The 140476-nt window shown below is 54.2% G+C and overlaps 1 protein-coding gene and 1 long non-coding RNA gene across 5 annotated transcripts; both read left to right on the top strand.

Annotated features, from left to right (window-relative positions):
• Nucleotides 1-29546: 29546 nt before the first annotated feature.
• Nucleotides 29547-38869, top strand: LOC120619757 (uncharacterized). Its single transcript, XR_005657661.1, has 4 exons — nt 29547-29634; nt 31057-31140; nt 36714-36768; nt 37277-38869. It is a non-coding gene; the product is annotated as an uncharacterized LOC120619757 (long non-coding RNA).
• A 4241-nt stretch (nt 38870-43110) lies between these two features.
• BCL11B (BCL11 transcription factor B) lies at nt 43111-133049 on the top strand. Of its 4 annotated transcripts, none has more exons than XM_039884188.1 (4): nt 43111-43252; nt 56601-56966; nt 81941-82156; nt 130602-133049. In XM_039884188.1, the coding sequence occupies exons 1-4, from the start codon at nt 43195-43197 to the stop codon at nt 132650-132652; spliced, it is 2691 nt and encodes an 896-aa protein (XP_039740122.1). In that variant the 5' UTR covers nt 43111-43194; the 3' UTR covers nt 132653-133049. The 4 variants fall into 4 exon arrangements, with proteins under 4 accessions (XP_039740122.1, XP_039740121.1, XP_039740124.1 ...); XM_039884187.1 differs by having other exon boundaries at nt 56598-56966; XM_039884190.1 differs by lacking the exon at nt 81941-82156.
• Nucleotides 133050-140476: the final 7427 nt, after the last annotated feature.

Below are 140476 nucleotides of genomic sequence, written 5' to 3'. Positions count from 1 at the left end.
AAAACTTCAATAATTATAGAACATATTGAAAGTTTTATAAAAATGCCTTCAAAAGAATGGTGCAGATAGGTAGTTTTATATGTAAGTTATTTAGAATATTTAAGGGACAGATGTTTAACCATTCCAAAGCACAGAGAAGATCAAAAGCTACCCAAATACTCTCGCAAAGCTACAATCATTTCATCACTAAAAATCTATCGAAGCTAACCTCAAAATGAAACCATCGACCTTTCTCACTTATGGGCACAGATGAGAAAATTCTAAATAAAATACAAGTCAAATTCAATAGCATGTTAATTATTCATTAAAGTCCAGTAGACTTTGTCCCAGGAATGTAAGAATGGTTTAAAGTTAGGGAGAATCTATTAGTATAAGAAATGTCATCAACAAGTTACATAAAAAAAAGACATATGATTATCGCAGTCCATGCCCAGAAGGCAAATATTTGACTCAAATGAACATTTATTTCATTTTTAAATGGTATTTTAAACATAGAACAGTTTTTACTATGTGCTGGCCACCTCCCTAGGTACGTGACGTGGTTTCTGTTATTACACATTCATAGCAGCTTCTGAAGGTGAGTGTTGTCTCCTGCCTGTGGCCGACCCTGCACCTGTCCGTCGCGTCTCCGCCCTGTGCTCAGGGGCCGTAGACAGTTAGTTAATTACCCTCCTATACTTTTACCTTCTCTTCCTCCCCCACTCTGGCTCTTTTCCATCACTATTTAAACAAACTCAAGATTTTCATAAAAAAATCTCCCTCGACCCAATGTGACCTTTAACGCAGACTTCTGGAAGGAATTGTCTACGCTTTCTCACGCTTCACCCGGGGATCCCCGAGGATGGCTTCTGCCCCTTTCACTCCTCCCAGACAGCTTTCCCAGATGACCAGACCGCTTGTCACTTTCCGACCACATCGCATGTGAAATGATGCTCGAAGCCATCCTGTGCGGGGAATAACAAAGGAGCACGTGTGAGTTGGGGCGATGGCTGTGCTAACAAGGTGCCCCTAAAATCCAGTGGCTTCACCCTCACCAGGGTGAGCAGCCTCCTCCGCTCCTGGTAGTGACTCAGGGATTCAGGTTCTTCCTTCATCCTGTCTGGCGTTCACGAAAGCAGTCGTTCATCAGGTACAGATGGCGTGTTCCACTCTACAAAGCGAAGGACCCCTATGATTTCTTGATTTGTATCCCAGTGTTGTAGTTAATGAGACTGAGGCTCAGAAGCCCTTGCGAGCAGACGAGCATCCCACAGTGAGAAAGGGGTGGAGGCGGCACTGGAACTGAGGTCACACCGCTTCCGATGGGAGGTCACCAGAGTTGCAGCCCTGCCTGCCTCTCGCCGTGGCCAGGGGAAGCCTGCCAGTAGGTGCTTTCCTCACTTTCGAAGCTCAGAAAGTCCCCTTGTTGTCTGGAACATTCTTCCCTCCCACAGTGGAGTTTTTCCAGTGGGCCCAGCAGCTCCCTTCCATGTGCATTTGGGGTCCTGCCAAGAGTCTTTCAAATGTTCCCCAAAAGGCCAGACCTGTTCGTTGGGCTCCACGGCTGGCCAGACACCACCCTCTTATCTGCTGCTTAGAAATAAAACACGGAGGTGCCAAGCAGCTTGGAGGAGTTGAAATGTCAGCATGACACCCTGAAATCGCCACGCATGTAACGGGGAGATGGTAAAGGTTGCCCAGAATGCACACCGTTGGCCGGAAGCCGTGGGGAGTCTCCACTCTGGGCTCCTGGGCCCGCCCGCCCAGCCTCTCAGGCAAGCGGGGGGCTGCTCTGCTGCTTGGCACTCGAGCTGCACCAAGCCACTTGTGGCTCCTGGATACTTTTCCCGTCCTGTCACCTCCGGCGTCCCCTTCCCGAAAGTGTCTCCTGCCCCTGCCCTCTGCTCCGCTCTGCCGGGGCGGCCACCTGGCCACCTCGGTCCTCCCCCTCCTCCTCCCAGACCTGGCGGTCCTCAAAGGCAGAGATGGTGTCTTTCATTTCCACACCCTGGGGCCCTGCTGGGGGCCTGGCACAGAGTGGGGGTTCAGTCGATGTTTGCCCAGTGAACAAAGGACACTTCCCTGAGCTCGGCACTCGGAGCGGACGAGCAGCCAAGCCCTGAGGTCCTTCTTGTCATCTGCTGGCAGCTAGGAAGAAAGGCCACCCCCGTGGGCACCAGAGGTGAGGACATTGGATGTGGAAAGAGGGCCAGCCTGGGGGCAGGTCCCCCACTTGCTCTCATTAGTGGGCCTCGGTTTCCTCATTTGCAGAATGATGGAGGTGGGTGACCTCTGGGGTCCCCCAGGACCAGCTCTGCACCCAGATGCATGGCAGTCTGAATTCTTCTTTCTCTCGAATGTCATTGCAATACAGCTTTGTCCTGCCCTGACCCGTGGCCTGGACGCCGGCTGCTCCCCGCGCCTGCACGCCCTCCGCTCCTGCCAGGCCTACAAGCGAGGAGCCCCGAAGGCCGAGCTCCGTCCACTTCACGAGAAAACCCCCCGGAGCAGATGCTCGTGTGCGTGTCTGTGTGCCCGGACGTGCCAGCGTCACGTGCACATCTTAGGTGACAGAGGCGGTGTGAGGCGTGTGTCGGTGTGAGTCTGTGTGTCATCCCGTGGATTTGATTAGAGTCAGATCAGAATGAAGATGGGGAGCAGGGGGAATGGACGTGGGGCCAGGCATGGGTGCAGGGGCACAGGACGCCTGTCACGTGGCTGTGCCTGTGGTAGGGGACGACGCCCCGTGGGCCTGTTCAAGAGCAAGGAGAGATATCCTGGCGGGCAGGTGGAGGCCTGGGGAAGCAGACATCCTGCCGGCGCCACTGCTCACCTTTCCTTTTTGATCCATCTGTAAGTATCGTCGTCACATGTGGCAGAGCTGGCAGGGCAGCCGCGGCTCTGAGCCAAAGTGCCGTGTGAACCGTGGAAATCATCTACCCTGTGTAGGGAGGCAGAGGCGGCTTCCTGTTTTAATCCTCCCCAGGACTTTGAAGGTTAGGGTCTCTGCAGATCCAACTGCAGGGTCGCGCCCACCAGCCCCTCACAAACGGTCCTGACGGCTGCTGGACGGCTGGAGAGACGCCTTTCCCGTGTGAGGGGGGCTGGGTGCAGAGACTTCCTCCTGCAGTAGAGCCTCAGAGCTGTAGGGACCTCAGAACCCACGTAGCTGAATCTTCCCGTCTGGGGACGGGTGGTCAGTGAGAGTGACATGTCCAAGGTCACATGGAACAGAGAGTTAAATTCCATGTGTCCAGCCCCACGGGGCCGGGAGAGTAGGCACAGGACGCGCCAGGTGTGAAGGTGTGAACATACCTCTGCGGGTGTCAGATGGCCTGCATGCTGGTCTCACCTGAGAACCATCGGTGCACGTGTGCTTGTGTATCGAACCCCTGAGGAAGTCACTTTTGTAGGCTCAGTCCTGGGCACACCCCTGACCCGGCGCCCTTTCTCCCCTCCTCTCAAAGAAGGTGAGAGATCTCCATTCCGTGGACGAGGAGACAGAGCCCAGAGAGGTAAGTCACTTGCTTAAACACCACGGCTGATGGGGGCAGAGCTGGGACCAACACACAGCTGTCTGAGGACACACTGTGGGCCCTGGAGCCAGACGACCTGAGTTCGAATCCCGCCTCCCCTGCAGTGCACCACCAGCTGCCCTCTGTCCTCTCTGAGTGGAGAGCAGTTCCAGTGCCTCCCTCACGGGAGCAGGTGAGTCAGCAGGGAACGAGTGAGAGGCTGTCTGCTGCCTGCGGGTGCTCACCCTCCTTTCTCAGAGGCAAGACACCAGCGTGTGGCTCACCGCCGTACGCACGGATTCCCACCACATTCCTGCCAAAATCTGTATTCATTTGCTCAGGCTGCCGGGACAAAGAACCACACACTTAAACGACAGAAATTTATTGCCTCACGGTCCTGGAGGCCGGAAGTGTAAGGTCAAGGTGTCGGTGGATCGGTGCCTTCTGAGGGCAGAGAGGGAGAATCTGGGCCTCTCCCAGCTCCGGGCGGTTGCCGTGAGTCTTCGGCATTCCTCGACTTGTAGACGCATCACTGATTCCGCCTTCGTCTTCGCATGATGTCGGCCCTGCGTGGGTGTCTGCGTCCACACTTCCCCTTCTGTAAGAACACTGGTCATTTGGGATCAGGGTCCACCCTCGTGACCTCATCTTAACTTGACCCTCTGCTGTGCGGGTCTCTGACCATCAGCTTCATGTCTGGTGCGGGGATCAGACACATCAACAGCAGGTGCAAGATGGGGTGATGTGTGCCCTGACAGAGGGGGTGCAGAGCATGGCTGTGCCCGGTTCTGGGGCCCTAGTGGTTGGCCGCCTGGCACACAGTAGGTGCTCACTGCCTCCTTGTGGGAGGATGAGGTGAGGAGAGGACATAAGGGTGCCATGTCCCAGAGGCACCGGAGCCACCTAAAGAGGCGGGAAGGAATCTCTCCCCCCGGGCTCCGGCTCCTTGGGTGTTGAAAGATCAAATTCCTGGACTTCGTCTCCTCTGTCTATTTGGGCCGTCCCTTTATTAAGCACAGAGACCCAGAGAGAGGCTGGCGGCATGTTCGGGCTTGACGGAGGGTGTTGACTGGATTCCAGGCATTTCCACAGCCTGCTTGATGTATGGGTGGTCTCAGCATAGAGCGTTTCCATCATCCCACGGTCCCCATCTAAAAACCGGAGCAAGAATTCCTTTGAAATCAGTGCCTGGTTTTCTGGAGCCACAGAATTAATAATTTCTGGTATGGGGACTCCCAGCACCCTACAGATGTAAAAGCCTCCATGTGGCTCCCAAAGCAGGGAAGATGGACGTGATTTGCAGCCTGCAGAGATGCTGCTCCGGAGAAGCTGATGTCTTGGTTTTCTGGGGTAGGGGTCCCACGATGGGGCCACAGAGTGCTCTTAGGATCTCTTCGGTTGGTTCAGGGACTAGAGTGCGGGGTCCTCTGTCAGCTACCCCCTCCGCCTATGCAATTCGGCAAGTCATTTTCTTTCTCGGAGCCTCAGTTTTCCCATCTGTATGACATGGACTAGGATACTGGGCATGGGCGATTTATTAGAATTATCCCAGTTTGAAGTTGAATTACACTATTACTAATGCGGAGAGTCTGAAGACCTTATCAGCTGTTCTTACGGGGAACGTGGCAATAATAATCTGCCATTTGCGGGGAAACTCGGCAGCACCAAGGTGATGTTGAACTTCACAGCAGGTGGGGGACTTGATCGTTGACCCATTTGCTGCCCGCCCAGCAAGAGCTCACTTCGTGTTCCGTATGGCACAGACAGGTGACGGGGCAGGGTCAGCCGGTTCTCCGTCACCATCCCGCATTCTTCTGTCTGTTCCCTCTGAGCACACCACAGATGAAATGGCAAAATGTGGGCTCCCGCCAATGTCAAGATCAACTAGCTCCTCTTGGCGTTAGCCAGAGAGGCTTGGCCAGCGTCTCGTCTTGGAAGACCAAACCGCTCTTCCCAGTGTTTTGCCGCTAAGCTGGCATCCCTGGAAGTCAGCATTTGCGAGCATGTCAAGTGTGCGGGTGAATCGTTCCAAGCGTCATCAATGAACCCACCTTTGCTGTTTGCCGAGCAAACGGACGAGTGTTTGTTCTGGGGCGGATCGCACATCGGTTAAGCCTCTCTATCCTCCTAATCTTGACACTAGTCAGATTATCTGCTTCACCCATGAACGGAATCACAGAATTTCGGGTGGAGGAGTGAATTCATGACTGACAAGCAGGACTCTGGCGAGGAAGACACAAGCTTGTCATGTGAAGCGGATCGCTCAAGGGGGCGCGATAGCCTTCCACGGAAGTCGGGGCCCAGCCCGTGTCTCCCCGCGTGTGATCCAGAAGTCTCGCCCCTTACGGCCAGCCAGACGCAGGCCAGGCAAGCACAGCTGATGGGGTTTGAGTTTGGAGGTCTCCTAGACGAAGCAGCTCTCGCACTGGGGGACATATCTGACTGACATATCTGTCAAAGACTCTTCACGCCCTCGGCTCGAGGCCTCCGGTGTCGCACAGACACCCTGGGAGGAGTGACTGGAGCAGCTCAGGCTGCTTGTCAGGAAACCGGAGCAATGAGCCTCCAGCTGGGGACATAGACGGACAGTGCTCAGCCAACGTGGTCTGATTCGGGAGCCGAAGACCAAGGGAACAGAGCACTTCGGTCCGAGGAGAGCAGAGAGGGGGTCTTGGGGGAGGAAGGCTGGAAGCCACGCAGGGGCCCTGAACACACAGTGGGGCCGCACGGGGGGCGAGCCACGCAGTGCGCGGGGCGGGGCGGGGAGCCTGGCCCTGTTCCTCACCTCTCTGTTCGTCCCCACAACCTGAAGGAAGTGAGGGAATTGGAGTAAAGGACAAATACTCAAGACGAAGCCATGAATGAAGGACACAAAACGTATGCCAGTGCTGCCTGGGACGTACTCGTCCCAAAACAGTTACTCGTCGTTTCTCTGAAATTCGCATCGCACCGGGCACACTGTGTGCTTATTTGCTGAGCCTGGCAAGCTACGCCTGAGGAGGTGGGGGCGATGGGGCCGCCAGTGCCCTCGCCAGGAACCTTTGAGAAGCTCCTGATATTGACTTTAATATGGGCAGGCGGCGGAGGAGGGGCATGAGGTCAAAGTGCAGCTGAGCCCAGCCCCGTCTGTTGGGCCCGGTAACCAGGCGCTCTGATGCCGAGCTCCCGCGCGGGCCCTTGGCAGCTGTGGTGATTGATTTTATGCATCAACTAGACTGGGCCACGAGGTGCCCAGACATTTGGTCCAGCACGACACTCGGTGTTCCCATGAGGACGTTTTGCGGTCATAAGACCATTTAAATCTGTAGGCTCAGTAAAGCAGATTGTCTTTCCCATTGTGGGTGGGCCTTGCCCAATCAGTTGACAGCCTGAACAGAACAAAGATTGGTCCCCTCCCTCGCCCTGTAAGAGGGACTCCTTCTGCCCGACTGCCTTCAAGCTGGAACACGGGCTTGCTCTTGACTTTGAATTACCCCACCGGCTCTCCTGGTCTCTGGCTTGCCGACTGCCAGTCTGGGATGTGTCAGCCTCCGTAATCACGTGAGCCGGTTCCTTACAATGAGCACATGTGGACATCCTATTGTCCTGCCTGTCTGGGGAACCCTGACTAGTACGGCCGCTAGGATGGCAGTGAGTTCACAGCCCCTGTCCCTGTCACCCCAGAGCAGCTCCCTTGGCCTGTCCCCATGCCTCAGTGTGCCAGGGGCCTCGCTGGGCACGGGCGGCCTCGCTGCGGACAGCTGGGACACTGGGTGGACCCTGAACGAGGTGCTGTGGTGGACGTTTGTGTGATGGCTGAGGGACGCTTGGAGCTACTGCGAGGAGGAAAGAGACGGATTTTTCAAGAGGGAGATGTGCTCTCGGTTTCTTCTCAGATGCACTGGGATAGCACAAATCTGATTTTGAAAAGCAGGGGAAATGTCATATTCCGGGAAGGGAGGCGGGGGGAGACATTCATTAAGTGCCTCCGATGAGCCAGGCTCCCTACAGATGTCATCTCATTCCATTCTAATTCTCGCGAGGGCCTCAGGAGCAGAGGGCGGGATCGTCACGGTCCTCGCTTTACGCCACGTGCTCCTGACTGACCCACTTTGTTTATATTTTATGTGTGTAAATAATAAGCCCCATGGACCCGCCACCAATACTGTCGAAGACTCTCCTCTATCCAGGGTCTCTGCTCCCCCGCATCCCAGGGGACCACACTCCTAAATCTTATGTTAGAAATTGAAAGAGAGAATTATATAATTTTTCCCTCGGAAGTATTAGAAAAGGTATCTTCATAAAGAGGCATCTCTTTTCATGAACTTCCCAGGAACCACGTGGAGTCGGGCTGGCCTGCCCATCTCACGGATGGGAGCAGCCGGGCTGGGATCTGGCGACGAGCCTGGCGGTTGGCTCCCAGGCGGTGCTGCAGGTGGGGCGGGGTCTGCCTCATCCAGCACAGAATCACCGGGTCTGGCGTGGAGAGAGCACAGTAAATATTTCTTGAATAAACAAACAAGATCCTTTCCGATACATCTACCTGGAGAAAGGGCGCTGCAGTCACCATTCTTAGGGACACAGACGGGCAGGGGCGGGGGGCGGGGGGAGGAGGTTGCGTTGCCCTCACAGGAGCTCACACTGAATTTGCCAATGAACCCTGTTTTCTTCTCAATGTGAAAAACAAACATGTTTTCATTCCCTAAAGTCGGGGGCACAAATGGAGTTCGGGTTCAGGAGTCAGGAAACCTTTCCTCGGTTCTGCTCTACCTGCTGTAGTGGATAGATGTCCACGTGCACACGTGCACACGCGCGAGCCTGTGGCGTGTCCTGGAACACTCGAGTGGTTGGCCCTGCTCCTCTCTGGGCTGCAAAGCCAGGGGCCATGTGAGGCGCTGGCCACGGGCCCTGCGGGGGGTCCCCTTTTCCTTCCCACTCTTATTCCAAGGATGGGTGGACCCACATGTCTGTGTCCAGCACCGGTTTTAGGGTCACCGACTGGGGTCTGAACGCAGACTCTGCCACTGTCCCCCTGGACTGTGGTCTGAACATTTGTGTTCCCTTGTCCCCCAAATTCAAATTCACGTGTCGCAGCTCTAACCCCGAGCGCGGCTGTATTTGGAGACGGGCCCTCTGAGGAGGTGTCCATAGTTGAATCTACGAAACTGGTGTCCTCATGAGAAGAGACAGCAGAACTCTCCCCCACTCTCTCCTCCCTCCCGCCCTCCCTCTCTGTGTCTGTCTCTGTCGCTCTGTCTCTCTGTTTCTCTCTCTCTCCCCTCCTCCTCTGCCCCCGCACATCAAGGAAAGGCCGTAAGCACACGGTGAAGTGCTGGCCGCCTACAAGCCGAGAGAAGAGGCCTCGGAATGGAACCGACCCTGCCGGCACCTTTATCTCGGACTCGCAGCCTCCAAAGGCCACATGGTTCCCGCAGCCGTGAGCAGTGGGTGTCTGCTGTCTGAGCTCCCGTCTGGGGAGTCGTGCTGTGGCCAGTGGCCGAGCAGGCTGAGACACCGGGGAGGCTTCTCCCCAGGGCTAACGTGTGCATGTGTTTCCCCGCGTCTTATCCCTGGGAAACCTTCTCCCCGAGGGGTTTGCATCAACCTGGAAGCCTGAGGCCCCAGTAACTGAGGAAGAGTGGCCGGGGCTGTCCTCCGCCTCCCTGGATGCCCGCCCACCCTCTGGTTTCAGCGGCCAGGATGGCTGCGGTGAGCTCTGGGGTCCCGGTCCCCAAGCGCTGGACTGAGTCAGGGTCAGCTGAGCCTTCTCGCCACCTGGCACTGGTCGTCTGGGCTTCTGCGTGAGTGACTCTGAGCGTCTGACTCGAACTGTAGGCCCGCTGCAGCCCGTCTCGGGGTCGTGTCTGCTGGCACTGCCTGCAGGTCCCTGGAGGAACGCCCTGCTCACAGGCAGAGCTCTGGAGCCCGGACAGGACTGTGGCAGCTGGGAGCGCCTGTCACTGCAGATGGCCTCCCTCGGGCAGGGATTCGGGGGGTTACGACCAAACGGGCCTGTCTTCGCGGAAGAGGAAGAGGAGGAGCCTCGGGCTTTGGGCTTTCTTTTCTGAGTTGCCGGGTACTGAACAGTTGCCATGTGCCGGGGACCAGGCTGAGTGCTCAGGTGCGCTCCTCTCCGGCTCAGGTGCGCTCCTCTCCGGCTCAGGTGCGCTCCTCTCCGGCTCAGGTGTGCTCCTGTCCGAGTCCTCACGGCTGTTCGGTGGACGGCGCCCATTTGATCTCCATTGTGCAGAGGAGGAAAAGGAGGCCGAGAGAGGCCACGTGATTTGCAGCGAAAGGAGAGCAGTCAGGCTCTCTTGACCCTTGAGGCCGGGGTACCCCAAGCACACCCCTTAGGGGCAGCATACTTTGCTTGTCCTCAGATGAGGTGGGGAAGACAGGAAATTAACAGAGGGGAGGAGGAGCATGAGGGAGACCGGGAAGTCTGAAGATGCTCGGGCTTGATGCTAGCTCAGGAGTTCGAGGGGAGAGTGATCCCTGAGGCTGGGCGGAACTGGAAGGCTTCCTGGAGGAGGGGGCACTTGAGTGAGGAAGGAGGGGAAAGGGCAGCTAGAGTCCGGGTGCAGGGTTGGGTAGGCTGGCAAGTGTGCGCCGTAGGGGGCCAGAAGCTGCACAGGCCACGCTCAAACCTCAGTGTCCCAGCTCATGACCTGCTCCCTTCACTCCAGCAGGATGGCTGTGAGGCCAGGGCAGCCGGACAGAAGCACCGGGCGTGTCGGGGCGAGGTGGGGAGGGCTGGTTCCAGCTGAGGCAGGACTTCTAGAGGCCACAGGGAGCACTGTCCACAGGCCAGGGGCCGGGGCCCGCGCCAAAGCGGGTGGAAGATTAGAGCAGGTACAGACACGAGTGACCCTCAAGAGGAGGTCAGGAGCCACGGCTCAGGCCGAAGTCCCAGGGGGAGGAGGGCTGGGACTCCAGGGGACAAAGCCGGGCCGGCCTCCCAGGGTGGGGCCAGGTCAGGGGCTCCTGGCTCAGGCCACCGGGCCCTCCCCAGCCCTATTTCCAGTGTCTTCCTCTCCCTTGGAGAACGGAGGCCGGAAACAAGGTGCCCGGGAGGGAGAGCTGCCTCGGGAAGGGGAGCCCCCTTCACGGAGGGCCTGCAGCCGAGCTCCGCCAGGCAGGAAGGCGCCTCCTGGAGCCTTGGAAGGAACCGGGGATCACGGAGTCCTGGGGGCGATGCCAACCCGAAGGCTGCTCCCCAGGCGACGTGGTGGAGGGAGGAGAAGCAGCATATGGAGCACCAGCCTCTTCCGCACGGCTCCGCAGCCTGCCACCCCTGCTTCCTTTCTGCTCCCTGGGGTGCGCTCCGGGGACGGTGACGGGGGGCTCTGCCTGTGTGGCCTCCAGCGGTGGGCTCCAGGCTTACAGCAGCCCCTGCCCTCAGGGAGTCACAGTGGCATGTGGGCAGAGACACAGGAAGGGGAGGTGACTGGAGGATGTGGCCAGGGGGAAGGCACTGACTCCGCCTGGGGAGATCAAGGAGGGCTTCCAGGAGGAAGTGACAGCTGAAGTAAGCTGGAATTAGGCCAGAGTAGGAGGTGTTGGAGGTGAGTTTCCACAGGTGTGTGTATGTGAGATGCCAAAACCAGAGAAGTGGAGACTCAGCAGTGTTGGGTGAGATCTGCCCAAGATCACCCAGGAAGCAATAGGTGGGCGAAGCCAGGATTTGAACCAGGGAACCAGCCCCAGCCCCGGGTCTGCAAACGGGTGCACGGAGCCCCCTTGATTCCTGAGGAGGTTTATCCAGTTACCAGGCCAGGTGACAATGGAGGTGGCTGAGAAAGAAGCGTGGCTTGCTCATGCTGGGACGTGAGCTGAGTGTGGGTCTTCAGACTGAGGGAGGGAGGGGACATCGCTGTCATCAGGGCTGGGCTGGGGTGGGGAGTGGAGGGGGTGGGAGTGGGGAGAGAACCGGGGTTCCGGACACGTGATGCAGCGGGGCCTGGAGACGGTCAGACTCTCCCTCCCCCAGGCTGTCGGTGCGTCCGCAGTGTGAGTGCGTGTCCGTGGGCATGAGTGCGTGGGCGCCTGAGAACGCAGCTGTGTATCTGTGGGAATATATATGCGTGTGCACGTCTGAGTGTGTATGTGAGTGTGAAGTGTGTATGTGTGTGTGAGCATGCATGTCCTGGTCTCTAAGTGTGTGTGCATGCATGTCACAATGTCTGAGTGTGTGTCTGAGTATCTGAGTGTGTGTCACAGGTGTCTGACTGTGTGTGTGCATGTCTGGGTGTCTAGGCGTGTGTCTGTGTCTGAGTGTGTGTGTGTGCATGTCACAGGTGTGCGTCTGAGTGTCTGAGTGGCGTCTGAGTGTGTGGTGTATGGTATGTGGAAATTGCATGCCTGAGTGTGCATCTGGAGTGTATGAGTGTGTGTGCATGTCTGAGTGTGTGTCTGAGTGAGTGTGTGTGTGTGCATGTGCACATAGCATCCTTGTTAACCGTGGCAGATGAGCTGGTGCATGACAGGACCTGCCCCAGTGGTGCCCAGGAGGTGTCTGGGCACAGACTTTGAGTGTAGCTGCTCCACAGTCAGCAGTGGCCGTGTGCCCAGGTCTTGGTGGCAGCCTGTGCCCTGCTAATCATGGTGGAGTGGCTGAGGACAGCATGTGGGCCACTGGATACCTGGGGATGTGTGGGCTCCTCTGGTCTGTTCTCTGAGAGGAGGGGGCAGAGCAGGATAGGAGCACCTGATGGCGGGGGTCCTGGCATCACCCGGGCAGAGGCCAGGGGAAGCAGAGAAGGAAGCCCCCTACTCTAGGCTGGTCCCGGGGCCTGGCACCCCGTCATTGAAACGGGAGCAGGGCAGTGACCTCCTGTTGAGTCTCCGCAGGAGGAACAGGGAAGGTGTCTGGATGGGGTGCCGTCTGGCGTGTCTGGTCGGGGTAAGGTGCCCTCCGTCCTTGGTACCTTCCCAAGGGCAGCGACAAAGTGACGGTCTGGGCCAAGAGGACTGAGGACAGTCCGAGAGGAAGTGGACAGAGGGCCACACGGGTGGGCGGAGGAGGTGAGAAGCCAGCCCGAGGCTCAGCGGAGGGGCGTTTTCTCACCCTCCGCAAGGCCCTGCCCGGCCGCCCGCCTGTGTGGTCAGCCAGTGGGCCCAGGCTCTGACTCCGGAAGGTCACCTCTCTGCGGCCTCCTAGCCCACAGCACTTGGGGGTGGGGGACGGCTGTGCTCCGCAGTCGGGGGTGGGGGACAGCTCTACAGGCTGCACCCCGAAGCTTTCCTGGGCCTCCCTGGGCTGCGGAGAAGCCTCTGAGAAGCCCCTTGACCTCCCTGGGATTGACCATTTCCTGGCCATCTGCCACTCAGCCATCCAACCCAGCAGATGGGGCGAGTCCCCCCGAGACCCTCCGGGGGGCCCTTCACCCGCGGGGGCTGAAGCTCTCCGCTCCGGGCGGCAGGTCCGCGCGTCCCAGGAGCGCCAGGCTCACGCCTCCCGCCAGCGGGCAGCTTGGACCGGGCCGGGCCGGGCCGGGGCTTACGAGCTGGAGTGGCGCCCCCTTGTGGCAAGAGCCAGAACGCAGTTTCCAGCGCCCTCTGCCCCGCCCACGTGGAAATTATGTGATGAGCTTTAACATGGGTGTGCGTGGAGTTTCACCTTAATTACACGATTGTCACTCTCCGAGACTTGATCCACGTTTTCACATCGGGCTGCAAAAAATCCTTGCAATTTGGGTTTCCGTAAAATGCAACTCACCTGTATGCTATTTTGATCTTCTATTTAAAAATTGCAGTCTTCCAACATTTATTCAAAAAGAGAACAACCGTATTCACTTGCCCAGCAAACACCCAGGTTCACCCACTGAGCTGGGTCTGCGCCCTCGGGGCCCGCGGCCCACCATGGGAGACACGTTCCCAGACTCCCCAGCTCCGGAGCCATTGGGCCGCTGATCCGGTTCATCCTCCGTCTCAGACAGACCGGCAGGTATCACGGGCCCATTTTAGAGATGAGAAAACAGGCCGGAGAGGCGCATCCGCGCAGCACAGGCGGGCGGGCGTGAGACTCGGTGAGGTCGCGCGTGCACCGGGCTTGGCCGCGTCTGACGCGTGGCAGCTGCGCATCAAACGGTTAGACCCGGGGACGGGTCCAGAGCTGCTCCGCGGCCCGGTCGCCCGACGCCGAAGCTGACAGTCTTCTCTCTTCGGGGTGGTGCGCTCCCCGCTGTGGGTGGTGCGTAGCGACAAGCTGCGCTACTCTGCTGTATCCCTGCGCTGGCGACACCGCGGAGGTGGCTTCGCTTTTCTCCACTCTGGGCAATGTCCCCTCTCCCCTGCCCTGTTTTTTTTTTGTTGTTTTTTTTACCCCTGGCCCCGTGAGCAAAATCCAGTGCAGCTGAGAATTTCAGTCTCTTCCCAGTGCAAAGCTCCCCTCCCGCGTGGCGGGACACTTGAGGTCCCCTCGATGGCCCACTGGCCAGATGCTGGCTCTCATGGGGTGAGTGTGAGTGCAGGGGCCACCCCACGCGCAGTTCCCTGGCCTGCTACACCTGGCTGTCTTCAGCCTTGTCAAACCCACAGTAGGCCCCTGGCAGCAGGTTGTCCCACGGCCTCTGGCTGCCTGCCAGCGCCCCTTCTCCTCCAAGGGGGCCGTCTCCGTCTCCGTGAGGAGGCAGCCGGGGCGCAGACCCCTCACTTTGCTGTGTCTTCTTGGCCTTTGGGAGCCTCGCATGCGCCCTGTCACGCCAGACGGCGCTCTCTCTGTCCCCTCTCTGCCACTGTCTTTGTCTTGTTCTCTTTCACGTCCCCAGGGAGGCCAGCTGGGGTGGAGCAGGCCACCCGCCACCCAGAAAAGTGAAGCGCCAGGAGAGGGAGGCTCTGGCGGGTGGGGGTGGGGAGGGAGGAGGTCACTGCCTGTTGTTCCCTATGGTGACAGTCCAAGGTAGCTGTGCTGCCGCCAGTCTCCCGGCCTCCCTGAGGGTGGCCTTTAGCAGTGAGCAGAATCCCATGCAGAAAGGAAAGGTGACAGGGGTGGTTTCACAGAGGCGTGAGCTAGCAGCAGGGGAAGTTGGGAGCCCCAGCTTGTGTGCGGGGTGCACCTGAGAAACGCGGCAGTCATGTGAGGCTAAAGCTGAGAAAGCCGAGAAACACCCTGACCTCTCTCTCCGCTTGCCCACCGCCCCCAGCCGGGGCTTCCCATTGGCTGGCCTGGACAGGAAGTCTGAGGGCAAAGCTGCCTAGGAAGTGTCGGCTGTCACCCAGGGCCACAGAGCAGGACAGAGAAGGGTGGAGGGTGGATTGGGGTGGGCGGGCGGTGGCACAGGGAGCAGGGTCAGCGGAGTCAGTTCCTCAACCTCCGAGTGACCCCAGGAGCAGGACCAGGAAGAGTCCCACTCCATGTCCATGACGTTCCCCGTGTTTCAGAAGGACCCTGGGCAGTCGGCCCCGAGGCAACCATGCCCCTGGCCTTCGAGGTGCAGTCAGGACCCCATGGTCTCAGCCCTCAACCCGTGGGAAGCCAGGCCTTGGCCTTGTGGCAAATGCAGGCACGATGGGTCCAGAGAGCTGGGGGTGGGGTGGAGGTGGGGCCTAGGTCAGTAGACCACCCCGCGACCCCAGGTCGGAGGCCTGCTCGGTCAGGCCCGTCGCCAGAACCACGATAAGCGATCACAACATTCTCTGCTTATCGTGTGCCTGTAGCATTCTGCGGCTGTTCTGGACGTTGCTAAGTTATTCACAAAAATGCACAAAGCACCTGCACGCGGCAGGTGTCAGTTCCCCTTGCCAGTGTGAATCTTGAAGTGACGTTTCATGCTAAAAAGGATGACCCCCGACGGCGTACAGCGTCTGAAGGGAATGAACTCCTGCACCCGCACCTTGGCCATCACCCGTGCAGAGGCCGCTGTGGCCTAGAGGAGACCATGCGCCATGGAAACTTCCGGGGCCCTGAGGCCCTGGGAGGGGAGGCGACCAGCCCAGAGCCTTCCACTCTGTGGGCAGAGGCGTGAGGAGCCCCTCCAACCTGGGCTCCCCTTTGCCCGATGGCTTGGTTCCCACTATAGCCAGCACAGCTGTCGTCAGGGGCCAGTGGTGGACTCTGGATGATGATTTACAGACCCGGAGGGGGAGATAAGGCTGTCATTGATGCCTGTTTATGTGCCCTTTATGGGTCATAAAGAGATGGCACCCCCGGGGGCCACACTCCTGTGCCAGCCTCTCCCTCACTGTCCCTTTCTGCCTATCTTTTATTGTCCACTCTTATCTTTTTCCGCCCCACGCCCCACCCTGGGGCAGATCTCAAGACCTCAGCCTTCTCCCAACCGCTGCTGGCTTCCCCTGACCTTCTGCCCCAGCCACGGAAGGTAACGTTATTAGCTGGGCTGGTGAGGGCTTGGCTGGGGCCCCAGAGTGGCATGGCCAGAGCAGGGGGGAAATTCTGCCAGCGCAGCAGAGATGTGGAGCTGCCCAGGATTAAGGAAGCTGATCCTAATAACACCTCCTGTCCACTTCCAGCGATTTTCTCTCTGTCCACAGATGCTGCCCCTTGGGACGGGATGGGGGTTGGGATTAGGTGCGTTTTGCCTTGGCTGTCCTTCCGCTGCATACGCAATGACAACTGCTCTGATCAGACAGCGAGGCCGCTAACAGGGGCAGGCGAGGCCGCTAACAGGGGCAGGCGCCCCCGCATCACCAGGGACCGTTAGGGACTCCTGGGTCTCCGTCTTTGTCCCTTAAACAGGATTCGAGCCCTGGCTCTGTGTCTAAACCTTCTCGATGGTGACAAGAACAGGTGTCCACGTGCACTGGCAGCCATCCTCAGTTTGAGAGGAAGTAAGAGGAGGTGGAATCAAATGACTCGGGCTTCAACCTGAAACCCCCGCTCACCTGCACGAGTGCTCCGTGTCTTCATCCGCCGAATGGAGCCGCGATCCCTACCTCACAGCCACCACGAGCGGTGAGGGCTCTCCAGGTGCGGCCCAGTGCAAAGCGGGCCGCGTTGGAATCACAGGGACTTGGGTTCAGATCTCAGTGTCCCCACTGCACAAGGCCACCTCTCCGCACTCCAGCTTTCTGTTTGCAGATGGGGACAGTGAGGCCCACGTCTCAGATGTCGTGGGAAATGAAGCAAAGTGTGCCCTTGGCGGTGGTTAACGCTCAGCCAATGGCAGCAGCCGGGACCGACGCTAAGAGGCGACGTCCGTGTCCCCATGGCACAGGAGAGAAACCGAGGCTCCGGGAGGATGGTCAGAGGGATGGGTCAGCCCCAGGCTGTCTGACGCCCAGGAACCTCACTGCCCGCTCAGCCCCTTTCCCTCCCTGACTGAGCGGAAGGGTTTGCAGGCCTCTTTCCATGGGCCGGTCTCCGCCACAGGCCGGGGGTGAGCATGGCCCGTGTGGCATCTGCCTTCTTTCCCTGCAGTCACAAGCAACGGCCATGACCCAGCGGTTGGGCAGCCCACCTCCAGCGAGGGAGAGATGTCGATGGCATCCTGGTGACCGGTCTTGGGCATTTGCCCCCCCGCCGTGGAAGCAGCTCCGTGGGTTGGGGTGTGGGGAGGGCATGGCGGGGGCGCAGGGCTGAGCTGGCTCCCTTAGCCCTGGTTCACCTGACTCTCTCTACGCTAGGGCCCAACCCATGTTTGTTTTGTCTTTCTGGGTTTCAGCCCTTTGGCCAGCGAGAGGTTAAAGATTACTGAGGCGGCTGACAATAAAAGTGCCCGGTGCGCTGGCCTTTGACCGCCCATCGGGAGGCAGTGGGGTGGCATGCTACACAACCGCCACAACGGGCGAAAGTGGGGAGGGCGTGGGCGAGGGGCACACCCTCCTCGTATTAATATTAAGGGACAGTCGCTCCTGCCTGGCAATCAGGCTGAGTTTCTCTTTTATCTGAAGCCAGGGCCACAATGTAGCATTGTTCTCTGTCTCAAAGGCCACCGTGCGGCCCGAGTGGACCCAGACGGACTCCACCTGGCAGAGTAAACACCCACCCAGAGGTGGCCGGTGACAGTGGGGAGTGGAGCTTTCTTCTCCCGGAAGAGATGATTTTCCTCCAAGCGAGTGTGGGAATCACGGACCTCGAGTGTCATTAAACCCCCTTTCCGGGCCTCAGTTTCCTCATCTGGACCACGGTGGTCAGCTTACGCCCCACGCCCCAGGCGGGGCTCCGTCTGCTCTGTGCTGTGGAGCTGGGGAACAGGAAGGGTCCCCTTCTCAGAACCATATTTTCTAAATGCATAACACAAAACGAGAAAAATCACAAAGGAAACCGATTATATTGATATACAGTCGTCAAATTATTTAAGAAGAAATTCGAGACATAGAAATAATGCGCTTCTTCGCGAATGCATTGAATAACAAGATCTAGCCAACTACCAGATGTACCAACCACTGTAATTTCAAAGTAGTGATGAGAGAGAATTATATTGCGCTACCTGTACCAGTTTTTTTTTTTGCTTATATATATACTTTTAAAATTAGTATTTGGAAATAATTATTGACTCATCAGAAATTGCAGAAAGAATAGAGAGGTCCCATTTACCCATCCTCCAGCTTCCTCCGGTGTGAATCTGACATAGTTATGTCAGAAGTCATTATCGAAACCAGGAAATTGGCCAGCAAAATATGATGAACTGGACAAGAAATCTTAGCTCAGGGTTCACCAGCTTTGCATGCACTGGTCTTTGGGGCATTGTGTCTAGTCCTATGGCATTTTATCATGTGTGTAGATTCGCGTCACCACCAGCACAGTCAAGATGAAGAATTCGTCTCTTGTGACAAAGGAGCCCTCCCACGCTGCCCTTTCATAGTCCCACCCACACCCCTTCCTCCAACTCCCCTTGTTCTGCTAATCTGGTCTCCATCCTGCACAAACAGGAATAGTTGACGCACGCTAGTTATCGACCAAGCACTTTCCTGTGCTTGGACAGGTCGGGTAGTTACCTGAGGTCGCTCAGCGGTAAATGGCAGAATAAGTGCCACCTGCATCCTGGTGTTCTTCCTTTGGCCTTACCCCAAAACCTCACGGTCTCCAGAAGAAAAACCCCAGATGCGAAACCTGGGCTCAGTTTCCCATTCCACCTCCTGATAACCGTGTGACTTGGGGTATATTCTGAACCTCTCTCAGCTTGGGTGCCTGGGAAACTCAAGAGGAAGGCATGACAAGCTCATATATAAAAAATATATATGTATATAATTGGAGTTAAAAACGTCTTCTCCCGGAAGAGATGATTTTCCTCCAAGCGAGTGTGGGAATCACGGACCTCAAGTGTCATTAAACCCCCTTTCCGAGCCTCAGTTTCCTCATCTGGACCACTGTGGTCAGCTTACGCCCCACGCCCCAGGCGGGGCTCCGTCTGCTCTGTGCTGTGGAGCTGGGGAACAGGAAGGGTCCCCTTCTCAGAACCATATTTTCTAAATGCATAACACAAAACGAGAAAAATCACAAAGGAAACCGATTATATTGATATACAAGTCGTCAAATTATTTAAGGGGAAGGCATGACAAGCTCATATATAAAATATATATATGTATATAATTGGAGTTAAAAACGCAATAGCAATTTAGACAAAGCTTAAGAGAGAATGAGTGAATGGGAAGATAGAAATAAGGAAATTATTGATAATCAGCCCAAAGAGACAAAACAGTGATCCCCAACCTTTTTGGCACCAGGGACCAGTGCTCCTATGAGAATCTAATGCCTGACAATTTGAGGTGGAGCTGAGGCGGCGATGCCAGCGCGGATGTGGCCGCAAATACAGAGGAAGCTTCGCTCGCCTGCCCGCCACTCGCCTCCTGCTGTGCGGCCCGGTTCCCAACAGGTCACAGAATGGTACTAGTCCGTGGTGCAGGGGTTGGAGACCCCAGGGTTAAGAGACCTGGATAATGAAGTGAAGAGTTCAAATCTCATCTAATAGCAGCTACAAAAGGAAAGGAGAAGAGAAAAGAAGAGAGAGAGGGAGGAATGAAAGGGCAGAGGGGAGGCTGGGCATGGAGCGAAGATCAAAGCAAGAGATAGTGGCGGACAACGTTTCAGACAGGATGGGGGAAAGAGAAACCCTCGGAAGCCCAAAAATTCCAAGCAAAGCGCCCAAACACAGAAAGCATTCTATAAGCAGGAGCCAAAAGGTTGATTGTACATAAAGGAGGGACAGGCTGACAATTGACCTCTCTCTCAGTGGAAACAGTAGGATCCAGGAGACAGTAAATGGTATCTGAAGTGTGTTGATAAAAAAATAATTGTCAACCCAGACTTCTATATCCAGTGAAAATATATTTTTTTTTTTTAACAATGATGGTTAAATACATTTTTTTCTAGATAAACAAAACTGGAAAATTTGCCGCCGATAGAGTCTCACTAAAAATTCTAAAGCAAATTAAAAAAAATGTAAGCAGATGGAAAACAGTTCCTGGTAAAAGGTGTAAGAAGGAATGAAGAACGAAGAAAGTGGGAGGATGTGGACATAAATCGTTTAATGTGGAGTATATCAAAGCATGAGAGCATCTGGCATACGCACATTGAGCAGGTGCTTGTAAACAGTGCTGGCGATGGTGATGATGATGATGGTGCCAATGGTGAACACAGCTTGCGGGAGGATTAAGGACAGAAAAACTCAGGTTTGATGATAAAACTTCCATTTATTAGCTGAATGGGTTTGAGAAAATTACTGTAGTTTTTTAAACTATATCAAATAGGGATAAAAATAGTGCTCATAGAGTTTTTGTGAGAAATTAAATTGATGACGTGTATAAAACGCTGACCACAGGGCTCGGCATATTGTTGGCACTTTGATCTCGATTCGAGCCTCCGGTTTCTCAAAGTTTGGAAACAGAAGGATAAGAGGTAGAGAAAGGTGGGTAGGGGACCAATTGTTTAAGGATGTTAATAAGAAAAGCAACATGCACTGAGCATCTGCTATCTACTACGCCATAAATTTTGTATACATTTTCTTATTGATCCTTTGCAGTATTTTTGTGAAATAGTAGCATTTCTATAGTATATTAAACATCTAAAATAGATGCTTTTTAACATTTTCCCTCAATATAACAAAATTATTTTCAGTAACAATCATACAAGAATCAGTAATAATAATTATTTTCTTGGCTGTTATTTAGTTCTATAACAACAACTTAAAAAGAAATATCAATGTTAGATATGTTTAAATTCAGCAGAGTATTATATTTATGAACTAAAATGTTCACATATCAAACAAAAATACTACATTTCTCAGTTTGTAAGCTCAAACAATTCTCACCCATGATGAACTTACTTTCCAAATGAACACATGAAACTAAGTTTATGTGTATCGAGCGCAAACCATTTAACTGGAAGTTCTTTGAATTAATTTCCAGTTAATATTCAATAGAAGGAAAGTAATAAAAATGTGCTAATTTGAAACTTGCCTACATATTATTAATGCTGAAATGTAACAGCAACTATTTAGAAGTTAGACCAACAAAAGATTTTTTTCCAGGAGGCGTATTTTATTACTAGCATTATTAGAAAGGTCAATTCGTGGTATTAATAAAAAGCAGATCAACTTTTAGTTAGTTTTAGTATTGTTTTAAAATTATCGATAGACAATTGCTTTCACAAAGGGTGGACAACTCTCATGAGCCCACACTTGACATGTTGTCATCTGCCACTGACTTGGACATTTGCTTTGAAAATTTTCATTTTGGTTGGGACTCTCACTTTTGAATTTCACATTTATTCTATCTTTGTACTTCATTCAAAACTATCAATTTAATATCTATGTATCCATCCATCTAAAATGTACATGTGGGTATATACACACACACTTAAATGTATAATAAGCGTATCATTCTAAAGCTTAATATCATGATATATGATTTAAATAATTTCCTTTAGGTGTCTTGAAGAGATTTTCAAAGTAGTATGTATAGGGAAAATTATCCCATTAAAAAGTTGTCACATGGCATGTTATAGTGTAGATGCACCATAATTCGTAAAGTCATTTAAAAAAATTAAAGTGTAGCATACATAGAAAAACATACACAGGCCATAATCATATAAATTAATAAATTTCTTGAAAGCCAACCTATTTGTGTACCCACCACATATACCAAATCATAGAAAATCGTCGGCACCCCAGAAGCCCCCTCATGCTCCTACGCGGTCGTTGCTTTCCCTTGAATGTAACCTGTATTGTGACTTCTATCACCCTGGCTTATTTGACTTGTTTTTTGAGCTTTTTATAAATGGACTCATGCAGTGTGTAGTGTTTGTATCTGGCTTTGTGAGTGTGGTTCATATTTTTGCACATATTGATGATTCATTTTTTTCCCCTCATCCATCTATAGTATTCCATTTTATGTCCATACCACGATTTTTTTTTATCCATTCTACTACTGATAGATATTTGGAGTGTTTCCAGTTTGGGGCTATAATGAATAAAATGGCTATGCACAATCTTAAATCTGTATTTTGGTGCCTGTATATCCACACTTCTGCTGAGGAAGGGATGATAGAGTAGGCATACACTCTGTTTCAGTAAACATTCTTGCCATGTTTCTAACTTTGCGAGGTCAGTCTTTTACCATTCAGTATGATGTTAGCCATAATGTTTTGTAGATGCCTCTCATCAGAATGATAAAGTTTCCTTTTATTTGTAATTTGCTGAGTTTTTAGTCATGGATGAGTATTGAATTTTTTCAAATGCTTTTTCTACATTTCTCGACCATAACCATGTGGGTTTTCTGCTTTATTCTATTAATATGGTAATTAAATTGATTTTCAAATCTGAAACCCACTTTTCATTTCTGGGATAAACTCTACTTGGTTATGATGTGCTGTCATTTTTATATATAGCTAGATTTGATTTGCTAATATTTATCAAGAGTTTTGTATGTTTTTATAAAGGATTTGGTTTATAGTGTCTTTTTCTTGTAATGTCTTTTTTTTCTGATTTGGTATAAGGGCCTCAGAAAATAAATTAGGAAGTATTTCTTGCCTGTTTCTGAAAGAGTTTGTGTAGGATTGGAATTATTTATTTCTTAAATGTCTGATAGAAATCACTGGTGAAGATGTATTTGGGCATTATTTTTTTATGAAAGGATTTTTTTATTTCTAGTTTTTATTTTTTACATCTACAGCACCTGGTCTTCCTAGGTGGTCTCTTATCCAAGTACTAACCAGGCTCGACCCTGCTTAGCTTCTGAGATCGGTCGGGATCATGAGAGGATTTTTAGATTACAAATTCGAGTTCTTTAATAGTTATTGGACTACTTGTTTTATGTTTCTTTTTGAGTTAGTTTTGGTAATTTATGTCTTTCAGAAGTTGCCTATTTCACCTCAGTTGTTGAATTTACTGGCATAAAGTTATTTATAGTATTTCAGTAAGGATTTTTATGTTTATTTTTGTGAGGACTGCTGATGTATGGAGCCAGCTCTTAAAGGCTCACAGGGCCAATTGCGAACATCTCTTTCTAGCTGTCCTTTCAGTGATGTCACATGGCTGGTAGAAAGCAGCCTTGGTGGCAGTATTCACAACATGGAAACTGACAAACACTACAAATTGGACCTCTTTCCCCTGATAGAGAGGGCTGGTTTACCTGCACGACGCTGTTTGTCATCTTTTCAATGTCTGTGGGACCTGTGGTTGTGTCTCCTCTTTCATTCCTGAAACTGATAATTATTTTCTCGATTAGCTAGAGGTTTATCGATTTTATCGATCTTATCAAAGAACCAAATTTTAGTTCCACTTATTTTCTCAATTGTTTGTTTTTTATTTTGTTGATTCCTGTTCTTTATCATTTCTTTGCTTCTGCTTACTTTTATTTAGATTCTTTTTGAGCTTTTTAATATAGTAACTTACAGCACAGAGTTTAAGCCTTTCCTCTTTTTTTTACTATATGCATGTAGTAATCTAGTTAATTTCACTTATAAATTTTAATAGTTCATCTATGGATTATTTGGAATGATCGCATATGCTGCTGTGGAGAAAATGAGTTTTATTTCCTCTTTTCCAAATCTTATATCCTTTATTTGTCATTCTTTATCACATTGTCTAGGACCCTAGGAGCAACACTGAGATAAATGGCAATAGAAAGGTCCTTGTCTTTTCTATATCAAAGGGAAAGGGCAGAACAGGTAAGTTCATTTTTGTTCTGGGTTTGGTAAAAATTTTTTTTTTTTAGGAAAGGATGTTGATGAAATAAATCACCTGTGAGTATAAAATTTTATCCTTTTTATAAATCACTCGATTGATTTTTCTTACATTTTGTTTCAGATTTTAGCATCTCTCTTTATGAGAGGAATTGACCTGTAATTTTCCGTTCTTGTTAGGTCTTTAGTAAATTTTGACATCAAGATTATGTTGGTCTTACAAAATTAGTTGGGAAGATTCCTTTTTTATTCTCTGGAAAAGTTTGTGTAATACTGACATTACTTCTCACTTAAATATTGGAAGAATTTACCAGGGAAACTGTATGTGCCTGGACATTTCTTTATGGGAAGATTTTAAATTACAAAATTATTTAAAATATTTATATACTAGTCGCATTTTAAATTTCTTCTGTGTCAGTTTGAAAAGTTGCATTTTTCTAGGACTTTATACATTTTGTCTAGACGTTCAAACACTGTGTTCATAAAGAGTTCATAGGATCTGGGGTGATGTCCACTTTTCATTTCTAAATTGGTAATTCTTTCTCTTTCTCTTTGTTTCTTGATTGATTTTTCTGAATGTTTATCAATTTTAATAATCTTTTCTAAGGAATAATTTTTGTCTTAGCTATTTTTTTTTTCTATCACGTTTGTTTTCTTTCTCATTTATTTCTGCTCTCCTTTTTTTGAATTATTTCCTTTTTTGCCTTTTAGGCTTTCATCTTTTATAATATCTGCTTATAAGGCAACAAATTTCCCTCTAATCACAGCATTTTTCTACATCATATTTTTATTGCTGCATTTAATTATCATTTTATTAAAATATTTTCTAATTTCTATTTTGATTTATTTTGACCAAGTGGTCATTAGAAGTATTTTGTTTCATTTCTCAGTGTTTAGAGGTTTCTTTGGCTTTTCCTGGTTGCCATTTATTTCTGGCTTAACTTTCCCATGGTTCCAGAACAAACTTTGAAAGATTTCGATCTTTTCAAGTTTGTTGAGATTTCAAATTGCTTTTCAAATTGCTGTTGAGACCAGCCTATGGTTCTGATGTCTTAATTAAAAAACAAACAAACAAAAAAAAACAATAAACAACTTTATTTGAATTTTTTAGTTGTTCTTAACAGGTACGTCAGCCTCCTGTAAGTTATTCTGTCCTAACTTAAAGCAGAAATCCACTGTGTCATAATTTCATTAATCATTCTTTTGTTGGTAAAAATTGAGTTAATTTCTGGTGCTTTGTGATATAGAAGAATCCTGCAATAGACATTCTTGAAAGCACTTTCTGTGTACTTTTGTGACTTTATCAGAGAATCAGATGATCATAGCATAGTGGTCAAAGGCATGGGCTCTGAGCCAGATTTCTGGGTTCAAGTCTTGGCCCTTTATCTTGTTAAAAATACACATTCCTGGGCTCCACCTCAGACCTATTGAATCAGTATCCTAAGTGATTCTCACGATTCTACAAGTTTGAGAATTACTGCCCTAAAATAAATAGGAATGATGATACACTCACTAGAATTGCTAGAGTACAACAGCTGATTACAGATTTTCTGAGAAAAGGAGGGAACGAGGCAAGTGGGGAGAGAGAGAGGAAGGGACGGAGGAGGAGAGAGAGAGAAAGAGAGAGAGAGAGAGAGAGAGAGAGAGGTATTTTCTCTGCTGCCTTAACTTCCTTGTGTCCCTTTGCCTCCTCTCAAGTTGCTCCCAAACTTGCCTTATGAACTGGCCATTCTTGGATCTTCCAGTCGCGCCCATGAGGAAAAACACAGATTATACTTAGAGATAGTATCTGGGGAGATTTGACTAACGGTCCTGGGATTATGACCAGATCTTCATGGGTTCCAGTGGCTGCTGGAGAATTTATTTCCATTTCACTTTGGGGGCTGAGGAGAACCATGTTTCAGACATTTCCTCTTGGAGTCACAAACTCCTGTCGGAGGTAGGAACAGACTCATGAGAAGCAGGTCAGGCTAACAGCACAACCCAGCAAGGTCTAATGACAGGCTTTGGGGAAGATCCAGCAGGTGCGCATTCAAACATTAACGTCGAGGCTGTCAGAACTGCCTGCCCTTCCCGAGAGCATCTCGTCTCTCAGGCCCAGCTTGACGTTCATTTTTTCCCACTAATTCACTCTGTACACATCACTTATTCAACAAATATTTATTATTCTGTCACTGATCAATCACTGTTCTAGTTGGTGGGGACACAGCGGTGAACAAAATAGATGCAACTCTCTGCCCTCATGGAGCTTCTGTGCTGGAAGGCGAAGACAGACAACAAACAAAATAAGTAAAACATATTACACTGATACGCCATCAGCTGCTACGGAATAAAATAAAGCAGAGGGAGGAGACAGGAAGGGCCAGGAATGGTACTGTGATTTACGACACTGACTAATTTGACAGAATTTCAGACTTACAGAGAAGTTGCAAAAACAATACGAATACTTTTCATATACTCTTCATCTGGACTGCCCGAATGCTAATATTTTATTACTTTCTCTCTTTCCCCCATCCCTTTCCTGAACTACTTCAAAGTAATATGTAACTGTGATGCCTCTTTATATTTAAATATTTCGGGGTCCGTACTTCCTAAAATCAAGAACTTCTCTTATGTAACTGCAGGCCAGTCATCAAAACTGGGAAACTAATACTAGTGCAAAACTATTACCTAAACTGTAGTTCTCATTTAGGTTTCGCCCATTGTCCGAATAATGTCTTTATACTAGGAGAGAATCCAAGGTCATCCGTTGTACTCCTTTGCTATGCCTCTCCTGTTTCATGACAAGCACAGGCCATTTCTTTCGTAGGATGGGTTTGTTGGTGGCTCCTCACATTATGAATGGTACAGAAACGATGTGTCCTACTCGGTGCATCGTACGGGAGGCACGTGCTGTTGACTGGTCCTGTTGCCGGCGATGCTGACGTGATCAGTTGGTTAAGCTGGTACCTTCCAGGTTTCTCCAGTATAGTTACTATTTTACCTTTTGTAATTAAAAGGTATCAGGTGAGGCTATGCAAATATCCTGCTGTTCCTTAAATGTTTATCCACTGGTTTTAGCATCCATGGTCTCTTGTCTGAAATAATAATAACAATAACAACAATAATGGCCAGATGGTGATTTACTGTCGTTCCTCCTGATTTTATTAGTTGGCTCTTTACTGTAAGTCTTTCTTCTCATTTACTCATTTAGTTATGAGTCCGCATGGATTCATGGATTCTTACTTTATTCTATAGACTATAATCATTTGTCATCATCATCATCATCATTATTTTTTTTTTGATGCTCAAGTTGTCTCACCTTAGCCCAGTGGAAGACCCTCCCATCTGGCCCCTGTGCCTTTGACATGCCTGTGTCTCGCCTGGAGACGAAGCAGGCACCACCTTCCTGCCGATGGGTCTGGGGCAGGTGTGCAGCCGCTTTCCGGGTCCCCCTGACTCGTGCTCCAGGCACTGACGTGTGTGCGCCTCCGTTCGCTCCCTCACCTCCCTCCATCACTCTTCCGTTGGCTGTCCATCGACTCACTGGTCCATGCACTTATCTCAGGAGCTTCCTGTGGGTGGAGGCTGGTGACACACGAGCGAGCATCTGTGGTCTCTGCCTGCAGTTATTCGGGTGAGGGACAGAGAGAGAAACCGATGAAGCCTGGGACACTGTGGTTGCCTCTGGAGCAGGGCGGGTCTAAGTGGAGCGGGAGGACTGAGGGGCGCCTCCCGGAAGGAGGAGGTGAGGGGTAGACTTCCCAGATGAGGGCTCTGAACAGGTAGTTGCAGCTTGTCACCTGCTCCAGGAGCCAGGCCGGAGCTCCCCAACAGCCCTAGGGACACGACGTAAGGATGCAGGCCATGGCAAGTGGACAAGGTGGCCTGGCTGGGGATGAGACGGGGCTCTGAAGGCCCTTTCCGTGGGCCTCGGTTTCCCCATCTGTAACCACATGGGGCTAAACCACCGTCCCCAGAATCCCTTCAACTCGAAGTGTCCACTGTGGAAACATGTCCCTTCCGAAGTGATCGTGACAGTGCGTCCCGGGCAGTGTGGTGGATTTCAGTTTCCCATGGTTGGCAGCGTGCCGAGCCTCACCACCCCTGAGAACTCGGCTGGCAGCTCAGACGCTCCCTGGGGTGGCTGCGTGCCACAGCGAGGGGCCTCAGAGAACGGCCTCTCCTGCCGGGGGGCCTGACACACATCGGTGGGGAACTTTCCCGCCTGGATGCCCACTTCCCTCCCGAGTCAGTCCCTGGTTTCTTCAGGAGCTGGTGGCCTTTCTGCGGTGGACACCACGTCCGAGGTGAGGGCTGCCTCTCTGGCCTCACGCGGGGCACACGTGGCACACAGTGGGAACTTACATGGTAACAAGGCGAGCAGACTGGACGCGGGTGGCACAGAAGGAGGGGAGCCCCAAATTGCCCCTTCCCTTCCCTGATGACGGGACAGTCCCACCATACCTGCTGCCATTGCCCTGACATCCAGCGTCGTCTTGGGTGACGGGGCGTCATGAGCCTTTTCAAGCCTTCGCCAGGCCTAACAGAGACAAAGTCCTACGGTGTCTCCCCAGCTTGTTTCTCATTTGCTTGTGGACAGATTGCAAAGGGATTTGGGGATGTTTGGCTCAGAGCCACGGGCCTGGGAGGAGCACGAGGGTCCACCCCCAGCCCAGGCACACCCTCTGGGCAGGTGCCTCCTCCTCCCTGGCCTCAGACTGCCCCCCGAGGTAGGTGGACGGCATCACCTCTCGGTTCCTCCCAGCTAAAAAGTTCTCTGTTCCAAATCCATCCATCAAACACTATTTTGAAGGCTTCGGAGTGAAGCCTGGGTGTTTTACATTATCCCACACACCTAGCTCACACCTTCCGGAGTGAGAAAGTCTCTTGATTGGCATGTCAAATGGACACATTTCTGGATGAGAGGGGTTCTGCCTGTAAGTGGCTTTGTCCAAGGTCACCTCCAAGTCTTGCAGGTTTGTTTGCTCCTTATGACAAGATGCACAATGAGTAATAAAATCTAGACCGTGGCCTCTGTATTACCCAGAAGTCACCTCACTTCTTTGAAGTGGCGGAGGCCAGCACAGAGAGAGCAGATTCAAGGAACAGGGCCGTCAGCGAATCTCAGAGGATGGGGAAAAGCCCATGGGCTCAGAAAAAGAACCCTAAGTAAGTTATGCAACAAAGCAGGAGCGTAGTTGCTGTCACGAAGCCGTTCTCCTGCTCCCCACTTGGACCGCTGAGGAAATTTCTAGTTAAGGCTCATTTGCCCTTTTATTGAAGACACGGTATCTGAAGGACACATTGTCTTTGGACATGCTGTCCAGCAGGCACAGCCCTCCGATATTCAGGGGCTCGTCTGCATTTCCCAGCCTTCCTTGCCATTAGGTCGGGTCACATGACTAGCTCTGGCCAATAGCTTGTGAGTACAGGTGTGTCACTCATGGGCTGAGGCAGGTAAGAGCCAGGGTGACTCTTCGATGACCCTCTTTCCCTGCTGTGGCCATGAGAGGTGGTGAGAGAGCCAGGAGAGCTGCCAACAAGCAAAGCCTCAGATGGCAGGGACGCCACACTATTCCTGTGCAAAACCTTTTAGCCGCAGTACGGCCTGGCTCATGCTGGCCGGCCTGGGGATGTAGCGATGGATGGTGCCCGGGCCCCTGGGAAACCTGACTTTGGGCCCTGACTCACTCCTACTGGCCACGTACTGCTGGACAAGCGGCATGGCTCAGTTTTATGTCTAACTGAGGGGGGGCTTGATGTAAGACGTCCAGCCAGTGCTTGGCACACAGTAGGCGCACAGACTGTGTCGGTTCTCATCTGGAACCCCGACCCCACGACTCTACTCCACTGGAGGTTCACAGTCTAACAGGAAGACAGCGCACCCCGCCCCATTACCTAAATTACATCACCTCGCCATACAAGCGTGCGTTTGGTCAAAGCTGCAGAAGCCCTGTGTCTGGGTGTGAACCCAGCACTTTTCAGAAGTGTGAATTCTCTGTTCGCCCTCCCACGCTGCACACACAGGACCCAAGGCAGCAGAAGTCAGTCCTGCCCCCGCCTGAGCTTTCCGAAGAGGGCACGTGGCGAAGAAAGGTAAAGAGGCTCCTTTCTGATCTTCCACGTGCTGTCATGTGCTGGAGCAGGGCTGGCTTTATTTGCCTGAAGGATCACAGGTGTGTGTGTGTGTGTGTGTGTGTGTGTGTGTGTGTGTGTGTGTACGGGAGGGGGTGGGGAGGGCAGTGTTCTAGACTCTGTTATACCCCAAATAGTTTCAATATAAACCCAAGATGCCTGTCTTTTATTTAGTTCCATTTTCCCTAGATTCGCTACCGTTGCTACAGAGCGTTCAGTTCTTTGTTGTCTCTTGTTTTTATTCTTTGCTTATCAAACCCCAAAAGAAAATGAAACCCAACCACAAACCAAGCTAACACCTCTAGTGGCTGATTGTTTCAGAGGGGTGCAGGCTTCTTTTGGAGTCAACTTTATATAGATGCTGAGTGTGCTTACTTGACGGGGGGGGCGGGCAGATCTGAGGGCCTCTGGAAAGGCTTTTTAGTCTCCAGATGTTTCTTCCATGGGGGTCTTGCTTGTCCCCAAGTTCTGCCATTATACCTGGACCTCGAAGTGCATGCGAAGCGCAAGCTGGGATGAGAGTGTGGGTGAGCGGGCGTGCAGGATAGAGGGAGGAACCCGCCATCATCTCGGCCTCAAGGCCTCGATCGTCCTGTGTTGCTGCTCTTTTTGGGAGGGACGAGGAGGGCCAACAGTTCTTGCCAACATTCTCTTCACACATAAAGACGACATTCATGGGCTGCAGGACAGGCCCGGGGCCTCTGAGCCCGTGAGGGCAGGGTCCTCACATGTGTTGTCCAGCTCTGCTCCCCTGTCGTGCCCTCATGGCCTGGCCTAGAACAGCTGTGACAGGAGTACCACAAACTGGGGAGATTAAAACCACAGATGTTATCGTGTCAGTTCTGGAGGCCGGAAGTCTGAAATCGAGGTGTCGGCAGGGCCGGGCCCCCTCGGATCCTTCTCGTCCTCTTCCAGGTCCTGGCGGCTGCTGGGCATTCGTGCTGTTCCTCGTCTCTGGGAACACATGGCCTTTTCCCCTGTGTGTCTCCCTCTGTGTGACCTCTCCTTTTCTTATAAGGACTCGGTCATGTTGGATTATGCTCATCCAGTATAAAGTCACCTTCGTTTAACCAATCGCATCCGCAAAGACTCGATTTCTAACTGAGGTCACGGTCACAGATACGGACAGGGGTTAGGACTTCAACATATTTGGAGGAGGGACACACACACTTCAACCCAAAGAGCTCGAGCCGTATTTGCCAAGTGAACGGTCAGATGCTTGGGGAGCAGAGAGGCCACTGGAGAAGGAATGAGGGAGAACGGGCAAACACGCGTCACACAGGGATGCGTGAGCAAGGCCTGGTTCGCACCCAGGTCCCCACTCTGCCGGGGCCCAGGATCTTTCTCTTCTAAGGGCCCTTGGGTACTTCTTCCTTCAATCAGTGCCCGCACTGAGGCCGGACCTCGGGCCGAGCTCTGATGAACTTGAGAGTAGAAGACACAGTTCCCACCGCAAGGAGCACCCAGGTGAGCACGGGAAAGGCTGTGATGACGATAATTTTGATGCCACGGGCCAGTAGATGTAGATTTAGAACTTTAGGAGGAATTTAGGGAAGATAAAAACAAAAAAACAAAAAAAAAAACCCAAAACAAAAACAAGCAAAACTGCTTTATAAGAAAGATTTATTTTCTCTAAGTCAGGATTCTTGATCTAAAAAAATATTTGACCTCATTACCCTTAGGGAAAAATCTGGTGCTCTGAGTAGGGCCAGGGTTTTCTCTGCAAATATCAGGACATGGGTGCTGGTGACAAATGTGCCTCTCCAGCAAGGCTTGCTGGAGAGGTCCTCTGCAGGAAGAGGAAGAACCATCCTGTAGCCTTCCTTGTTCCAGAAGGCTCCGTGGTGAATACATAATTAGGCCTCTGTAATTACCAGTTTGAATCTGCCTAGGACACTAGGGGTCCCACCCCCTAATTTACCTTATGAATTTATTCTGCTAAAAAAGTCGAAAATGTCAGTCTTCTGTGAAAGCTGCATAAATGAATTATCTCCCCGGATGACAGAAGGTGGGAAGGAGGGGGAAGCTTCAAGAGGACATTCTTCACTGCGAGTGTCTAAAAGTGCCCACACTTGGCGTGCACCCAGCATAGAGCCCAGCAGGATGGAGAGAGCCAGGTCTGTGTCCCCAGAGGGTGGGGAGAGGTGGCATTTAAAACCGGCCCCTTTGGACGTTAGAGGGTCTGGCCTCAGTGAGCGCTTCTGAGTGATGGAGATCTCCGAACAGAATGGAATGAGGGGAAAATCAACGCAGCTTCTTAAAAGCTGGTCCTGCCACCCTCCTGCACCCGTGACGGTCCCCTGCCAGATGGGGTTTTCCCGTGCCCTCATCTCAAGGCCAGACACTCGCCACGGAGCTGTTCTTTACAGCCCAAGAATTGCTCTCTTGACTCTTTTACAAAACTTTGTAAAAACTGTATGGCAAGTCTTCATAGGAGGTTTGGGGAATCAGGTTCTTTTAAAAGACTCTCTAGTCCATAACCCTGGTACAATGGCAGCCGTCGCTGCTGCATTTCCGTCCAGTCTTCTCCCCCGCCCCCGCTGGTGGTCTATTTATCGCCCCCCGCCCCCTCCACCTCCTGCCAAAGCACAGTCGCCACAACTTTTTGTAATTTGAGGGGAGGTGATTATATTAGCCATAAATGCCGACTGTGGAGGATTTGGAGACTAAAGGAAATGCACGGTGACCCTCGGGCCCCCCTCTCTGAGACGACGGCTGCTGACATGCGGGGGCTTCTTCCCAGCCTCCGCTCCGTGAGCTTTGTCCACGTGCCAGTCTCCAGATGCGTTAGGTCTTGTATGGAGGCCTCGCTGGCTCATTCATTGATAACCTACTACGTGCCAACAGCCCGGGGAGAGGAGAGAAGGCAGACTCTGGCGTCCGTGAGGAGCTCGGAGCCCGGTGACATGCTGTGGCCTTTGATGTCTTCCTCTGGGAATACCCAGAGGTTAGCCTGGTCCCTGGCGCATAACTAGGTGCTTCATCGATATTAGCTGAATATGCGCATGAATGAAATCCGGGGAGAATTATTCTTCTCAGTTCCGAAATGGAAGTGCTGGAATGTGCGCCGCAGACCGCGTTGGGTGCGCGTCTCCTCTCGACCCCCTCATGAGGCCTACGTGATAATCGTGATAATAATAATAATAATATCTACGATTTATTAAATGCCTACTCTGTGCCGTGCCCCGTGCTGGGGCCTTTCAGGCAGACGACCTGACGTCATTCTCACAGCGTCCTGGGTATAATATAAGAGCACGCGAGGCACAGAGGAGGGTCCCCACCTCCCCGGCCGGGCATCGAGCTGTTTGTGTCCCGTCTCGCATGTTGCTCACGGCTGCCGGAAGGATGGACGTGTCAGGGAGTGAAAGGGCTGTGCACTCGGCGACGGCGTGTACTAATCGTGGCGGTTCGTCTCGGCCCAGCGGCCGCTCTGTCCGCCCCGCCGCCTCGCTCTGCACTTCAGGCCCACGGCTTCTGCTCAGCCCTCCGGACGCGCGACCTCTCCGGGTCTTCGCTGTCTCTCCTCCTTCACCCCATCTCATCCTGCCTCGACGACTTTGTTTCGAGCCGGGGTCACATTTCTCTGGATGTCGCTGTCCCAGATGAAAAAAAACAGAAAAGAACAACCGAAACCCAAACCTTTGCCGCGAGTCCCGTTTCAGACCTCGTTTCTCTTTGCGCCTCGGCGTCCGCACCCCGCATGGATTCTGCTCTGGTGGTTCTAGCTCCACGTCCAGTGGAGTCTCCAGCCGCCTGCTGTGGCCTCGTGGGGTGGCAGGCACCAGGTCTGGGAGAGACTGGGGAAGCGGTGGTCCCCAGCGACAGCCTGGGGTTGATTCTGGCCCTGCCTCTTAGCGACTGGCCGTGGGCTCCTGGGTGTGACGACCCTTCTCTTTCCAGGGTTAGACAAGATAAGCTGCCCGACCGTGTCATTAGCTCGCCTATCTTTGACTCAGCAGGACTCGAGAGCCTTGGAATGACGCTGGAGTCTGAGACCCTGCCCCTACCCGCGTGTCCCCGTGGTGCTTGGGACAGGGCCCGGAGGCCGTCGATGGGCTGCACTATAACTACTCGGGTCCTGTAAGTCTGTCACGGACTGCCGCTCTCCCCTGCCTGCATGGAGGAGGGTGGCGTGCAAATCCAGGTTTGAACCGAGGAACCTGGGTGCTCACCATCACACAGACCGCTGTCTTTTGCCCCAGCAGCCCTCATTGTGATCGGCACATAGTAGGCATCCCGTCAACGCGTGCTGTTGAAAGATAAGTCACGGCCATGATTATTATGAAGGGACTGCTGGGTGCCAAAGACTGAGCCGGGCACCAAGGCCCATGCTCCACTGCTCAGACGGTCACCCCACAGGCGATCCAACCGCTGTCTGACAAGGAAGCTCACTGAGCCTGAGGCAGGCATGCTCTCTTCTCCCGCCCCAGACCACCCAGCCATCAGGAGCCTGTGACACACTCCGAGACTCTAGGTCTGTGGCCCCGACTGCGTTCAGTGGCAGGGTTTTGCAGGGCAGGGCGAGAAAATCTAGTTCACGGCAGCAGGCAGCCTTCTTGGCTGGAGAGTAGGCGGCTGAGAGCTGCTCTGGCCATCACTCCTGGCAGGCAGGGTTTAGCGGGTGAACGCCGCATCCAGACCCAGCCTCTCGTTTTCATTTAGAGGCGACCCTCGATGGGAGCTGAGGAGGTGGGTGAGGCCAACTGCATGGCCTGGGAGCTAAAGTGGCCACTGTCCGCATCACTTCTAACAATTCAGTAGGAGCTTCCCCCGGCTTATGCCGCAGGCTTGGGGGCTGTGCCCCTCAGTGGCAGCTGTCACCGCCAGAGGTCGGGCAGGTGCAGCGAGGGAAAGTAGCGCCACCCCGCTAGGTCGTTAATTAAAGGAGGACCCACGTGACCGCTACCCAGCCTAAAAGGCCAAGTCCACTCATAGCGGAAGTCGCCCTTGAAGACCTTGGTGGGAAAAAGCAACTCGGAACGGCCCAGTTCATCGCAGGAGTAGACGGCACTGCCTTGCGGTTTCTGGGCGAGAAGTCACCACCTGGGCGGACGCTCTAGCTAGTGTCCCCGCAGTCCCCTCCTGGGAGTCTGCGGCTGGTCTGCATTTGCCCCTTACCTGGGAACTGTACCCCTTAGAGACCAGGAAGAGCATGGGAATAAGACAATTCAATAAACTCACAATAAAACATCCACAGCCTTTCCTACTTCTTCACTTTCTTTAACTCAATTTATTTTTCATTTTGCGGACAGAGATTTAGTCCTGGTATTAGTTTATGATTTTTTGCTGAAGGAATTACTCAACACACACACATATAAAAAGGAAATATTATTTTTATCATTTATTTTGTGCCATGTATACCATAGGAGGAAAAAAAAAAACGGAGTGAAATCACTTCAGTACCGCTGTGTTTTTCATTACAAAGTTATTACATATAGAAATTACTCCAAATTATCTGAAATGAATGGAAATTATGAGGTTTAAATTCCCCAGGTTACTGCAGGCACAGCTCTGGAAATTTATTTTGTCATCTTGCTGAACATAATTGCTACAACAAAATTTCTCCCATTTTGCAACTGCGGCATAACTTATTTATACCGGTGTGGCTGTAATTTTACATCAATAAGTTGCATGGGAAGGAATACACAGGTGGTAATTGAAAACAATAATTTGCACTGAGGTCCAGGTGGAACGGTTGGCTGAGGAAAAGGCTCCAGCTACTGTCGGCAACAGCTCTGTGTCGCCGTGGCCTCTTCCCATCCCGTTAGCCAACACCCCGCGAACCATCCAGATGCCCTCAGTCACGTCCCCTGTGGCGGCCAGGGCGAGAGCTAGGGCTTGTCTGACTTCCCACCGTTGCCCACGTATCCCGGTCTGGAAACCGAGGCCACAGGACCCTGGGGAACAGGGGAGGCCCATGCGCCCCTGTGAGGCCCCTGCCCTTCCCCTCACATGCCTTCTGACCTGCTTCTGGATTGGGTGCATTCAGGTACCCGGAGCTAATTAAGGTGTTTGATAGATTTCAATTGGAGTATGAGTTCTTGCCAGAAACATCGACAATTCGATTCCCCAAACACAACGCGGAGTGTTAAATTCACTAATGCTTTATATATTACTGTGTTCCTTCCAGCCGAAATGTGTGGTCTGGGTACAATACCGAAACGGTCCCCAAACAGGCGTCCTCACTCTTCAGTTCTCTAATTGTTCCTGTTAAGCAGATACGAATAATGAGGCTGCAGATGCCTGTGCTAAATCCCCATGGCCGAGGCATCCGCTGGTTTGAATCCAGAGACCCAAATTCAGATGTGAAAAAATTGACCGTAAATCTGCCCTGTTACCATTGCAGACTGTTGGAGACAGGTCAGAGCTGGGTGTCTTTGCTCCTGTCCAGAGTTCCATTTCGGGATGCATGTGGGAGACAGAGAGAATGAGAGAGAGAGAGAGAGACAGAGAGGGAGAGAGAGAGAGGGAGAGAGGAAGAGAGAGGCAGGCAGAGGGGCTTTGTCGCAAGTTCGAATGGGAAATGTTATTGCTACATCCATATTTTAGAAGCCATTGTTGTTTCAACTATCTCCAAAGCTTAAAATCACAGTAAAATCATTTTTTTTTTTCTAAAAAGGACCCAGATTAAATGAATACACTGTACCAGAATGCACAGCAATCCACCGTCTCGGTTTTCCCCGGATGGTATTAATTATCTTTTGTTGTAACAAATTGTCTGCCTTGTAAATTGAACCAAAAGTGCGTCTTCAAGCAGATGCAACGTTTTAATATGCGCATAACAGAACAACTTCTATAACTTCCGCGTACTATAGATCTATTATTCCATCTCCAATAACGCTCCTGCAGTTCAAACTTCGTGTTCTAGAGGCTCGTTTGCCATCTTGCAACCTCCGTCCCTCTCTGTCCGAGGGAACGCCGCTGAAGTGTTTCCTAGGATGCCAACTACCTTTGTTGAATTCACTCGAGAGCACACATGGCTGTTTCTAGAACTACAAGACAGCAGACAAGATCTCCCAGAACCCTTTTTTCTTTTCCAGCTCTGGAAGGCATGGCTGAAGCAAGGTGTTGGCTGGTTGTTGGTTTTATTTTTCGGTAAGCGCCCCCTTGCCGCGTTTCATTCCTAATGCCTTTCGGAGGATGCTCGCCTGACTCATCCCCCCCTCCTCTCTCTCCTTCTCTGTTCTCCCCTAAGCGAGCGCTTCTCCTTCCTTCCTCCTCTCCACCACTTTGTAGTGCATCTCAGCACAGACAGGAGTTTTCAGAGCCTGGGTTGGGGGTGGGGGGTGGGGGTGCAGAGCTTCTAACTGAGTCAGATTCATCTACGACTCTAGCTTAGCATTTACTGAAACTTCCTCTTTCTCAAACTGCTTAAGGATACAAACTAATTAATCCTCACAGCCTCATAAAACCCTTGTTAGAAGGTGATCATTACTGCCTCCACCCTCAGCCCCTCCCCACTCCCGATCACCAGACACTTCACTGTAGCAAGCAGTTGTGACAGCCAGAGTCAGGACTGAAAATTCCCTTCTGATTCCTGGTTCTTTCCCCCAAATGAACCATTTTAACTCTGTTTCTCTTTCCTTGTCTATTCTCTCCATAGGGAGATCGACAGTCCTGGACCCCTGAATTCGGACTGGGGTGTGTGTACGTGTGTGCGCGTGTGTCGCATTGTCAGCTATACGATTTGGAAACTCAGACACAAGAAGGAAAGCAGCTGAGATCCCTTCCGTCCACCACACCCCACACACCCACACACCCACCCACACACACACACACACCTTCCCCCACAGCCCGCTGTGATCTGTGTGCAAGTGAGGGGTGGTGGGGTTTAATGCGATCGGATCATCTTCGTGAACAACATTTCTTCCAAGCCGACCGACTGGGTGATGCCAGTCCCTACCAAATTTGAATTGATGACTCAACGAAAGAATTAAAATTAGCAAGGCAAGAAAATTCCAAATGAGGTGAGAAAGCTGTAGAAATAGTTCCAGATCCTCTAGTACTGAGCCATTCAATATCATTTCTGATGACAGGGACAGAGCTAGGAACATGCAATGTGGGTGTGAGTCTTTTTCATATACGGAGAGCTGGGTTAAGTATTTTTTTTTAAAGGAAAATAATACATGAATCAGGAGCAGGGATTTTCGGTTTAACCCCTTGCAGGCTGCAGCTGTAAAGGCGGCAGGCAATGGTGCCTCTTAGATTTCCTTGGACGTAACTATCCCTCACGCAGGTGAGCGACAGTTGGCAATCTACTACTGTATTAAGCCCGAGTTTTACTTGCAGAAACACATATTGGACGAATGGCGCCGTGTTTTAACAAAAGCCCTAAATTCAGTACCTGGAGGGAATCAACCAAATAATTGTTGGAAGGCAAGTGTCATGGTCCTGCCTCTGTTCCAAAGTGACTGTACAAAACCCTCCTCCAAATCCAGCAAAGCCTTAACGGAGCGCTCCTGGCACTTAGAAATTCGCTGTAATTTTCAGTAATGACATCAAAGAATTCTAGAAGACATGCCAGGAAGCACAAAAGACCTCCTTTGTCCTTTTATGCTTCTGGATTGGATAGCTCCTGGAGATTCGAGAACTGTAAGGAAGGAGACAAGGGCCATCTCGGGAGCCTTATTCATGTGTACATGAAGAGGACTTGCTTAGTACCTCCACTGCGGTTTCCTCGAAAGTTAAAACAAGTCAATCCACTGATCAGATCAATGCGTTTATCCTCATTGTCTCAGTCAATAGCGTTTATAGATCCCGAGGAATAGAAATTAGCAGACAGTTTGCTTCTGAGTGGGCCCCACACCTGGGAATACGAAAAGATCCGCCTCCTCTTCGCACAGATTTTCTGCAGAAACTCTGGGAGTTCCCATTTCTACTCATACGACTCATCTCGACTCCAAATTTTTGTAAAGACATCATATAAAATATAACAGCCCGGAAAAGGAAAGATATCATAGAATCTCATATAGAGCCCCACCTCAGCTAAGAGTTAAGTATCGATTATTAGCTCAAAGAATTTTCAACAGAAGCCTGACTGGGGGGGGGTTGGGGTAGGGAGGGCGTGGTCATGTGTCTGCTTCATCTGCCCCCACTGCATGGGTGTGTTACACGCGGCACTCACAGGGACTCAGAGCCCTTCACGAGTTAATAAAAATATACCCTGATTTGATGAAATTATTTCTGATTTCTGAACTATTCCTCTATAAAGAAATTTAAAGTGACTGAGAGTATGTCGGATTCTGTGCTGGAACGCTCTGTGAAGCTAGAAAAAAAAAAGCAGGGGAATATTTGTGAGTTAAAAAAGCTTTTAATTGCTGTTTTTTTTTTTTTTTTAAGAGGTGAGAAAATGACATTTCTCCTCGTCTAATTCCAGTCTGCACAAAGCCCCAGCTCTGGGCCTAGCGCACAGTAGGTCTGCAGCAGGTGCTGGAGAAATGAGTGTGAAGTTGTGTAATATTTAGGACCACACGTGTACCTGCACTTTTTCTTTTATATTTTCCTCTGTTAAGCACCTGCAAACCACCCCCCCCCTTTTGGAGATGGAGTGACTTTTATTCTAAACAAAGGATTGATAGATCGACGGGCGGTGTGTGTGCGTGCGCGCGCACACGCGTGTGTGCGTGTGCAGTGACCTTCTCAGAAGGCTACCGGATCCCCTGCTGCCTGGGGTCCCGAGGAGGGGGTGGGAACTGGGCTGCGGCCGGAGCTCCACCACCCTCTCCCTCCCCGCCCGCCTGTTGTCTGGGCATCAAGAGTGGAGAAACATTAGTGTGGGCCAGCTGCCGAAGCCAGGCGGGGTCGAGGGAGAGGTCAAGGTCGGCGGAGAGGCGGCTATTGATCCGGCTTGGAACGGGAGACAGAGAGCGCAGCAAGACTAAAGGGGGAGCTGTGAGACCAGACATTAACAGCTTTCAGCGCTAATGATGCCCGTGCCAGACGGGCAGAGGGAAAAAAAGGAGACTGGAACCGCAGCTGGGATCGCTCGCTGCCTGCGTCCGGCCGCCTCTCGGGAGAGGAGGAGGCGGCGGAGGGCGAAGGGGCCAGCGCCGGGCTGGGCAGGGCCCGGGCCGCCTCTCCCCAGCCGCCGCGAGGTGGAGCGCGCCGGCGGGCGGTGGCGTGTCCGGCCTTGCGCCCGCCCGCCCGCCCGCGCGTCCCTCTTCCCGCCGTCGGGGCAGCGCGGGGCCAATGAGAAAGTGCTCCGCGGTCATTCGCGGCCCGCGCCGCCCCCTGCCCGCTACTTCCTGCCAGGGGTGGGGTGGGGGCGCCCCCTCCCCGGACCTCGCCGCCAGAGCGCGCTGGAGGTGGCAGCTGCAGCCGTGCTCCCTGAGCTCCCCGCGCAGCCCGCTGAGAGTTCCCTTCCCGGAGGGGGCTGCCTCGTGCCCCCCAGCCTCAGACCGAGTCCCCCTTCATTGTAATCAAGCCCCGGAGCGCGAGGGTCGAGGGTCTGGCTTTCGCGCGCCGGGGCGCAGGCGGCGCGCGCAGCATGCGTGCGGAAGCGATTTGAGTCCGGAGCTGCCCCATGCGCTGTGTGACCTCGGGCAAACCGCTAACCCTCTCTGGACGTCACAAGGCCGATTCTCAGAAAGAGCGCGCTAACTGCTTCCCCAAATTTAAGAATCTGGGCGAGTCGGGAGGGCCGGTTTACAGTTTTCTTAGGAAGTTTATTAAAGGTGCGTGTGGGCATTTTTTCTGACTTAGGCCACTTTCCTGGAAAGATTTTCGCGGTGGGGAGGGATGGGAGGAGAGGGGGGTGCTTCTAGACTTGGGACCACGTGGAGGTGGGGTGAGGGTTGGGGGCGGTGGGCAGCTGCGTGCAGCGCCCTCGGGGGTGGGAACTGCCGACTCGCCCCCCCCTTCCATAGCCCACTCTCCACTCGCTTGGCCGCGACCCTGCTGCCCATCCGCAAAACTACATGCCAGGGCGCGTTTTATTGTTAGTTTTTGGGGGGTGGTTTGGGCAGGGAGCTCCTTCTGTCCTCCCTAATAGGCGCTGAGGTCTGTTAAGTTGTTGGTGCCGTCGCTCCACCCAAGACCTAGGGGGCGAACAAAACCCCAGTGTGCCCCCGAAGGAAAAGGCCCATAGGGAGGTGGAGCGCCCTGAGGCGTCACGGCCCAGCCCCTCGCTCCGGAGAAGCCGCCGGAGCCGGGCCTGGGGGCGGGGTGGGGTGGATGCAGCTGGGCTCGCCCGCCAAGCCCAGCCCCGAGCCAGGCCCTGACCCGCCCTGGCCGCCTCCCGGCTCATACCAGAGAAACCCAGAGAAGGGAGAGCGCCTCAGCCGCGTGGCGCGCCCAGCCGGCCCCAGAGGTCAGGTCATCAAATAGAAGAAATCGGCCGCGGCCTGGGGAGGGACCAGGCAGGGAGGGGTATGTCCGCGCGGACCGCGCCCTGGCCCTGTCCCCGGACCACCACATAGGCCTGCCCCTGCCAACTCCCACTGCCTGCAGTCTCACTCTGCTGAAGAGATTAAACGGCTTATATGGCAGCTGTGTCCCTTCCAGTCGACTCGGCGATTTCATATCCTGCCCCAAGTGGAGGAGCACGGGGCAAGGGGTGGGGATGTTCTTCCTTGCAGGTTGCAGTAATTGTCAGGGAGTAGGAGGGAACTGGGGGACCCGAGTATTTTCAGAGATCCGGCCACACCTACTTCTCGGTCAGCTTGTTCAAGTTCCTCTCCCACGTGGAGCACCCCTGCCTCGGTATCCCCAGGCTTCCCGCAGACCCCGGCCTTAGGGGGTGGGGTCCGTGTTTGACCCCTAGGAGTTAAAGGGGCGAGGTGGAGAGAGCGCACAGATTTGGGTGAACACTCCTTACGGAATGGGACTGAAACATGGTCTTGTGTCCCCCTCCCCCAAATGTGACCTCAACCCTCTCCTCTTAGTATTTTCAATGTTGTCCGCTTCTCTCCCAGAGTTTGTGATATCAGGATTTACGAGGAGGCACTTTTTAGAAGTTAAACCCGGTCCCGCAATAAAACAAAAAGTAAAAACCAAGCTACTTTTCTAGGGAATTGAAGCGTTTGACCATCTCCCCCGGTCCTTGTCCACCTCAATCCTCTTGCACATTGTTGCCCACCCCCCACCCCCCACCCCCAGTCCGAAAGAGCTTTCGGTGAGTGGGTGGAGACTGGCGTTGATTCAACTTCCACACACACCGCACTCTGTCCCCCTTCTCAGGGGGTCCTGCTCCCAGGAGGGGAGGAGGGACAAGATTTTCTTTTATTTAAAAAATCCTGCCCACCGTGTCCCCGGTCCCCCGTTTGCGGTGCCAGTGCACGAGTGGATGCGTGCACAAAAACGCCGTTTGCACGTGTGGCCGGCCTGGATTGCGGGTGTGCGCACGGGCGAGTGTGTATGTGTGCGCGCGCGTGCGCGCGCGAGTGTGTGTGTGTGTGTGTGTGCGCTTTCTTGTTCTCTTACAGGGTACAATGTTAAAAAGCCACCGCTAGTCGCCCCCAGTGCTCCGACTCTCTGGGTCTTTTTGTCTCTAGAGCAGATTAAACGTCACGTCCGCACTTGAACTTGAATTTTATCCCATTGTACAGAGGCAGCCCCAGCCATAGAGAGACCGAGAGCTCCCAGAGAACCCGGACTCCGCCATCTTCACGTTGCAATCTATAGCTCCCAGTCCGCGCCCGCACCGACCCAGGCGCACTGGGCGAGCCGCCCCTCAGCCCAGCTCCCCTCGGGCCCGCGGCGCCAGGGGAGCGCTGGGGAGCGCTCGCGGGGACCCGGCAGCTTCTCCGGCCGGCGCCAGCCTGCCAGGTGAACTGGGAAGGAGCCGCTCCTGGAGTCCCCCCAGAGCCTCGGAAGGGTCAGTCTCCGAGAAAAAAACAGGCAGCCCGCAGAAAACCCAGAAACCACCGAACCTGGGCAGTTCTACATTGCTTTAGGTTTTTTGAGGGGGCGGGGTGAGGGGGTACGAGACAAGTCCCCAAGTTTTCTTTGCGTTTTTTTCTTTTCTTTTTCTTCTTTTATTTTTTATTTGTTTGCATTTTTTTTCTCCCCCCCTTCTCCTGGTAGAAGTGCGCTTTCCACCTACCAGACCCTGAAAGTGTCAGGAGCCGGTGCAAAATCCGGTTTAAGTTCAAGAAGACGTGTGCAAGTCCAGGAGGCCGAGCAATTTGAAGAAGCGCAAAGGATTTTTTTTTTCCTCCAAAAGAATATATTTTTAAAGAAACCAGCCAGTCCGCGGCAAGCAACAGCAGATTTTTTTTTTTTTGCCTCTTTCTCCTATTTTAGATCGAGAGCTTTTTCTTTTCTTTTTCTTCTTTTTCTTTTTGCAAACAAAACAAAAAACAGCATAGAAGAAAGAGCAAAATAAAGAAGAGGAGGAAGAGAGGGCAAGAGAGGAAGGGAAAGAAAAAAAAAACACAACAAAACACCAACCCGGGCAGAGGAGGCGCGGCGGCGGCGGCGGCGGCGGCGGCAGCGGCGGCGGCGGCGGCGGCTCGGACCCCCTACCCCGGCTCCCCCCATCAGAGCGGCTCTCCGGGCGATGCCAGAATAGATGCCGGGGCAATGTCCCGCCGCAAACAGGGCAACCCGCAGCACTTGTCCCAGAGGGAGCTCATCACCCGTAAGTGTCTGCGGCGTGCGCGCGAGGGGCCGGAGGATGGGGCTCCGGGCGCCCGGGGCTGGGGACACCGAGCCGGGCCGGGCGCCGGGGCGGCCCGCCGGCTCATGAAGGCTGGCCTGCTCAAATCGTGGGGAGCCTTGGCAATGGGGGGAGGCAGGGGGGTCATAGGAAAGTTTCTTGCAGCTCGGGGAGTCAGGGGCGCCCGCCCAGCGGTCAGACGCCTCCGGCCTCAGGGCCACCTGCCAGGAGCAGGTGCCAGACCGGGGAGCAAAGGGAAAGCGCTGAGCTGGGGAGGTGTGTGTGTGCGCTTGCCTGGAGCCCAGCCTGGACAGCAGCCCTCCCGAGCCGGCGGTGTCTCAACGGCGGCGCTGGTGGCGGAGTTTGGGGAAGGAGGGAGGAGGGGGCTGCTACAGGAGGAGCGGAGGGGAGGGGGGAGCCAGGAGGTGGGGAAAAGGGTGTGGCGAGCGCGTGGGTCCGCGCTGACGGCGCGGGCGGACGAGAGCGGGGTGCGCGCCGGGCTGGGGGAGACGCGGGGCGACCGGCGGCCGCCGGCTCCGAGTCCCCCGTCGCTGCACCCGGCCTGGCGGGTCCTAGGATTCCGCGGCCGCCTTTCTCTCCCCTCCTTTCGCTATTTGCAAAAGAATCCAGCTGCGCGGCTCTTTGCCGGGCTCCTGCACGCCCCCCCACCCCCCACCATTTCCCCACCTCCGCCGTCTCCTGGGATGATCCTGTCTTCTTTCCCCCCACTCCAAAAAAAGGTGGGGGGATTGGGGGCTGGTAAAAAATCCCCGCCACGGGGGTGGGGGGGGAGGGTTGTCAGCTAGGAGTGGGAAGAGAGGGATGTGCTTGTAAAATAGTAGTTAAAAAAAAAAAAAAGAAAGAAAGAAAAAGAAAAGGAGAGAGACCTATCAATCTCGTACACATCCTTCCATCTCAGTATCTTTCCTCTTCTCGATCTAAATAAACAAGGCAGGTCGCCGCGGAAATCCACCGGCCGGAACGGTGCGGATTTCAAGCCAGCGGCGGGGCGGGCAGAGTCGGGCGGCGGGGCAGAGACGCGGCGGCTCGCAGCGCCCGCGCCGGGGTTGCTGAGCGGAGGGGGACGGCGGGCGCGAGCGGCCCAGGTGCGGGGTCCGCCGCGGAGCCCGCCCCGGGCGCCCGGACGGCCGCGTGCGGAAGGTCGGCTCGCGGCGCTGCCCGCCGGGCCGGCCGCTGCTTCGCGGCGCGCGAGCGTTTCCCCCGCGGTCCTTTCCCTCGCGGTGCCTACCGGGTTTCCGCTGCTATTTTTTTTTTTTTTAAATTTTATTGCAGTAGAAATAAAACATCCTCTGGTGCCAGCGAGACCGCGGGCAGGTCGAGTTCCTGCAGTCGTCCTGGCACCTCGTCGGGCTGGGGCCGGGCTGCCCGCGCGGGGCTGGAGAGAGCTGCGCGCCCAGCCGCCGCCAGGACTGGCTGTGCGGCGGCCGAGAGCCGAATATTTATGTTATATTTTAAAAAATTTAAATAAATAAATAAATATATAAAGGGGTTCTCCCCTCCCCTGAAAACCCAGCATAGGAGCCATCTGCTCGGAGCAGTTGCTGCTGCCATCTCTCCTTTGTTACGGCAGATACGTTAGTAAGAATTTGTGGATTTATTATTATTTTGGGGGGAGGGGGAAATCGATTTTAAACTGGGGTTCACCTTGGGAGAGGGATGCCTTTTTGGAGGAAGGGAAGAGGACTTCTCTTTTATTTTCCACCATCCTCACATGAAAGACAACTCGCTGGTTGCATTTAAAACCAAATGTTTTGCAATCAGATTTGAGCCTGGTTTGAGCAAGGTCCTATTTTTTTTTTTTTTTTTTACCTGCTGACATCTAATCTAATCACTGCTTATCCTCTTAGATAGTGAGTGGTTGTTAGTTGCAGACTTAATTTCTCCAATGGTAGGTGGCATCGGTCCCAAGACAGCCTCTGCTCCACAAGGCAAGGCGTTGTTTTTGATGAGAGGGGAAGTTGGGGGGTCAGGGGAAGGGAAGGGGAGTCAGGTGTGTGTGGGGGTGGCATTGCCAGGCTGGCAGCAAATGGAGCCAGGCGTGCGTGCAGTTGTGTGTCAGGGGGAAAGAAGCAGGTAGGTTTGCTGTGCTTTCGCTCTCCCCTCGTCTGGCATTCCTGGGACGTCAGGAGAAAGCCCTGACCTGGTGGCAGTTGGGTGTGGGGGGCCAGGGGTGCGTGGTGCGACAGCCTTCCATCCTTCATTTGTTTCCCGTCTCTCTCTGTCTCTCTCAGCCTTGCTCGGAGTGGTGCTGGGGGAAGCCGGCTGACACTGGAGCAGGGGCAGGGAGGGAAAAGAGAGGCCAAGCATGAGAAAGGTGGGGACAGGACACAAGAGGGCAAAGGGTGTCTTGCCCGCCTTTCGGGGCACATGGAGCCCGAAGCATGGGCAGGGCTTTAAGCAGGGAGAGTGGTCCTACCAGCTTCCAGACAAGGCTGTTTATGATCGAAAAGCAGCTGGCTTTTCTGTCTGTCCTGTGTCACCGGGAAGGTGTGAGCACAGGCGGGAGAAAGGCAAGACCTGGGTGCAGGTTAGGCTGCATGGCCTGCGGAAATGCCCTTCGTCGATGACACGGCGGCCGTGGGTTGAAGGTGCTCTGGAGCCCTGGCCAGCCAAATGGGTGCTGTCACAGCCCCCACTTGGGGTTCACGTTTTAGATTTTAAATGTGAAAGAAACCACCTACGACGTGGTGCATCTTCAGTTGGGTGGCAGCCCGCTGGCCTGCGGAGCAGCAGCCTCAGGTTCTTTAGGGATGATGCAACCTAGGCTAACTGATGGTCTGGGAAACACCGTGAGCACACAAATAGCCTCGATAATCTTGGGGCAGTCAGAGAAGGGATCCATAATGAGCTAGTTCAATTTACAGACAGGGCCAGTGAGGAGAGGGGGGAGGCATGAAGGAGACAGCTGGGGATGAAAACCTGAGCTTCTGGTTTGTTTCAAAATGTTTGACCCAGATGGATATGGCTTTTAAAACTGAAGGACAGACACTGCTATTAATAAAAACAAACACGAAACAACACAGTGACAATGGTGAGGACCGGAGGCAGAGGGACAGTGTCTGACCAGGCAGAGGGAAGGGCTGTGAGCGGACGTGCCAGACAGGGTGAGTGGAGTGGGGTACGAACATCAGTCCACGAGGGAGCTGAGTCTTTCGGGAGAAAATAAGATGTCTGTGGTAAATTACACCAGTCCGACGCAGGTGATGTTTCAACAACCCACCAACAGGTTTCCTTGGAAGATGAATACTTTTCCGTATGAATTCATGATTTTGCAGGACGAGACCCAGGATTTGACTCGGAAGTTAGGCTGCGTTCATGCCACAGTTGCCCTTTAAATTAGGTTTTGCTTTAGCTGTGTGTTTGGAAGGCGGCCGTGCTCACAATGATCTTAACTCCCCAGGGTATAGTAGATCTCCAGTTGTTTCCGTATCTGTCAAAATTGGGCCTCTGATAAATTTCATAAGACGTGCCCTCCCTCCCTTTTTTTGGTACTTGGTGGGGGGAGCGAAGTTTGTGTCCCTTCTGCACAGAAGGAAACCCCATATCATTAGAAGTGTGATCTAAGTCAGCTGCTCTGACTCCATGGGAGAATGAAGGTGTTCATCGAAGGTGTTATGCCAGGCTGATTTTATTCATTTGTAATTCACACCTGAGAGAAAACAGCCGGGAGCGTATTTTAACAACCCCTAATATTTTTAAAGGGTGTTCTCGCCCTCCCCGAATATGATGTACAGATGCGTGTTTCTTGTCTTTTTCCTTCCTTTCCTCTCCTTTTCTTTCTTTCTTCCGTTCCCCCCTTTTTTTTTCTTTTCTTTTCCTTTTTCTTTTGAGAAGGAGGGTCTGCCTGTGCTCTGGCCTTGGCGATTTTTTTTTTTTGGTCTGGCCTTCAGAATATTTCGTAACAGAAAACGAGTCATTTCTCAAGTGCTGGAGTGAATGTCGGTTGCTTTGGTGAAACCGGCCTTAGAACGTGGAAGGTGGCTGAGGCCAGAGGGCTGGGTGTGGCGCTTTGCTGACCGCTGTGCAGGACCACGCGGGTCCTCCTGACCCAAGCGAAGGCCGACTTTGGGTGCATTTGGCAACAATTAGCATGACGTCTCGGGGGGAATGGAAGCAGGCAGAGCAGTCAGTCCGTTTACAGATACCAGTTTCGGACTGCAGAGAGCACCGGTTTCTAGCGCCTTATCAGAATGGAGCTCTCGGCGCTGTCTTTTCGCTTAGGACACGGCTTGCACCAGGCTTCTCTTTTTTCCTTTTCATCTCCCTTCTCGGTCGCTTTGCAATCTCTGTTGCTTGTGATAAAAGACTTTCCAAAATAAACTCAGTTGCATTGGCTTCTGGTTGATGGCAAGCCTGCAGCACCGCGCCTGGCGCCACTTGGCAGCTAGGGGGCGCTCGGCGCCCGTGTCATGGCTCGGCGCCTTGGCGGAGACGGGCTAGGAATAGCCTGCCTTCCGCGGCGAGGCCCTTGACGTTGCTGCAAAATGTCTTAAGTGTGAAGTTGTAATATTGATTTTCCTGCAGAGATTCGAGCGGGACAAAATGAGAATATAAGTTTGAGAAATCTATTTTCAAGCTATCGGCATTGATTTACAAGCCCTTTACTTGGCAGATGGGGGCATTTTTCTTTTCTCTCTCTTTTTAAAACCATTAAAATGGTTAATTTTGAATGGCTGTGTTTTTCCTGATCAGGCTGTGGTCTTGACCTTCTGAAAAATTCCTTTAGGCTGCTAAGGGATTCATGATCGGGCAAGGGGGTCCGGGAAGAGAGTGCGTCATTTTGTCTGTTTCTGTGTTGCATGTCACAGACGCAGGGGACAGCAGAGAATGGCTGCTTTTGGGAGCCGTGTACCTAGAACGGCTCGATGAATGGAAGTCCTTTCCGCTCAGATTTTATAACACTTGGATTCTCAATTCCATTTATTAGATAATGTTCCCACAGTACTGAGGGAAATAGCATCCTTCCCTCAAGATATAAAATGCCAACTCAAATAATGTGCGAAACTTTGTTTGCTTGCTAGACCCAGCGTTGCTAATACCTGTCACCCCGAACAGGGCTCGTAATGGACGGCTTTTAATGACACTGTTTCTCCCCTAAACACGTAATCCAGTGCTGGGGAATATGTGTGCTTTTCGATCACGGGATTTCTGGATCTATAATGTCTTCTTCTTCAAGTTCGAGACATCTGGAGACAGCACAGTTAACCCCGAGTCCTGTGCTCGAGTTCAGTATCTGGGCAGCAGAGGTTACCCTGCGACAGTGCTTTATTCTAACCTGAAAGAGAAATAAATTAGGTCAGACAAAAGCCTACGCTGTCATCAGCTGAAGGAGCCTTCGCTCTCCAGTACCGAGGGCTAGCAATTTATCTGATGATTTCTCTACTTCATTTAATGTTTGAATTGAGCCAGTTGTAAGCATATTGCGGCAAGCTCATTCGACAACTCAGAGATGAAGTGGCACTCTCTCCTCTCTGCCTGGGGCTGGGCAGTGGCCTCTGGCCTGCAGAAAACCGTTCAAAACATCCACTTTAGAAATCCCCAATCCTGTGCCTCGGAACTTGGGGGGAGTTTCACGAGCTGTAATGAAACACAGACCAGAAATATGACAATGCTTGAAAAAAAATATATCTGGGGGAGGGTACGGATGGGGTTCCTGACCTTTGGGGACTGTGTCCTGTGCCTCCCATGGCTTAAGGAAGGACCCTCTGGCTGTCCGGTTAGGTCCTACCTTTAGCTGAAATTCTCCAAGGACTTTGGCCTCTAGGTTTAATGCTGTGTCACATCTGTGAGGACAAGGGAAAATAAATGCTATTTGGGGACTGTGCTCTGCACCGCGCGGCCAAGTTATTGATGCCGGCAGAGCGTCCTCCTCCGAAGGTGGCATTGGATGCAGGGACACTGACAGTATTTTTTAATGGGGAGCGGGCACAGAAGAATACCGGGAGTGAACGTTTGTGTCATCCAGCTGCTCCGAGTATGGCTTTTCACTTCGCAGCGTCCTTTATTTACTCGCATGGTCAGGCCTGGGGCTGCCTGTCCGTGTCCTCCCCTCCCCTCCCTCCCCTGGCCTTCCTCTCCTCCCACAAATCTTTTTTTTCCCAGGGAGCCAATGTTGTTGAGATCTCCTCCTGTTCTGTCCCCCTCCCCAAGAAAAGCGTGTGTTTACTGGCTCCCCTGAGCAGTGGCTTCCCCAAGGCATGTATAGAAAGTGCCACGACCAGGCTATTTGCAGACACATGAGAGCAGAGGGACACACTTCTTGCACGAGCCACTGAGGGGGGTGAGGGGGGAGCAGCATCGTTTTTACTGGCAAAAGTGACACCAGATCAAGGTTTGATTAATGGTGCTACATTCAGGGGGACTTTGCGTCCTGCATTTTCACATATGCAAGTCTTTTGTGTAGTTGCTGAAATTCAAGAAATTCATTCTTTTTTTTTTTCCGTATTAATCTGTTTAGTTTGAATTATTAGCCAGTTTGTTTTATTAATGAACTTGTAGACCACACAAAAAATTACCAAAGTAAAAAAAAAAAAAAAAAAAATTTGTTTTATAACTTTTTTATGACCCCCTTCCACTGAACTGCTGAAATACAAATACATTTGTTAACGTTCTAATGAGTGATCTACTAAAACAACACGCAAAAATGACTCCAGAAAGTTGAATGCAATGTTATTGTCACCCCATGCGCTTCAGAAATGGACGTGCTGCTAAGGAAAAAAACAAAACCAAAAAAAAAAACCAGAAAAAAACCCAACGGGGTCACGTTTAAATGTCTCCCTTGGAAATGAGATGTTGAAAGCCAGCTCTGCCCCTGCTATTTTGCTGTCAGCCTCGGAGAAGGTCCTACGGAGGGGCTGGCAGTGCGCTGTCCTGTGTGGAGGGAGGGTCCCTCTTCCTTTCCGTGCAGTGTAGCGTTAAATAAAACGATCCTCTGTGCTGGGCGGTGAAGGAAGCTTCCTTCCCTATCGCGTTATTCCGAGCCTCGCTGCGGCTGCGAGGACTTAGGGCATTTGCAGCTCTGTAGACTCTTCTGAATGTGTCGAGTTGTTTAGAGGGATTGCTGTATGGCGTGGTAAATCTGTATTTTTGAAAAGCGACTGTTTTATTTACCAAAACATAGGTCGCCCCGTTCTTTGGCGTCGTGGACTCGGCTTTTTTTTAAAGTTACCTTTTAGGGAGAGACGGGATCCGTGAACACAAGTGAAGGCCGTTTTGCTCCTTGGTCGGTCTTTTTTTTTTTTTTTTTGCTTCTGAATGAGTGAGACTCGGCCTTCTGAGCCCAGTGTTCGGAGTGCTGGAGAGGTGTGTGTGGTGGGGGAGGGGGAAAGCTTGTATGAAAGTCTGTGAGCAAGTTAGGGTATTTTTCAGGGAGCCGTTTTTGACGAGCCGGGGATCCCGAAGCTGGGCTGGGGTGTGGGGGACTACCTGTGTCTCTGAGGCCCCTCCTCACATCCCCAGCCCTCCACAACTGGACCTCCCCTGGCTGTGTGGCTGAGGCTCTTCCTGCACCCCAAACCTCTTCTGAGATCAGAAACCCTGACTTGCTGGAGGGCAGGCCGGGCCCCGACCTCCCCCGAGGGTCCAGCCGGCCAGACTGCTGGTCATTTTCGCGGGAAGGGAAACCCACGTGGCAGATGAGGGTGTGTACCCACCGCCCACCTCTCTGTCTCCTGCCCAGTTGTCAGAAACTTGAAAATTTTATTCTGAGATGTGTGCCGCGGTCGACGTGGAGCAGACGGGGCCTTGGGGTGATGGTCCTGGTGTCCACCGGCCCCCGCCAGATTTTGAGGGCAGTAGGGAGGTGGCCTTTAGAGGGTCTCAGGGAGGCGCCGGGCCCGGGCCAGGGCCGCCAGCTCTGCGACACCTGGAGCAGTCGGGCTTCTCAGACCTCCTTACAAGAGGCAAGTGGTTAGGGGACACAGCTCATGCTGGACCCGGCCCGGCCGTGCTCTCCCCCAGGTCCCAGCAGCAGCCCCACGCCTCGCTGGCTGTAGGCGTTTGGTGGCCAAAAGGGCTGCGACCTGGATTGTGGCCCCCACCCTCACATGGGTCCAAACCCTTCGCGGCCTTCTGAGGACAGCGCATGCCTGGCTGGGCTGCCGGTCCCCTCTCCTCTCTGTCCTCCCTGCCGGGCACTTCTTTCTTCCCTCTGCTCAGAGAACTTCATAAAGCCTCTTGTCGTGCCTTTCGGCGTCACCTAGTCACAGATTATTGTCCCCACTGAGAACTGATTCCTTCTCCCTCCCACCCACCCTTCGCCCTCGCCCCTCCCCACAGTTGTTATTTTCTCTTGGAGCCAATAAATTAAAAATTGATGGCAGCTCAGAAAGTGTGCTCTGTCGAGTGTGCACGTTGGTGGCGTTTCGGTGTCGCTGGGAGTCCCAGCCCTCGCTGAATGTCCTCGGGGAGGGGAGCGAAGAGATCGCTTCGCAGATATCGGTGAGCGTGGCAGGGGGCTCCGTCTTCGTAGGAAGCAGGTGTAAAGACTCCGGTGGGATGCAACGCTCGGGCGGATGGATGCCGAACGGTTCTCGTAAACACATGTACATATCGTGATGGCGTCTGTGACGTTGGTGGCACACGATTTTCAGAGCCTGGCATCCCTCCCCCCACATCTTTCTCCGACATCCTCACCGCCACCCCCCATCCCCAAAACAATAATTCTGCAAATATTTCTCCTGAACTGTGGCTCAGCCGGGAAAGACAGAGACTCTGGTTTGAATCAGGGAGGGCAGGTAAGGGGGACGCGGTGCTGTGCATGCGCTGCGCCCGGGGGCAGTGGGCTGCCAGCCTCTCGGCTACAGTTCCCCAGAGGGCAGGTGAAGGGACAGTTGTTAGAGATGGGCCGGGGTGGGCGGGGCCCCGGGGGCCCCGTGTGTGCAGCTATCACCGGCCAGGTAAGGCCCTGCTAAGCCGTGCAGCTGCTGGGGGCTGTGGACTTGCTCCGCTGGGCCCGTGTTAACTGCGTCTTTCCATTTCTGTCTTCTGCCCCAAATTCCTCCCGAGCCGAGAAGAGGCCTGGGAGAGTTCGTCTTAGGAGCAAGTGCTTCCCCGCGCACTTAACAACAATGTCCATTATTATTTGTGAATCCTGATTTCATTGCTCCTAAATGCATTCACCAGCTGGGAGGAGGCCCAGCCTTGCAAATAAAATGTGGTTTTGTTGTAAAAGAAAATTAACTCTGTGTGTGTGTGTGTGTGTATGTGTGTGTGTGTAAATACATATTTGTCCATGCACTTGAGGAGTGAACATTTCCTAATCCACCTCAATCTGATACCTGACTCTCGGACAAGTGGCCTGCTGCATCCGTTCCTGGTCAATTCCTCGTAATGTACCAAACATTTCAGCAACCCCTCTACTTTGTTCTGCTCACACTCATGGGAGCAGCAGTGTTTTCCAGGGCCGCCTGACATTGGGGCGCATGTCACGAAGGCACACCTCCTCTCAGAGGGGAACTCATCTTTGCCTTCCTTGGGTCAGGCCTGAGTTTGTGGACCGGGCCGCCGGAGGGGCTGGTCTGCAGGGTCTGGGAATTTGAAAGGCTGTTTTTGTTTTGCATGTATCTTTTCTGTTTTCTGGTGCTTTCTTGTCTGTGGGTGGCAGTTTGGACCACTCCGCCTGCCACAGCAGAGGCCTGCTTCTCTGAGGCCGTGTGGGGCTGTGCAGCTCCCGTTCTCAGGACAGAGAAAGGAGGGGTTCTAAGAGGGCCCGTCTCTGAGCTTGGCCAAGGGGCTCTTTCTCCGTTCATTTCATCCCTTATCGGTACGGCTCTAACACACACGCACACGCACACACACACACATGCACACACACAGATACACACACGCATGCATGCGCCCCACACGCCCAGCTTGGTATCCGCTTGCCAGCGGAAATGAAACCACAGCCTGACTTTGGAGGTGTCTCCGAAGGCCTCGAGTGTGAGATTTTAAGGCTCAGCAAGCTGTCTTGGTCCACCTGGTCTGGCCCAGAAGTTTGACAGTTGGGGGGTTTGGGGTGCCTCCTCTCTCTGAACGTTGGGGGTGACGTTGCCAGCTTCCTGGGAAGTGTCCTCTGTAGCAGGCCCCACACCCTGGGGGGTGGGGGAGAGGAAACCCCATTCTTGGAGCTGGGCGAACGTCCGCTGTCATTTTGAGTTTTACTTTCAACACTGGAAGTGGGAGGGGAGGGAGATGCTTTGGTTGGTGTTTCTTTGCCTCCTGGGCTTGCCTTGGAGGCAGGGAGCTGGATCCTGGGGTTCAGAGCTGACCGCTGGGTGCCAGCAGGGCCGGGCTGCCCAGGTTGGTTGGCTGGAGTGGCGGGGGTGGGGGACACCGGAGGCAGAAATGACCTGCAGCACAGTGGATGGCTCGAGATACTTGCAAAGTCAATTACCGGGGCTCGCAGGGCTGGCTGCACGAGGAAAGTGAACAGGCAGGGGCTGCCAAATCAAGGAAGATGATCAGCTGTTACCAAAAAAAAAAAAAAAAAAAGGGGAAGGGGTAGAGAAAGGGAGACAGAGCCGGTACAGCGTCCTTAGCAAACGATGAGGACAGCGAGGGAGGCTGGCAAACAGGCAGATGTGACCTTCGCTAATTTTTAAATTCGTCTGTGTGTTTTGTTTTTGTTTTTTTTTTGTTTTGTTTGTTTTTGTTTTTGTTTTTTTTTTGAATTAGCAAAGGAATTTGAAATTATGTAGCTTAAAACCTCCTAGCAGGGAGGAGATACCCATGCTTCCCGGGACTCCTGGCCAGGAGGGCGATGGACCAGGCTGCAAAAGTTAATGGGAGGCAAAGCAACACGAATCACAAAAAGGAGCCAGCGGAAGACACTTCCCCGACCTCCGACCCCCGACCCCCGGAGGGGCGATCCGGGTGGGGATGTGGACGGATTAGCGAATGCCATCGTTTATTTTTACCGAATGCCCTCGCTGACAGCAGTGTGCCAGGCGCCAGGGACTGTCCCCCTCCCTACCACAGAACGCGCCCCTATTGCATTTGAATTCTCAATTTCATTTTGTCCTTTTTTTTTTTTGTCTTTTTTGCTTTTCAGCTCATTTCCTTTGTGCCTCTTTCTCTCTCTCTCTCTCTCTTTTTTTTTAACAAAACAATATTTTGACATCCTCCTCCAATTTATTAGATTTCCTTCTCTAGAAATGGCGCACAATACATCCTTATATTTCTAAAGAACTGTTTTCACAGCCCTCTCCTTTGGCTCTGAAATTATGTATATGTAATTGGTAATTAAAGGTGCGAGCTTTTCAATATAAACAGTATTGCTCAATGTTAGATCTTAGATCATTAAAGGGAAAAGAGGCACCAAATAATTACCTTTTACATTGTGACAAACCGTTCACAAGAATCCAGGCCCCCCGAAACCCCTGTTCAGTGTGAGGGTAGTGATTACGTTTTACCCGTAGCAAAGCATCTTTTCATAAAATAAATTGGTAAATTAATTATGTAGCATTGTCTTCCAACTCTTTTTTTAAGTAAACTCCGATTTCTTTTTCAAGAGTAATTAATGGTTTGCGGGGCTGGCGTGGGGAATGACGGTTTCCCGTACCATATAGGTTCTTCTCGTTAGTGGGATGCACACCACAGATTTGGGATTTCTTCATCTGCGGGGCGTTTTTTTTGCACGGCCACGTTTCTCGTGCGAGTCTCCACTGAATTCACTGAGGAGGCTCCCTCTGCTTTTCTAGAACCACAGGCAGGCTCTCACATGGCGATTCCCCCTCCCGCAATACCCGTTTTGGATCTGTACCCACAGAGATCATACGTGTTACAGACGGTCGCACACTGTCTGTTCTAGATTCAGGCCCACACGTGGGCCCACACAGGCCCTGCAGAAGTCTGTGTTCCGAAAATACAGAGGGGTGATTTATGTGTAGGGTGAAAGATGCCACAGAATTTTTTCCTTAAATTATCTGTTCTTTGGCTCTGGCCCGTCAGTAACTTCACTGCCCCGGAATGTGTTTCTCTTCCATCCCGGCCCTCTGTTCTTCTGTGGTTTTCGTGATCCTTCCCTAAATATCACGCCACTTGAAATTTACCTGCCTCCTCGGGGTTCAGGCCTCTGAAGACCCTGACGCTCGAGCCCTGTATCCGGCTGTTGACATTTGCTCTCAAAAAGCTCCGACTCGACTTCGCTCTGACCCTGAGGGGAGATGCACCCTCATTGTCCACCTCCTTTATTTATGACACTTTTCTTCGGCTGGCTGCCGAGTGTTCCAGTCTTCCCCTGGGGGGGTTGCTGCTTTTTGAGGCATGTATTAGCTTCCAAGTATGTGGGTCCTAGGCGCCTCACAAAAAGGAAGTATATCGGCCGCTAGAGAAATGTGAAAATGTACAGCCCATTGAAAGTGTGGTTTGTCATCTGCCAAGAAATGCTTTCGGCATCTGAAGAATTTTTTTCCTTTTCTTTTTCTGGGAGTGAGAATCAAACCGACCAGCAAAAAAGGACAGTGGGGAGGCGATGCGTGTTGGGACAACTACGGAGCGGCGGACGTGTGACCAGGCGCTGGTCCTCGGGCAGGAGAGGCGGCTCCCCGCCCGCCTGCAGGCTCGCAGTGCCCTCCCGTGCATTGTTTCTCCTTTCCATACTTCTTCTGGAAGCGACACTCACTTGTTGCTTTCTGAGCACATGGGCGTCTTTCTCTGGGAAGGCCTGGCCCTCTCATGGCCGTCGGGGTTTCTGTTTTCTCGTCTGGTGTGCGGCCAGGTCTCAGGTAGAGGAATGCAAGCCGGGCAAGACCGAGTAGGTTGCGGCGGGGTCGGGGGGTGGCGGTGGGGGTCGCGGCAGGTGGCTCACGCTTGTCAGCCTCGCCGGCCCGTCGGGGTCACCTGGGAGGCTTGAGAAACAACAACCTGCCGTTTGCATCCCAGCGTCGCTGGTCTGGGGCGCAGCCTGGGCGTGGAAGGGTCTGTGCGTGCAGGCTCCCCAGGCGACGGTCAGATGTCGCAAAGCCTGGGAGACTCGTCTCTAGCGGATATTGCCACGTCTGGGATGGCCGTGACACCAGGACGTGCGTCCGTGCCTGTGGACGTGTGTGTGGCACTATGCCACGTCGGAGGGGGGCGTGGCAGAGAATGAACTAGAAAGTAGTGAGGTCAGCAGTCCTGAGGCCGCAGCCCCCCCGGGAGCCGCGGTGTGCCCATCTGTCACACGCGGCATGGTCACCCCCCAGCCTCCAGGAGTTGTGGGGAGGACTCGGTGATCCCCGGCGCCTCTCGGTGGGGACGGGTTGGAGCGAACGATGGGTGCTCGTGATTGCCTAAGCCCATCTCTGTCTTCTCTGCCCCTCCCCCCTCTCCCTTCTCTCTCCAGCAGAGGCTGACCATGTGGAGGCCGCCATCCTTGAAGAAGACGAGGGTCTGGAGATAGAGGAGCCCAGCGGCCTGGGGCTGTTGGTGGGTGGCCCCGACCCTGACCTGCTCACCTGTGGACAGTGTCAGATGAACTTCCCCCTGGGGGACATCCTGGTTTTCATAGAGCACAAGAAGAAGCAGTGTGGTGGCAGCCTGGGCGCCTGCTACGACAAAGGCCTGGACAAGGGCAGCCCGCCGCCCTCCTCACGCTCCGAGCTCAGGAAAGTGTCCGAGCCCGTGGAGATTGGGATCCAGGTCACCCCCGATGAAGATGACCACCTGCTCTCGCCCACGAAAGGCATTTGCCCCAAGCAAGAGAACATTGCAGGTATGGAACGTTGCACTCGCTTGGCCGCTGAGGAAGCCACCTTGTGGGTCCCATGCCCGCCTTGGCCCCTGGCTGTGTCGGGGGGCTTGCCCTCAGTCTGAGGGTGTCGGTGCTGGGGTGGCCAGGACAGCCTCTGGGCCGCCGGCTGGGCTTGTGCTTTCTGAGCTGACCCTGAAGAGGAGACAGGCCTGGGGCTCAGGGCGGCCTGACTGGCTGGTGGTTGCTTTGCCTTTGGCATTGGGACTCCGAGGGGGGCCCGGTGCACGGGCCAAGAGGACAGCTTGGGGAATTGGAAGTCTGGTCGGCCCTCGCTCTGCTGGTGTTCACGGCTTAGCTCTGGCTTCGCAGCCAGATGGTCTCGGGTTGGAATCTGTTCTTCACGACTTGGCTGAGTCAGTGTCCCACTCTGTGAAATGGAGCCCGTGAAACCTCTTTCGTTGGGGTCGTGAGCTTGTGGGACTGCGCGTGGGCCGGCCCCGGAAGGCACCGCTGAGTGGGAGTGCTCATTTTCTCTCTGCTCTCTCTGGCCTCAGTTTACCACCTGTGAAACGAGGAGTTAGGCCCCTTGATCTCAGAGGCCCCTTCTGACACCGCCTGTCCCCACGGTCTGGGGAAGGGCTCGTGAGCACTCGCTGGAGCACTGCGCCCTTGGGGGAGGTCGGATGTGCCCTTTGGCACGCCCACTTGGCCGGCCACGTGGACGGCTTGTTCCTAGTACCTGAGGAACAGGTGTGGGGCTCGTGTCCTCCAGCCAGGTGTGCTCACCACAGTGGGTCTGCATCGAGTCCCTCTCTCCAGGCCACGGTCTGCCAGCACCTCCTCCGGGGAGCCCAGGCTCTGGGCCACCCCGAGCGTTTGCTTCCAGTTAGGACTTCTGAGCTCAGGAAGCCTGGGGGGAAGGAGGGGCCTGGCTGGCCCAAGTGCCCTAGAAGCAGCAGCCTGTCCTGCGGCGAGATGGCGTCAGAGTGTGTGCAGATGAGGGTTCGAATCCTGAGAGTTGACTTTGAGCAGATGCTACGCAGGGCCCCGCCTCAGGCTCCTCATCAGCCAGCGGGCGCTGACAGCGCTGGCCGGCCTGGCGCGGCGCTGGCCTGAGCCGAGGCTCTGTAAATGCTTCTCCAGTGGGACTTTTCTCTCAGGGTGGGGGGCTGCCCCTGGCGGCTGGGGAAACGTGTGGCTCCATGTCCACTGTGTGTCGGTCATGGAGGCTCGTGGGCATGTTAGGGAAACAGCCTTTGGGTGTTCCTTGGAGGGTGAGCCTGCTGTACCCAGGGCCCCCGCCCCCACGGAGGAGGCGGAGGCAGTGGGCAGGGTAATGCAGCAAGCCTGGCTACTCTGTGACCCCAGGCCTCCCTCTGCCCATCTGTAAAATGGGGTAATGAGCGCTCTGGGCTGTGGACAGACCGGTGGTGTATGCTGTGGACGTGGGCCCGCGGGCCTTGCCTACTGCTGTGTGTCCCAGCACGAAGGCTGTCACCCTCCTCGGGGGTCAAGGGCGCTGAGACAGATGTCTGCCACGTCCACGATTACACAAACCCTGCTTTCTGACTTTCGTGCAGATCCGAGTGACACTTCCTCCAGTGACACTTCCTCCGTGAGGGCCTGAGCCCTCAGGCGAGGAAGGAGCTGAGTCCCTTTTGTCTGCGTGGCGGAGGTCCCCAGCCTGACTTCCTCCATCAGAAGCTCAGGGGTTGTTTTCAGTGGCGGTGTAAACCAGTGTACACAAGTGTACCACCTGTGAAAAGAGGGGTTAGGCCCCTTGATCTCAGAGGCCCCTTCTGACACCGCCTGTCCCCATGGTCTGGGGAAGGGCTCGGGAGCACTGGCTGGAGCACTGTGCCCTTGGGGGAGGTGTAAATGCTTACATTTCACAAGTCGCGGGCAGCTTCTGCCAGCTGAGACCTGGGCCCCTCTTTATATGCCTGCTGAAAGGCTTTCTGCTTTTGCCGAAAACCCATACGAATCTTCATTTCATGTTGAAGGTATTTTCCTCCGAGAGGCTGCAGATCATCGAGGGTGGGTTTGTTTGAGAAAGCGACTAAATGTGATTTCAGAAAAGGCGAAATTAATCTCCAAGGCGCTTTGTCTCGGCCCCGGCCCCGGCCCCCAGCCCCGTCCCCTCTTTTTGGGGTTGTAAATACCGCAGCAGCCCACAGTATTTTTATTTTATGTGCGACGAAAGATATTCTTGGCCTTTTCTGTTCGGCAACAGGACGAACGGATTTCTCCATTCTTGAGGAAATATGTAAAATAATCCCTTAGAAGTCTAGAGAGATATGTTTGTTCAAAGCGTTTAAAATGGTATTTTAAGCAGAGGCGCACGGCAGTCCCCACGCCGTGTTGGGGGGAGACCCCCGCCCCGTGTGACAGCGCGTCGTGCCCCCCCGCCCACTTTTCCCTTCCTACTTTGGCACCAACTTTTTTTTTGTTATATTTAATAAAAGGAAAGATTAAAGAATAAAACTTCAGTGGCTCAAATGTATAAAGTAATTTAATACGGTGGGAGCATTAATTATTTTAGCTTAATTGAATTCCGAGGACTGCAGTGGTTGCATTTTCCCGGACAAGCCCTGTTTATTATTTCTCTGTGTAGATGAACAGTAAAGGAAACACAGATAACTTTCAGTTATTTATTGTAAAATAAATGTGTCAATTCATGTGTAAAGCAAGCTGCTCCAAGATAATTGAGTCTTTATATTTTAAGAGGGGCACGCGGACTGGCAGGCGCCTTTCCGGTCAGGCTTCTGGGACTTTGCACAGCTGCGCCCGTGCCGCTGGCACCCCGGGGCCTCGCCCGGGCCTCCTCGCTCGCTGCTGTGGCCGGAAGGGGCAGCTGTAGCCCTTCCGTGCCCCACCGTTGTCCCCGGGGCCGGTGGCTGTTGATTCTTGGGACTTCGCCTCCGGCTCGGCTGTCCGAGGCGACGAGCCCACGGTGGCCGTGAGGGTCACACCTTTCCTGCACCCTCGCTGCCAGGTGCTCAGGAAATGGGTGGGCTGTAAATGAGCGGGGGGCCCTTCCGCCCTCAAGGGCATCCCTGGCGTGAGAACCGAGTTGGAATTCTGTCAGAAATCACACACAGCGGGGTTGGACCCCGGGTCGGCCCTTCCTTGGGGAACAGTAATTCTGGACATGGGTAAGAAAGGAGTTACTATTTCTTTTTTTTTTTTTTAATGATAAAGAAAGAAAGAAGTAGGAGAGTAAGGAGGAAATTTGCTAAGCTTTGTCTCCTGAAGGGCATCCCCTCATTCATGCGTTCATTCATTCATTCACTGAGCATCGTTCGTTCGTTCGTTCATTCATTCATTCACTGAGCATCTGCCGCCTTTTGTCTGCGCGGGCAGGCGCGTGGTGGGAGGGCGGCTGTCAGGGCTGCTGCTCTGTCCCACGTGGGGAGCTTGGCCAGACCGTGGGCAGGGAGCGTCCCTGCCCTAGACCTGTGTGGTCTCAGACCCGGGCCCTGCACCCTGAGTGTCCGCTGTGAGTGGAGGAGGTCTGGTGCTTGCGTCCCATGTGGGGACAGAGTCGGGGAGCTGGTCAGAGGTGAGGGCCTTGGCCTGGAGGTGCGGGTTGGGGGCAGGCATCTGCCTCTGACATCTGTCCGCCTCATAAGGGTTCCGTTTGTTTCTTAAGATCACCTCCTGTGGCCTCTCCCTGCGCTCTGAGGGAGCTCGGGGCCCACCCAAGGGGAGATGGGAGCGGCAGACCCTGGGAGGGGACACGAGGCAGGTTCCAGGGTTTGCAAAGAACAGGAGTCTCTGAGCTGTTATCTGGGATGGCCGTCCTGAGGAGGAGTGAGCGGAAGGGGGCTTAGGGGTGTCCGAGGTTTGTGGGCGGCATGGAGGGGGCCGCGTACCTCTGTGTGCAGGCCCAGGCCTGTGCCACCCTGCTGCCTGCCAGCCAGCCTCGGGCAGCGGGACTTGACCTTCTGAACTGCAGCTTCTTCATCTGTGAACACACCTAGCAGTAGCTGACGTGTCAGCGGTGTGTGTCCGCTGCACGTTATGCGAGCTACGAACTCGAGGGCCCTCCCCCCGCCCTCCGCCTCCTCTCACTACTGCCTCCCGGCCCATGGTTTCTGGAGCTTTGGATTGAGTCTCTGGATTGCAGGTCCTGCACTGGGCTCCGAGAATCCCGCCCTCAGAAAAGACGCCAGGATGACCCGTCGCTGTCGTGGGTGTCCCCACCCTGCCGGCCCCACCTTCGGTCACGTTGCTGTTGTATGATGAAGCTCCGATGGTGTGTCACCCTGGCTAGGGGTCTCAGGGGCGGCAGGGGTGGAATTCTAGTGGCCACCCAGGCCAATCGCGTCACCTTCCTGGGCCTCGGTTTCCACGTCTGTACCTGCTTTTTGACACTGCGTTGAGTTAAAGCACCTGCATGGCACAGGGTCCAGCTGCAGGCAGACGACGGAAAAGTGGTGGCTTCTAAAGAGCCACGCTCAGGAGCTGGAGGACCCCACTGGGCAGAGCGAGGCGCTTGCTTTTCTCGGCGAAAATCTTGAAAACTTACTTTGGATCTCTCTCTGAGCCAATTCCTCCAGATTCTTCCTTAGAATTCCCGTTTTACAGCCACTGGGGCGGGGAGGGGAGGCCTTTGATCACAGGTGATTCGTGCTTGCGTGAATCACCAAAGGAAGCTGTGACGGGAGGGATGAGCCACCAGCTGTCCGTCATAGGTTTGCCTTTTGCCTTTTCTTCCTCCTCCCTCCAAACCCCAAATGTCAGATTTCTGGAGCAATGCAGGAGACAGGCAGTGGGTGACAGGAGGTGGCAAGTCCCCCCTGGGCTGGAGGGGCAGGCAGTTCCCTGCTGCGATGGCCTTGCCTGGTCTACAAGTCTACCCCCACTGCATCCCCCCTGAACCCCGAAGGCCACGGGCGCATCCGGGGTGGGGGGCGGTTCCCGTCACAGGCAGGGCATAGATGGGGGTTTGGTTTGCGGTCCCAGTGACCCGTTGCAAGACAAAATGCATTGGAGAAAAATGGGCCTCTGATCAGCCGAAGGATTTACATGCTGCTCTGAGAATGTTCGTTTCAGACTTTAAAAAATAAATAAAATAGATGTGAAAAAAAGAATATTAGCTTTGGCAGTGGGAGAAACTAAATAACTTGCTTGTGCTGGAAACTGCAGATAAACCACTTGCAGGTTGTCTTAAAAAACTTGCATTTGATATATTTAGAGTTGTTATTTTCCCTCCAAATTAAGATTGGTTAAATCCATGTGTGTCGTGGCATGGATTATCTTTTTTTATTTTTTTTATTATTAAACCGTGACAGCTAATTATTAATTCTCTCTGCACCAAGGAGGAGTGGAGCGTTCTGTCTGAGTGACGTGGGCCTGAGCTCAGGCTGGGGTGCTGGGCACTGCGGGGCTGACCGCAGGGCTTGGGTAGGGCTGGTGGGTCATGGGGACGAGGGAGCCTACCTGGTAACCCACACTGTGCTAAGTGCTTTTCTTGGTTTATCTCATCTGGAAATAGCAACTTTGAAATAGATACCTCTAACCCCACTTTGAAACAGGTATTTCTAACCTTATTTTAAACTGGGGTTCAGAGAAGTGAAGGGACTTGCCCAAGGTCACACAGCAATAAGGAGTCGGACCTGGGTCTGCCTGGCTTCCTAGGACAACACAGGGTATGGAGGCTTTTAGGGATTGGTCAGCCAAGCCGCTGGAGGCAGGGACCACCTCTAGACCCCGTCCGAGGTGGTCCTTGAAGCCGGTCCCAGGTGTGACCCTTGCCGATACAGCCAGGAGCCCTCGGGCCCCCAGAGACCTTGCAGTCTGGTGGGTGGCAGGAAGGAGAACAAGAAATTGAGAATTCAGACGGACCTGGGCTGGAATTTCGGTTTTGCCAGTGACTCGTATGACCTTCTGCTCCCCGAGTCTTGGTTCTTGGAAATGGAGATCCTCTTCGTTATCTTTGAGGCCCGTTCCAAGGTTCGATTGAGACAATGTGTACACATACTAGTTCCCCGTGGATTGTCAGCTGTCGTTAACCACGGTCACCAGCACGATGCGAAGGGGTGTTCCGGCCTTCTGGCCCGGCCGGAAGGATGTCGTCACCAATCCTCCCATCCTTACCTATTGAAGGACTTGTCTGAGCCTGTGTCACTGGTTCCTGGCAGGGCTGAGTCCAGGCCCCAATTATCTTGAGTCAGGACAGGTGATCGTTCATCGCAGCAGGCTGCCCAGCCCTGTGGCTTCAGACAAACCATTTCCCCTTGCAGAGCCCTGGTTTCCTCCCCTGTAGATGGGGGTGAGGAATTCCTGTCCCACTGGCCTCCCTCCCGAAGGCCCTGTGTGACCAGAGAGTCGCCGCACGTGGCGGTAACACTGAGTTGTCGCCGAAAGCTTTATCGAATGAAAACGAAGACAAAAATACTGGTCAGCTGAAGGGTCATTGTTTCTTTTTCTTTTTTAGGTCTGGGGCCTCATGGTCTGTGACTTGTGTGGGTGGCTCCTTACCTCCAGGTCAGGAAAGAGGGAAGGTCATGAGGGAAGAGAGTGAGAGAGACACCTGGACCCTGCCCGGAGTCCAGCTCACTTACTATTATTCTTATTAGGGTTTTTATTTGACAGTAAATAGTTAGCAGTTGACTTAAGTTTTTTTTATTAGGCATTTGACAGCTTTTTTTTTTTTTTTTTTTGCTAATTTTCATGCCTGACTCATGCATCGCCACCAGTGGCAGAATCTGTTAGGTGTGGACTCCATGTCAGCAAGCCCTGTAGATAAGGCGGCCCGGTCGTCACCACTGTGCCCCCTGGGTCGTCTTTCCAGTGAGGAAACAGAGAGATCGAGTTTTTCGTATTTGGGTTTTTGATTTAACACATACTCATGAGAGCTTATTACGTGCCAGTCACTGTTCGAAGGACTTCACAAACCGGAACCCATGTGATCGTGCCGACACCCCCGAGGTAGGCGGTAGCATCAACCCACTTTTCAGAAGAGGGAACCGAAGCACAGAGACGTTAAGTCACTTGCCCAAGGTCACACGGCCGGCGCACAGGGGCCCAGGGTGTCGACTCCGCAGTCAGTCGCCTGGTTCTCTGCGGTGAGGCGATGCTGCCCGTGGTCATGTTACATGCTACGTTCCCAGCCTCTGTCCCCGCCCCACGAAGGCGGAAGATCACATATTACTTTCCTTTCTAGATGAGGAAACAGTCATGGGGAGGTCAAGCACCTGGCACCATCACCCTGGGAGTCAGCCGAACGGTCATTCCTAGAACTGGGCTCCCGACGCCCGGCCAGTGACGCTCACAGGTGGCACTGGTTCTTTACCGGGTCGTCTCCAGGGAACAGACCCGTGTGGGGATGGTGTGCTCCTTTAACTGTGGCTGCCACAGGCGCCTTCTGCTGCCAGCCAGGCAGAGAGTGTTTTCCAGGCTGAGGGTGAAGCATTGTGATGGGACTTGGGGACCAGGACAGGGGGCCTCCGCCGGTCCCCACGCGCCTGTGGGTTTCGTGTCGCCTGCCATCTGTGCAAAGCCCATTGGGTTAGGAGCCGACTCCCGCTCAAGTGGGCGTCGTGGGTGCCCGGTGCGGAGGGGCAGGCACGGGAGACTCTGGCCCAGGACCGGGGGTGGCTGACATGCTGTGTGACCTTGAGCAGACCTCCCCCTCTCTGGGCCTGAGCTCCCTGAGCTGAAGTGTGAGGAGGTGCTACCAGTGGTTTCCCACAGCTACGAGGGCCCGGCAGAGGGGTGGGGAGGCTCAGGTCCCAGCTTCCCGCCCAAAGCCCCTCCCTTCCCACCCAGCAGCCTCCACCAACTGCCCTTGTTTGACAGGTCGTGCTTGAGAAGTTAAGTGTTCTTGGAAGAAATGAAAACTATTAGACTAAAGGATCAACAGGGTCCCTTCCTGCTCCAGGCTGTGGAGATTCTTCTGGAAGGATTTGGTGCACTGACTGCAAAGGTGGTGGCATCTGGGGGAATGCCTCGTGTGTCCAGGCATTTTCCAGGCACCGTCCCTAATGCTGTAGATGTGGTTCGGTCTTTTACGCTCCTGTTAGGAGGACCCCTCCCCCAAATTGTATAAACTCCAGGCCCCACGAAATCTGGACCCGCCCGGGCCCAGGCACTGCTAGGTGGCGGCCCGCGACCTAACGGGGTGCAAGTATCTGCCTTCCCTGATGGAGGCCGGGGAGGAACTCCGGATGGCGGGTGTGATCAGAACCTGGAGGCCCCCCAGCTGGCCCCACGGGCTGGAGACCTCTCTGGAGAGGGCGAGGCCTCTAGGCTCCATGTTATTTTTTTAGGCCCTCCTACTGGTCTTCAGGTGTTGGTGTGGAAGGGGGCGTGGCTCAGGAAGGAGGAGTGTGTGCTGAGAAAGGGGGGGAAGCGGAGTGTGAGAGAGCCTGGGACTGGGATTGAAGCTGGGGTGGGACCCCTGATGAGAACAGGTCACAGGCTGCCTGCTGCTGCTCAGACATGGAGATTTGGGACGTGGGCTCCTCTCTGTGGAAAAAGTAGCAACAAAATAGCCTTTGGCTGGAGGTGAGAAGTCCAGAAACCCCAACCCCCCACCTCGCCCCCGACACCTGGTGTGCACAGAAGCAGCTATCGTGATGGACTGTCAGGAGCAGGGTGGGCCGCCTAGTCCACTACAGCCAGCTGGTTCTCTAAGCTCAGAAAATGTTCGATCAGGGCTGTGGACCCCCTGGGGCTGAGTCCCTGGGCAGCTGCCAGGGCCTTCAGGTTATGGGTGTGGACATAGCCTTAGAGACAGGTAGGTAAAACCAGGCTCAAAGGTACAAACAGGTGTGTGGGTCAGTGCCCACCCAGGATGAACCCACAATGCGCAGAGCACCTCGGCCCGACAGCCTTAGTGCCTGGACTGTGATGGAGCACGGGTGAGGCCAGCTGTCCAGCCCGGCGGGGTCCAGAAAACACAATGCCGCTCTCCTGACTTCAGGTAGCAAAGGGATCCCTTGAGAGCAGCGGAGAAAGCACTGGCTTTGTTCCAAAGGCGTTTTCCCGGCAGAGCCCGGCATCTGGAGAGTGTACCGCCCAAATGGGGTTCTAGAGGTCCTCCCGTGGGGCTGGGGGAGGGAGACTGCCTGTCCTGGGCTCCGTGTGATGGCTACCATCTAGGTTCTCCCTCTCCCTTAAGGAGAAACGGGGCTAACCTTTGGTGACCCCTTCCTATCCCAGCAACTGGCTGGATCAGCTGAGGTTAGCAGACCCCACAAAGCTAAGTTCTCCAAGGCAGTGGAGCGGATTCTTTCCCTCTCCCACCGAGAGTTTAAAGCCAGCCAATTAAGAAACCTAAACAGTGTGGTCTTCTTCCTGCATCGTTGACATCATGGGCTTGTAAAACTTTCCCTGCGAAGGAGGCGACTGTATTCGCTGGGAAAAAGAAGTCTGTAATTTTCCTGACCTGGTCTTTGCTTTGGAGAAAAGGGGGAAGAGAGGGGACTCATTTCCAGAAACAAATTGGCCCGACAGCAAGCAGGGCCCATCCAGTATCGGGTCCCTGCCATCTGGGAGTGGCGGTCGAGACACTGAAAACCATGTGCTGTGAGAACGCGAGACTCCGAGGCTGCCCAGCGCTTTGGTGCCGGGGTCCTTAGAGCGTTCTAAGACTTTGGGGGTGGGGAGTGGGGAGATGGACGTCGAAATCCTTCCAACGCTGAGACTGAACCTCTTCTGCTCTCACGAAACCAGGCGCCACCTGCTTCACCACAAAAGCAATTTCCCATGTGCCCCGACGGTTGCGACTTGCAAGACTCGCCTTGCCCCTTTCCGGACCTCCGGAGACCCCTCCCCCCTGCCAGGGGGCCTCTTCCCCGCCCCCCTCCCGTGCCCACCTCCTGCAAATCGTCCCCTCCCCTGCGGGATGGGACTGGGACAGTGCTCCTTCCGCTAAGCTGGCAGGGGGGTGGGGTGCCACGGGGACTTCAGACCCCGCCCCCTAAGGGGCTCCAAGGTTGGGGTCCATCAGTTGACCTTCACTGCCAAGTCCAGGCACACAATGGCTTTTTCCGAGGCGGGATGAACAGAGCTCAGGTGCGGGAGTGCGGGGGGTGGGGGCCTGCAACCTCGGGGACCTCGCACGCGAAACCGGTGGACACTGGCAACTTCGTGATCGCTCCCGGGGCCTCTCCCGCGGTCCGTGCCCCTCTCCGGCCGGCCTGGGCCCCCTGGGGGTTCCGAGCCGCCGCTCCGGGGCCTTCGCGCGCGCAGGCCTCGCTGACTCGCCGGCGGCCTGCGGCCTCTCCAGCCTGCGCCCCGGGCGCGCGGCTCTGCCACCATCAGCCACCGCCTTCTTGCTTTCCCGGCCCGGCCCGCCGCGCACATTGATTGTGTCTTCCTGGGGCGGGAGGGCCGAGGGGGCTCCAGGCCCATGCATAATTCGGGGGCTTAATGGGCCAGCTGCCCGAGCGGGGCGGCGAGGGGCGGGCGGAGGCGCAGCTGACCCTGCCCGCGTCTGGCCTCGCTGGAAGGCGCGCTTTCTTCCTCCTGTGACAGCTCCCCTCCCCCTCTCGGCCCAGGTCCGAGGAAGGGGGGGGGCGGGGTGTTGCGAGTCGTAGGGTTGGCCGAGGGGAGGGGGCTTCCTTCGTGCGTCCGTGCAACTTTTGCTTAGGGAGGCGGGAGGTGTGCAGTGAATCGGAGCTGCCCCAGGACCTGGCTCCCGAGGGAGGGTCGTGGGGGGCAGTTGGAATGCAGTTTTCCTGGGAGCACCCTGCTGCCCTGCAGTCTTCCCCACCCCCCAGCCTCCCTCCGCCCCGCCCCCGGCGGCCCCTGTTGGCCCCCCGCCTCGCTGCGGCCCGCGGAGCTCGCCCCTGGCCCGGGGCCAGCCCCCTTCCCCAGCAGCGGGCGGAGATGGATGGAGGCGGAGACCCAAGGTCAAGGGCGGGGAGCCCGCCGTCCTGGGGCCCCTTTGTGCGCGAGGGGCCGCCCCTCCTCCACTCGCTGCCCCCTCCCCGGCCCCCCGGGCGCGCGCCTGGTCTAGTGACCTTCCCAGGCTTGGAAAATTGCCTTTCAGGACCCTGGAAAATCCTGCCTGGGCCCCCCCTCCCCGAAACGGTCGCGCGGAGGGGTGGGCATCCTTGCCGGTGTGGCGGTCCTGGGTCCTGGGGGCGCCGGAGGAATCCCCTCTCAGCCCGCCGCCAGAGCACTGAAGGGTCGCGCCGCCCTCCCCAGCCCACGCCGGCCCGACAGACACCCGCAGTGCCCTGGACCCAGGTGAGGCCCGATTGGCAGGAGCCTCAGAGTTCCCTCGTGCGTTTTTTGTGTCTGTCCAGGGCAAACAGTCCTGTCCAGAATGGGTTTTCTTTGGAGTCCTCTCCCCCATTCCGACCAGCAGGAGAGGGAGCCTGCTTTTCTAGAAAGGAATTCCTGGGGCTGAGGTTTTAAAACGCTCAAGAACACAAGTGTCTTCCCAGTTGTGTGGGACTGGAACCGTGCACTCGGGCAGGACACAGAGCCTCGTGGAATTACAGGAATGATCGGCGGTCCTTCCCCCAGCCCGACTTTTACAGAACCCCCTTGCAAGAGAATTTGTATGCAAACGGTCACCTTGCTAAGAGTCTCTATTTTTGCTTCTTAAAAATTGGCCTCCAATTGTTTAAAGCACTCCAGCAGGCCCTTAAAGCCCCAGACAAGCAGTGATTGGCCGCCCGATGTATTTACCACAAAGCTCTGAAGGAAATGTTCAAACATTTCCCCAAAGCTGTTACTCCGAAAATAAAAATGTATGCTGTTTGGCTATAGAAGATTAAAAGTGTACCTTCCCTGCGACAGCTTTTCTAGTCTAGAATTAGAACTGTGTCTATTTTCCATTATTCAGAAATTTGCTATAACAAGAGTCAAGGTAATTAAAAAAATGTGTACATACATACATGCATACATACATACATACATATGATTTGGCCTGACCCAAATCATAACAGTATACTGTGTTTTCTGTGCTTTCGAAGGCTAGGCTAACTCCATGGCATTTTGAGTAAGAGCTGATCTTAAAAAAAAAAAAAAAAAAAAATCTCTGATTTTGTCAACCCGAACTATGAGCAGCTAGCTTTTGTGTTGGAGGAATCTGAACGTATTTGTCCATTTACTTTTACTTTTTGAAAGGCCTGTGGACAAGGTAACCAATTCAACACTTGGGAACTCAAAGCTGCTGGCAGCCCTGGACCGGAGGGTTTTCCTATCTGCCTGAACTTGCTGGGCGATTCCTCAGACGTCCATTTAGAATAGCTCTAACAAGATAGAATCTGCCTTTGAATATCTGTAAATATGGGGAAAGATTACAGTCCAGCACTCATAATGGACCAAGACTGAAAAAGCAGATTCCCGTGTTTGATTAATATTTATGTTACCGGATTCCTTTATAAAAAGAAAGACGAAATGCTAGTTATGTGCGTCTGTGTTCGCGGGGCCGGGCCCTAGGTCTCTGCAGTTCTTTAGAAGGATGTACATTTTAGGATTTTCGGAGACAAGGTGTGAAGGGGGTAATTATTCATGTTCTGCCTGAAAGACAGGTAACTGTGTGGTTGGCTGACTTAATGGCTATTACACGGAGGAGGAGCCAAGTTCTCTCTGTTTTCTTTATTCTGACGATTCAACGGTGATATTAATTACCTGTAGTTTTTTTCCTCTAGTTTTTAGGTTAAGACAGGGCAGAGTGGTGGAAGGTTCTCATTCAGAGTCCTCTTTAAGAGACTGCAGTCTCCCCCCACCCCAAATTATATTCCTTCGGAGACACACACCTCTGTGTCCACGTGGCAGGGTGGGCTGCCTCGCCGCGTGTTGTTCTGAGCCCTGCCGAGCCTGCAGGGCACAGGTGACTTGCCTCGCTTTGTTCAGGAGCTGTGTGTGGGAGATTTGCTTGGGATGGGGGGATTTTGTCAGCTGGATCACGTTGAAATAAGTATCAGTGGAATGGGCCGTCAGAGGGCTCCCAGGAAGTCTCCTACGGAGGTGCAGTTAAACATCCTCGATTTCATTAGATGTTCTTATAGGATTTTCTAGACGTGTGGCCTCCCAGAGCAGCACCTGAGCCCTGGTTAGACTTTCGACCCATATTTGTTGTTGCTGGAGCACGAGGGGCTGCCTCAGTGTTGAAGCACCGGACTCGAGATGTGGGTATGCACTGCGCAGCCTCAGACGTGTTTGCTCCTAACCGGCCAGGCCAAACCAGTTCATCTCTTAGTTTCTTCAGCTATCCAATGGGGATGTCCACTTGTTTACACTCCTGCTGCCTTTCCAGATAGGAAAACAAACCCTTCCCCAGGACCAAAGTGGTTGCTGATTTCAAAGATATCATAAAAGAGTAGACTGCCATTGTCAAGTCCTCGGGGGCAGGGTGACTACTTTGCCAAAGGGCAAAGCATCCCATAGCCGCTCTCGTAGTGTGTCGTGTTCCATGCAAGGGGGAAAATTAGGGGATTTAGTGGGGAGTACAAAGGGAGGAAGGACATGAATTTTCAATTTAGTAACCTAATACCAATAAGGAATGCTTCTCTCCCATTCCCATTCATTTTAGGGGACTATCCCCCCTACCGCCAGCTCCTTGTTTGGGGACTGTCATGTGATTCAGAACCCTAATACAGAGTAGGTTTGCTGTTGCCCTTGCTCTGAATACACCAGAAAAGGTATCTTTCCTGATCTTGGGTGTCTGGCTCCAGAAAGAGACCGGAGCAAGGCAGTGCAGACTCGGGCTGGGGAGGAGTGCATACAGCAGGCAGCCTTTAAGTGTGCAGTCTTGCCAGGAGCAGGTGAGGAAGGGGCTCCGTGCAGACCGGTGAGGAAATTCTCGTTTCGCTTTGGCCGCCGCCTCGCGAAGCTAACACGAAATTGGCGTTTATGCCCACAGAGCGCACAGCTGGCTGCTCTGAAATGGCACCTTCGCTGGGGGTATAGGAGGCCCCCAGCATCCCGCTGGGGCTCCATGTTACTTTTCTGTCGTTGTTTTTCTTTCGAAGAGGCTTGGGTTCTTTTTTTTCCAGCAAATGCTGAGTGACCTGAATTAGGCTTTTAATAGGCATCACCTCTGGCAGGGCCCAAAACCTGTGGTTTAGTCTTGCAGTACTTAGAAAATGCGGATGCTCGCTCTGTGTATTTTGGTTGGTTCACCCTGACAGGGCCAAGTCTTCAGGCTTGAGTTTTGGGGTAGGGGTGGGGGGTGTGTGGCACTCTAAGCCTCCTTCTCAGGGGTTGAGGGGGGGGCCCTTGTTCCCTAGCATCAGGCCTGGAGTGGGGTGGGGGGCATGGCAGATCCCCCCCAGTCGCTTGCGTCGGTGCGGGCGTGGAGCCAGAAGCTGTCTGGTGTTCCTTAATTGAATACAGATCTCAGCCCATTCCATGCGGGCATGCGAGGGTGGGCAGGGAGGGGAGAGGTAGGTAGTTCCCCCCTCTCTCCCACTCCTGGCTTTGGAAGCTCGGACCCCCCACCTGAGGGGCCTCCAGGCCTGTCCTGCACCCAGCCCACGCGGTTTGCAAAAAAGGAAGGGCAGTGGGCGACAGGATCGCGTAACGCCCATGTAAATATTGTTTGTATGAGCTGGGTCTTGTATCTTTTGTTAGTGGCAGCTCGTTAATTAACCAGCAGATTAGTGCAGCCTCCTTTTGACACATGCACGTATTTGGGGGCAGAAGATTCTCGTTCTCCTAAAACTGAACGGAGCCGTGCAGGAAGTCCTCAGAAGGAGCCGCCGCCTCTCCTCTCGGTCCCCGTGGTCCTCCCTGCTCCCTCTTTCCTGCCCCCTCCTCCCCACCTTTCCCTCTAACCCGAGTGGGCTGGTAGATGTGTGGAGGACAGACGCGTTAAACACAGCTAAATACATCGTGTTTACGCTTGGCGTTCTTGGTAGTGAAGAATCTGTTGGCTGTTTTTACTTCCTTATTTCTCAGCATTTGCTTCCTACCTGTTTTTGAGCACATGCCCAGAAATAGTAGTTTTGTCAAATGAGGGGATAATGCCAGCCAGCTTTTCTCATTGCCAAGGAAGCTGCTGGATTTTGCAAAACAGAGTGACGTTTCTTCAGTGACACTGATGTTGTTCCCCCTCTTCCCCCGCCCTCCCCCAGCCCGCCTCAAAGAAATTCGGTTGTAGAATAGGGTATGAAAATGCATTTAAGGTAGAAGAAAGAAAAAGCCCACCCAGTCACCTCCAAGGCACAGTGGCTTGCAGCGAGCAGGTTTAGAGACAGGTCTCACTTCTGTTTGTAACTTGGCAGCTCCGAGGGCAGGAGGCAGCCGGCCCGTCAGGAGAGGCTGCCTTGGGATCCAGAGCTGAGTCAGGTTCCCTTCCTTTCGGCCCCGAGACTCGGTTTTCTCTGCCACTTTGGATGATGTGGGACAATGCCACTTTGGATGATGTGGGACAATGACTTTTTTTCTTATTTCTCGTTGGTTTTGTGCCTGTTTAGTTTCTGAGCCTTCCTGAGAACTGCTTGTTGTGTTCTTCCTCCGAGCTTCCAGTTAGATTCTGGTCCCATCTGGGGTTTGGAATTTGTGGGGACCCCAATGACACTGTTATTGTTTATATGAGAAACAGCCAGGGAGGCCTCCCTTCCTCTGAGCCTTTTTTATCCACCATGTTGTTTTGGGGTGTCTGAAAGTCCTTGTCTGAAAGTCTTCATTGGTTGGGCAGAGAAGTACAGCCCAATATAGACTGCAGGTTAAAAAAAAATTAAAAAAAAAAACACAACAGTTTCAAAAACAAATAAATGGCAGATAAAGGCTGGGCGCCGCTGCCGGGAGGCGAGGCCTGACTTACCTGGGCTTCTGGAGGGGATTTGGTGAGGCCCAGCACATCAGCTCTGTTACAAAGACAGCCAAGGGAGAGAAAAAAAAAACATCACAGCAACATCGAAGTCCGCGTGCTATGATTTCCCCGTTTCTAACGGGGATACTCCGCAGCAGACATGCTAGTCTCATCGAGGATGACGCTACGGTTTCTGTAATTACATTAATAGCGGCGTGAACCTCAGCTGAACGAAACCTCTGTCTGCGACGGTGGCATCGGGCACGTGGCTGGATTGAGTCGCAAGGAGCAACGTAACCAGCGTTAATGTGCTAACGGTCTTTATTACATGAATCCCGCAAAGTGTTAATTTTTACAAATTTTGTCATGCACACACCGTACGTCACCGTCGGTGTGTGTCAGGAGATGAAAATGAGATTTCACGTCAAAAAAAAAAAGCAAGAAGGTGGCCATCAAACTGCTCCCTTAGAAGAAAATCTGTGATTTTAGTTGTCAAATGCTACCTGTGCTGAAAAGAAGTCTCACAATATGTATATTAAATGCCATCTACATACAGAAAACTCAGTCGAAGGGACTACTTTGTTGGAAGTAATTACAGGCCGTTTCAACGCTTTAGTCAGTGACATTTCAGACTTGGCTTTGAAACATAAATAGGCCACAGAAAGATTTTGTTCTTACGTGATGCAAGGCATTGAACCTCAATATTCTATATGTCCATTAGTAAAAGGTAAAAAGAAAAGGAAAAAAAAAAAGACCCAACACTAAAATCCAGGAGAGAGTTGGATTTTTTTTTATTACAGTGGTAGAGACCAATTACTTATAACTCATAAATGCAACTAAAAACAAAATCATGTGTTTAAACTATAGCAGAGTCCCCTTTTCTACAATTTGATTTTTTTTTCCTTCTTCCAACCAAGTTAAAACTGGTCCACCTAAGACAAGGAGCCCTGCTGGCCTTTGTGGCTGCATGTTCCTTTGCTGCCCAGGTACCACTCTCTGGTCTGATCGTAAATGGTGGTGACGCTGACATTTCTCAAATCCCCAGCTCCATCTGCTCCTGGAACTGTCACCCCTCTTCCTGGCTGCTCCCTGCTTGAGTCATCACAACCACCTCCTTCCTGGGCACTCCGTTTTTTTTTTTTTTTTTTTTTTTTTGGCTGGGCTGCGTTATTTTCATTCTTAATTCTCCAGGATTCTCAGAGTTCACACTTCCTCCTCCTCTGCATTCCGTCGAGCTCGCTGCGCATGGCGGCCGGGCCAAAGCGGGCTTGGCGTCTGTGGCACCTGCGAACCACGACGGCTTCCTGAACTTGCTGGTTTTTAAACATGTTCTGGAGAAACCCCTATTTTTAACAAGTGTCAGGAGTCAGCGTTTCCGGATCATTCCTCAGATGTCAGGCCCAGTGGATGCTGACGGGAGAGAAAAATGTGTCGTGAGGTGAAGAGTCATCTCCTGGTTTATTTCCCTCGTGTGACACGTGACTTCTGTCTTGGCAATGGTCCCCCACCCAAACTATGGGGAAACGGGGATGGGTCTGAGGGATGCCTGGCCAAGGGGGTGGTCTGAGTCTGGCCCCTAAGTTCCATCTGGGAAAGGGGCGCAGGGGCCTGACCCCACGTCCCAAATTCTTCACGCCTCGAACCTAAACCACGTGTCCCGCTTTTTACTTCGGTTTATAGACTAAATTTTTCGTCCGGAGGTGAGTCGTGGGGAGCATCGTGAAGATAAGTGCAGTATAAGCTTTGTGGGTCCTGATGCAACCTGAGAGAAAATTAATGGAGGATCTCGGCTAAGTTGTCTTAGCAGAAACTGCTAGAGATTGAAGCAGGTCAGAAAGCCGGAATCGGGAAAAAGAGGCCGTTTCTGGGCGAGGTGTTGGCCAGCTGTTTTTGCTGGTGTGGTTCAGAGGATCTGTTGCCTCCCGTGTGTCCTCTGCCTCTGTGAATTCTGGGGAATGCATGCAGACCTTGCGACACATCCACGTTGCTGATATATGCATGCGTGTGTGTGTTTGCATATATATACAATCTCTGTGTAATAGATGTGCACACACACATTTTTCTAGCTAGTGAACCACATGGTTTCACCTTCTGTTGTCCCCAGACCTTTGCATTCCTGGAGGGTGGGCCCCGATTTGGTGGCCCCTGCCTGCCGAGGTCACCCCAGAGGACTCATCTGTTTTTCTGTGTGTGTCCCAAAGCCAGGGCGCGTAGGCCTCAGCGTCAGGCTGGAAGACGAGTGGTTCTGTTTATTTGCATTCCAGCAGTTCAGGGACCTCCCCGAGTGGAGCACAAGACGAGGGTCTAGGCTTCATGGTTTCCCTGCAGACGCCCACTTCGGGCGGTGATGGTCAACCCCAGCACTTGGTCAGCTCCATCCGCCTCTCCCTGAACAGGTCTAGCTCGTGCTTTCCACACGCCCATCCCCCCCAACCCCCCAGCAGTGCCTGAAATGCCCTCTGCTACCTCACTGGCCTTTCCGGAGGGCCACGAAGGTCTGGGAATTTGTGATGTGACCTCAGTGGTCCTTGGCTCGGGGTGCGGAAAGGAGACCCGCTGCCCGGAGCAGCTCAGCGGCTCGCGTCTTGGGGAAGCTGGGGTTGGCAGCCACGGACATGGGTGCTTTGGGACCTGGCGCGCCTGCGCGCAGGCTTCTGATTGCAAGACGCAGCTGCTGGGGAGCCGGGTTCCTTTTCCGCCCTGGAGGAAGGAGGAAGACAGGCTTTGGGGGTATTGTTGGGGGATGTGATTGTTCCTGAGCCTCGCCTCTCCCTTTTCTGGGGTGCATTAAATGTGCAGCACGCCAGGGAAAAAATAGTTGAAGCGGTGATTCACCACTGACAGATCAGAGTCCGCGGGAGGAGGCGCCCAGAGGAAGGCGGCCTGGCCCAAGGTGCCGGGAGGGGTGTGCTTCGTGCCACCTCTCGGTGGCCAGGCCACTCTGGCCTTGGGGGCTTCTGGCAAGGCCACCTCTCCCCGGCCCCTGCCCGCTGCCCCCAGCCAGGCCCAGGCAGCGCGGGAAGCCCACCGGGGTCTTTCGCCTGCATCGGAACCCCCACCTTCCCGGCCGCCTGAAAGGGCTGCTGTTTTTAGCAGGCAGCCTCAGTGAAGGCTGAACATGGGTTTGAACTGTTTTTGTGTCTCCCATGTAATGACGCTGAGGGAAGGCGTTGTGCACTGCTGTGCAGACGCGACGAGACTCCATTTCCCCTATCGCTGCTCCTCTTTTAAAGGACACTTACATGTGCACCCCCACACGCAAACCCGTGGCAGCCAGGGATCAGGAGACCCGTGACGGGCACCCCAACTTGCCTGACTCGGAGAATTCAGAAGCGGAAATTGGGGCTTGGGGAGCCCCGGCTCTGGAGCTGAGCCATGGGGCACACCACGCACCCTCTGGGCCTGCTTGGGGACCCATCCTGGGCTTGCAGGTGACTTGCTTAAATGCTTGGACTCCCTTTCCGCTTTGTTTTACTATTATCTATATGTTTTTATAATGAAATGAAAAGTTCCAGTTTCTGCTGGTTCCCAGACCTTGGCAATGAAAAACTAAGAAAAAGACATGAAATAATACCTGTGGCGCGAAGGAATTTATTTTGCTAGTACCCACTCCAAGACCCAGTGGGTCCGAAATTGAGTAACAAAGAAAGCGCCTTAGAATCCTTCTCTGTTCCGCCGTCTCGGCCACACCCCCGCCCCTAAGCCCCTCCCCGCCAAAAGGGAGAGCAGCAAATGATGAGAGCGCTAGGTCCTGTCGGGTGAGTACCTACGCCTGTCTCATTTAAGGTGGCAGTCCGCTTCTTTCAAATAGGAAATTGCCAAAATGGATGTCATCGCTGCTAATTAGATGTGTTTTAACTGCAGGATCGTTTTACCAGCTAATACTGTTATTATGCGCTTCCATGTGAACCATGGTGGAGCTGTTAAAATATGAGCCTGCGGCCCCAGCAGATAGCTGATGGAGCCTGCGGCCGGTGGAGGCTGTTTCCCTCGGTGGCAGCTGGTCCCCTTGTGGTTGGCCCTGAGGTGGCCAGGCTAGGCCCCGTGCTGACGTCCGAGTCCTTTCAACTTCTCCACGTGCACTCTCTTTTTCCCTGTGACCACCTTCTTTATGTGTTTTGACCAGAGCCTGAGTCCAGAGGAGGCGCTGAACTCTCCAGATTGGGGACCCCCAAGAATCACACCCCCGCCCCCTCTAGTGGTCACTGTCCCCAGTCTTTGGGCTTCTGGACCCGCCCAGAAGCAACGAATGACCGCGTGCTGTGGACGTGCCGACCTCAGGCCCTTGACAGCCACGCGGGGCCCCAAACAGGCCGGCCTTGGCGTTTCAAGTCTGAGCTGGCTTCCCTCCATCTTCTCTGTCTCTCAAACCGGAAGAGTCCCGGTTTCCCGTCGGGAGTGAAGGGGTGGGGGTGGGGTGAGGTGAGTGGGCTGGAATCAGGATAATGATTCTTAAATGTGAACCTTTGACTTCATGTGATTTTTCTCTCTCCCTCCCCCACCCTCTTAATACATAGCATTTTTATCATCCTTAAGACAAAGTAGCTGGCAAAATATTTAAGCGATCCGAAAGAAATGTTTTTATTTGCCTGCGTGCGAATTGGGTTATCTGCCTATCTTGTTTATGAAATTTGGGGCTGCCTTTCCTGCAGTCTGTTCGTCTCTCAAATCTTTCCCTGCTTGCATTTCCATATTTCTGCGTGCATGTTCTTTGTTAATCACTTGGCAAGCGCTTATTTGAATATTAAAAATTTCTTTAATCATCAAAGGCAGGAGCACAGTCTCATGAATATTCATATTTTTCCCCCTCCTCATTACCCTGCAGTAAAAGCCAAAGAGCCATCAATCGCCCTCATTACAGGCTCTGGCGTTTTGATTGGCTGCCGGCTGCCCAGAGCTTTTTATTTTTTTATTTTTTCCTTCTCCTATGAGCTGTCTTGTACCTGCCAACAACCTCCCCAATATATATATATATATATATATATGTGTGTGTGTATATATATATATATATATATATATATATATAGCAACAATGCAAGAATACATTTCTCTGGTTGAAAAACAACTTTGCAAACTCGTCAAACAGTCCTTGTGGCTTATTGCTGCCAAAGCGGCCTCCAGCACTACCTGCGCCCCTAAAAAAAACAAAAACAACAACAACAAAAAACAGACCCAGAAAAAAAAGGGGAGAGCAAAAATTAAATAAATAAATAAAGAGGGAGAAACTTGAGCCTCAGCGATGAATATTTGTCAAGAGAGTTGACGTAAGTTTCATTTGCATAATGACTTTGTACTTCTGCATTAATAAAATTTGCATATGAAGCCATGTTAATTACTCCTGATCATGCTTTTTGCATTCATGCATAGTAATTTTCTCCGACTTGTGAGAATTAATGTCTTGGCATGGGGGGAGGGGGGATTGTCAGGTTTCCTTGCCAGTGGCCCTCACTCACAGGCGCTCGCTCCCTGTCTGTCTGTCGCCCTCCCGGATCTATGACTCATTTTTGCACTATCAGTAGGAGTTCTTGGCTTAAAAAATGTATCAATTGAAAGGCACCGGTAGGGAGAAAAATATACATCTGCACAGTGTATCCCAGAGCTCCTGTCGCTGGCTGGGAGTCTGTAACCCTCCCATTGTGGGAGGGGACGCCGAGGAGTCAGTGCTGGGAAAGGCTCGCATTCCCCTCAGAACCGGGCTGGGGCTTTTCCAGGCGCATTTTTTTGTGTGTCTACACGCCGCTCGGTGTGGGCGTGTTCGCTGGGAAGTGCGCATGTGTGGAGTGGAGCAGAACATCTGCGGGGCCCCTCCCGAAGGGGCACAGGTTACAGCGCCACCCCCCCTCGGGAGGCATGCGTTGAAAATTACCCTACACCCCGATTTGGAGCTTAAGAAACATTTTCGGGGTCTTATTTTTGGACATTTTTGGTACCTCTTTGTACAGGGTGCATGGAGTGAGATTCTGACCGCCGTGAGCCGCTCGCTGGTCCTGGGCACCCAGCCTCAGTTTCCTCATTTGTGAGAGCGAGGTCATATTACGGACCTCGCAGGAAAGCTGCTGGGCTTAAATGAGATGATAGATGTATTCATCGCTTATTTCCTTTTCCCTAATGAAAGTGAAATTCCACGATAAGGAATCGAGCCAGCTAGGGTTTTATTTCTAAGCCACCTGGATCCCACACAGAGCTGAGATGGCGTCTTGGCGCCCCTCAGCTCGCTGCACGTGCCTCCGTCCCAGTTCCAGGGGGAAACCCGCCCAGACCCCCAAAGAAAACGTTTTTTTTTTTTTTTTTTGTTGTTGTTGTTGTTTTTTGCAGGAGTGCCTTGCAGGGCTTTGTAGAGTGCCTTTCTGAGCTCAGAGCATCCCACAGACATTCACCATCAGGCTGTGGGGAGCACCATGGGAAACAGAAGTTCCAGAATGGAAAAAGATAAATGAATGATGGAATTACTGAATGTTTACTAGAAGCTCGGCTCTAGCCAGGCGTGTTGACCTTTCTTTAAAGGCCAGGCTCTGAGAAAGTGACAAACCCTGGGTCACACAGCCAGGAAATGGCAGAGGAGAAATTCGAACCCAGGCCTCTGGCTCCAAGGCTGCCTCCTAGCTCTGGGCTTCCTGGGTGTGTGTCGCTCTCGAGGGCTCCCTCAAGTGCGTTCTGGATTGCCTGGCGGCACTTTTGAAGGCAGACACCCCTTCCTCGAGGAGGATCAAGGTTGGGAGGTGGCCTGGGACAGACGCTGTGGCCAGAGACAGTCCTCACCCTGGGCTTAACGAAAAATCGAGATGAGATTCACAAAACATAAAATTCACCACTTTAACCATTTTAAGGTGCCCGGTCAGTGGTTTTGAGTATATCCACAATGTTGGGCAGCCATCATCACTACCTAATGCCAGAATATTTCATCACCGACCCCCCAAACAAACCCCCGACCCACTAGGCCTCACTGCCCCTCCCCGGCCCATTGACGTTTTGTCTCCAGGGACTGGTCTGTTCCGGACTCTTCCTGTATGTGGGCTCATACAGTAGGTGGCTTCTTTCAACACCTTGGGCTTTGGCACTAGCTTCAGATTCCTAGAGGTCCCTTGGGCAGAGCACTGTGGACAGCTCAGGACGGGAGGCCCCTCACCCTTGCTGGTCCCTCCCCTGCCTCCATGGAGCTGGCCTCTAGAGCAGGTGGATTTCAGCTAGGTTAGAATTCCTAATGGGGTGTGGAGTCCCCTCCAAGGGCACAGCCTGACCTCCTCCCCTCCCTGAGTTGGGGGTGACTTTGCCTTCATTGACTGACCTAAGCCTGACCTTAAAAAGAGGGGGTGTGGCTGAACCTGTCCTGGGGTCCTTTCTGCCAACCATGGAGACAGGTTTGGCACGCTTCTGGCTTGGACAGATGTCACCTGGCCTGGGTGCTCCTGTTGGTGTTCTCAGCCCTGGTAAATGCTGGCTGCTGTGTTGTGGCCCCACCCAGATTTGGGGCCCACCTGGATTTGCTCTTTTGCAACCTCTGGTGGCCTAACTGAGCTCCCAGACCCTCAGGCTCCCCCCACTGCCCTCCTGGGAGCCCTGGTCACTCCACCCCAGCTGCAGCACAGGGGGAGTAGAACAGATCCAGGCTTTGGAGACACGACTGGGTTCATGTCCCAAACCTCCCTGAGCCTTGGTTTCCCCTGTGGAATGGGGTCGCTCTTTTCTGCTGAGCGGGGTGGTCGTGACCTGGAGTCTTCTGTGGTCTGTAGGCAGGGTCTGTGTAGTAGACAGGGTCAAACATGCAGTGTTTGGTGTCCAGGGGAGCTCCAGGTAAGGACTGACCAGGGTGGGCTTTCAGGAGGAGGCAGGTGACACTGGCCTTAGGGGCCGACCTTCCTCGGGGGCCTGCAGTAAACCTGAGGCATCGCCTTCTGCTCTGCATCTGTGGCTGGAACTGCTTCCAGAGTCCTCGGCCACACCCCGCTGAGGCCTTCTGCCCAGAAATGCCCATGGCCCTGGGCCTGGCCTAGTAGGAGGTCTTCCTTGGCCCCGAGGGGCCCAAATGGTGCTGGTCATAGTTAGATTTGCTCCCTGGCAGGGCATTTGCAGGTCTTCGCAAATGACCCAAGGCCTCGGTCCTGCAGAACGCAGAGAAAAACCCTGGGTCTGGAGCCAAGCTCTCGGAGGGGCTGGCTGCCTGCGTCTGCTGTGTTCTGTGGCCATGTCATCAGCTTCCTCGTCGTGCAGTGGGTGTCCTAAGCCAAGCCCCATGGCATGCTGGGAGGCTCACTCTAGGCAAAAACTGGTGGCTTCTGGCTTGTGGTGGGTTTGCAGGGCCCTGTGGCGCGTCTGGTTGGGGGGATCCCGCATGCGGTCGGCTGGGGAATGGGCAGAGCCCCCCGCAGACCTATGTGGGGCGGTGAGCAGTGTCGGGAGGCATCCTGGCGGGGCGGCCCGGGGCCCAGCTGCCTGTCGTCTTGCCGACGTTTCCTTTCTGACTCTCTGATGCCTCCCTGCTCAGTTATTTACCCAGGGAATTTGGGCTTCTTCACTTGTGGTTTTGGCAAGGGCTTCACACAAATGTTTTGCCCTGGTGGTCTCTTAGCCATTTAAGATAAACGGCCAAATCAAACGCAGGCCATGCCGGGGAGCTGAGGCGAGGCTGGCCCCTGGCCTTGTGCTGTGACTGTCAGACTCGGGAGGCGTTAGGAGGGGTGCTGGACAGTGCCAGGGTTTTCTGGCATGGGGGGGTGGGGTGGGGGATGTTCACAGCTTTCTGAAAGGGCTTGGGGCTCGGATTGCTGAAGAGGACCGTGGGCTGGTGAGAGTCACCAGCCAGCATCCGCCAGGCCAGAGGCCCAGGCACTGGTAGCCAGACTGGAGGCGTCCCAGGCCTGTGCAAACAGTGGTGGCTGGAGGTTCCCAGAGGCGGGTGGTCCAGATTTTTGGGACTAAAACCCCAAATGGAGCTTGCCCCAGAACACTTCAGAAGTCCCTACCCGGGGGGACCCTCCTGGGAGCTGGGGCCCCCGACAGCTCCCTGCATTTGGCCCCCAGGGATGGGAGTCTGGCCCGAAGACAGCCCAACCTGGCAGCTGTGGACGTAGGACCCCTCAGGCCCCTGCCCGCTTGCCTGACCCTCCCCCTGCCTGTGCTCCGTTGTCTTCCCTGCAGGGCCCGGCACCCTGGGGCCTCTCCCCGGGGAAGGGCGGCCGCAGCCTCTGCCCCGGGCCCCTGTTCCACACCCCGAGCCCCTTGTCCCGTCCAGGGCCCGACTGACCAGTCTTTTCTATTGTTTTTTCTCCAGGGCCGTGCAGGCCTGCCCAGCTGCCAGCGATGGCCCCCATAGCTGCCTCCTCCTCCCACCCTCACACATCCGTGATCACCTCACCTCTGCGTGCCCTGGGTGCTCTGCCGCCCTGCTTCCCCCTGCCGTGCTGCAGCGCACGCCCGGTCTCGGGCGACGGGACTCGGGGTGAGGGTCACACGGAGGCTCCCTTTGGATGTCAGTGTCAGTTGTCAGGTAACAGACGGCCGCGGTGGGGGGCGGGCTCCCGGGGGTGGCGGGGTGTGCCCTGGCAGAGCTGGCAGCTGCCTCTCCCCGGTGGGCTGGGGCGAGGTGGGGGGACGTGCCACTCCCGCCCCGAAGGCATTTCTGGGGGGAGCCTGGGGAAGTGCTGAAGGATGCCAGCAGGACTGTACGCCAGCGCCCTGGTCTCATCGGTCAGCGGGCCTCCCGTGCCTCCGCCCATTCCGAGAGTCTCTCTCCCAGAATGCATTTCTCCAGCCTCCACATTTCATCTCTTTGGGCTGTTTAGCTAAAGCTTAATTGGATAACGCTTAACATCTGAGGTTTTCTTCTGCCCTTGCCACTGCCACCCCTCTCCCCGCCCCAGCCACCACCCCGTCCCCACGACACAGCTAGAAGATTCCTTGGTTGTCTGTGCATCTTTGGAGCCATCCAAATGCGGGTTTCTCTTAGAGAATGTGTTGCCCATTAACTTTGAGGAAAAAAAAAAAGTGTCACTCTAAAGGAGCCTGTCATCTGGGGCCGTGGGAGGGCATGAAGGCTTCAGGGGAATGTGGGGAGTAGGGGCGGGGCCAGGTGTTGACCCGAGAGGCTGAGCACCTACTGTGCGCCTGGCTCTGGGTTGGTGTGGCTGCCCATTTTACAGATGGGCACACATGGGCAGTGTGGTGACACAATCTGGAGACTACTACTTCCCTCCACTGCCCCCACCCCACCCCGCCAAACACCCAAACTCTTGCTTTAGCCTGAGGCCTCTGGAAGTTTTAGGCCTCTCCTGCTCAGTATGGGCAGGACCTGCCTGGTGTGAAACGCACCGAGGCCACAGGAGCCGGGATGCTGGCAGTGAGCGCCCGAGGTCTGGTTTCCGGGCAGGGGCCGGGAGAGGAGAGGGTGGGTGCAGAGCTGGGGCTCAGTGCGGGCTTCCTCTCGACTCGGGTGATAAAATGGAAATGATTTTTACTGGGCAGGGTTTGCTTTCGGTTGAAGCTATCCCAAGGGATGGTCCCTGTTACAGCCACAGCTCGGCAGAGGGTCACAGGCAGCCCCAGCTCCAGGGTCAAGAGCTCCCTGGGCCTTCCTGCGGGGTGGAGGGGGGCGGCGCCTGCAGCCTTCAGCACGGCCGACCGCTATGATGGAGCGTGATGTCATAGGTGCTGGGCTTACGCCTCAAATGCGCTAAGCAAAGACGAGGTCACCTGGGAAGGAGTCGGCACCACTTGCAGAGAGGCCGGGCGGGCCCGGTGCCCAGGGCGACTGGCGCTCCCGTCCCAGCTCCGTGGGTCTGTGCCGTGATCCCTGCTTACTGAGCCACAGGTGCCTGCTGTCTGGGCGGCCGCCTCACTCTCATGGCTTCCGGTAGTTAGTGCTGCGGCCCCTCAGGAACTGGGGGTGGGGGGCGGGGGTGGGGCGCTGTCGAAGATCAGCCTGAGTGTCTGTGACTGGACTCGGTCCAGTTCCGCGTTGCAGGAACGCAGTCTCCCTGGCAGAGGGGTGCGTGGGGCTTTGCTTAGCTCTCCCTTGGCTCCGGCTCTGCTAGAAGCCGCTGTGCTGTGTGGGAGCGTTACATTCCCATTCCGTAGATGGGGACGTCAAGGCTCGGGCAAGGCGAGTGGCTGGGCCTAGGTTGTTGTGAGGATACCTCCTGACCAGGCCACCGCTCTTCTCCCGAGCCACGTGCCTCTGCCTACGTTCGGGAGATGCTTCTCCTACACCCGCTCTCGGCCACAGAGCCACCTGCTCCCCGACAGGGACCGTGTGCCACTTTGTGCTGGGCGTTTTGTGCGTGTTCTTGAATTTAACCTTCACAGCGACCTTAGGCGGTCGGTTCCCTCTCCCCACTTACAGATGAGAGGATGCGGCTCAGCACTGTCGAGGCCTCGCAGCTCACATTCATTCGTTCACTCCTTCGTTTGTCCATTCTGTCGCTAAGAGCCATTTCTTGGGCGCCTGGTTTGGTTGACGCTGCAAATGGGGTGGAGTGAGGCTTGGAGAGTCCCGGCCTTCCCGCCGTGTGCAGTCTGGTGGGGGCGGGGTGGAGCCGGAAGGGGGCCCTGTAGACCTGTAGGAGGACACTTCCCAGGGATGGCGGTGCCCAGGTGGGGCTTGGTCCTGGGCCGCTCCTGCAGCCCTGTTTCGTCTCTGGCTCAGAGGCCTTTTCAGATTTTAGAACGCGCTGCTGTGAGGTCCCAGAGCCCGGGAGCGGCTGCCACACTTGGTGGCAGTGTGATGTCTGTGCTGGGGTCCCTGGGACCGCTCCTGCTGGCCCTCTCGGGGCCTGCCCTCATCCTCCGATGTCCCCGCCCCCATGATTCCCAGCACTGTCCCCCTTCATGGTCGGGTCCCCATTAACTAGCCCGTGCCAGGTGGTGTCGCCATATTTCCCCATCAATTTCAAGACCTGAGAATATCCTCTTCCAGTGCTTTTTGTCCCTTTGTGGCTTCTGTCCCTGGCGCTGGGCTGTTTGCTTAAGCGTTTTTAGTGCCTGTTTAATTAGTGGTTGGCACGGAGTCATTAAGTCCCCAGCAGCCCGTCAGGAGGAGGCGGCCCACCGTACAGGGCGCCGTCCTCACTTTGTGTCGTCCCATTTTGGATCAGGATGCACTGAACCCATCTCTTCAAGTTAATACAGAAACCCCCGGTGTAACCGTGTTTCACGCAGGTTAATTGCATGCCCGGGAACGCATCCGCAGCTATTTATAGAAGGATGTGATTTCGTGGGGGAGAAAACCACGCAGGTACATGTGCTGTGTGCCTCGAGGGCTGGCAGCACCCCGGCAGCTGCGCCCCCCAGGACGCCGGCCCCGGACCCCCTCCTGACGGTCACGGCGGGGAGCAGGGACTTCTCGAATGCACAATACGAAGGGATTTCTTTGACCCCCGCTCATCCATTGCTTTGTGGTTCTGCCGAAATAATGGGAAGCTTTGAATTGAGGCGTTTCTCGAAAGTGAAGTTTCCTGAGAAATTCCATGTAGGAACTTCTCCAGGGTACCTGTGGAGTCAAGAGGCTCGGGCTGTGGTCCTGGCCCTTACTCCGCCTGGCAGGTGACCTTGAATGAGTCACGCCTCCTCTCTGGGCCTCGGTCTCCTCTTCTGTAAAAAATATACATACACGTCCATACATACATCTATGATATACATATATATATGTGTGTGTGTGTGTGTGTGTGTATATATATATACACATACACGTCCATACATACATCTATGATATACATATATATATACACTACATTTAAAAATGACGTTCCTTATGTTGATCTCTGAAACAGATCTATTTTGATTTCTGAGCCGCCGAGGATGGGGCCTGGGTCTTGGCCAGGGTCCTCAGGGCAGGCCCGGCGTGCTCAGAGAGAACTTTGAAAACCACTGGTCTTTGGCCTGAACCCTCCCCCGACTCTGCGGCTTCTACAATCGAGAGGCAGACAGACGTCAGGGTGCATCAGACTGAGGGGAGTGTAGGCTGCTCTGTCCTGTCCTGTGCGGCTGTGTGACCTTGGATAAGCCACATCATCCTCTCTTCCTCAAGTTTCCCCACCTGTAACATGGGGCGGTGATAGTACATGCATCGAAGGAGTGTTTGGAGGATCGAGCGAGGTCACACATGCCAGGGGCTGAGAACGGTGCCCTGTGCTGGGCGAGCAGACAGCATCATGTGCTCGCGATGTCACACCTTTCCATGGCTGGCGCCGTGTGGAATCTCACTGCAAGCTGGATCCCTGGTTTCCTTTCGGAAAGGCATTTAGCTTCTCGGCTGGCTCAGCTCACGTACCAGCATTGGGAGGTGGAAAAGGAACTGAGAAACGTCACTGTGTATTTAAAAGTCGCAAATGGTCATCGGCCACGGCGATGAGTACATACGCTTGGTGAGGTTCAAGGTCTCAGGCAAGAACGCACGGGACCCCGGCTCGGGGAAGTGGAAGTGTCTGGGTTTAATAGGAAGAGTCAGTTGCAGTCATTAGCGTACGTCGAAATCACAGGGCAATCCTGTAAAGTTAAATTCAATTTACTTTTCTACTGAAATTGTGCTTGCTGTGTTATTTAACTTGTCTGGGGTTTCTTGGCATGGGTTAAAGGGACAATAAAGATAAAAGAATACCTGTAAGTAAATAGTTGGGTTTAACAGTAGAATCTATCGTTTTCTCCTCCTTCAATTATATCCCAGGGTTCATTTTGTGTTGGTTTTTATAACCGGAGCCATCCAATGGGATACCATGGACTGGACCACCCTAGCTGTGGAAGCTTGGTGCAATTAATATGGTCTGTCTGGAAAGTGGCCTTATTTCTGGAAGTTTTATGTTAATGATATGGTCTGTGCTTCGCACATTTCGCACCAGAACAAGAAGCAAGCCGTAGCTGCCTCCCGGGCTGGGTCTGATTAGCACTGGAAGATCAGTGGGAAGCCAAGGGGCGCTGCGGGCCGGGATGGCGGCGCCCATCGATTCTGGGGCAGGGGTGCGGAGGTGCCCCGGCGGGGTGCGGGAGCCTCCACGGAGACTGGAGGGCGGGGCGAGCATGGGGTGAAGAAGAGACGTGCGTGGACAGAAGCCCTCCGTCAGCGGCAGGTTCCCGACACGCTCTTTTCAATTCCCTTTGCAAAGTCGTGTTTGCTGTCAGGTCTTTCTGGGCCGACCAGGTCCCGGGGTCAGTGGGGGTTGGCTCACGGTAGCGAAAGGGCTCTCAGGGGAGACAGTAAACATTTAAAGAGTCATCTGTACGCCTTGCGATGTCTGTGTCACCGAAGGGGCCGGGGGTCCAGCATTCACTACCCAGTGGGGGACTCTGCTCACCAGTGCCCGGATTCTACTCCGGGGTGTGCCTGCCTCTGGGATCACACTGCCTGGACCGCCGACCTTGAGAACCCGGACGCGTCCTTCCGTCATCGGAGGACCTGCTGGGAGGATCCATGGAGAGCTGCGAGGCCCCTCAGTATGGAGGCAGCTGCCTCTGCAGGCCTGTGGGGGTGGCCGAGGATGGCAGGTCTTGGGTGGACCAGCAAAGTCCCCTGTCTCACAGAGCCCGGAAGCCACGTCTCCTCTAGCACTAGCAGGGGCCAAAGTCGCCGGGGAGAGGGGACCAGAAGGAGGAGCCAGAGCTGCCCGGGGGTGGGGGTTGGGTGCAGGGGCGCCTACCAGCGTGACCGTCCTTGGATAAAAGGGGTCCCAGCAGCGCTGGGGACGGGGACCCACAGCCGTGCCAGGTCCCTCTCCACTCTCCGAGCTGGCCCTTCCGCCGTTCCGAAGGCAAAGAGAAATCAAAGAATTCTGCTCAAATCCGTACAAGATGTTGCTGTTTTTTTCTGCTCTGACAGGAGAGGCATTTGGAAGTGCAGTTTCTTTCTTTTTTTCTTTTTTCTTTTTTTTTTTTTTATAGCTGTCTTAAAAAGGAGTTTGGCTGTTTAGCACAGCTGGTGCTCATTACATTATGCACTGGCAATAAAATAGCATGTGTAATTAATTTTTAATGCAGCCTGGATGCAGCGCTTTAAAGCAGTTAGTGGATGTGAGGAACCAGCGTTGGTCGCCGACATCAGAGATCTCAGAGCGAGGCCGCCACGTTCTGCAGCTTTGAAGGGAATCCGAGAGCGGCCGAGGCGGCTGGGCCCCCTCCACGTGGAGCCGAGTGGCCCAGGAAGCGGCCGGCCCTGGTTGGCCTCAAGCCTCGAGTCAGTCTTTAGCGATCTAAGATCGGGGGTCCCGGGAGATCATCTCACCCTCCATTATCCAGATGGGGAAACTGAGGCAGAGCGCGGGGAAGGAGGCCACAGGACGTGTTGCCAGGCTCTGCCCACTAGGCGCCCTGCCCCGCCTGAGTTCACATTGAAAACGGGAGAAGGGAATTCACCACCTGGCCGAAGCCACGTGACAGGCGCAGTTGACGCTGGCGGCCGACAGGGTGCTTGCTCTGAGGGGCCCGGCTTAGTCGCCTCTCGGACCCTCCGTTTTGCCATCTGCGGTTGGAACTCACCTCCCTGCGTCCCAAGTCACAGACGTCCTTTGGTTGTGCTTTGATTAGTGGCTGCCTCGTCTTTTCTCAGTGCTCTGTGGCACGGATCCTGTTTGACATGAAATGACACTGTGTACACGTATCAGAAGAAAAGCTGCAGGCACTGTGGTGAGCTCCAGAGATGGGACCATGCTTGGTGCTTGTCCTGAAGGCACGTGGTGTGACTCTGTGACCCAGGCTAGCCACTTCCTTTCTTCAAGCTCAGTTTCCTCGCCTGTGAAATGGGGACGCTAGAAGTCCCTGCTCATCATCCCTGCATCAGAGGGTCCACTGATTGGCTCGCTGTCTTGGGGTGGCCATGGCTGGTCACTAGCATGTGGGGCAGCAGAGGCAAAGGGTGAGGTGTCACTAGGCTGTGGGGCAGCAGAGGCAGGAAGAAGGAAGCTGGGCTGTCGAAAAGCCTTGAGTTCCTCGTGCTCTGATGACGATGTGGCTGCCATCTCTTTGAAAGTCTCCTGCCGGGGAGATTTTCTTAGTGTGAATGACGGAGGAGGAAGGCTCACCGCCATCACTGCTCCTGTGACTTGCAGCTGTATTCTAAAGGACCTACTATGTGCCGGAAGTGTCCAAGGCACTTTGCACACTTCGCTCATGAACCTCATCTTCTTAACACACCTAAGAAGAGGCAGTGCCCACCTTTTGCTCAGGAGGACTCTGGGGCTCGGAGGGGCCAACGGTGCACCAGGGGTCATGCGGGCGGCAGAGCGGACATTGGGACGTGGCCCCGGTCTCCCTCCGGCATCCTGCTGGGCTGCGCAGTGCCTCAGACTTGGGCCAGGAGGGGTCCCAGGTCTTCCTCGCTTCACCGGCCAGGCTGGCGTCGGACCCTGGGTTAGACGCGGGGGTCGGAAGTGGGCCTGGCGTGGTCCATGTCCCGGAGGAGCTCGTGGTTGCGGGGGCTGCGCCATGAACGTGAGACACACACCCCACGGAGCCGCTCTCGGCTTAAGACCAACTGGAGGACTGGGCCTGGGGCGTCTGGGGCCGGGCGAGACCGACTGAGGTTCCTGTTGGGGAAGGCGAGGCCCAGTGGGGACTTGCTTCTTCCCGTCAGTGATGGCTGTGGAGCTGGGTGTCTTCTTGGAGGGGTCTCTCTGACCCAGCCAGCCTCCAGTTTTCCCTCCTGGCTGGAGCCCCGAGGGGTCTGAGTTGTGGGCGACGTAGGGGGACACAGAATGACTGACCTTCTGGCTACCAGGGGTGGGGATTTTGGACGTGGAAGAAGAGGCCTGGGGTGTGGGGGAGAATTTTCTCATCACCTTGTCCTCAGGGGGTCTGGCCGGGAGTCAGGGGTGCAGCGGCTGGCCCCAGCCCAGCCTCCGCCAGGTCCACATGCGTCCCCGTGCCCGGGCGGGCCTGGCCCGTGGGAGCTCATGAAACGCTGGTGGACAGGGAAGATCTGGAAAAGGTCATGGTCACCCCTGTGAGAGAACGTGGAAGGGACACGCAGAATGCCCCTGGCGCCTCTTCATCTTTGTACGTGGCCCCCCAGAAGCAATTTCTCTTTGCTGGAGAGACACTGACTGTCTCCTCCTGAAGCTTGAGGTGTTCTCCGTTGTGCTTATTTTATCTATCTATCTATCTATCTATCTATCTATCTATCTATCTATCTATCTGTTTATTTATTTATTTTTTTGTGGGGGAACAAAGTGTACTTGCCTTTTTAAACCCGGGAGCTGGGCAGGGCGGGGGGACCCGACGTATTTCACAATCAAACCCAAATAGTGTAAACCATGAAATATAGTTTCTCCAAACATAATCAAGGCTGGCCAATTTAATCCGGAAAGCGGTGGGAAGAGACCCATGCTGGGCAGGGACCATGCTGCGTGGGGCTCGCGCACGGCCCACCCTGCCCGTCACTGGGGTCCCCTCCCGGAGGATTATTTCATAATTACCAAGAGCCGGGGGTGGCATGTGACCATGGTGTGTGGACAGTGGGGGTGGAAGCATCAACCGTGACTTTCTGTCCCATCAGGGTCTTCCTCACGCTCGGCAATGAAGCCACCCGGTCACCGTCAGGTCCCCATTTCTGCACCCTCACTGTGCGTTGGGGTCCTCTGCAGGAGCCCGGTCAAACGTTTAAGCTTCCCAGCTGCTTCTCTCTCAGGAGGGTCGCCTCTTCCATAGTTCACAGATGAGGAGACCGAGATCAGCGAGGTGACATGATTGCCCGAAATCGCGCAGCTTGTAGATGGCAGGGGTGATGTTAGAACTCTGGTCCCCTTGGGCCTGGAGGCCGCAGCATACTCCTCTCCTGGCTCTCAGGCCCCAGGCTGCCCGCCCGCTGGCCGTCTATCCGGCAGGTGTGAGTGGGAGCAGCCGACAGAGAGGAGAAGGCTGAGGGACCACAGAGCCGTCGCAGGGCGAGCCCGAGCCCTGGGTAGTAAGAATGCTTGGATTTTATGATTTCGGCGGAAGGGGTAAGAGGGTGTGCGACTTCCCCAAGGAGGTTAATGCAGACACGGAGCCACTGCCTGCAGAGACGCGGGCAGTTGGCGTCTTTTCATAAATCTGGACATTTTAAATTACTGCCTTTGTTAATGAGAGAGGAGCCGGCCCTCGGAGCTGTGTGTCACCAGCTCTTCCTGACGCAGCCCCTCCCGCTTTTCTCGCGTTTCCTCGTGTTTTATGAACAAGCACCTCATTTTATTCTCGATGTAGTAGCGAAGGGAGCCAGTGCTTGAGGGCCTACTGTGTGCGGTGGCCTCTCTATGCCTCACCTCCACTGACTGGTTCTCACAATGGCATGAGGATGCGTCCACTTCAAAGTTTTTTTCTTATTGTTGTAAATAAACTGTACAAAACATAAAACTTACCATTTTAACCATTTTTAGGTGTGCGGTTCATTGCCATTAACTACCTTCCCATTACTCGGCCCCTATCACCACCGTCCATCTCCAGAACGTTTGTGTCACCCCAAACTGAAACTCTGTCCCCATTAAACACCCACTCCCCATCCCCGCTCAAGCCAGCCCACACCCACTGTTCCACCTTCTGTCTTTATGAGTTCGATTCCTCTGGGGACCTCATGTCAGTGGAATCATACGGTATTTGTCCTTTTGTGTCTGGCTTATTTCACTCAGCATAACGTCCTCGAGGTCCATCCACACTGTAGCAGGTGCCAGAGGTGCCTTATTTTTCAAGGCTGCATAATATTCCGTTGTGTGGATGGACCACATCTTGTTTATCCAAGATGTGGATGCTTGGCTGTTTCCAGCTTTTGGAGGCGGTGAATACCGTTGCTATGAATGTACGGTCGTAAAGTAGTGATTCGAGGTCGTGCTTTCGGCTCTTTTGGGAGCGACCCAGACATGGACTTTCTGGGTCACGTGGCAGCTCTCCGGGTACCTGACCAAGGAACCACCCGCCTGGCTTCTGCCGAGGCCGCACCAATCCCTGTGCCGGCCGGCGGTGCACCGGGCCCTGTTTGCCCGCATCCTCGCCTGGCCGATGGAGTTTGCACTGAAGGACCCGAGTCTCGGGGACGTGAACAACTGGCCCAAGTTACATGATTACAGAAAACCTGAGGGTCTGGAACGGGGCCAGCTCCCGCTGACTTCGGGCTCGGTGCCTGTAGCCACTGTCCCAGGCCACCTCCTTCAGCACCTCTCGTATGAGGGTCTCTAACCCCGTGGTGGCCCTGTCTCCCGGGATGGCTGGTTTCCCGCAGTCGGCTAAACATTTTGCTGGCTTGAGCGTTTGGGGGAGCGAATTCTGCAAGTGGACAGTTTTTGCTTTGTTTTCTGCTGGGTCCTCAGGGCGTTGGGTTTGGTGGAGGAGAAAGAGCCTCATGTGTGGAGTGGGGACACCTGGGAACGAAGGAGAGCTGGCTGGTGTCCTGGGGCTTGTCCCGCCCCACTCAGAGCCCCTCAGGGCCTCCCCGTGTCTCCCCGTCTCCTGGGGATCACCGTGCCTGCCTTCCTTCTCCCCAGGCTGGGAGGTCTTGAGGGGGCCTCCTGAGTTGGAATACGGCGCACCTTCCTATGTCTGCCGCTTGCAAGGGGCGCCTCGTGCCCTTTGCTGAAGGGAGTAAGGGAGTACTAACCGGGGGGCGCAGTGAGGACTCTGCGGGGCTGTGACATCTCTCTGTTGCCCCGTATTCGTATCAGAGGGCTGCTCGGCAAACACCCACAGGCCGGGCGGTTCCAAACAACAGACATTTACTTTCTCACAGTTCCGGAGGCCACCAGTCCACATTCTAGGTGTGGTCAGGGCCACGCTCCCTCTGAAGGCTCCAGGGAGCAGCGGGCCCCGCCTCTTCGTCTTCTGGTGGCCCCAAGCATTCCTTGGCTTGCGGCCGCATCTCTTCGGTCTCTGCCTCTGTGGTCACGTGGCCTCCTGCTCTGCATCCTGGACAATTCAAATTAAAAGGCCCGTCGCCAATGGGTTTAGAGCCCACCCAGGTAATTTAGGGTGGTGTCTCCCCAGACCCTGAGCTCAGTGCCATCTGCAGGGATCCTTTTCCCAGGGAAGGTCACAGTCACAGGTTCTGGGCATGTGGTTATGGGCCTTCAGCCCACGACATATGCCTTGCTGGGCTGGGGGTCCCTACGGGGCAGGAACCCCAGTTTGGTGTTCTCTATGAATGACCAAGGTCTGGGACAGGTTCGGGCACATGTGGGGTACCCCTAGGTGTGTGCTGGGTTGGACCCGGAGATGTCTCCACGTGTTCCCTCCCCCAGGGATTCTGTCATTCTCAGCTGCTGCCAGCTCTGGGGAGTACTCAGTCCTCCATGGATCATGGGAGCTGTGGGGCCCCCAGTCTGCCCCGTGCCAAGTCAGAACACAGAGAGGGGGGTGGCTTTGCAAAAATGTCTGCAATGACGGTTATGAGAAAAAATTAGCAGAGTTGAATAGGAGCTAAAAATAGCCGGACACATACTTGCCTATAATCAATTTTTTTTTTTTAAAGAAAATATAATTATTTTTGTAAACCGGCTCTGAGAAGCCAGGAGTATTTTTAGCCTGCATCTTCCCAGACGGGCATCATTTCAGGAAGAGCAGCTCAGGGTCCACTGGAGTGTAATGTCACCAAGTCAGGCTGCAGAGGCCCGTGGAGGGGGTCAGAGGTCAGGAGCCCAGTCCTGGGCCTTGTCTTGCTGAACAGCCTGACCATGGCCTGTGTGGGTGCTGGTGGCCTGGGCTGTCCCGGCCACACCTGGTCAGGTGGCTGGTAGCGTTGGGAGGACCGCAGCTGGTTCAGCTCACGCGCCTGGGGGGCCGGGGGTTCCCTCGGGGCAAGGCTGGCCTGACCCGCCATTCCTGGCGTGATCTGGATCGGAGTGGACCTGTAATAAGTAGCTAAGACTTGAGGGAAAGCATTCTGTGGCTTTTGCATTTGGAGCTAAATGTCACCTCATGTCATCTTCTCCTTGGGTTTTCCCATTGCCTCTGCCAGGGTCCCTGGACCTGGCATGGACCCCGTGATGAAAGGCCCTGTGCGTTTGTGAGTGTACATGTGAGCGTGTGTATTCGGGTGTGCTTGCTCACGTTTGTATACATGTGTGTATGTATGCGTGTACATGCACGCAGGCATGTGTGTGCATGCACATGTGTGTGTGGTGACTTGGGGGGACTGTCAGCACAGAACGGGTCCCTTGTCCCCGCCCAGTACCGGGTGTTTATGGCGGAGGCGCTTTTCACTGTTTTTCTCCCTGAAATTGTAATCCTCCCTGGTTTGTGCTGTGCGTGATTGGGTTTCATCACCAGGACCCCTGAGGCCTTGGTGGGCACGTCTGTCCTTGGGGATGAATTCCCCTTCTCAATACTTCCTGGGCCCTTGCCTCAGGGGGAGTCCACGGTTCGTGGCCGACCGTGTGTGTCACCCAGCGGGAGTGCGTGCCGGGGGAATGCCGGCTTAGGAGATGGCCGGCCGGGTTCAAGTCTCAGCTCTGACACTCACGAGCTCTTTGACCCCTGTGGGTGACCAAGTCTTTCGTTTCCTCATCCGTAAATGCGGACGGGGCGCGTCACTAAACGCGGGCTTCGTTCTCAGCGTCCCTCACCCTGACTCCGCAGGGACAGATGTGAAAACTAGGCGGGCAGAGCCCTCAACCGCCTTATGACCCTGCCCTGGCCATCGTCCCGCCGTCGGCAGCAGCCGGTGCATGGAAGGCGGCACAGGGTAGCGGGTAATCCTGTGACACTGTTACTGGTACCATGACTATGATTGTCATCACCACACGCGTCAGCACTGCCATTTCCCAGGGCGGAGGTGCCCAGCATCCACTTTCCCCACCGTGGCCGAGCTGCCCGATGTCTCTGGGCTCCGGGGCCATTTCACCCTTGGGTGGGACAGTCGTTCTCACCTTGCGTTTCTCAGCCCCTCCGCCTCGTCTTCCCTCCTCCCTTTTGGGTTTGTGTGGATTCGAGGTCTCAGAGAGTCTTTCTCCTCTAATTGAGATAATCAACACAGTATTTCCAGAACCGCTGCACTAAAAGTCAAGAGCAAAGTGATGGTTTTCATTTGTTCTCTCTCTCTCTCTCTCTGTTAATATGCATCTCTTTAAGGAGGGATTGGCTGAAAGCAAACAGCTAATAACCTATGGATTTATGGAGCCAGCACGAGCCGGCTTAATAAGCTTTTATACCTGGAACCAGAGTTCTGTCCCTTTAAGTTGAGACTCCAACTTGCTTGGTATTTTACAGTGCCTGGTTTCATTTATGCTGGAGCCAGACTTACTATGTGAGAGCCGTCCGCATGCTGGAATTAGTCTTAAGCTTGCTTCTGTGGCATTGCCAAATTCCATGTTTGTGTTTTATTTAGAATTCTTTTCACGGCCAGCCGATTCTGTTCCGGCACACACAGGCACTGCAGCGCCCCACGGAGAAAATAAGCAAGCTTGCGTTTTCTTTGGCAGAGGCCGCGGCCACAATAGACTGCGGTCTCTGAAACATTTTTTAAAAGCTATTTTAACCCATAACAGATGCATAAAGTCGGCACAGGCATGCCAGTTTTCTTAGTTTTAATTAAAAAATAATTATAGTCTAATGGGATGTTAGTGACACATTTGGATGAATGGTGGGTGACATTATCTGCAACTTATAAACGAGCGCCTCTCCTTTGGCCAGAGCGGGGATGGAGGAAGAGTTGGGGAGGGGATCTGGATGTCGGCTATTCCTTGCAGGGCGGGGGCAGACGTGGGGCCTGCCATCCTGAGCACTGTGGGGTCCTGTGGAAGCCTTGGTGAATGGCGGCAGCTCTCAGAAGGGACATCCTGCTGTGGCTGGCCAGGAAACAGGGCTGCCGGGACACGGCGGTGATATCTTGGAGCATCCTCTGCCCCGGCATGCTCGACGGGCAGTTCTCACCTGCGGGCTTTTCGGCGGTGTGATGGTGGTACCCGGTTGCCATGGTCCCAGGCCAGCACCTGCTTCTTGGTCCTTGTGGTCCTTCCTCCCCTTCAGGAACCATTCATCAGGTAGAAGCACGTGGGCCTTGGGGACCTGCTGGGGGCTGTGTAAATAAGAAGATGCAGCTGGGAAGGTGAACAGGCAGGAAACCAGTGTCTTGCCAGGTACTGCTGCTTGCGAGAAGTCTGCACCCCGGATGCTCATCCTGGCATCACTTTTATGTAAAGCTCGACACTCACAGGACCCCGGGGTGGGGTGGCTGGGCTGGGAAGTCCAGCGGGGACTCAGGGTAGGGATGTGGACGTGGGCACGCTGGCTGTGGCAGGAGGGTGGGGTCTGAGGAGGAATGGGCATTTCCAGAGCTTCTGTGGTGTCCCATCAGGGAAGTAGCTACCTCTGCTAATTAGGCGGCTGGGGTGGCGACAGCTTGTCATGATCCCTGATTCTAGTTCTGTCAACCCCTCTGGGCATGAGGACTGGGTCTCAGGCAGCGGGAGGGCTCAGTGTCCTGGGGCTCAGTCTCCCAGGAGCCAGCTCTGCTGGGGGGCGGACGCCATTAGGGTCGGGACGCTGAGGCCATCCCTCTCGAGCAGGCGCCGACAGCTACGTCATCGGGAGCCTTCGGGGATCAGGGATAAGGCGAGGGTCAGCCCCTTGGCTGTCCTGTCCCTGCCCCTTGGGCCCTTCGTGCTGGTGGACAGCCTCGTGTCCTGCCCACACAGCATGTCCTGCCCAGGCCCCCGTGTGGCATTGCCAGCATGCTTCCAAGAGGGCATGGCCCCTGGCCCAGGGCTGCCAGCTGAGTGAGGAGTTGCCTGGCTGGTCTCAGACGCCACACGAGACTTCACCCTCTGTCCAGGGCACAGGGGACCCATCCAGCGGCTCGCAGTGGGTTCTGGAGACAAGGGCCAGGCGGGGGTCCTTTATTTTTAGTTTTGGGTGGTGGCACTTATTGAGGTTGGTGGAGTGTTTCTTAGGCAAAGTTTCCTTGAGCCCAAATTCCTCAGAAGTGAAAATTGAGTTCCCCTATTAAAAACATGAGTCACACCAGCCCAGATGAGAGTCCTTTGGCGTTCCTCGAATTTTTTGGAAGGGAAGCATGGCATTCATGTTAATCCTTTCAATTATACCTTATTGCTGAATAATCCACCAGGCGCTCCGCCTTGCAGCCTCTGCCGCCCGCTTCCAGCAGAGGCCCCGCACGCAGCACCTGAGCGGCGGCACGCTGGGGGGCCTGTGCCTCCCCTTTTGTGGGCACACCTAGGTCGGCAGAGTCTGGCCGTTCAGCGCCTCGGGGCTCCCGTCCTTCCAGGGCTAATCGGGATCTCTCTGCGAGGTCTCGGGTATCTAATTGCTGCAAATGATTAATGTCCAGTTGAAAAGGTTCCATGTCTGTCTGCTCATGCGAATTGGAAGCAGATGGGGGTGGAGTGGGCTCTCCTCTCGGTGCCTGGCCCTGGCACAGAACCCCGGGTCCTCTCTTCCTGGTACGTTTCCCACTCAGGGTGCAGACAGGCTGGGTTTTGTTCCCTCAAAGAAACCGGTCTGTAGATATCACAGTATCCTTTCCGAAGCCTCGGATGGCTAAGACGAGGACCGAAGCAGGGAGGTGTCCCTGGGGAGATGGAAAGGCCCAGAAACTTCTGTCTGAAGGCCCTATGTCCTGCTTTGGGGAAAGGCAGCCAGGCAGGTGAGGGGAGGGAGGACGGCGTAGTGAGGCGGGGGTCAGCCCCTTGGCTGTCCTGTGCCTGCCCCTCACTGTGGGCCCCACAGGGCCTGGGCCACCAGCAAGCTGACCTTTGGCCCCAGACGTAGCTCGCAGGGTGAGGGGAGGGAGGAATGTCCTCTGGCTGTTCCCTGCTCTGGGGGTGGGGGGTGGGGTGAGGGGGTACTGCGGTCTGCACATTTAAGAATATGAGACTTGGAGATCACAGAAGATGCAGTTGTCAGATCAGCCTGATCCACTCAGCTTTTAAAGCAATTTCCAATGGATTTTTTGAAATTTTGTTCTTTTTTGAGAATCATTTTTTTTTTTCCCTGCTCTTATTCAGTAAGATGCCCCAGCCCGCCCGCTGTGCAGGTAGATCCTCAGGTGGAAGGAGCAGTGCCTTGGGCGTGGGTCTGAAGAGACGGAGGTGTGTGGGGAGGACCAAGATGAGGGGAAGTCGGTGACCGGCATCGGGGGAGGCTCTTGGGTTTGGAATTAGGTACAAAGCGTGGTGTCTGAGTTTGGAGCCGTCAGCGTCGTTTTTGGGATGTGTGTGGGGGAGTGGAGGTGAGCAGGGGTTCGCTCACTTCTATCAAGTTGAAGTTTCCTCTTTTCGTGAGGAAGGAAGGGAAGCCCATGTAGACGGTTAGGAGCCCAGGCCGGAAAAGCAGAGCTTGTTTGCCCATTACATTTCCCAGAAATAAAGGGAGTTGAGGACGGAGGAACCAGCAGCACAGGACTCTGGAGGCAGAGATGGGAACTGCTGAGCGGGAGTGGGGGAGTCGGAGCCATCGCACCCCTACATCAGCAGTTCATTTACGTCAAAGAGGTCAAGTGTCACCTTGGGGAGTGAAAGCGACGGACTCGGCTGTCTGGAAGGAGGTGTGTGTGTACGTGCCCACATGTGCGCATTTGCGCAATCTATGTATGTGTGCACGTGTCCCATGTGTGCGTGCATCTCTGTGTACATGTTTGCGTGTGTGTACGTGCCCACATGTGCACATTTGCGCAATCCATGTATGTGTGCACGTGTCCCATGTGTGCGTGCATCTCTGTGTACACGTTTGCGTGCGTGTACGTGCCCACGTGCGTGCATGTACACATCCATGTATGTGTGCACGTGTCCCATGAGCGCACACATCTCGGTGTACACGCTTGCATGTGTTTGAATGCATGTGTGCATGTGTTTGATGAGTGTGCATGTGTGTACATGGATGAGCACACACATCCATGCACAAACATGCATGCACAAACATGCTCCACACTCGCACACACATCTACACACGTGTGCATATCTGCATGTGCATGTCCACGTGTGTACACATGCACACATGCATGCATGAGCACACATGTCCCACGTGTGTGCACATCTCCGTGTGCGTATGTTTGCATGTGCGTGTGTGCGTGCACGTGGAATGCTTCCACCCTTTGTTCTGAGGACGGGGCTCCATGGCTGGCTGCTCTGTGATGCTTTGGGAAGGGCCAGGGAACTGCGACAGGTGCCCAGGGCCAGGGAGCAGTGAGGTGCTAGGAGGTTGCTGGGTGCGGGATTGCAGGCCCTCCTGAGGGTCTGGCCCACACACCCCCGGGCGCACGGCGCTCTCAGAGGCAGAGCTGGTGGGGCAGAGGGCCCTGCTGCGGCTGCGGTGGTCCTGCCCTCCCTAACTGGGTGACCACGCGGCCCCCACCCCATCTTGGAGCCCAAAGGAGACGAGGTGTTATGCCAGGGTCTGTGGTGCGCCTGATGCTTAGTTCCCGGCCTGGCACGGGGAGGGCCCTAGCGAGGGGAGTTATTACTGCTCTTATTATGACAGTAGTTGTCACTGTGGGCAGAAGGGGAGGTGGCTTCTCCATGGTGACCCCAGGGGTCCACAGTGCCGCTTGTAGCTGAGCCGAGGGGGTGGTTGTGAGGGCCAGACTCCCCGCTCAGGATCCTCCCGTGTCTAGGTGTGGAGTCCCTGGGCTGGGACTGTCTCAGTCACCCCTGTTAGACAGTGAGAGCTGTTCTGTGGGGCTGCAGAGCTTGCCCGGGTCTGGCTTTGGGGATATCCTTGTCCCCAGTAGAAAGCCCTGCCATCAGTCTCTCTGCCTGGGCCACCTAGAGCCTCCTGCCCTGTGCTGGCTTTCTGATTTTGCTGGGTTGTGGTCTCTCTCTTTTCTCGAGCGGCCCTCCACATCTCGCTGGGGACCTAAACCCCAAGCCGTCAGCTCTGTAGTCCTCGGGCATGAGCTGCTCGGGGTCCTTTGGGAGCCCGTGTCAGACCCAGAGCAAAGGGGCCAGGCGGGGAGGTGGCTAGCTGAGCAGAGACCTCTTCTCCCTGGAGAAAACCATCTCAGTGAACACCTCTGTAGTCAGGTAGGGCTGGAAAACCTTGGCCTTGCTAATAAAGCCTCCAGATTACAGAAATTCGAGGCGTCACCTCCTCCCCGTCCCGTTTGACCATGATCATGGACCAGCTGCCTCGGCGACCCTATTCTCCGCAGCCTGTGCTCTGTCTCTTGTGGTTCACTTCTCCCGGAAAGGGGATGGGCGGATGTCGTCTAGAGGTGGGTCCGGCTTGGGCACGTGAGCAGCACGTGCGCCTCTGTCGCCCCCTCCTGTGCCCCTGTCGCCCCCTCCTGTGCCCGCGGCTGATAGCGCCCGGCGTTCCCCCGGGCCCAGGCCCGGACACCGCAAGCTGGCGGGTGAGGCCGCCGCTGCACGTCGACCGCCCTGGCCCAGAAGGCGAGATTGCGTTTCCGCCTGGTGTGACTTCTCTCTGAGGAAGCCATGGGAGAGAGGGGACACCGCATGGCGCTGTTTCCCCAGCTCTGAGGAAAGGCTCTGGGGGCTTGTGGGTCTTTCCGGGTCATTGGACTACAGGGGATGAGTCGGAGGCCTCGGCTTCAGTGTCGTGGTCGTGCGGACGACGGCTGCTCCGTCGAGGGCCAGCGTGCGCCAGGGCCTGACCCCTGGGACAGATGGCATTCGCGTGGTTTTGCGGTGGAGGTGCAGAGACGGGATGGCTGTGGCCTGAGGTCTCAGACTTAGGAAGAGGCAGAGAGGGGGGCCACCCGGCCGCTTCCCCCCAAGGCTCTCGCCTGCTCCTCCGAGCACTGCCCTTCCCTTTGGGGTCCTGCCCCAAGCCTCCCTCTGGTTCGGCTGCCTGGCGCATGGGCCCCGGCCCGGCCCACGGCCGAGGTCTCCCCGCAGCTCCTGGGCCTGCGTTCTCACGCTGACCCGGTCCCGGCCTGGGCTCAACCTGTTTGGTCACGTGGCCTACGCGGTCTCTGTGGGTTACCACCCCGGGGCCGCAGAATGCTCTCCGGTTGCCGGAGAACTCCCGCTGATGTCAGTGGAAGCTGTGTGTTTTGATCAACAAGAAGTGGAGTTTCGGGGTCCAGGAGGAATGTGGCTAGAGAGAGGTCGAGGTGGGCTCTCACGCCCGCCCTGGGCCCCATCGTCACCCCCTGACCCTCATCACAGCTCCCTGAGGCGTGGTGGCCGCTCCCATTTCCCAGATGAGGAAGCTGAGGCTCGGAAAGGTTGAAGGGTCTCCTATGGGACCGCATGGCTACGAAGTGGCAGAGGGAGGATCGTACCCTGGTTTCCGAGGCTCCGGACCGCTTTTCCTCACCCCAGACATAGTTAGAGGGACAGTCCTCTCTCCCGTGCAGCTGGCAGAGCCCCGTCGGCTGTCACTGTGCTCTGCCCAACCAGGAGGTGTCCTGGCCTTCCGCGTCCGCTCCCTCCCTCCTCTTGGCTGCTGGCCTTGACCTGGCTGTGGTGTGTGCACCTGTCTGTATGTCCCCCTCACTGGCCTTGGTTGAGGCAGAGACCCTGTCTCGTGACCTCTGTATCCCTGATGTGAGCGTCCTGCTTGGCCCTCCGAAGGGGCCTGGTGACGTCTGGGGGATGTGCGGGCGGGTTCCAATGCGATTCTTCCGGTGGACACACCTTTGCTCTGACCCTCTTGTGCCTTGGGACAGGAACACCTCGCACAGGGGACCTGGCCGAGTTCTGGGAAGGGCCCTGGCCCAGCCATCATGGCCAGGATGGAGGCAGCTGGGCATCTCGACCCCCTGGGCAAACGTTATTAGCCAGAGTTGTGAAGTCATGAGCCAAGGGGCACCTGAAAACCCCTTTCCTCTTGTTAAAGGCTCCCTCGCACTTGGCCGCTTTGCTTGGTCCCTGTCTGAAGTAAGATAGAGTGGCACCTTTATGACTTCGGTGCTTGGGGAGACCGCAAGAAAGCTAGGTGTAAATATAAGAGCTTGCCAACAGCCAGTGGCGGCAACCGCCTAATAAACTCCAAGTAAATAACGCGGTGATTAGCAGGGTGGCAGCCCGGAGATGCTGGCCTCTGTGGAGTCAGGTCCCTGTCCACACCTGGAGTACAGGGCTCAGCGAAGTTCAAGAGCTTGTGGCTGCTGCCCAGCTGACACTTGGGCTCTTCCGTAGGGGGAAGGGATGGCAGGCCTGAGTGAGCTCAAGGTCAAACTGTGCCGCTCAGAACGGGAAGGGACCTGATCTTCCAGCTCCCAGGGGCCCCCATGGGAAGCCAAGTCACAGCAAGTGCTGCAGTCACGGCCCCCGGGCCCTCTGGACTCATCTCCCGGAGCTGCCCCGCCTGCTCCACTGGGTCACATGTCATGGCTTCCGTTTATAAAATGCCCACTCTGTGCCTGGCCTGTTGTCTCATGTCCTCTTAAGGCTGCTGCTGCATGTTTGCGTGAGGACGTGGGGACTCAGGGAGCCTCTGCAACTCACCCAGGGTCACCCAGCCTGCACGTGGCTCATTTCTACATGGAGCTGTGGGACACGGCTTGGCCAGAACCCTGTCGCTGTTGTCAGTGGCTGAGCTCGGTCGCATGGGCTCTTTGCTGGGGGGCCCTGGGTACCTCTGCCCTTTGGCCTGGCCAAGCTCTCTCTGTGCAGCTGGGATCTTGTTTACGCCCAAAGGCCCAGCAGTCTGCTGCATCTCTGGGAAAGGCTCCCCTTGGCTACACCTTGGGCACACCTCTGGGCCAAGCTGGTCACGTGGTACCCTTGTGTGGGGCTGGAGGGCCCCAGGGCACAGATCGTGGGATTATGTGCGTATGCCTCTGGGTCTCAGCACCCGGGGGTACAGGCCTCAGTGCCCAGGTGGGTGAGTGAGGGGTGTCTTGGGAGCCCCCTTGCCCACTAGAAGCAGGTAGGGCACTGTAAGTGACCAGAGTGAGTGCCCAGAGCTTGCCCAGCTTCATGCCAGAATTCCCAGTCCAGAGGGCTCAGTGGGAAGGAGTTTCGATTGGGCAGGAAGGAATGGGGGAGGTGAGAGGTCCTCGCCTGGGTGAATTCTGAGAGTGGGGTCTGCAAAGGGAACATCGCGGTGCAGAGGGACCCCTGAAATGGAGTGCCGTCATGTCCTTAGGCTTTTTTTCTTTATTATTTATACCATAGCTGCTTCCATAATAAATATTGAATCTCTTACTTTTACTGGTAACAGAAGCATTAAAATGATAGTGAGAATGAGAATCATACAATCAAGGAATGGGAAAGTTTGTTCCAGTAACCTATACTGCAGTGGAACACAGACATTGCCTCTGAGCTTCCTGGCAGCCTTGGCAAAAAGGGAAATGTGATGAATTCTGATTTGCTTATAAAAGAAAGAGTAATGGTTCAGGAGAGAGAGATTTTTGCACCAACTTCAAGCCTTAGAGACTTCCTCCCATGCTTTTTTAGCTAAGGTAGGGGATTACCTAAGGTGAAGGTCCAGACAGCACATTTTTAGGCCCTTGGGCTAAAAGATCACCTTTGGAGCTATTTAGCTCCCATTGCTGGGCAGGAGCACCTGTGGACAGTATGTACCAAATGGGTGCAGCTGTTGTTTCAATAAAACTTTGAAAATAGGCGGCCAGTCTGTGGCCCGCAGTTTGTAGATTTCCTAGATAAGAGCTAGTGACCGTCCCTCTGATGGGTCATCACAATATCAGCTGATAAAAAGGCAGACTTCTCACACTGACCCCGGTGGAAGTTGAAGGGGAGGGTCTGGTCCTCTTATTCTGCACCCCTGGACTTCCTTCTGTACCTTTGTCCCTGGAGAGAGAGAGTCTGGTCAAGGGGGCCACCGCTCCCAGCCTCAGCTACATGAGCCTCGCCAGCTCAGGTATCCCCTTCCCAAAGCCTCAGCTTTGGGTGCAAAGGCAGCACTGGCCTCCGGGGCTTCCCTCCCTGTGAGATGTCCCGATGCAGTGCCGTCCCTTTGGGGTTCACCTTTCTTCAACACCTGTTTCTGCAGAGGGAAGGTATTTGAAGCAAGGCCTTGGGGCTGGTTTTGAAGAGCTGGACTGCTCTGGGGAGCAGATAGGCGTGCTGATGTGTCTCTTTCATGGCTGCAGGCCTAGCCCACACGGGACTAGGAGGTTTCTGTGACTTCTGCTCAATCTTCTTGCTTTTAGTTTGTTTCTTTACTTATTCCCGACCTCCTTTCCCCAAGGCTTGGGAGGGGCGAGCGCTGCAGACAGACAGACAGACGGACGTTCGAGCTGCTTCCTCCTCCCCTGGCATGTGGGGGCTGCTCGGGGCGGGGCCTGGCACGCGGGCGGTGCAGGGACTCCGTCTCCCCCTTTCCTTAGCGGCCGGTGCAGCCAACGCCTTGTAGTTTGGCTGCGTTTAACTAGCAGTTGCAGAAGTCAGGGGCGTCGCCTTTGGGAGAGTGCTCGAATTTTCCTTGACTGTACGGAACATGGGCGAGAGCAGGGAGTTCTCCCCAGCTGGCCCAGCGTCTGGGTTAGGGCTGTCCTCGCTCGCTCACTGCGGGGTGTGGAGACCCTCTGGCCACGCCACCTGGAAGACATGGCCCAGGACAGATGCGCCCTCGCTCCCCAGCTCAGATTCTCTCTCGACCGCCCAGGATGGTCCTCCCGCTCCTTCGAGAACCTGATTCATTTTGGTTTTCCCTTCCCGCCACCCTGAAAGATCACATTTCCACTAGGAAGTGGTCATTTTGTCCTCCCTTTAGAAGTAGTTTAGCTGGAGGTGCGTCTTCTGAACACCTGCCCACAGGTGATCTGGGGCCTGGCCCACCTGTCCTGTCCCAGGTACCTTGCCCTGCAGCCCCATGAGGCGGGTGTGGTGTTTTCATACCAAGTGGGCTTAAACTGAGGTCCGAGCCAAGCAAGTGTGTTTTACTTCACCCGTGTGGCCTCATTGTGGAGAAGTTCCTGAATTTCTTTGGGTTTTTAACACTTTTAACATTTTTTAACAAAGGAATGTCCTTCATGATGACCTTCAGGGACCTAAGGATGGCGCTCGGTTTTGTCAGAAATGTTTCTTCCACCACTTGGGCTCAAGCCCCAGTTCTGCCTGCACTCAGGGAAAGAGGGAAGTTACTACTGAGGGAGAAGGTTCTCGACTCCTGTCGGGCACATGTCAGTGCCTGGAGTGCAGCCACCCAGCACGGGGGACACGCTCAGCAACTGTAGGGTGAGCTGCGGATGGGTCACTGTTGGGCACTGGCGGGTCCCCCACCCACTGACCTGTGCACTGTCGAGGTGACATGCCAGGGTTGGGGAGCAAAGTTGAGTCCCCCGCCTGCCTTCCCACCCCAGGCCAACCCTCCCGCCTCCCCTCTGCCCTGCTGCGTGAGATGCCTTTGGTAGGTACAGGCAGGAAGAGCTCAGGGCTTGGGTACAGGCCAGCAGGGGTTAACAGCCGCCTGAGCCTCAGGCCCACACCAGGGACTGAGACATCTTCACTCAGATCCCTAGATCTGGCTGGTTCCCAAGTGCACCAGGGACCCGCCACCCAGCTCAAGCATGGACACTGTCGGCAACAGCTGCCCAGGACGGTGACCACCCTCCGCAGCTGCATACCCGTAATCTCGTCCCAGATGGCAGATCCCGGGGGTCCGGGGTGGGGGCTGTGGCTGCAGCACCACGAGCAGGAAGCCTTTTCGGGGCCCCCGGGAACTCTCTGCGGTGCCCATTGGCTTGACGATGGGAGGGAGAGGGGCTGGCGTAGGTGCTGCAAAGGGATTTTGAGGCCCTGAGAGGCAGAGGTGGTGGCTTCCTGTTTTCCTGGGCTGTGATGGTACCTTCCGGTGCGTGTGTGGGGGGTTCCCTTTGTAACTGCATCCCCCACCCAGCACAGAGCCTGGCACAGAGGACACACTCAGTACCCCCATTTGTGCCATCAAAGAGCAAAGAGAGAGTGAACGAATGAATGAGTGGGTGAATAAATGAGCTCCTGGAGGCAGAGGAGCCTGCCACGCGCCCCACGGCACCCGGCACGTCGTAGGTACTTAGGGAATGCTGTTCAGTGTCTGGGCACAGGAGAAACCCGGTTTGAAGCCGCCTCTAAGAAGTTAAAGCCACAACGCAGTGCTATGTCTGTCTGTCTGTCCGTCCTGGACACGCAGGCCGGTGTCCCTGAGGCTTGGAAGGTCTCTGCTGTCAGTGAGAGGCTCTCGGCTTTCAGGTGTCTCTCCGCCTGTGTGTGGGCCTCTGAGTGGGGTGGGGACTGACCGCTGGCCAGTGCTTGCTCACGTGGCCCTCGAGGCATGTTCGGCCCGCTGAGGCCGCAGGGAGGACAAGGGGCTGGTGGCCGGTGGAGTGGCCGCTGCCTTCTGTTCTGTGGCTGGGGAAGCCCACTCCTGACTCTGGGCCCCGTTTCTTCCTCTGGGATTAGGCATCTCACTGAGATGACACGCGGAAGGGCACAGCCTGGTGCTTGGGCACGTGAGGGGCTCGGAAAAGGCAGCTGCCATGTGTCCTGTTCAAGTGGGCTGCTGGGAACGGGGACGAGAGGGTCCCTCTCGAGTCTCTGTGGCTGTGGCTTTTCTGTGGCCACTCCCACCCCAGGGCACCTGGGCAGTGAGGCCCTGGATTCTGGGTAGAGGGTGGGGAGCTATCTGGCCTCCTCGACCGGAGGCGCGAAGCGTCCTGTTTGGTCCCACAGCAGAGGTGGCACTGTCATAGACCCCAGGCTTGCTGCAGCTGCCTCGCCATCCTCAAGGTAAACCAGCCTCAGGGAGGCTGGGGCCAGGTCACAGTGCCTTGTCACCTCGAGGGCTATTGGAATTGGCCTCCAGTGGCCAAGAGGTGGCTTCTCCTGTCTCCTCAGGGCTCTAGAAGACTGGGGGCCCTGCCCCGGCCATGGGGGAGAACCTGGGAAGGGGGGTTGTGAGCCCCGTGAGTCTTCAGCTCTACCCCCTGAGTTGTCACACGGTGCTATGGTCTGAGTATTCGTGTCGCCCCCAAATTCATATGTTCAATCCTAACCCCCCGTGTCACGGTGTTAGGAGGTGGGTCTTTGGGAAGTGGTTAGGTCGTGAGGGGTAGTGTCCTTATGAAAGAGGCCCCAGAGAAATTCCTGTCACCTTCCACTACGTGAGGAGACGGCAAAAAGTCGGCTGTGTGTGAACAAGGAGGCAGGTTCTCTCCGGACACCACGTCTGTAGGTGCCTGGACGCTGGACTCCCAGCCTTCGTGACTACGAGAGACGCCCGTTGTCTGTGGTGCTCGTCAGAGCCGCCAGGACGGGCTGACACATGGCTTCAGGAGGGAGCTGCTGCACCCTCCTCCCTACTCCTCTGCACCTGTCCAGCTGGTCACCGGGTTGCTGCCCAGTCCCTTCCCCGATCAAAACACAGCCGACTGGGTGAGTCGAGAAGGGAGCATCTGTCTCTTTTCTTGGAATTGATTCAAAAAGCACCGTCCTGGCCTCTTACGATCCACAAAGGTTTCACAAGAAAAAACACAAGTGACGTGGGTGCTCGTGAAGAAGCTTGTGTGCCTGGTGCCGTGGCTGCTTCCTGCTGTGGGAGAGCTTGAGGACCCCTTGGAGCCCATCCCTGTTCTGGGCACCAGCTTTTAGGGACCTGGTCAGTCCCTGCGAGACTCCAGGTAGAGTCGGGAACATCGTGACATATCCAGGGGTGGTCAGAGGAGGCTGGGAGCTCTGGGAGGGGATCTGAGCCTGGGCACAAAGAAGGCAGACCTTCCCCAGGCGGGGCACGGTGATGACTTGTGTCGGGGTGAGGGTGCAGAGGGAGCCAGAGCAGGCTGCTGACAGCAGACCAAGGTGAGCTCGAGGTGCCAGGCTTGGAGGCATTTGCCGTGTTCTCCAGGGCACGACCCTGAAATGGGAGCGTGAGGGCTCCCTGCTGTGTGACTCTGGATAAGTCACTTCACTTCTCTGAACCTTAGGTCGTCATATATAAACTGGAGGGAGCATCCCTGCAGGATAATGATGATGCTGATGATGCTGATGATGCTGATGATGCTGATGATGCTGCTGCTGATGATGATGGTGATGATGGTCTCGTCAGCACGTCCGAACTAAGAGTCTAGACTCAAGCATGCCTAGTATATGGGAGGGTGGTCCTGTCACCGTTTGTGTCCTTTCTGTCAAAAAACTTACAGTATTTGACACATTAAGTATATGTGACAAAGTAAGTATATGTGGCTACTGATCACTTTTAAGCAGTGGATGGTCCATTCGTTTCCCAGCCATTCTTTACAGCGAGCCTTAGTTTGGCTTCCTCGGCTGGGGATGCGTTTTCTCCTGTGGAAATATTTGCACAGGCCACTGGCCACTTCTCCTGGGAAACTGGGTGCTCCGAGGTGCTGATCCTGCCCTTGGGGAAATGCTGGGGACCTGGAAGGTTGAGGCGATGCCTGTCCACTCTCTGACCTGGCCTGAGTTCCTCACCATACTGGGCCTGGCTGTGCCCACTTCCCCATGACAGCAAAGGCTGGTCTGGGAGGACAGAGGCCCCACGGCTGCTGCTGGCCGTGGCTAGAGGCCGGGCTCCCTCTGCGTCCATGGACTCTGGGAGGCTGCTTCGCATTCAGTTTGGGTTGGCGAGTACTGACCAGGGGCCCCTCTGTGCCAGCCCTGGGGCAGAGCCCTGTCCCAGGTGTGAATGGCAGGCACACAGGTCCTATCCTCCAGACGCTCCCGGTCTGGGAGTCCCTGCTTCTGATTCCGTTCTGGGTGTGCCCAGAGGCGGCTGTGCCAGCCTCCTGCCCTGGGGACGCATTTGCAGGGGAGTGCAGAGCCCTGGCTACAGGCGTTGGTGGGCCGCATGGCGTGGACACAGACACCCCTCACCCCAGTGTCACGAGCAAGGTGGCTTCCCGAGCCGGGGAGGGCAATCCTCCATTTTTCGGGGGGAGCAGACAAAGCACGAAGTTCCCCTGAGGATGCTGTGGTGGAGGGCTTCCAGATGTGGGCTCCTCGGCCTAGGGGGCCGCCCCCGTGCCCTGCTGGCTGACGCGCCCGGATCTCAGCCACCATCCACGTCCCCAGCTCCGGCTGTGGAGACCGCCCTTTGAGCTCTTAGCACCGGCTCAGCCGTGGGCTTTGTGACCAGGGATGACAGAACTCCACATAGTGCTTTGGCCAGGCCCCCTCCCCTGCCCACCGTGTGGAATTGCCCCCCACCTTCTAGTCTGACCAGGCCTGGGCTTGGGGGCCAGGGAAGTGGGCAGGCTCTCTCCTCTGTGACATGCGCCCCTGTGGTACCCCAGATTTCTAAACACGCAAGGGTGGGCCTAAGGGGGTTTTGCCACTCGCCCGTGTGCCGTGCGTTAGGATAGTTAGAAAAAAAAGGAGAAGCAGCCCCGTGTGGGGGACATGGTGCCTTTCCAAGCAGAGGAACAGAGAAGTCAGGGGGAGCTGTTTCACAAGAAATCGACTCTGCTGTCTTGGGATTTGGGGAAACAGAGCCGGCGAGGGCTTTTTCCCTTCGCAGGCACTCACTCTGTATTATTAAGACACTCTGTCTTATGAGGGATGTTGGGTAATTAATCCTGTGGCGAGGCAGTAGCAACAAGCTTTCGAATATATTTAAATAATGTGGAAGCGCTTTAATGTGGACCCGGAAAATCGGTGTGGGCCGGTGGCACGAAAGAGAGAGGACCTGGATTTATTGAAACGTGCTCTCCCCGCTTCGGAAGATGGGGCTTTTCTTTTGTGTGTACACACACACACACACACGCACACGTGCGTGCGCGTACACACACGCAGCCTCCAGAACCCTGCTATATCTTTTCCCTTTTCAGTCGAAAAGAATCAATTATGCCTCGTGGTCGCTTTCCAAAAACCGCTTTTGATTGTGTGATTTTGTTTCAGTCGAGGGCGCTCCAGTCGGCCCCTCAGAAACAAATGGGGGGGGAACCCTGCTCACCAAATATCTGGGCGCTGCACAGGCCCTCAGCAATCGAGAATATTGACAGCAATCAAAATTCCGCGGCTGTGGAAACTTCGCCTCTAATTGAACTGGGAAAGGTAAACCCAGATTCAGGGCTCTGCACGCTGTAATTGCAATAATTTAATTTAGCTATTTAACCTGTAATTCAGTGGTATTTATTAAGGAGCATGGGAGAAAATGAGGCCATTAGGAGCCAGAGATGAATACATTGAAATGAAAATGAACACTTCTAACTGCCAGTTGACCTTCGGTTTGTAGCAGTTTTTATTAGGCTGGTCACGGTAATTACCGGGACGTGAATCAGGGAGGAAAGTGAATAATTCTGTAATGAACATTTTTATTCATTATCTCGCATTTTCAGGAAGCGGACGAGTATCGTGCAAAAGTATCAGCCACTGTGCTCTTTCTGTGTGTTTTTGAAAAAATGATGGTTTGTGGACAATGGCCCCATGCAAAGCGTCATTCCGTGGGGAGGGAGCTGGCGTCCAGGGAGCTGGAGAGAGACTCACGGGAGTCGTCGTTGTTGTGTTGTCATCGCTGGGTGTGCTTCCGGGTGCAGGGGGAGGTGGCTGTCCAGACACAGTAGCAGGTGTCGTCACCAGGAGAGCCACAGCCCTGCCAGCCCAGCGGGGGAAGGTTTTCCTCATACTGTCAATCAACTGGAAAGCTTCCTCCACAGGAGCTGATCGAGGGTGGGGTCCGCCGTGTTCTCGCGTCCCCCACTAGGGAGAGTTGTTAGTGTGGCGGTGTTTGCAGGGTGAGAGGCATAGCTGGGAGCGAGTCGCGAGGTCCCTTCCTACCCTGGGACCCAGGAATTCTATTTCTGGGACTCCGCCCTGAACCCTAACCAGGGAGATGCAGAAAAACACTTGCACATGCCTGCAGAGTCCCCACACCGTGGAAAGTTTTGGAAGCAAGTAGATTCCAACAGGCGGAGAATGGTTAAATGAACAGGGGCTCAGCCGTATGATGGGACGTCACACAGCCATGAAAAACAAAGATCTCACGGCATTTCCAGGGACGCGGGAAAAGGCTCCCAACGCAGTATCCAGAGAGAAAAGCCGAAACCAAAACTGTCCAGTAGGCGCTCAATCGGTAGATGTCCACAGGGGAGGGGCCGAAAGGCAACGCCAGCGTTTTAGCTGAAGTTACTTTGGGTGTTTCTGTTTTCTTCCTATCCTGGTCTGTAGTGGCAAGGTTTTCTACACAAAGAAAGTGTTCCTTTAAAAGTCGGAAGACGCAGTCACATTGATTTCAAAAGTCGTGACTTTTGCTATTTGGAAGGAGAGGTTTCTAGCCGGGCACCGTCCAGCGGGCTCTGCTGAGCTCGTGGTTCCATTAGCTCCTCCTTCCGCTTCTAGAAAACCATTCTGCCCTGAGATGTCACTGGGGCTACGAGCCGGAGACGCGCCGGCCGGGCTGCGATGCACGCGTGACTTCCTCGCACGGGGAGCCGGCTCCCGGTGCATTTCAGAGGCATCTTCTTTTTATTGGCATCATTCCCATTCTTTTCCTGTTGGTCCAGATAGGGAGTCAGGGCCTGGATGGAGCCCAGACCCTCTTCCCCTGGGGACGGGGATGCATGGTCTAGAAGTGGGGACATTTGGTGAGGACGTTTGTCGAGTTGCTGGCTCCAGTCTCTGCATTTCCTCCTTTCCAGCCATCCACCTCGTCTCTAGCTGTGGTCATTTCCGTTCAGATAGAGACTGTTAGGAAGAATTTTCTACTCATGCATCTAGAAAGAGCGAGTAGCGTGTACGTGTGTGTGTGTGTGCGTGCATGCGTGTGTGCGTGCATGTGTGCGTGCGTGCATGTGTGTGTGTTGCTGTTTTCAGAGCCTTATTAGATACTTGGATGATACCTCTCCTGTCCCAACAGGGTCTTTGCTTCCTCCCCAGGTGTTCCCCGCCCCGATACCCAAAGGAACATCCTGGAGGCTTGTGTCCTGGCAAAAAATGATTCTCCTTCCAATTTTTAATTTTCTAACTTCACTCATTTTCTTTATTAAGAGCTCTCTGGTTATTGGAGAGAAAGAAATAACATGACAGCTCTGCCCCGAATTCAGAGTGTCTGGACCTTGCCGTGACTTCGGCTGCCCGGCAGGGAGGGGCGAGGGGGTGCTTCAGGCCCCTGGCGGTGCCTGGCACGCGCTGTGCCCTCGGCGGATGTGCCTGTCTGCCCGTGGTCCTCTTCCCACTCACGGCTCTGCATCCGACCTGCTGCCACCCACTGCAAGCCTGTACGAGATGACCGCTAGCAAAGGCTCTGTCATTCATCCTGAGAAGGACAGACGCTAGGGAGGTAGAAGAACGTGCATTCGGCCCTAAGTGCATGATCTGAGGCCTCAGTGTCCATGCAGATGTGAGAATCAAGTTCACGGGGTCACGTGTTGTGTGTGAAGCCTTTGGCCAAGTCCTTCGCGCATAGTAGGCTTTTGGTAAATGACCCTCCTACCCACTCCAGCCCAAGCTGAGGCCTCGCCGGGATCAGCATGAGGTTCACGGCACCCGCCTAACCGCTGGGAACCCAGTGCCACCTTGGCTGTGAAAATGCCTGGCTTCTGCCAAAGGCCCAGTGAGAGAACTCAGCTTCCGAGGTGTCTGACACGGCCTTGAGAGCATTTTGATTTTTCCGAGCGGATGGCCGCGTGTGCTCCCGGACCACAGAGCTGTTCCATCGGTCGGAAGCCCCCAGACCCTTCACCACTTCCCCCTCTCACTGGTCCAAGCCATTCTCTTTGACAAGGCACATGCTTCCCAGAGTACAGCTGACCCCGCTGGATCTGGGAGGCTTCGGTCCCCTGGCATCTCAGGCACATTTGTCAGAACAGCTGCAGATGGCAAATGGTCCGGAGGGGCGGGGGATGGGCTGCTGCAAAGCGAGGGCCCCCCTGGGAAGGCCGTGGCCAGGGACCTTTCGCTGCAGGGACCTTTCGTGGCAGCCGTGCTTGTTGGAGAGGCCACGGCACTGTCTTCCCGCAAAGCTGGCTGGCTGGTGTGGCTGGGCCGGGAAGGGAGGACTCAGGAGCCCGTAAGTCCCCCGAGAGAACAGCTAGTGCACCCCCAGCTTGTAAGGTCCAGGAGCGGGTGTCTTGCCACTGCCACCCAGAAGCCACCACGAGCAGAGCAGACCGCAGCCGGCCTTGCTCCTGTGCAGGAACTCAGGGACCTTTTCGCCGCCTGGTTGCCTGGTTACGAGATCATCTGTCCTGAGCTGGGAGAAGGGGGCTTGGCTGGGGAGACGCGGGAGGGGGAGTCGGGAGATAGTGTCTGCTGCTGGGAACGCAGTGAGTACATTTGATCGTGTCTGATTCCCATTTATATTGTGCCGGACAGCCCCACTGCCCAGCTGCCTGGTGGACGCCTCGGACCGCTGGGTTTTTTTTGATGCATGAATGAAGACTGGGAAGTGGGCCAGGACTTGGCTCATGGGCTTCTTCATCATTTATTAGCTTCTAGTTTTAATTGTTTCCCGACTTCTTTCCAGAGATCTATCTAGGAAGCATCGTCGGTTCTTGCTGCGCGGTGCAGACGTGAGGGGCGGGCGCCAACTGCAGAATGTCGGCAGCGCTTCGGGGTGGCGGGCGGGCGGGCCGGCCGGTTCCGCTCAGGCCGGCAGGTGTTGGCACCTACTGCACGTCAGGTGGCGCTGCGTGGGAAAGGGGTACAGGTGTGAACGGACGAGGCGCCCGCTCTGGAGGGGCCTTTCGTCCCTGGGGGAGGAGGGGCGGGGTGCCATCACGAGGAAACTTACCTGCATTCGGTCTTGAGCGCCACCTGGGCTGTGTGGCCTCAGGCCGAGGGCTTTGCCTTTCTGAGCTGTCGATTGTCCCTCTGGAATCCGAGGTGACCAGCCTAGCGAGCGTCAGTGAAGACGGGCTGAGACACTCAGCAGGTGCTCGATGAGGGCAGGCCATTGTTTTTGGGGTGCTGCGTCCCAGGGAAGTGTCCCGGGTCTCAGGGTGGGGGTCGTTGTGGGGGGCGGGGGCAGTGAGGACAGGTTGCTGGGCTGGGAAGTGTGGGCTGTGGGCGTGCATTTGCCTTCCGTGTTCTGGTCTCCTCTGTGAAACGGGGCTACTGCGGGGAGCCCCACAGAGGATGCATGGGAAATGTCGGAGGGCCCTGGTGGCTTCTCTTTCTTCCCTTCCAGGAGGAGCCCTGGGCCAGAGTGGGCTGGCGGTGCTGGTGCCCGTGATGCGTTAGGCACGGGCGACCCAGGAGCCTGGGTCAGAAACCAGGGTTTGGCTGACTGAGTATGTGTGTGACCTGGGGGAGCCCTCTCTCCACCCTGGGCAGCCTCAGTTTCCCCGCCGGGTGCCGTGGGAGGGCTGGACGACCTTGCTTGTTGCCGTCTCAGGATTTGGGTGGCCTCAGGCAAGTGTGAAAGCCTCATTCTCATGAGGATTTCTATGAGCTCATTCTCTATGAGCTGCAAAAAAATACACTCCTCATGGGATTGCCGTAGGGAGAAACGGGGGCCTGCTGACCCCATGCCCGTGGGGCGGCCTGTCGGCTCCCGGGGTTTTCGTAGTGAGGGGCGGCCGGCTCTGTGGTTAAGGCAGCAGGCTCTTGAGCCCAATCGTGCAGGCCCTGGTGTCCGCGCTCTCTCACATCGGTCCTCGGCCGGCCACAGAAACCCTTTGAGTCTCGCTTGTCTCCCTGTAAGACTGAAATCAGCTTGCTCTCGGGGTCATTGTACAGACCAGGAATGTCACACTGAGGGACGGGTCCAGAGGAGCTGAGCGCCTTGCTTCGGGTCACCTAGCTAACAGCCGAGTTGGTGCCACTTTGGAGCAGGCACTCATTGTATCAGGTCCGCTGCTCGGGCACGTGGAGCCGCGCTGGACGGTGTTCTGAGTGGCCCAGAGGACAGAAGGCTGGCCTCCGGGCCCTGCCCCCACTGCGGAATGATGGTCCAGAAGCCCCGGCTCCTTGTCGGGCCTGTCCCGCCAGACCTGAGCGGCTTTCGTGAGCCCACACAGCAGGCCAGGTGGAGTTTCAGCCGTTCCCTGTCACTTCTGCTGCTGGGGACAGTCCGGGGCCTGGAGCATTTGCTTTCTGCTCAGGCTCGAAGGATGGGGACAGGTACCTGGTGTGGCAGCTCTGCCACCGGCCCTAAGCTTTCCAGTTTTGCTGCTTCTTCATCATGTTTGGGAGAATGATGGCGAAGACCCAGTGCGTCCTATTTTCTTGGGAACTCATTGCATTTACGGTTTGCTGTGGGGCTGTAGTGATTGGCAGAAACCCTCAAAAACCACAGTGCACTCATTCATGTCGACAAGCATTAGGGCCAATCAAAAGGCTGGATCTCATTGGCATAAAGAATGGATTTGGGGTGGCTGCAGGAAACGGGGGAGCGGAGAAATGACAAAATCCTTTGATCTGTCAGCTTGTTTCTTGAACATGAGATTGAAAACCCATCTTAGATTTGGGGTTTTTAAAGGCAGATTCCTTCAGAAATTTGGTCAAAAGGATCCCAGACTCGATTCAGAAGTGGTGCTATTAAGCTCTCGCCCTCAGGTCTGCACTGGAACTTGTGTTAGCTGTGGGGTTTGCGAATGTGTGTTGGACTATTGTTTCTTCACTCAGTTGTACTTATTCTGTTAGATTTGAGCTTAATCGTTTATTTTATTGTTTTAAAAGGGAAACATTTTTACAGAAGAGAGTGGTAGGAGGATGGGGGGGAGGTCACCCCTCTCCAGCGCATTGTGCCAAGTCGATGGTTATTATTCCCCTAGAAAATAATGTCCTTTTTTAAACTCGCTTTTAACATTCTGCCCTTGGCATCTGTTCCAGGCATTGTGGACGAACGGAGACTGCGTTTCTGACGATGGGTTAAAGCAAGCCCTTATTGAAAAGCATTCTCTACTTAATTACATTTCCTTCTTCTGGAAGCTATTTTAATTTTTTTTATAATCACATGTTAATTGTGTATTAGCGGGGCCTTTCTGATTAGTTGAAAACATAATGAAACCTTTGTAAACAACACAGAGAGAAAGAAAGAGGGAACGTGTGAAGCAGAGACGAGCCAGTTCTCTAGAAGGACGAAATCAGTACATTGCTCGAAGCCAGGGAGGGGCGAACATTGTACCTGGAAGTCCCTTTTTTCGGTGACGGCTCCCCTAACGGGGAGGGCCGGACCACAGCTACTCATCAGTGCAGGAGGGGGGTGACGGGCCCCCCGAGTGCTTTCTCTCCACCTCCCTCCTAGCCGCACCCTGCTGTCCTCCTTTCATTCGTTTATGCGCTCACTTATTCGCTCCCCACTCATTCATTCATTCACTTGTGCATTCACTCATGTACTCATTCATTCATTTGTTGGTCCGTTCATTCATTCATGCACATGCACTCACTCTTTCGCATTCTTACCAATAAATAGCTTCCTCTGTTGAGGGCTGCCTGGATAAAAGGCTCTTTACAAGCATGCTCCAGGTCCTCGCCAGAGGTATTAACCCCAGTCGTGGAGAAGGAAGCGGAGCTCAGTGCTGAGCCTCACGTGTTCCTGCTCAGCCAAGGCTCCGTCAGCCCAAGGACCCAGCCCCCGTGGTTCTGAAATCGCCGTGTCCCTTCGCATCCAAACTTCAGCAGGTCCGGGCAGCAGGAGGGCAGGGGGAGCCCTCGGGGCTGGCCGGCGGGGTGTGTGTCGGGGGGTGGGCAGGCGAGCTGGAGCTTGTTGCTGTCCCTAGAGCGGGCGGCATTGTTTTATTTTCCGCCTCTGAGAGCAGCAGCCCCAGTTTGCAATCTCTATTGTGCTGAGAGGCAGCCCCCTCCACCCCAAGCCCGGCTCTGCTCCCCATGTGCAGGGCTGGCCTGACAGGGGTCTGCAGTTCCCAGGCTGTGTTAGGGGAGCATGGCTGGGGCACTTGAAATGAAAGTGCCACTGTGTGCAGAGCGCCAGGTTCGCCGTGCACGCTCCAAGGAAACGCTGCCAAGACAGGGCCGGGAACAGCCGCCAAGCAAAACACACGCGCCCTGGCCAGTGGAGCCGGCGCGCTTCTGCAAAGAGAGGAAAAACTGACTTTCTGATTTGGAGTGTTTCTACGACTAAGAAGAATCGCTCCAGTGATTGTTCTAAAAATACTCTGGAGGAGACACGGTCTCGAAGGCCTCGGGATTCTGAGAGGTCCCTAATTGTCCTCTGTATGTGATCTCTCCAGATCGAGTGCTGAAGCTTGCGTGGTCACCCTCCCTGGCCTCCCTCCCCCCACAGAACTGCCGCTGCAGCCCAAGGGTGGCGTCCGCAGCCGAAATCGTAGTTTTTTATCTCTTTGACTTCAGGAAGTATATTGGGGTTTCATCTCCTGCAGCCTCTGTTGCAAGGCTCACATGTGAGCAGCCAAATCTAGGGCAGCCCCTGAAGTCCCTGCATCGTGGCCGAGCCTGGCTCTGGAGGGAGGCGGCATTTGGCAGTGGGGGAGGGGAGGGGGTGCGGACACATTCAATGCCCCTGCTCCCTCTGCCCGCTCAGGCCGGTATCCCCCTGCCTAGGTCACAGCTCCCTAGGAGCCCCAGGTCTGCAGCTCCAGGCAACTCTGGAATTCAAATGATTTCTATAATGATGAAATTGACTGGGATTCCACAAGTTCGCTTATTGCCAAAAGTGAACGACGTCGGCCCCTCCTCCTCTCTCCACGGCTCGGTTTCTCTCCACCCTCTTTCTCCTCCGTTTCTCCTCCCCTGCTCGCTCTCTGCCTTACTCCCAATTTCCCGCTTTGCTGTGTTTTGATAGGTTCAAGCTGCAGTGCCTGCGTGAAAGCCAGTACTTTAGTCGAAGGGTCTGGCCCAGCACCGTTGACATTGGAACTGGATAGTTCTTCGCCGTGCGGTGTTTAGCAGCATCCTTGACTCTTCCTGCTGGGTGCCCCTGGCCCCCCACCCCTAGTCGGGGCAATCAGAAATGTCTTAAGACATTGCCAGTAGCTCCCGCAGCGGGGCAAAAATAATCCTCATTTGAGAACCACTGGTCTAGACTTATTTTTCCCCTCCCAAACTTACAACCAGAAAAAGGAGAATATTATTATCTATTTTTAGGTTTATGAATAACCAATAATAACAGGGTGGAATCAAAGGACTTGGAAATTGAGAATGAATTCCCGGTGTTGAATTTTGTCCCTAAAGCGTATTTTAAAAAGAAGTCACAGGATGATCCTGATTTGAGGGTCAACCAGGTGTGTCTGATGGGGGCGTGGTGACCTGTCCTTCACAGTCGTACCTGCAGGAGTTGGAAGGGTCAGGCAGTGTTGTGGCCAGAATCTGTACCTTCCAATAATCAAGCCGTCTTTCTCTAAAGAATCTCCCTTGCTGAACTAATGAAACAGATCTGCTGGAATTAGGTAACTGATAATCTTATTGGTGAACGGAGAATTTCGAGGAATTTGCCAGCGTTTTTGTCAACATATGCTAGGACTTTCTCAGTTCTATTGCCCGCCCTTCCTTCATTCCTTCCTTCCTTCCTTCTTCTTCCTTCCTCTCCCTCCCTCCTCCCTCCCTCCCTCCCTCCCTCCTTCCTTCCTTCCTTCCTTCCTTTCCTTCCTCCTTTCCTTTCTCTTCTTTTCTTCTCTTCCCTTCTTCCCTTTGAGAGATGTATATATATATTTTTACCCTGGTTAGGAACTGCTTCTAGCCTGTTCAAAGGCAAGCACCTCATTTTGATGACATGCAGTAACGATTTCCTAGAATTGTGTTCTGTGGCTTAAATGTTGACTCATTACTGGGGCACTCAATAGGGTAAGGTGCCAGGTGTCATTTTATCCATAGCGAACCCATCTTCGAGAAATCTAGAATTAAGTGGTCAGTGGGTTTTGTGCTGGGCTTCCTTAGAACGCTCTGTGGCCGAGTGTGCGTGACAGTGATTTCCTGGGCTCAGCCAAAACCTTCATGCTGCTGCTGGTTGTCTTGCCAGCCGGCCAGCCTTGCCAGCCTTGAGGGGCGGGAGCCATTTGGAAGTCATGGGACTGACCTTGCCGTGGGGCCTGGGCTTCCTAGCTTCAGGTTCTCCAGTGCAAACCGGAGGGCACTGTCCTGGGGGCCTCCCCATCCTAGATGGGACCGTCAGCTTGGGCTGCAGCTCTCCTTACTCCACGTCCCCCCCCAACTCCTTGTGCTGCCCCCACCTCCTCTGTCCCCAGCACAGCGTCCTGCCCCTGCACATTTCCTCTTGTCCCTGGGCGTCGCTGCCGTTTTCAGCGGCCCTGGCCCTCGTGGGCTGGGCGGCCAGCACTGGGACAGCGCCTGTGGCCATGGGCAGGAGCCGCGGGGCCGCCGTGCTGGGGCTGCTGGTGTTTGGAGGGGTCCACGCTGTGGGCGCGGGTGTAGCCATCTCCCCTCACCCGGTGTGCGTGCGTGCGTGCGCGCACACACGCGCGCACACACGCACCTGCACTTCTGCGTGAGCGGGGGGCGGGGGCCCGCTTTCTGTTTCCGGGAACCTCCCGCGGCGCCAGGCACATCTGCGCCTCCTCGCGCGCTCCGATCACTGGGCCGCGGGGCCCGCCGCGCTCCGGGGCCCGGAAACCCCGACGCTGGGCCGCGCCGCCCGGGGTGACCATCTCCTGGCTGCCGGCGGGCTGGAGCAAGCTGGCACGGTGGCAGAGGCGGAGTGCTGCCGACGTGCGCAGGTTTTTCATATGGAAATGTGAAATAATGGGGTGATTAAATAGAGCTGTATATTAAAGTACATCTGACATTAGAATTACCATAATGTGCTGTAGCCTCAGGCTGAGTACTTTATTTGCCATCTGCGTCGGCCCAAAATCCCCCGGGGAAGCGCTAAAATATTCTGAATAAACTCAGCTCGAGTTCTTATTGAGAGTAAAATACCATTTGTGGCACGTCGTATTGATTCGTCTTAATTGTGGTGCAGAAAAGAACATTCAGTCGCTGATGACTTTTGTGCTTGGTGACAAGCTGGCTGGAGTTACTCTAACACTGCAGTTGGTTAACCTGGACGGGCCAGGCGGGCACCTCGGCTCCAGGCAGGAGCTGCAGGGCCACCGCGGGCTGGGCACAGCTGGGGCTCCCTGCCAGCCGGCTGCTCTCCTCCAGGGAGGGTCCTGGGGAGAAGGGCACCCACAGTGGGGGCAGAGGAGATGCAGGCTCTGCCCACAGACCCTCCCCACCTGCCCCCTCTCCCCACCACGCAGAAGCTCTGACCTGCTGCTGGGGAGGTAGGGAATGGGGGAAAGCGGGGAGCAGGGGCGGGGTGGGGGAACGGGGGTGAGGGGAGCAGGGGGGTGCCTTTCAGGGGCCTCAGGGGCTGTGGCCTCAGTATTTAAAAAAACAAAACCGAAAAAAGGAAAAGATCCCACCCACCCTGACCAACCTGAGCTTGGCCGGTTCCTGGTTGGTGGCCTGGTTGGTGGCCGTATGACCCGTGTAACGAATGGTCCCTGCGGCCTTCATTGGTTGGGGGTGGGGGGCGTGGGGGACAGAGCTCTGGAAGAGCATTAGAGGTAAATGAGTCGTCAGTGGGAAAACACTTGGCTCTCCAGACAGCGCTCGCTCATTCATAAGGTCCAGTTCTTACCCTGTAATTGCCTATCATTATACACCATTTAAATATTCAAACATTCTCCGCGAAGCTGGGGCTAGCATGTTTTTATTACAAATTCAGAACAAGGGAATAACCTTTAACTTCGGAGACAAATGAGACAAATTTACAAGTGCACGTCTGCTGTTTTCTTGTGTTTTATCAATCCCTGCGGACCGGAACACTTCCGCTGTGACGCCACCCCGAACAGTATACATACATTACTACTTGTTTGTAGTGTGTCGCTAACGAGTCCCCTCTGCATTAGCCAACCTATATCACTCGGGCTGCGGCTCTCCGAAACGTCAATTATCTCCTCACGGCTAAACGTACACTCCATTAAAACGAGATTTACTGCCCCTGCAATACTTCTTGGGGGTGGAATGTGGAGACTTTTTGCGGATCTAAGGAGAGGAAGGACGGAGGCCTTGCCGGTGAGGGGAGTTGTGAATTACGCAGCAGGGCGACGTCCCGTGTCGGCCGGGACCCGTGCGTGAGGTGTGCACACGTGTGCACGCGCAGGTGCTCGCACAGACCGCAGCCTACGTCTTGCTTCTCTTGCCCGTTTATTTGAAACTCGTTTTGTTTTTTTTTCTCATTTAATGTGAAGGATAGTTTGCTTTATGCTTCCCCTTCACGTTCTCTGCTAAGTTCCCGTCCGTTCCGAGTGCCAGAATCCTTTCAGAAAACCCCATGTTTGGGGAGATGGGGTGAGGGGAACAAAACCTCCCAGACAGCTCCATCAGCCCGCCAAACCCCTCCTGGAAGAGGGTAGGCCCTTTTCTGGGGCGCCAACAGAAAGCTTCGAGGGGCTCTGACGAAGCCCTCGTCTGTTTCGAGAAGGACATCTTATTTCCAGTGGACTTGAGGGTCTTACGCAAAGGGGGAAGCTCTCTGGAGATGACCTTGAGAAATGCACTGAGTTTTTCGAGAATGTCGTGCATGAGTTACCACGTGTCCTGCCTCCGGCTCCTCCGTCTTAGTGGCAAACAGCACCGCTCTCACTCTCCCCGAGTGCCCTGTGGCCGGCGATGTCACTTTGTTTTGGGATGGGTGGCTGTTTCCTGAGCCTGAACGGCACACCTGGCCTGATCGCGGAATTGAGCAGTTGACGTCGAGACTGTCTGGGGAACCCTGGGGGTGTGTGGTGCCTGCAGCTGTAGTCCTGCTTTAATAATTCCCTGTTCCTCTAAGCACCTGGACCGCCCCGTTCCTGAAGGTGGCTTCGCATACTGAGACTGTATGGATGGGAAGCTTGATGGAATAATCAAACTCCTGCCAGAGAGGGTGATTTCGAAGCCACCTGTAGGGTAGCGGTGATCCTTCTAGATGGGATTTAAGTTTTCTCTTGGCGTTTTCCACTGCTCCCCGGCCCCCAGTTTCATTTCTATATACCTTATGATTCACAGCTCAGGAAGGGTGGGTCTGGCCTGAAACAAAGCTCTCCGAGGGGTTCACCTACCTCCTTTTGTTGTACTAAGTTTTCGTTATACTGAACAGTTGATGACTCAAGTAGGTCTTGAGTGTGGGCTTGAAAATTTTCATTTTAAAAGAAAATATCAAAGTTTTCACTGTGACAAAATTGACAGCAGTGGAATTGGATCGGTATCCAGCTAAGTCTCCCCGCGTGCTTCCAGAGCCTCCGCAGACTAACCTGGAACCCCCTTTCCAGTGCCACCTCCAGTTCCTCCCCTCTGTGACTCTGTGGTCCCGCTTCCGTGCCTGGGCTGGCAGGTTCTCCTGCCAGGCTCCGCCTTTCTCTGCATGACAGACAGACAGATGCATTCTTCCTGAACTCAGCTCCAGGGTCTCCTCCTGGGGGCAATCATCCCCATCCTCCCAGGCTGTTAGGGTCCTAGGCCCTGTGGCACACCCTTCACTAGTGACCTAGTGGCCCGGGCCCTTACTAGATGTTTGTGGGCTCGTCGACCTCCTGCACTGGACCGCGGGCTCGGTGAGGACACTCATCTCTGCGTCCTGCGCTCAGCACGGGGCCTGGCCCAGAGCAGATGCCGCATGCGTTTGTGGTGTGAGGAAGGAATGGGGGGTGGAGGGAATGCGTGACCGCGGTTCAGGACATCTTTTCGCCCTCTGCTCTGACGGTACAGCGGCATCTGCGGTGCCGCGGCCGCCGTCCTAATGTGCTTCCTGCTGTCCTTAGGAGAAGAATCAGAGCCCCTGAGAGCAGGGCAGGCTCCTCGCCGCTAACATTTGGGCGTGGGTTTGGGTGGTGAGCGTGGGCGAGTGAGCTCAGCCCTGCGCTGGGGACTCTGGAGCAGCGGGGAGCAGCGGGCCGCACCGGCCGGAGCACCCCCTGGCATTCTCCGCAGATCTGCCCCTCTCCGCTCGCACCGCCCGTTCCCCGCTCCTGCCTCGTCCCGCAGCGCACGGAACTGCTTTCTCTTCTGTGCGGCGTGGGCGTCCAGGCCCCCTGCGTGTGCCCAGGCCGTGCCCGCCACCCCGCACGCCTCTATCCTTGATCTGGGCGGGTGCTGTTCTCCCTGTGTCTGGCTCAAACTCACCTCCACGCGGTGTTTCTTGCCTGCCCCCTCCCTAGGTGCTCTAAAGTCAGGCAGGTTCCTTTGTGTCCACAGCCGAACCTACCCCTGCTCCCCGGCCCCCACCTGTGGCCTCCTGGAAGGGAGGGGTTGTGGCTGATCCCTTTGCTGTGCCTAGCGCCTAGCACATGGTGACTGGATGGATGAGCGGATGAATGAATGAATGAATGAATGAATGAGAAAGGCATGTGGGATGAGATCAGCTTTCCTTGGGTTCTCTCACTTCCCAGGAATGCCTCTTCTGTTCGAAGCGCGATTCACGGGCGTTTCTGTGCGCGCCCGGCGGTCTGGGAGATGTTGGGGCTTTCCTTCGAGCCTGTGATGAAGGCTGGAGGCCCAGTCCCCCAGCCCGAGGGGAGACCAGGCGTCAGAAGCGCTAAGTTTACCTCGGCCGCACGGGCACTATTGGGGTAAATGGACTGTCTCCAAACACTTTGAGGCTAAGCGAGTTTTCCTCGCTGTGTCAGGCCCCTTTATTCTCAGCCGAAGGACGAGTGGCATTTCCTGCAAAGCCTGCAGCTGCCTTCGCTGGCCAGCTCACTGGTGTTCAGGGTGCAGCTGGAAAGATTTGCCATGGCTGGTTCAGGCCTCTCCCTAGAGCCAGTTATGGCAGCGTTTGCAGTCCCAGTGGAGGGGGCAGCCAGTTGTGCGTCCAGGCACAGACTGGGTTATCAGTCTGGGCTCTGTGACCCGCCAGCTCTGTGACCTTGAGCCCCCCTCACTTAACCGTGATGAGCCTTAGTTTCCCTTTTCTACAAGAATCTGGATTAAAACTCACTTCCTAAAGCCGCCGTACGCATCCTCCCGAGATGCCAACACTGGCGCGTGCAGGTTGGCTGTGAGCTGAGCACACCACGGTCAAGGGCAAAAATGACAATATATATGGTGAATGGTATCCAGCAGCATTCCCAGAATGCTATGGGTGGAGAGGTGGAATTCCACTCGGGCTGGCTCGAAAAAGATGTTTTTAAGGTAGAGAAGGAAAGGTAGGTATTCCAGGCAGAGGGAATGGCAGGTGCATAAGGTGTAGAAACGCATGGCCCCAAGGGGAGGACCAAGGTGGGGAGCGCAGAGGTGGCCAGCAAGCCTGCCTGGGTCCTGGAGGCTGAGTGCCTGGTGCTTCCTCCTGCAGTAGGGCCTGTCGGCCTGTGATGTGGGAAGGTCGCCGGCCTGCTTGCCCACTCTGCCCAGAGCGGCTCGACGGTGGGCAGTGGCGGAGCTGTGGCGTCTCGGTCTGTCTGGCGTCACCTGGGATCCCGGCATGCTCTGGTGGCTGGCACACAGCGGCTGAGAGCGTGTGCGTGCCAGCTGGGGCCTCTACCCTGCGTGCCCGGGGGGTGGGGCCGTTTGTCGAGAGTGCTGAGCTGGAGGTGGCTTTGCCTGGAGGGCAGACCGTGGAGCCGGGCGGGTTCATCCAGACCTGGGCAGACGCCCTTGTCCCAGGGGTGATGACTTCAGTGGCAAAGAACACGGGCGGGGTGGGGGGAGGGAAGCAGACAGACAGAACACACCATTAGCACAGGCCAGCGACGGTTCTGAAGCACATACGCGTTAGCGCCGTGCTGGTGGCCAGTCACAGAGGTGGACAAGACCAGATTGATCTCTGTCCCTGGGGAGCCTGGACTCCAGCCCAGACAGTCAATTTTAAATAAAAAAACCCAAGGCCAATAATGTCACTGAACAACTTACTTCAGTTCTGTGAGTGTCCTCTATCGCCCCTGTAGTGGTCACCTGTAGAGTCATCGTGAGGACCAGAGTGAGGCAGGTGAGAGGCTGGCACGGGGCAGGTCTGCACCCCCAATGCCCAGCCCTCGTGTCCCTCCCTCCCTGAACTTCTCCCTCGCAGCCTCCTACTTTTCATTGAATAATTTAGAGGGTTATTAGGTGTTCCCATGTCCCCTGGCATACGAGCTGCGTGCCTAGCTACCAGCGGAGGACCCAGTGGGTAACAGCTGCCCAGCCTTGTTTGTTCAGTGAGTGAATGAAAGGCAGGTGTGGTCTCTGCTCTGAGCAGGACATACACTGCTACCTAGCGTCCTAGGTGCCGTCTGGCCTGGTCCCCCATTTTTTGGGCTTATGTGCACTGGGATCCAGGGCCGGCAAAGGGGCGGAGGCACACCCTACTCGAAGCAGTGGCTGTCTGCAGCATGGGCTTGAAGAGGATTCTGAGGCCTGGAGGCGGGGGCTGCGGGACAGGGAGCTGGCAACGTCTGCCACAGGTACCACTGGAGGGGCGCTGGCTCTGCTGTTGAGGCCGGCTGGGACTTCATCGCCAGGCAGACCATTTATGATTAGCAGCAGCACCACGCCCAGCAGCACCGCCACCAGCACCAACACCCAACGAAGTGCATCTGTTACTTTTCCATGAGATAACCAGCATGATTTCACCGAGTTGTTGCAGTTCTAGCCAAAAGCACCCATGTCCACATTTTAGTTAGCTGGAACCGAAGGTTAATCCTGAAGCATGCACGTCTACTCCAGCCCCTACCCAGGTCCCTGGGCTGGGGGCGGGGGGCAGGTCTTCTGACCAGGCTTTTATGAGTCCAGCATCATGCTCAAGAACACGGTGGCCGTGTAGCCTCCGGCAAATCATTTTCTCCCTTCCGATCCTCAATCTGCTCATCTGTGAAATGGTGCCGATGACAGTTCTGACCTCAGGGGCTGCCGAGAGCCTCGTGTGTGGTCAGTTGTGCTTAGCTGTGGGCCAGCTTGTGGTAAGGATTTAATAATGGATTATTGTCACCGCCGTTATTATTACTCCCTTAGCTCTCCCTTCTCTCTCTCAGAAATAATAAAATCCTGAAACTTACAAAGACCCCCAAGGTGGCCAATTGACATTTTCTTTCTGGGATCATGAAAGGGTAGGTAGTTTTTAAACTAATAAGGAGTCTGCGCATTTAAGGGATAATGGTGATAATAATTATTATCGTTTTGGAGCTGTGGCGACAGCAACGTTAGCAGTTGTAGGTTCTGAGGAGGATGGGGTGGCTGGCCAGTGAATCCAGCCCTCTTCTTGGGCACCAAGCACCCTGAAATGTAGAGAGGGGAAGGGGCCTGCCATGGGGGACCCTGGAGTCTAGCTTCCTGTCCCTGGACCTGGCCGCCTGGCATCTCATGAGCCCTCCGCCAGGTGCTAAATGGCGTGTTGTCCCTCGTGGGCTCACTCGCCCTCTGTGAAAGGCCTCCCCTCCAGGGACAGGCCGTGGGGGACGCCATGGGGTCCCATCAAAGGGTAACTGAGGCCCTTCACTGGGAGGACACACGCGGTGTGGCGGGAGAACCTCTCCAGCCGTTTTCGTTGCGAAACAGGCTCTGACAAGTGCAGAGGGAGTGACCGGTACCTGGGTGGCAGCGCTGCATGCCAGGCGGGGGCAGAGGGCGGGGGCGGGAGGTCCTCCCGCGGCTGGCGCTGGGGCTCTGCCTCTCCGAGCTTCCGTTCTCTTTCATCCCATGCCAGCTGCAATGCAGTCCTTGCCTGGTGTCCCTCAGAGGCCGTGTGAATAACCGCGAAGTGGCCAGTGCATTTAGACGCGCCGAACCAACTGTAAGGCGCTTTGCAAACCGTGGAGGGCCAAGACTAGTTCTTATGTCTGAGTGGCAGGCTTCTCGTTTTTGCCTCTGGCTTTTGGGGAAGAGCAGCAGGCTGTCTATCAGCCGGGCCCTGCCTGAGCTGGGGGGGGGGTGTCCCCTTGGTTCCTCCGAGCAGCAGTGAGCCACAATGCTGAGCTCCCACAGGCAGGATGGCCTTCTGCTCAGCATCGCTCGTCCAGGAAGCCGGTTAAACTCCCGCTCTCGATTGTGGCCTTTTCACGGAATAATAACTCAATTAAAGGTGTGTTTTTTACTGAACATCCCTGATATTATTATTAGTATTATTAGAGTCACTGACATCGTAAGAAAATTATTTAAATGCTCATTAAAAAAAAAAAAAAACAACAAAAACAGTAGGAGGGGAGTAGCATGTCACTGCAGGAGTCCAGTTTCGTGTTGGTTCCCAAGCGTCAAAATAAAAAATGATGTTTCCTCAACATTTGCAAGTTACTGCTTCCCCGGAACCTCTAATGCATTCGGCAGGCTGCATTAAAGTTCCTCCAGGGTTTTATTACCGCTAGAGTTGCACGGAAAGGCATCGCTGAAACATCCACTGCCACACACGAGATGGATAATAAACGACGGATCCTGCAAAGCCTAAAGCGCGATGTTTGCGATGTGCGGCTTTATCGGGTGTGTCCACGTACAGGGTCACACCTGGTCCCCCAGCCTTCTTGGGAGGCAGGTGTAGTATTTCTGTTCTACCGATGAGGAATTTTGAGGCTCAGACAGGTCAAGGACCTGATGGACTTCACTCTGCTGGCATTGCCAGGACAGAGGTAGGGACCCACGCTGCCATCCCGGGCTCTCGTAAGTGGGGGATCGCAGGGAGGGTCCCACAGTCGGGGTAAACATTAGGGGCTTCCTTTAGAGCCAGCAGAGCGAATTAGATTCAGCGCAGGCTCCTGCCCGCTGATATTAAACACGTCTGGGGAAGAAAGGGAGGAAGCAGCAAAGATGTGGGCGCTGGGCTCCGAGTGGCCAAGCCTGATTTAATGCTCCAAATGCAGCTGACGTTTCTAGGTCTGTAGGCCGGGTTTCGTGTCGCTGGGTATGTCGCTTCAAAATAATGTGGACATCGACGCATCCATTCGGAACCTCGGCAGCCGCAGTAGCAGCCTGGTGGGCAGTGGAGTCTCTCTGGGTCCCTGGAGAGTCCTCACCTCGCGGGGCCTCCAGTTCAGCTCTGGGCAAGTGGCCCTGAGCTCCAGGAGGGGCTGGCCGCCTGCGAGGGAACCTCTAGTACTAGGGAGGGGAGGCTAGGGTCCGTGGCGGCATTTACAAATGAGCTGTGAGTTTTCAAATAGAACGGTGTCGAGGGGCTCTGCGAAGACTCTGACGTCGTTCAGTTCACGAAAGGGAGCAGCCCGGTGCCCAAGGCTACCAGGAAGTGTTCGTGTGGAAGTGAATGTTTTATTAAAAAAAAAGAGGTGCGGGGTGCGGGGCAGCGTAGGAAGAGAGTGTTCTGGGCAGGGCCTTTGAGGGCCGAGTGATTTTTAAAAAATCGGAGGCTGTCGGATGCGGGGAAGGCTGTCGCCTGCGGTGAGCCTCTGGGAGCTAGAGCCTTTCAGGGGTGCAGGAGAAGGAGGGTACTCTGCCGTAACAGTGGCCCTGGGGTCCCACTTGATGGATACGTATAGCTCCTCCCCGCCTGACGGTGAATTACGGACAGGACAGGGAACTTCCTCCTTAGGCTGCTCCTGGTTAGAAGTCTCTCCTCCACGTTTCTTTTTTTTTTTTGAACAAGAAGTGGAAACATCTGAGCGCTTTAGAACATGTAGCTGCACGCTTTGCGGCCGCTGCCATTTTGAGTTTTTTTTTAAAAAATGTTGTCATCGGCCATTCCGGCTGTAGAGCTGCCTTCATCCCCCACCTGCCAGGGCGTTCCGAATTTTCTTTCGACAGCCACATTCCTCACCAGCCGTAGAACTTTCTAGAAAACGTGTGGCCATCAGAGCAAGAAACAGGAAGTGCTCTGGAGATATCCAAGGAAATGAAGATGATGAAAAAAGAGATTGGGAGCGGGAAGGGAGGTGGTCCAACTGAGAAAACGAACCACCGGGGCGGCCGGCTGCCATGAAGCCATCCATCCGAGCGGCCGAAGCCGAGAAGTTGGGGTCGGAAGCACTCTTTAATTTCAAGATCTGTGACCTTGTGGGATGTGGCACTTCATTGGTGCCATTAGCTCCCGTGTAGAAAGGGACTTTTATTTATCTTCTTCTTATTTACTACTTATTTATTCTGCCTTGCTCCAGAGAAGGGTTTGAGGAGGACTCACAATATGGCTTGTGACCAGCTCTCCTGTGAAGAGTTCTGTCCCCTACGCACATTACCTGATACGCCGAGGCCAGGGGAGGCTGGCTCAAGGAAGCCGCTCTTTCTATGCCAGCTGAGCCGCATGCGGGCAGGGAGGGCTGAGGGCTGGGGTGCTGGCGAGGCCTTGTAGCTCCCACGGTGAGAAGTGTGGCCTCCCAGGCCCCCCACAACCCCCTGCGGTTTTCCAGGCAGGGGAAGTTCTCAGGGGCTCCAGCGTGAGGAATGGAGTTACCCAGACACGCTGGGAGAGGGACTCGCCCAGACGCCCTGGGCAAGGAACATGGCCTCTGAAGTTGTCCCTGAGCTGCCTGTAAAAGCGAGGTGGAGCTGAACTTCAGAGTTCTCTGCTTCGTCTCCTTCCGTCCATTTTCTTCCCCAGTGGCCTCCTCCGCACCGCGCACGCAGGGCCGCAGCGGAGACCGGAACGAAACGTTTAGGGCGCCAAACTTGTTGCTGTGGCGCATGTTCTGGCCCAGTTGATTCTGTGGTCCGAGAGCACTGACACCCTGTCCTCTGGATGGTGTGGTGCTTTTCTGTGACATCACACGCATCGCATGGCTCAGGGGCCCGGCCCCTGGGGAGCTCGCTGTTAAGCTTAACCAACCTGTACGGAATTCAAGGTCCCCGAGTCACTTAGTTAACTACTAAGGGTGCAGCCTCCCTCACCCCAAAATATAATTTGTGGGTGGAAAACAAAAATAGAATAAGTCTCCGCACGGGCTCTCAGAGGTTCTAAATGGACTGGGGGAGGCCGAGGTGGGGAAGGGTCTTCTCCATGCGGCGGCCCACCGTGCCTCGCATCACCAGGCTGAGCCTGGGTGTGGTCACCAGGGAGGTTGTGGTTCCTGGACTTCATCAGAGTTAAAGTCTTCCAGGTACAGGGAAGTTTAAAAATGCAAGGGGTTCTTCAAGATCGCGGCTGTGATGTCTTGTTCACTTTTCCTTCCTGGCCAGTGAGCAAATCCGGCAGTACGAGGCAGGGCCTGCCCGCGCCTGTCCCGTTCGTGTGAAGCATTAGGGGAGGTTCGGGCTGGAAGAGCCGCCGGCTTCGTCCGCAGGCTGAGGACGGTACCCACAAGACAGGTTCTGGAGGAAGTGTTCGGCCTCCATTTTGTAAATGCCCCAGTGACGGACAAAGACCGTGACATTCTGACTCAGTGCCATCGGTGTCCATGATGCTTTGCGCCCGGTGTCACCGGAGCCAGTTTGTAACAAATCCTTGTTTGCCGCCACTCATCCCGCTGCCACATCAGACCCGACGTTCTTTCGTGCAGTCGGCATTCTGGCAAAGGGACTTCGTGTAGGCCAGTGGCTTCCCCCTGCCCCTCCTGAAGGGTCTTCGAAGGCCGGATTCCACACGGTGATTACGGCGTGCGAGGCCACATTTAAATTTGACAGTGCTTTCTGCATGGACACTGCTGTATGGAACCCGAGATTTTCGTATAGCTAAAATCCCAAACGATGCAGGGGTATTAGCCCTTTATCTTAAAGAAGTTTGCAAGGTGGTTCGGTTTGACTCGTGTTTTTAAGACTTCCTTGGATCAAGTATTGCCTAATCGGTAGTGCTCAAGGGGGGAGGGTCGAGTTTGGCCTCCCAGGGGTCATTCGGAAATGCCTGGACAGGCTGGGGGAGGGCGTGCTGCTGGCTTCTAGTGGGTAGAGGCCAGGAATGCTGCTGAACACTCTACAGTGCACGAGACAGCCCCCACCACAAAGAATTATCCGGGTCTAAATCTCAATAGCGCCGTGGTTGACAACCCCCGCTCTAGACAGTTGCCGGGTGAAGAGATTGACCCCGGTCTCCTCTTATGCAGCCCACCTGATGTCACTTCTATTACTGGAATCAGGCATTCTCACAAACACAGTCATCTGGCTTCTGAGATAATGGGAATAAGACACCTTTTCTTCAGGGGCACAAACCGAGGCCTGCGGAATCCCGAGAACCTTGCCGAGGTCCTGCGGCCGGTCGGGTCTTTGCCGAGGCCACCTGCCCACAGAGCCCGCTTCTTCGGCTCCCCCGGCCGGGTGGAGACACACACGGCCTGGCCGGAGAGTCGCCGTGTCCGTCGTCTGGGCCTGCTGGGGGGCGGCCCGCCGCCGCCTCTCACAGACGCGCCTCCAGGTCGGCGGCCCCGCGGCGCGCAGGCCCCGTGCCGCTTCTCACGCTCTGTTCTCTGCCTTTCTGTCCGTGTGTCTCCCCAGGTAAAGATGAGCCTTCCAGCTACATTTGCACAACATGCAAGCAGCCCTTCAACAGCGCGTGGTTCCTGCTGCAGCACGCGCAGAACACGCACGGCTTCCGCATCTACCTGGAGCCCGGGCCGGCCAGCAGCTCGCTCACGCCGCGGCTCACCATCCCGCCGCCGCTCGGGCCCGAGGCCGTGGCCCAGTCCCCACTCATGAATTTCCTGGGCGACAGCAACCCCTTCAACCTGCTGCGCATGACGGGCCCCATCCTGCGGGACCACCCGGGCTTCGGCGAGGGTCGCCTGCCCGGCACGCCGCCGCTCTTCAGCCCGCCGCCGCGCCACCACCTGGACCCGCACCGCCTCAGTGCCGAGGAGATGGGGCTTGTCGCCCAGCACCCCAGTGCCTTTGACCGAGTCATGCGCCTCAACCCCATGATTGACTCGCCCGCCATGGACTTCTCGCGGCGGCTCCGCGAGCTGGCGGGCAACAGCTCCACGCCGCCGCCGGTGTCGCCGGGCCGCGGCAACCCTATGCACCGGCTCCTGAACCCCTTCCAGCCCAGCCCCAAGTCCCCGTTCCTGAGCACGCCGCCCCTGCCGCCCATGCCCCCCGGCGGCACGCCGCCGCCGCAGCCGGCGGCCAAGAGCAAGTCTTGCGAGTTCTGCGGCAAGACCTTCAAGTTCCAGAGCAATCTCATCGTGCACCGGCGCAGCCACACCGGCGAGAAGCCCTACAAGTGCCAGCTGTGCGACCACGCGTGCTCGCAGGCGAGCAAGCTCAAGCGCCACATGAAGACGCACATGCACAAGGCCGGCTCGCTGGCCGGCCGCTCGGACGACGGCCTGTCGGCCGCCAGCTCCCCGGAGCCCGGCACCAGCGAGCTGGCCGGCGAGGGCCTCAAGGCGGCCGACGGCGACTTCCGCCGCCACGAGAGCGACCCGTCGCTGGGCCACGAGCCGGAGGAGGAGGACGAGGAGGAGGAGGAGGAGGAGGAGGAGCTGCTGCTGGAGAACGAGAGCCGGCCCGAGTCGAGCTTCAGCATGGACTCGGAGCTGAGCCGCAACCGGGAGAACGGCGGCGGCGGGGTGGCCGGGGTGCCGGGCGCGGGCGGCGTGGGCGGCGCGGCCAAGGCGCTGGCCGACGAGAAGGCGCTGGTGCTGGGCAAGGTCATGGAGAACGTGGGCCTGGGCGCGCTGCCGCAGTACGGCGAGCTGCTGGCCGACAAGCAGAAGCGCGGCGCCTTCCTGAAGCGCGCGGCGGGCGGCGGCGGCGACGCGGGCGACGACGACGACGCGGGGGGCTGCGGCGACGCGGGCCCGGGCGGCGCGGTCAACGGGCGCGGCGGCGGCTTCGCGCCGGGCACCGAGCCCTTCCCGGGCCTCTTCCCGCGCAAGCCGGCGCCGCTGCCCAGCCCCGGGCTCAACAGCGCCGCCAAGCGCATCAAGGTGGAGAAGGACCTGGAGCTGCCGCCCGCCGCGCTCATCCCGTCGGAGAACGTGTACTCGCAGTGGCTGGTGGGCTACGCGGCGTCGCGGCACTTCATGAAGGACCCCTTCCTGGGCTTCACGGACGCGCGCCAGTCGCCCTTCGCCACGTCGTCCGAGCACTCGTCCGAGAACGGCAGCCTGCGCTTCTCCACGCCGCCCGGGGACCTGCTGGACGGCGGCCTGTCGGGCCGCAGCGGCACGGCCAGCGGCGGCAGCACGCCGCACCTGGGCGGCCCGGGCCCCGGGCGGCCGAGCTCCAAGGAGGGCCGCCGCAGCGACACGTGCGAGTACTGCGGCAAGGTGTTCAAGAACTGCAGCAACCTGACGGTGCACCGGCGGAGCCACACCGGCGAGCGGCCTTACAAGTGCGAGCTGTGCAACTACGCGTGCGCGCAGAGCAGCAAGCTCACGCGCCACATGAAGACGCACGGGCAGATCGGCAAGGAGGTGTACCGCTGCGACATCTGCCAGATGCCCTTCAGCGTCTACAGCACCCTGGAGAAACACATGAAAAAGTGGCACGGCGAGCACTTGCTGACTAACGACGTCAAAATCGAGCAGGCCGAGAGGAGCTAAGCGCGCGCGCGCGCGGGTCCGGGCGCCCCGCACCTGTACAGTGGAACCGTTGCCAAGCGACGGAATGCTGACTTGACACTTGCCTCCGTGTCGCCGCCGCCGCCGCCGCCGCCGCCGCCGCCGAGCACCCCGCGTGTCCCCGGGGCCCAGGGGAGGCGGCCCTCCAACCTAACCTGTGTCTGCGAAGTCCTATGGAAACCCGAGGGTGATTAAGGCAGTCAAAATTGTGGAGCCTTTTAACTGTGCAATAATTTCTGTATTTATTGGGTTTTGTAATTTTTTTGGCATGTGCAGGTACTTTTTATTATTATTCTTTCTGTTTAAATTCCTTTGAAAGATTTCGTTGGGTATCCATCCCTTCTTCATTATTATTATTATTATTATTTTTTTTTTTAAAAAAGAAAAACCCGACAGTAGCTTGAAAAATGACTCGCAAGCGATGTAGAGGCTTATACCTTTTAAATTATAATTTTGGGGGGCGGGCGCTGCTTTTTTGAAATTTAAGCTAAGCATGTGTAATTTCTTGTGAAGAAGCCAACACTTAAATGACTTTAAAGTTATTTGCATTTTATTCCTCTTTTTTTTTTGGTCCTGAAATAAAAAGTGGCATGCATTTTTATTATTATTATTATTTTTTTTTTGGGGGGGGATGTTCAGCGGATAACAATCTTTAAAGTTGTAGCACTTTGTTTCAGAATCGGAGTGGAGACTTAGCACTGATGACAGACCTGAATAACAAGCCTTTTCTGTGTCGATTTCAACCTTTACGTTAGGAAAGGAAAACTTGGAGTGGTAGGGGAGAGCCCTCCCCTCAAAAAAAATTCAGCCCTGCCGGAGAAACGGGAGTTTTCGAGGGCTGCCCGGGACATGGCCGAGAGCGTTCTAAAATTGTGCATCACCAGCAGATACTATCCCCTCCCTGAAATGTGGGCGTGCCCTGTGATGCCATGATTGCTGTTTGCTGTAGAAGAGGCTAAAGAAAATGGGCCGAGGGTTCTTTCTTTGGGTAGATGGTGGTGGCCGCTTTGACGCAGAAAGGAAGAAATCAGCGGTGTTTTCTTTCAGGCTTCTCCTGGCTTGATAGCCTCTCTCTCTTTCTCTCTCTCTCCCTCCCTTCTTTCCTCTCCTTCTCTCTCTCTCTCTCTCTCTCTCATCACCCCTGCCACAAAAATCCCCAATCCTAGGTTGCCACAAGTGATAATTGGTCGTTTCTCAAGCAGACAAGTGCCCTGATGGGAAATCGAGGGAAGTTAGCTTTGTCATTGACTGCACACTGATGACATTGTACGGGTGGGGGGAAAATCTTGCGAATTTCTATTCCCTTTTACTGGAAAAGCAGGGGAGACCTCTATCCCAGGATGCCTCGCACTGCTGCCCAGTTTTTTTTTTTGTTTGTTTTCTATCCTATTGGGTTGGAAAGTACTAAACATTGGGCTGTTGAAATTAGACATTTGAATTCTGTTAACCCGCACTTTAAAGCTTTTGTTTGCATTTAAATTAAATGGCTTCTCAACAAGAAATTGCAGCATATTCTTCTCTTTGGCCCAGAGGTGGGTTAAACTATAAGGGACGGCTGAGATTGAGTGTCAGTGTTGCTAAGCGTGGCATTCACAATACTGGCACTATAAAGAACAAAATAAAATAATAATTTATTGGACAGTTTTTCTACTGCCATTCAATTTGATGTGAGTGCCTTGAAAACTGATCTTCCTATTTGAGTCTCTTGAGACAAATGCAAAACTTTTTTTTTTTTTTGAAATGAAAAGACTTTTTAAAAAAAGTTAAACAAGGAAAGTACATTCTTTAGACACAAACAAAGCCACATTTACTTTAAATAAAAATTTTAAAATCCTGGTTGAAGATAGAGGACATGAAAATGCCATAAGACCCAATCAAATGAAGAAATAAACCCAGCACAACCTTGGACACCCATTGTCAGCTGAATGATCCTCAGCCCCTTTTGTTTGTGGGACAACGCTGCTTAGATGTGGAGTGGAGGTGATTTACTGCTGAATTAAAACTCAAGTGACACAAGTTACGACTTGATATCGTTGAATGAAAAACAAAAAACAAAAAACAATTCAGGAACAACGGCTAATTTTTTTCTAAAGTTAAATTTAGTGCACTCTGTCTTAAAAATACGTTTACAGTATTGGATACATACAAGGGTAAAAATAAATTGTGTGTATGTGTGTTGGAGCGATCATTTTTTTTCAAAGTTTGCTTAATAGGTTATTAAAAAATGCCACAGTGGCTGCGTGTATATTGTTTTCTTTTGGTGACGGGGTTTTAGTATATATTATATATATTAAAATTTCTTGATTACTGTAAAAGTGGACCAGTATTTGTAATAATCGAGAATGCCTGGGCATTTTACAAAACAAGAAAAAAAAAAACTTTTTTCTTTTCCTTGAAGATGTTGCAGTAAAATTTAAATGGTGGGTCTATAAATTTGTTCTTGTCACAGTAACTGTAAAGTCGGAGTTTTAGTAAATTTTTTTCTGCCTTGGGTGTTGAATTTTTATTTCAAAAAAAATGTATAGAAACTTGTATTTGGGGATTAAAAGGGGATTGCTACACCATGTAGAAAAAGTATGTAGAAAAAAAAGTGCTTAATATTGTTATTGCTTTGCAGAAAAAAAAAAATCACATTTCTGACCTGTACTTATTTTTCTCTTCCCACCTCCCTCTGGAATGGATATATTGGTTGGTTCATATGATGTAGGCACTTGCTGTATTTTTACTGGAGCTTGTAATTTTTTAACTGTAAGCTTGTCCTTTTAAAGGGATTTAATGTACCTTTTTGTTAGTGAATTTGGAAATAAAAAGAAAAAAAAAAAAACAAAAACAAACAGGCTGCCATAATATATTTTTTTAATTTGGCAGGATAAAATATTGCAAAAAAAAAAATTTGTATCTTAAGCTAAGTCCTATTGTACAGGAGAAAAAAAAAAGGGTTGTTTGACAACCCTTTGAGGAGAGAAACAAAAGGAAGTAGTTAAATGCTTTGGTTCACAGATCATTTTCGTTGTATATATTTTTGACGGAATTGGCGTATTCGAAGGACTGTTGGAGGAGGGCTTCACTCTGAACGCCCCGAACCTTGCATCAAGGCTCCCCGGTGTGGCCACAGCAGACCGGACGGAAAACCCTTTATTCGTGTGTGTCGAGTGGGAAAAATCAGTGTTTGCGGAGATGTCGGTAGCGTTTCACAGAGTCCTCCCTTTCTGTAAGAGGCCGTCTGTAAGATGGCAGCTGTAGAGGAGAGCGCCAGCGAGCTACATCTTCCTTCTCTGTCACCACCAACCACCCTCCCGCCCTTGAGAGCAGAAAGAAATGCAAACAGAGCTTTCTTTAGTCCTCGAGAAAACAGTAAATAAACGAAACGAAACGTGTAGTGAAAGGAGCTGGCTGGTGTGTCAGCTAGGCACAGGTGACAGGATCTGCTGTGGAGGCCAGTGCAAACTGGGTGTCGGGAAGGAGTCCCCCGGGGGTCACGACCAGGACCCTTCGTTCCATGGAGAGTGTTGGCCTGTTGTCTTTCTTACCTGCTCTGCTGCTTTTCTGTCCAAAACCTACATTTTGTCAGTTTCTGAATGCCTGGGGCCTGGGATGAATTCGGTGCCTTTCCAGATCTTTCTCTCTCCTTCCGCGTTTTCTTTCCATCCTCCAGCCTCTGTTGGTCTTCTATTTGTTCTTCTTATTTTTTTTATTTATTTCCTTTCTCCCTCTCTGTTCCCTCCCCGCCTCTCTCTCTCTCTCTCTCTCTCTCTCTCTCCCCTCTCTCTCTCTCTTCTTTTTGTAAAGCCAAGTAGCTTTAAGATAATAAAGTGGTGTTTGTTTTGGATGAGGGAATAATACGTTTAAAAAAAAAAAAAACCTATATAAGGAAGCCATTTTTTATTTCAGGAACTGTAAGAAACCATGATTTCAGGTTATGAAAGTGTAACCAAGCATCCTTTCGGGCAATTCTTTACCAAATGCAGAAATCCTTCTTCCGGGAGCTTTTCTGTGGAAGATCCTCTTTCCTCCTTGCCACTTACCTACCTGCTTGACCCCGAGACCCATGGGCTGCCCTGTTAAGGTACTTGAGGGCCTCCAATGTGACCTTCTTGTAATTACAAATGCTAGCCAGCTCTTACCAGCTTACACAGAGTCACCGGAATGCCAGGACTAAGCCATCCTAAAGCACAAAGATTGTGTCTCTGTCCACCGATGGCAGAGAAAAGAGCATTTTGCTTCTCTTTCATGTTAAACAAGCCAACTCTGCAACAGATGACCCGGTGGGAGAGGCCCCAGCCTGGGTGACCCAGCTGACCTCAGGCCGGTTTCCACACTGCCACAACTTTGTTCAAAGTTGCCCCAAACTGGAACCTGCCACTTGCCATTAGAGGGTCTTTCGTGGGGAGAGGAGGAGGCTGAGCTACTTTAGGGAAAATGTGAACAGTAGAGGAAATCAGCCTGTCACCCCAGCGCTAAGTGACAGTAGAAGGCTGTGTCGATCACAGGCAACCCCGTGATTTTGGTGCTCTCTGTATCCCACCCCTGCAAAGCAAAGTTACATTGATTTCAGTTGTTTGCATTTGTATTGGCAAGGCGAATATTTTTATTACCTTTTCTATTACTTATTGTATGAGCTTTTGTTGTTTACTTGGAGGTTCTGTCTTTTACTACAAGTTTGGAACTATTTATTATTGCTTGGTATTTGTGCTCTGTTTAAGAAACGGGCACTTTTTTTTTTTATTATGGATAAAATGTTGAGATGGCAGGAGGTCATTTCAATATGGCTTAGTAAAATATTTATTGTTCCTTTTATTCTCTGTACAAGATTTTGGGCCTCTTTTTTCCCTTAATGTCACAATGTTGAGTTCAGCATGTGTCTGCCATTTCATTTGTACGCTTGTTCAAAACCAAGTTTGTTCTGGTTTCAAGTTATAAAAATAAATTGGACATTTAACTTGATCTCCAAACCTTGTCCTTTTCTGTGTCTTTTAAGGGTGGGGAATGGACAGCTTATTTCCCAGGGCGAATTGGAGGTCTTTCTCCATTTTCCTCCTGACCCAAACCCTTAGACCCGCATCTGGGAAGACAAGAAATAACGGCACAAGAGACCGATGGTTCTCTTTATCCAGCCCTGTGAACCAGTGTGGTTGAGAACAGTGGTTCTCAGTGCTGGCTGCACCTTGCCACCACCGGGGAGCTTTTGAAGACCTCGGTGCCGAGGCCCCACCCCAGACCGATTTCTACCAGGACGTCTGGAGGCGGGATCCAGGCACCAGTAGTTTTGAAAGAGATCCAGGTGATTCTCATTTATAGCCAAGTTCGCAGATAGTGGTTTAAAAGAAAAGAGCTCGTCTGAGAGAGACACAATGCAGCTAACATTTCCGGAACACCCAGTGAGAGCCACAAATGAGAGAGACGGAGGCCCGTAAGTGGCTCTGTGCCCTTGGTCGGGTCCCCTTGGTTCCTCCCATCCATTTGGCTCATAGCATCGCTGACCATCCGTGGGTTTTAACAAGTCACCCAGGTGGACTCTTCCTTTCCCATGTGCTGGATGGTGACGGGTTTGAGGAAACTTTCTGTAGGGATAAGGTCGCCAGTCCAGGAGAGGAAGCAAGGTTGTTCAGAAGGAACTAGGCTTCCACCTGGTTTTGTCCTGTTCCGGGCCCAGATGGCTGATGGGTTGGAGAAGGAAGAAGGCAGGTTCTGCAGGGTTTCACCAGGTAGGCACGAAGGGAGCTTTGTCGTCCTTCTTGTGACTGACAGTCACAGCCACTCTTGAGTGAAATGGAGTCAAATACCCACCAGATTCTATGTTTCCTGCTCTTAAAGGTACAAAGAACACTCCGCTCAGCTCTGTAAACTCACTGGGCACCAACCATGAACTAGGTACCTAGCTAGGCAGCCTAGAACCTTTACAAGGACACTTTAAAAAAATGAAAACACCAAGCCATGCTTGCTAAGATGTTTTGTGGGTTCTGCCCACAGCGATGATAGCAGAAACAAGGGCAGCGTGTTCCTCTGTATCCTGTCTTCACCCCCAAACGAGTCACCATTCTCCCAAGGCCATGTCTAGCCACCGGAGGAGAAGACGTGGGATTTGAACTTTGGCCCCAACAATGGAGTTGGTAGCCGTCCGAGAAGACCTGCCCTACTTTCTACGCAATAAGAATTCCCGGAGAGGAAGCCTCTTTTCCGAAGGTCCTGGCCCCCAGTCTTTCCCTGCTGGCTTTCAGAGGCAGGTGTCTGAGCTTTTGTGTTTTTTCCCACCCAGAAAACTGTGCGAACAGCAGGATTGAAATGCCCAGGTGCTTTTGGACTGGGACACACGGGGATGCACTCGTTTTGGGAAGATTCTCCATCTTAGGGTTGGGGAACAGATACCTAGATTGAGTACCCCAAGATGGCTGGGGGTGGGTGCGTTAACACTAGTGAAATGCCTGTCGCTCACGCTCACAGCCTACCCCTTCCTTCGGCCCTTCTAAGAAGGCCAGATGTGAGGATTACCAGCGGGGCAAACCAGAGGCTCAGTTCCCTTCTCGCCATGGTCCCATCAGTAGCTCTGTGACTTCGGGTCAGTCTTTTCCCTCTTCGGGGCCTCAGTTTCCCCATCCGTATAACAGAGAGTTAAGGTGACCTGAGAGGGCTCAATTTGCCTTCAAATAGTTAGACCCCAGTGGGAGGGTGGCGTGCACACAAAGTAACGTTAATGTCAGAAATGTTCCCTATTTGGATCACAAAAGCTGGATGGGAATGGGTTCTCAAACAGAAGACTTCTGCTGATTGTAACTTGGAGTCTCCAGCCAGCCACCTTGCAAGTCACAGGGTCTCCACGCTGCCCAAGGGGCCCCAGTGACGGTTAACACATCGGGACAGGCTGCCGAACCCCTCACTCCTGAGCTGTAAGTCCAGCAATTAAAGCTTGTGCTTTGGAGATAAAACGAGATGAGTAGAACTTTTAAAAAACATGTTAGCGCGATGAAATGTGTAATGAAAACTCATGTAACTTTCAAACCAGGGAGGATGAAAATTCTGACTTTCTTGCATGCAGGTGAAGTCTTGGTCACTAATTGCCTGCACTGTGTCATCAAAACGATTTTATAGGATTTTGGTTACAGACCATCTGGGATGCTCGAAAGATGTCCAAACAGGTTGAGCTCAGAAGTCTATTTAATTCCTAAAGTGAAGGCTGAGCTGGTTGTCAGGCCTGGACACACAGGGAAGTCCTGGGCCTGGCTTTTGCTTTCAAGGAGCTCCTCGCTCATCATGAAAAAGAGCTTGCAGGACGGGGCAATGTGGGCCGTGAGGGGCCTGGAAGTGGGAGCAGCTAATCAGCCGGGAAGAGGGGCGACTAGGGAAAGTCTGCGGCTCCTTGAAAGATGAGGGAAGGTTCACGAGGAAGATGAGGGCAGGTGAGGGAGAAATAGCATGCCTTGCAGAAGGTATGACATGAAAAAATGCATGGATATTGGAAAAGCACACTGAAGCCCATGGGGAAGTAGAAGAAAATTTGGCTGGGACCCTTAAAAGTCATCTAGTGTACCCACCTGATGTAGGAATCTTTTGCCAAACCCTAACATATAGCACATGCATGCATGCATGCATCCATCCATCCATCATCCATCCATCCATCCATCCATCCATCCATCATCCACCCATCCATCCATGTCCTAATCCATCCTGTCCATCCATCATCCACCCATCCATCATCCATCCATCCATCCATCATCCACCATCCATCCATCCATCCATCAAATATCCATCCACCATCATCCAAATAGTCGCGTTAACGTCGGTTTAATTAAAATTAGATGGTCGAAGATG

This window comes from Pteropus medius, unplaced genomic scaffold, assembly GCF_902729225.1.
Source record: "Pteropus medius unplaced genomic scaffold, Ma_sr-lr_union100, whole genome shotgun sequence".
Taxonomy (NCBI): domain Eukaryota; kingdom Metazoa; phylum Chordata; class Mammalia; order Chiroptera; family Pteropodidae; genus Pteropus; species Pteropus medius.
Note: the sequence above shows the minus strand (reverse complement) of the source record. Positions and strands in the feature narration are given on the sequence as shown.

Excerpts from the sequence above, each read along its gene's own strand:
- BCL11B (XM_039884187.1), top strand. The coding sequence starts at position 43,195 with ATGTCCCGCCGCAAACAGGGCAACCCGCAGCACTTGTCCCAGAGGGAG. Across the intron at positions 43,253-56,597 it reads CCAGAGGGAGCTCATCACCC|CAGAGGCTGACCATGTGGAG; the intron begins GTAAGTGTCTGC and ends TTCTCTCTCCAG. Across the intron at positions 82,157-130,601 it reads ATGTCAGTGTCAGTTGTCAG|GTAAAGATGAGCCTTCCAGC; the intron begins GTAACAGACGGC and ends GTGTCTCCCCAG.